At 44.6% G+C, this 121,896-nt stretch overlaps 1 protein-coding gene across 1 annotated transcript; it reads right to left on the bottom strand.

The window, feature by feature from the left end:
• Positions 1 to 464: 464 nt before the first annotated feature.
• Positions 465 to 112,591, bottom strand: RHAG (Rh associated glycoprotein). Its single transcript, XM_040427227.1, has 10 exons — positions 112,349 to 112,591; positions 83,131 to 83,314; positions 35,162 to 35,309; positions 33,856 to 34,003; positions 10,950 to 11,116; positions 9,343 to 9,480; positions 7,300 to 7,421; positions 3,469 to 3,542; positions 2,543 to 2,616; positions 465 to 1,160 (listed from the first exon to the last, which is right to left on the bottom strand). Exons 1-10 carry the CDS (start codon positions 112,506 to 112,508, stop codon positions 1,089 to 1,091), a joined length of 1,287 nt encoding a protein of 428 aa, XP_040283161.1. The 5' UTR covers positions 112,509 to 112,591; the 3' UTR covers positions 465 to 1,088.
• Positions 112,592 to 121,896: the final 9,305 nt, after the last annotated feature.

Genomic DNA, 121,896 nt, shown 5'->3' with positions numbered 1-121,896 from the left:
AAATTCCGGAATAGTTAGCCATATCTGAAATGACCATTGGCAAATGATCACATGTGACTGAAATATTGGGATATTTATGAACCTCAGACCTTAAAAACATTGGCTAAGGAGCTATGTTAGGCAAGGGTATATCAAACTATAGTGTGCTATTATATCATAATATACATTATCATATATGTAGAAAATCTCAATAACAAAAAAGCCTGAATGAAAAATACTCATAAAAATTAAATCTGCTATCTTAATGCTGTAACTAATATTGACCAGTGCACTACACTGTATCATATACCGTAATTGCTAAGAATTCCCTGTATAATCATGTCAAATGCTAACTATATCATGTTTAAACCATAGGAATTTTCTGGACCATACTCTTTCTATTCATAAATGTAATAATGAGGTACAGTTATGAGCATGGAGTATAGAAAGTAAATTGTGAAATTCACCTTTGAACATCATCAAAATAGATGCAAAATTCTGATTTATTTTTTAATATATCGTTAAAGCGGTCAGGGTTCCAAATCCTTTGCATAGAACTAAAATTAAAATATTCTGGCTGCCACTAGAGGGAGCTTAGAAGCTTACTGTTTACAGTTTATACATTGGACTTCATGATAACACAGTATGCATTAAACTTTTAAGCTCCCCCTAATGGTAGCTGTAGGTAATTATGATTTTTTTTTTGTTATTTATTCACAGTTTTGGCAAGGAGTTTGGGAATCTATAATAACAACTGATCTCTGACCACAAAAAAAAAAAAAAAAAATTATAAAAGTAATCAGCAAGTAATGTTGAATCTAAAAATTACATAATGCTTTGATGGAGACTCACTTCATGGCTTTATACACAATAGATTAGCCCCAGTTTGCTCCAGACAATGTTTTATAATTAAAGAAGGAAGCATCTGTGATACTTCAGAGGTCAATGGTATCTATTATAAAATAGCATAAAGTATGGTACCTTTAGTAACTGCCGAATTCAGGGTCATAACTAACATATAACAAGCTTATTAGATGACTTTCAGACCTATCTATTTTGTATAAAGCCTATGGTTTTCTTTTTTTTCCAGAAGAGATACTGTGGTGACATTATGCATCAACTCTGATTTTGCCATGTTCTCCCTGATAATGGTTTTCAGGTTCTTCCTCCTCAAGGGGAACCTAAAATAAATCATATAGTTACCATAAGACAATGACTCAAGTAAAGATCATGTTTAAGATATGTGTCACATCTAACGTTCATCATATCGTGCAGGAATGTCACTGCTGTGATGTCCTCTTCATCTCTAGTGATGGTCCTAATATTTATGCAAAAGATCACTGAGAATGTGAGGAAGGTTAATGGGAGAAAAGAAGTGGAATTAGAGAATGAGAGAGATAAGACCCAAAGCTGAGAGGAAAACAGGGTTGAGGAGTGCAAAGGTGAAGAGGTCAGGACAGAGGTAAAGACGAGATTCATAAGAATGGGTGCGAAAAGAGGAGAGATGAAAAGACAAGAGGTGGGGAGAGGTAAAAGAGGAGGGGTGGAAAGGTGAGAGGCGAGGAGAAGTGGAAGTGAAAGAGGTGAGGGACTATGAAAAAGGGAAAAATGAAAACGGGAGAGGTGAGAAGTGGATTGGAGATATGAGGAGGGAAGAGAGCAGGTATACTGTAAATAGGGGAGGAGAGGTAAGGAGGTGATAGAAGAGGTCAAATATGGGGATGTGAGGTGGGGAAAGGAGGGAAGGCTGTTACCAGAGACATAGAATGCAGATAGTAACTGAAGGGAATTGAAAGGCAAAGGACAAGAAAGAAGCGGATAGTAGGAGAGGTGATAAGGAAAGGGGAAAGGTGACAGAAGAGGAGAAGAGATAAGGGTGGAAGTGACGAGGGAAGAAATGAAAATAGCAGAGGTACAGTAAGGAGAAAGGAAGAGAAAGGTGAAAAGGGAGAAAAGCAGAGATATGTAAGAAGTGAAAAGGAATGGAAGGGAAAGGATAACTGAAGAGTGATAAGGGAGGGGAGAGGTGAAGTGAGAAGGATGAGAAGAGCAGAGTTATAGGAGAGGAGGAATAAAAAGGGTGAACAACAGGGAGAAGGGAAAAGAGGAGAATAAAACTAGCTACCTGCAGAGAGAGCTAGAGGGAAATCAGTGTACAGAAATGTATACAGCTAACATTGAACTTAATGGAAGCTGAGCTCCCTCTTGTAGCAGCTGTGAGAAAAAGACACAGATTTATGTTAGGAATAGAAAAGGTTACGTGTGGGGCCTTCTCGACCCAGGTCCCATAGCAGTCACACTACACTACAGATATACATTCTACTGAACTGAACTCTCAGCTCATGTTGTCATGTGTGAAGTATCAGAAAGCAACATCATAGGCTGCTGTGTGTTACCATAGTGTGATACTATGTTATAATGCAACATCAGACTGTTCAGAACAATATGCTGTCAGAGCATACTGGAAGTTGTAGTTATAGCAAGGGATAAGTCGAGTGAGAAAATGAAGCAACCCTTGTAGATACCTTCAATAAATGGTCTTTGATAGGGTGGCTTTACTTACCTCCCAGTATATGGTATCATCATAGCAGTTCTGATCAGGTGGTTGCCCCCAGAATGGCAACTTTAATATGAAGCCTTGAAAGTGGGACACAAGGAAAGAAAGCAAAAATTGACTTGATAAACTCAGAAAATTACATAAAAAATGTACTTTAATCTCTGACGATCAAAGCAATTGCCATCTAGAAGATATATCATTAGCTGTTAAGGCTGTATTACACTTGCCGATTTGTGACGAAACGCATTCCTTTGTATGTAGCGGGCGCAATGTCAGGGAATGGCAATCGCTCTGCCTCTGTCATTAAATCCCTTAGATACCGCGTTCATCACTGATTGCATCCATTTGCTTGCAAAGAGGCTGTTGCAGCCATCTTGATTGAAGACACCGTGCAAAATCCCACGTGGTGACGTGATGACGTCATCACGTTGGTTGGGCTCGGTGGTGTCATCACTGATTACATCACTGTGCCCGGCCAGCGTGCTGGCGTGGTGACATCACATGTCACCCCAAGGTATCTTCAATCAAGATGGCCGCAATTGCCTCTGTGAGCAAATGAATGAGGCGAGTATGCTTTTTTTTTTTTTTTTACACCATTTCAGGGAAAATAGATTTGTTACAACAAAGCGTGGGGAATTTTGGCTTCGTGGTGAATCAAATTTTTCCTGAAATTCATATCGAAGTCAATACTTTCGGCTTCGATTCACTCAACACTAGCATAGATGCCAACAGTCCAGAATTTGCATGGACTGTCCTTAATTTTCAGAGACAGTCATGGCAAGTACAGGGCTGACAATAGGCAGGGCTTATGGAAGTAGTAACAATAAGTCAGCAGTCCGGTGCGGGTTAGGGATTTCCTGGAATCGAGGCTTACATGTCCTCAATTTAATAGAGAATGTGGACTGGTATCTGGGCATTATGACTGTACACACCTGTAATGACACCTCCAACAACAGCGACAGCAAAGGTGGCAGCCAAAGCAGCTCCTTGAATAACAGGAGAATAGCTGGAAAATATGACAAATGTAGTTATTATGGATCAATCAGATTTTGCGAATATATACGTTGCATGGTATTGTAAGACTTGCCAGGTCTGTGTCAGCAACAGGCAAGATTAGTTAGATGCCAGGGCACATTTGGTTTTGTTGCCCTATGGAAATCTTGATAAAGATATGCTTGTTGAGCAGGGGTGGTGTAGACATGAAGCACACTGTGAATATAACTTGGAGGATTTGGAGGAGTTCCCCTTCCTTAATGGTGTTTTCCAGGCTTTTGATATTGATGACTTATCCTCATGTAATAGGTCATTAATATCTGATCGGTGAGGGCTCATCTCGCCATCACACTTTGAATAGAATAGGAAGCACAGCTCTGTACAAAGTGCAAGTTTTAGCACCAGAGGCTTCAAGGAACAGCCGATTGGTGAGAGAGCGGGCCATTGGACCCTCACCAATTGCATATCAAAAACCTATCCTTAGGATCAGGATCCTAGAAAACCTCTTTAAGCAGTTTAAATATGTGTAAATACATAACTATGTTGTTTTTTGGCATTATTGTTATTAAAATGGTGATGCTTCTGGAGGAGGCGAAGACAGCTGAGTATGTAGTGGGAGGTCCATAGTAAGCATATTGTGTGGGATGGTACAGCCCTCAGACGTGAAAAGTGCAAATGTGTGGCTGCCTGTCCCACCTGGATGGAACCTGCGAAAATTGGTCTCAGAGAAGCCCCCCCAAGAAGGGATGATTTGAGAGATCTAGTCAAAAAGCTGCTGGTAGGTGTTAAAAAAAGCCATAAAACAAAAGATCAAATAGAGAAAAGGTAATATCCCACGGCGCAAAAACCACCCAGTGGTTGGAATAGAGTGAGGGTTCTTTTTATTGAGCAAGTGGTACAATGCGTTTCGGGGATATACCCCTTCTTCAGGTACAATTGACTTGCATACATAAAAGCAAAATTGCATACATTTAAATACATTGTAAAAAACCGCCAAAAACCAAGGGGGGGGGGAGGGGGCTGGTCAGTGGGAAGTGCTGGGAGAGCTCTCAAAGCTCCGCAAAGCTAAGGGGGAAAGTTGTGTGCAAACTTAAAAAATAATAACTTTTATTCAGTTCACTCTGAATACTTATAGGATCGACCATCACAGTGGTGCGATCTCTATTTTTAAGTTAGACTTGAGGGTAATAATTTCTGGGAAGCCTAGGTGGGCGCAGGACCTTGGTAATAATTCCAGGAAGTGTATGTGGGCGCAGGACCTTGGAGAGTCATGTGATGAGATCACATGACCCATCGTGCAGCACGTGACCTCCGTCAGCCGGAGGCAGCAACTAGGGAGGTGTGGCTGCATTAGGAGACGGTCGGTCACATGGTCCAGCGGCCGGTCACATGGTCGGGACGTCACACCCCCTCTCTCGGCAACCAGAAGCTGATGCCACGTCAGAGAGGGGGAGTATGCTAATTAGGAACGGACTTAACTCCCCCCTGCGCCCACCTAGGCTTCCCAGAAATTATTACCCTCAAGTCTAACTTAAAAAAAGAGATCGCACCACTGTGATGGTCGATCCTATAAGTAAGGATTCAGAGTGAACTGAATAAAAGTTATTATTTTTTAAGTTTGCACACAACTTTCCCCCTTAGCTTTGCTGAGCTTTGAGAGCTCTCCCAGCACTGCCCACTGACCCGCCCCCTCCCGCCCCCTTGGTTTTTGGCATTTTTTTACAATGTATTTAAATGTATGCAATTTTGCTTTTATGTATGCAAGTTAATTGTACCTGAAGAAGGGGTATATCCCCGAAACGTGTTGTACCGCTTGCTCAATAAAAAGAACCCTCACTCTATTCCAACCACTGGGTGGTTTTTGCGCCGTGGGATATTCCCTTTTCTCTATTTGAACTACTGGCTTTCTGAGGGATTCCAGGCATCCCTGTACAGAAGTATTCATCCCGGGCTGCATACCATCCGCTGTGAGGGGCTTGTGCCAACCTGATACATGTCTACATTAGAGTTGTGCCTAATATAGCACAACTCCACCAGGTGAGCCTCCATTCATTGGAATTTAAGACGTTATTACCCTATGGTGCGCCATTTTTTTGTTCTACAGCGGAACGAAGCCTGCTTTTATTATCAAACAAAAGAGACAGGTAGTGCCGAAGATAAGGAGGTTGTTAGCAGGGCCACAAGGATGTGGTGTACTGCGCCATCAGAGATGGCATACCGTACTCTCCTCAGTTTTGACCACAGGAGAGGATATGGCCTTTGGAGGACAGATGAGCAGTGACTACAACATGTGAGTCTCCATCGTGATCACACCTGTGTTCAAGACAACCTCTTAATCAAGGTTGCCAACCTGAATGTTTATTTATTTTGAACAACTTATTCCAAAATCACGGACTGGCAAAACATTTTAGGGACAAATGGGAAGACCATAATAAATGATAACGATTATTAGTAATACATGTCTATAGCTCAGTATACTGATAAGAACTCATTACCAGCATTTACTGTGAGCTGTAAATTGATGATAATTACCACAAAAATAATCTATTTAAGTACCACTAGCCTTTAAAGAAATCACAGACACATCAATTTTTTTTCACGGACACAGAAAAAAGTTGTCAATTTTTGCAGACTGTCCAGATTTATCATAAGGAGAATTGCAGAAAGTGGGTTGGAGAATTTCCTAGACTTGTCGCTGTCATGTTGACCAGAAGCCCATGCTGAATTAATTTGTTTAATGGTTATTTTTGGTATTTACCAGTGTCAGGATGTGCAATCCTGTGTCCAAGAAGGCCCCTCAAATATGGTGGCAGGGACAGCCCAGAAAAAAAGTTGGGGGGTTGTAAGGATCAGGAACTCTCTTCCTTAAGTAGTTGTAGCACAGTTGTGTATATGTTTTAAGTAGAGATGAGAGACTTTCTCAAAAATTCGATTCTGCCTTTTGTGATCCCTCTTTCCCAGAGTTCCTTGGTCCAAGTCCTAACACGTGCAGCAGCCATTTTAGGAAAAAATGCATTTCGTTACCACGAAGCGTGAGGAAATTCGGATTCGGTGTAAATTGAATTTTTCCTGAAATTCGGATCGAATTCCACTTCGTCAACTTCGATTCGCTCATCTCTCGTTTTAAATGCATATCTAAGTTGTTTTATGACTGTCATGAAGATTGCCATGTGTATACTGGGAGGTCCATTGTGGTCATGTTGGATGGCACAAAGAGCATATGTATATGTGAGGTGGCATGTTCTACCCCTTTGGAGCCTCTGAAAAGGTACATGAGGCTGACCCAATCCAGCTAAGCTGGTTTGTCTGTTACAAGTAGAAGATCAAGCCCTGTGGTATGTGGTGCCCAGTGCAAGAGGTAACATTGGACCATGGGAGGACACGTGTCATGAGGGAGTCCTGTGCTGAACTCTGGCTAAAGTGAGCTACCCAGAAGGGTTAAACGTCCATCCTATAGCATTGAATTCAACACGGAGCTCACCACTGATGCCTACCATTCCTATTGTAATCTGTTTGGTTATTGTACCTCTCACCTGTGACGTGTATGGGATGTTTCCAGAGAAAAAAAGCTTACTCTATTAAATTTTGAGATTGAACAATGAATTAAAATAAATGATAAATGTGCAAAATAATGATGATAATAATAATAATAATAATAATAATAATAATGTACTTCTTTTTCACAAATTTGACATTTTCTTGTCATATATGCATGAGGAAGAATACAAATGACCAGCAGATCTTATTAGCATTAAAAGGAAGTCACTCACTTGGGTTTCGCCCCAACGGCTGTGGCTACAACACCTGCGATCCCACCTAAAATTCCTGGTAAACCATGCAGGTTGTGTACACCACATGTGTCTTGAATCCGAAGCTTGGAAGCGAAAATTGGCTGAAAGAGATATTGTGAATGAGAACAAAGTCAATTCAGAGATTTCTACATAACGAAAAATAAAGAGATAAAAATATTACATAACATGAGTATATGTAGATATGCTAATTTGTCCTTCTTGGCTCATGATCTTCTGAAATGTATTGTACAAGATGACGATTTTTTAATAAAAACATGATTTTGAGATATTTTGCCACTAGATGTCTATCTTACATTTTGCCACTCGGTGTTTGTGATTTGACTTGCTGCCTGTCAAGCATTTTGCTAGCACATCAAGATACTGTGTTGAATTTGTTTAGTAAGATACTGGAGTCTTTATAGGGGCTATCCTTTGAAGCAAACCTTTCTTTATATGCCATATTAGGGCATATGGACATCATAGAGTGAGGCCCCCACTCGGGGACCCCATCTATGAGCCTAAACAGAGACCTACTTTGTAGGAGTGTCTCCTGATCAGATGGACCTCAGTACGCCATCTATTACAATACATGGTTGGTAATTAATTTCAATAGCTGCCATGATATACTCCATTTGTCTTTCGGCAGCCACTGGAGGGGAAATTCCTGTCTGACCTTTCCTGGGGTGGTGGGAGAGGAACCTGGGGCAATGAGATAACCCCTTAACCAAATCTGAGTTAAGGTAAGGGTGGACACATCTGTATATAACAGTCTAGTTGTTATATTTAGGCTGGTTTCACATGAGTGAAGCATCCCACGCCAGATTAGTGGACCAATGCAAAGAGAAAAAGTAAAAAGTTAAAAATGTGCTTTTCTTAAATCTGTATATTGCTTGTACTGCATGTATTTGCACAGTGTATTGATAGGCCATATCCATAGCCACCACAAGATGGGGCTGGTGACACCTCCCATATACTGTATAGTGAGGGAAAAACATTTTAGTCAGTCAGTCTAGCCAGATTTAGATAGATGTGGGAAGTAAGTATTCGGTGTGGGCAAATTTTTTACAAGTAATTCATGTGATTGAAGACAGTCTATGCAATACTTATTATACACAGTAGTGACACGCCCAGACGAAGGCAGCAGTCGAAACGCGCGTCAGGGTGGAGACATTCCCTCTTGATTCAAGGTTTTGTATGGGTGGGTTATTGTTCTCATGCATTTTCACATTGATCCGCTTGGACATTACGTGAGACTTATGTCTAGCACTTGGCGTTGCATCGTGCACTTTAGTACCAGTTGTATTTGGATAACCATTCAGTTAGATAATATTGTGATTTGGGTTTGTTCTCATGTGTAATACTGTGAGCCACTATCGTTCTGACCTTATTGACAATTGAAATATTTTGTATAGTGATCTTATAGGGTATTATGTGCTATATATTGTGTATATGCACTGTACACCTCAATTGATACAATTTACATATTTAATGCCTTATAAGAATTACTCATATTGTAGTTTAGTGCACATATACTGAACCGATAGTGATGTTGCGTGTTATTTATCTGATTTGGTTTTGTCCCACCCATGCTTAATGTACAGTATATGGACGGTAAATCATGTAATTGATATATTGTAGAATCATGTGTTGCTTCTGAAGATATGTTTCCTTGAGGTATGTGTCTTTTTGTAATGTGTCTGATTTTTAATTACTGTATGTGATTTTAGTGATACATTAATAAAGTACCTATTTTTAGATATTTGGGGGTTTGGAATATTTTTTGGTAGGTTGTATCATTAGCTCCACTGGTCGTGTGGATAGCCTGTGAACTGCTTATGGTTGTGTATGCAATACAGCTACAAACCCCAACCCCACTAGAGGTCTACTGACTGAATCTAACAGCATCATAGGGATCAGCTAGGATTTGTATCCATAATATAGGCCAAAAAAAATATTAACTTGTATTACGCCTTGGCTTTAGGCACTTTCATTTGGGAACAGGCCACTTAGGTTTGTACTCACAGTTAAGAACTTGAATCCCAAAGTAGAGATTATTCCAGCAAGAAAACCAATAGTCATTGCTCCAAAAGGTCCAATATTCATGTCAGCACAGGTACCTACTGCGACACCTCCAGCCAGGGTGGCATTCTGGATATGAACCTGTATGGGACAAGACAGTGACCTCAGGCTTGTTGATCATTTAGAATTGACTTTGTTTATTCAGGATTTTTTTTTTTATTGTGTTAATTTTCAAAAATATGCAAGAATAAAAGTTTACAGATGCAGTAGACCTGAGCTTGCTTAAGGGCATTTCATCAAAACATATATAGGTACCAAAGCCAACTTTGGATCCATATTTTAAAATGGTTTTAAAGTTTAAAAATCAAATCCCAAAGTTATTCACCGAAGTCTTGTAAGTCTTTGGTGATAACTGACTTCGCCTCACCAGAGCCCATACATTTTAATGCCGTACAGAGATAGGTCTCTGTACACCATTAAAACTTGCTCAACACTACCCCTCATAGCCCAATCTGTTAGCAGGACAGGGTTCCCATCACTCCTGTTGTACAGTAGAACCTCTGTCAAGGCAAAGAGAAGAAAATGCACTGGAGAGTCAGACTATGTCCATTATTGTCTACAGTTAAGAAAAGTCAGAGCCAGTGCGGAATACCCCTTTAACATCCCCACCACCACCATTCATTCTAAACAGTGTTTGTGCAGGCAGGAAAGGACAATACTGTGTTTAATTAACACTGCTAGCAGCAGTGTAGCTTCAGAAGTGTGTGTGGAGGGCAATTCTGAGAGATATTTCTGATGCTGTCATTGGGTTAAAGCCACAAGTTTTGTAATAGTGTAATTAATTGCAAGTTACAATCAAGCTGTATATACCTGTAGCTTTTATTCCAGACCTGATTTCTAATAGCTGTGTCTCTTCATGTATCTCACCTAGCACTGGTCTTGTTTCAAAGCTTAGACTGTCAACAATCAAACAAGACCTGGCTCATATCTGTATGTGCTACCCAACTCAAGATATAAATGTTTAACATAGGCCTGATTTAGCTGGCTGTGATCTCAGCCAGCCTGGGGGGAGAGGGGACAGTGGGGAGTGCTGACAGACTGCATAAGGAGAGACTGTACATGACCCCAGGGGGAGGGTAACAAACTTTTGGGAAATGTGATCAATTTTGCTTCACCAATCAATCAAATTTGATGTGACTGTTGGGGTTTTAATGAGGTTGTACGGAGAGAGAAAAATAGTTGCTTTCTTCTAGAGCCACATTACATCACCTGTCCATGGGTTGTGTCTAGTACTGTAGCTTAGCTCTGTTGAAGTAAATGTAGCTAAACATCATTTCCAAACATAATTCACTGACAGTTGTGGCGCTGTTTTTGGAAGAAAAAAAAAAAAGCCATGCTTTTCTAATCCTGTGCAAAATATCAAAGGGAAGAGTTGGTCATATGAACAAGAAAAATGCTACAAAGGACAAATCCAGCTCACCTGCATCTGTAATCATAACATTTTTTCTACACACAAAATAGTATGACATTGAAATGACTGTCCATGTGGTCGTGGAGTAGATAATTATCAATATCTGTGAAATGGTAACAATATTCGTGCAAGTTCGTACCATGTCAAACTTTCCTTTGTGTTCTACCAAGCTGGAGAAGGCATAAGCAGTAAGCACACAGGCCGCCAGCGAGAAGTAAGTGTTAATAATGGCCATCTCTTGGTTTGCTCCATGATCAGCAATGGCTGAATTAAAGCTTGGCCAAAACATCCACAGAAAGAGGGTTCCTAAAAAAATAAATATATATATATATATGAGAATACCCAGACTATGTTTATGAGATGTTTATGAGTAAGGATTCATTGTGTGATTGACTGAATACTAGTGATGAGCGGGAGGTGCCATATTCGGTTTCGCGATATTTCGCGAATATTCGCATGAATATTCGTGTTATATTCGTCGAAATCGAATATTCGCAATTATTCCAATTATCGCGAAATTATTTTTCGCATATTGCGAAAATTTATCTTGATAGTATAAGGCAACGTTCCTATGCTAATGACTATGGCTAGGCTAATATGTGTATATTACGAAATTTCGTAATATTGCTCTAACTTCGTCTCTTAGAATATTACGAATATTCTAAAAGACAAAGTTAGAGCAATATTAAGAACATTTGCAAAAGTCGAAATTGCGATGCGAGTAATATAACACGAAATAGTCGCATGAAGATTTAAACTTAGCACTGCTATATTCCATATTCTAGCCTAATATGGAATATAGCTGTGTTAAGTTAGCACTGCTATATTCCATATTAGGCTAGAATATGGAATATAGCTGTGCTAAATTGAAATCTTCATGCGACTATTTCGTGTTATATTACTCGCATCGCAATTTCGACTTTTGCAAATGTTCTTAATATTGCTCTAACTTCGTCTTTTAGAATATTCGTAATATTCTAAAAGATGAAGTTAGAGCAATATTACGAAATTTCGTAAAATACACATAGATTGTATTTAAGCTAATATACTGCTATAGTAATAATTTTTAATAGTGTACATATTTTACAAAACTTAAGTTCAGAAGAGGCAAAAAAAATTACAGGAAAAAAAAGGGATTATAGCACTATATTAGCTAAATTACAATCTATATGTGTATTTTACGAAATTTCGTAATATTGCTCTAACTTCGTCTTTTAGAATATTCGTAATATTCTAAGAGACGAAGTTAGAGCAATATTACGAAATTTCTAAAAGACGAAGTTAGAGCAATATTAAGAACATTTGAAAAAGTCGAAATTGCGATGCGACTAATATAACACGAAATATTCGCATGAAGATTTCAACTTAGCACAGCTACACTCCATATTCTAGCCTAATATGGAATATAGCAGTGCTAACTTAGCACAGCTATATTCCATATTAGGCTAGAATATGGAGTATAGCAGTGCTAAGTTGAAATCTTCATGCGAATATTTCGTGTTATATTACTCGATGCGTTATATTAAATTGCGATGCGACTAATATAACACGAAATATTCGCATGAAGATTTCAACTTAGCACAGCTATACTCCATATTCTAGCCTAATATGGAATATAGCAGTGCTAACTTAGCACAGCTATATTCCATATTAGGCTAGAATATGGAGTATAGCAGTGCTAAGTTGAAATCTTCATGCGAATATTTCGTGTTATATTACTCGATGCGTTATATTAAATTGCGATGCGACTAATATAACACGAAATATTCGCATGAAGATTTCAACTTAGCACAGCTATACTCCATATTCTAGCCTAATATGGAATATAGCAGTGCTAACTTAGCACAGCTATATTCCATATTAGGCTAGAATATGGAGTATAGCAGTGCTAAGTTGAAATCTTCATGCGAATATTTCGTGTTATATTACTCGCATCGCAATTGCGACTATTGCGAAATTTCGTAAAATACACATATAGATTAGATTGTAATTTAGCTAATATGGAATATAGCAGTAAGTTGAAAGCGCCACTGACTGGAGCAGCCAGGAAGCCAGGAATCCAAAGGACAGGTAAGAACAACTTTAGGGAAGTGGGAAAGAAAAAAATATAATTAAAAAAAAAAAGAAAAAAAACGAATATTCTATTTCGCGAATATATAGAACGATATTCTAAATATTCGCGAAATCTCGAAATTGCGATATTCGAGAAAAAAATTCGCAATTCGAATATTCGCGCTCAACACTACTGAATACCCATTTAAAGGGATCCTGTCACCAGGTTTCACCCCTGTCAGCTAAACATATGCTGATGTTCAGGGCGTCTTCACGATTCCTAATGTGGGCTTATAAATGTCATCTGTGGGCTTATTTAGCTAAAAAATTGCTTTTACTAACCTGTCAGTCAAACAAATAAGGTGCCCAAGGGGATGTTAATGGATGCAAGGTGCCGGCCGCACCCGCCGCCGTTCGTGCCCAGCGCCACCTTTCCAGACTTCTGCGCCGCCTCCTAATCCTCTGTGGCCTCTCGCTCTCCCTCCCTCCCCCCTCCTCCTGCTGTAAGATCTCGCGCTTGCGCAAAGGGCTCTGCCTGATGCGCCCGTGCGGACTTCTCCATTTGGCTCCTTCCAGCGAAGTGCGCATGCGCCGGCACTTCGCTCAACCCCTGTATGCGCGAGATCTTACAGCAGGAGGAGGGGGGAGGGAGGGAGAGCGAGAGGCAGCACAGAGGATTAGGAGGCGGCGCAGAAGTCTGGAAAGGCGGCGCTGGGCACGATTGCGGCGGGTGCGGCCGGCACCTTGCATCCATTAACATCCACTTGGGCACCTTATTTGTTTGACTGACAGGTTAGTAATAGCAGTTTTTTAGCTAAATAAGCCCACAGATGACATTTATAAGCCCACATTAGGAATCGTGCAGACGCCCTGAACATCAGCATATTTTTAGCTGATAGGGGTGAAACCTGGTGACAGAATCCCTTTAATAACAATGATAACAGCAGCAGCAGAAGAGGGGTGTGCTGATCATGTGGGAGGCAGTGACCTTTCCCACTCATAAGGCCTCATGCACAGGACCGTTCTTTTTTTACGGTCCGCAAAAACGGGGTCCGTAGGTCCGTGATCCGTGACCGTTTTTTCGTCCGTGGGTCTTCCTTGATTTTTGGAGGATCCACGGACATGAAAAAAAAGTCGTTTTGGTGTCCGCCAGGCCGTGCGGAGCCAAACGGATCCGTCCTGAATTACAATGCAAGTCAATGGGGACGGATCTGTTTGACGTTGACACAATATGGTGCAATTGCAAACGGATCCGTCCCCCATTGACTTTCAATGTAAAGTCAGGAGTCCCTTTTATACCATCGGATCAGAGTTTTCTCCAATCCGATGGTATATTTTAACTTGAAGCGTCCCCATCACCATGGGAACGCCTCTATGTTAGAATATACTGTCGGTTATGAGTTAGATCGTGAAACTCAAATCCGACAGTATATTCTAACACAGAGGCGTTCCCATGGTGATGGGGACTCTTCAGGTTAGAATATACTAAAATAACTGTGTACATGACTGCCCCCTGCTGCCTGGCAGGTGCTGCCAGGCAGAAGGGGGCAGACCCCCCCCCCTGTTTTTAACTCATTGGTGGCCAGTGCGGCCGGCCCCCCCTCCCCCCCTGTAGTTAACTCTTTGTTGTCCAGTGCGGCTGGCCCCCCTCCCTCCCCTGTAGTTAACTCATTGGTGGCCAGTGGGCCCCCTCCCTCCCCTGTAGTTAACTCTTTGTTGTCCAGTGCGGCCGCCCCCCCCCCTTCCCTCCCCTGTAGTTAACTCATTGGTGGCCAGTGGGCCCCCCCTCCCTCCCCTGTAGTTAACTCTTTGTTGTCCAGTGCGGCCGGCCCCCCCTCCCTCCCCTGTAGTTAACTCGTTGGTGGCCAGTGGGCCCTCCCCCCTCCCTCCCCCTCCTAATTAAAATCTTCCCCCCTATCATTGGTGGCAGCGGAGAGTACCGATCAGAGTCCCAGTTTAATTGCTGGAGCTCCGATCGGTAACTATGGCAACCAGGACGCTACTGCAGTCCCGGTTGCCATGGTTACTTAGCAATTTGTAGGAGCATTATACTTACCTGCGAGGCTGCGATGTCTGTGTCCGGCCGGGAGCTCCTCCTACTGGTAAGTGACAGATCATTAAGCAATGCGCCGCACAGACCTGTCACTTACCAGTAGGAGGAGCTCCCGGCTGGACACAGACATCGCAGCCTCGCAGGTAAGTATAATGCTCCTACAAATTGCTAAGTAACCATGGCAACCGGGACTGCAGTAACGTCCTGGTTGCCATGGTTACCGATCGGAGCCCCAGCGATTAAACTGGGACTCCGATCGGTACTCTCCGCTGCCACCAATGATAGGAGGGGAGATTTTAATTAGGAGGGGGAGGGAGGGGGAGGGCCCACTGGCCACCAACGAGTTAACTACAGGGGACGGAGGGGGGGGCGGCCGCACTGGCCACCAATGTGTTAACTACAGGGGGGGGGGGCCTGCCCCCTGCTGCCTGGCAGCACCTGCCAGGCAGCAGGGGGCAGTCATGTACACAGTTCTCAGTATATTCTAACTAGAAGCGTCCCCATCTCTATGGGAACGCCTCTGTGTTAGAATATACTGTCGGATTTGAGTTTTCACGAAGTGAAAACTCATCTCTGAAAAAGGTTTATGCAGACGGATCTTCGGATCCGTCTGTATAAAAAGTAACCTACGGCCACGGATCACGGACGCGGATGCCAATCTTGTGTGCATCCGTGTTCTTTCACGGACCCATTGACTTGAATGGGTCCGTGAACCGTTGTCCGTCAAAAAAATAGGACAGGTCATATTTTTTTGACGGACAGGAAACACGGATCACGGATGCGGCTGCAAAACGGTGCATTTTCCGATTTTTCCACGGACCCATTGAAAGTCAATGGGTCCGTGAAAAAAACTGAAAACGGCACAATGGCCACGGATGCACACAACGGTCGTGTGCATGAGGCCTAAGCCTGTGCATTTGAAGACATGGCTACATGTGATAGAAGTACTTAGGATAGCAATAGAGATGAGTGAATTTCTTGAAATTAGTTTGGGGTTTAATTCTAATCAACCACTCAGAAAATTATATTCTGGTACTTATGAAATGTGCACCAGCTGGCCTAAAAAAATTAATGTATGGCACACAAAGGTCTTCTAGGGCTCATATTTTTTCTCTCTTGTCTTTCTCTCTTTTTTTTTTTTATCAATAGTTTTCTCTGCTCCTCCCTTCAAGCTCTTTATTTAACACATAGATTGCAATAATAAATAATGTCAGCATGTATAGCTATGGATAAACACATGGTTGGTCTGCTAAAAAACAGGCTGCTTAAAAATACACTTGGGTCATTTATAAAGCTGGTGTAAAGTAGAACTGGCTTAGTTGCCCATAGTAACCAATCAGACTCCACCTTTCATTTTGCACAGCTCCTTTGGAAAATGAAAGGTGGAATCTGATTGATTGCTATGGGCCAGTTCTACTTTATGCCAGTTTGATAAATGACCCCAACTGTGCCGTCGGATTTTTCATGTTTTTAGAATTAAAAAAAAATCCCAAAACTTGTGCCTTATTGGGGAAAGATGTCTGCCGGGGTTTAAACACACACTATGGTATTGGAAAAACCAGTGGATTATTCTGAACAATCATCCAAAAATGATGCCTTAACAAGGACAGCTTCTACAGAGGACCCTATCTGGGATGGGTTTATACTATAACGAACACTTATGCCTAAACGGCTACTAACCACTCTTGTCCCAGATACTAAAACTTAACTTTTACTTCTTTATTAAAACAAGTAAGAAAATGTGACAAGTGAGCTAGCTGAAAGATTAACACTGACTGTACCCCAGAGAGAGGTGCTATTAATGACTGGTATAAAGCGCATGTGTGCAGGCGGGGGTGCACTGATCCGCACTGCCTTTCACCACAAACCCTGATTTATTTGCTAGGGTATTGCACTGTGCTTGATATCTATTATTCCCCCACGATTGGGGTGTAAATTGTGGAACAGTCCTGTTCACACTAAGTGTTTTGCACCAAGCACCCAGATTGCAGTCTAGCGTCAATGGAGTACAGCAAATTAAAATCTAAATTCCGCCCCCCAACATGTTTCGCCAGCTAATCTGGCTTCATTAGGGGTAATGGGCAGACTTGAATGAAATGAACTGGTGGTAATGTGCATTGCAGCCTGTCAACGGTTTTTCTAGCATATTGTGATATTGTACTGAATTGGTTTCATGATTTTTTCTTTTATCTTTAACGCAATTCAAGCTAAGATAAATATGGTTACACCTGTACTTTAGCCAAAGAAGCCATGAAAAATATTATAGCAGCATGAGATGAGTGTTCTGAACTTGTGGGAGACAATCATGGGCATAGCTATAGGGGGTGCAGAGGTAGCAGTCGCTACCTGGCCCAGGAGCATGAGGGGGCCCAAAGACCCTTGTGCCACATAAGAAGACACACAATGCACTGAGGGAAGGGGGGCCCAAGCTGAACTCCTGCACCAGGGCCCATGAGCCGTTAGCTACGCCCCTGGAGACAATGGCTTGTGCAGTCATGTGGTTAGACTAGCGAAGACATGGCTGTAGCCAATAATGCCCACCTAATGATTGCAGCAGCAGGAGATGGATGATCTGATTTTGTGGGATACAGCAACCAGTCCACTTATATGGTTCTGAATTTGAAGACAACAGTTTTGAGAAGTTGGGAGTGAAAGAGTATGCTGTAGCCTATGAAACCATGAATATATGAGTGACCTGATCTTCCTGGAGGTAGTGACCTTAGTCATTTTGTTAATGTGGACACATTAGTCAGTAGGTGATGTGTTGAAATATTTCAAAATGTTTACTTTGGAAGCCCTTTAGTTGGACATTTCATCAGATATTAACAGAATAGCTTTTTCAGTAACGGTATAAACCTTAACTTTATTAATAATTTACATTTCATGATTACTCTGGTCATGTTTAAAGTAGCTGGGAAAAGGGCTCTAGCAGGACAAACAGGATTTTAGGAAGAAGCAAATAAATTGGCAAGAATTTGATTGTGACAGTTCATCTTTTAACTTAAAATTGTCCTTACTGTGACTCTCCATGACAAAGCCAAAAGTTGTGAAAATTAAAGGATGGTCTGGTATTCAAGATGAGTTTATTGATTTGTAAGAATTCATTTTTCTCATAAAGCAGGATTCTGCACCCCCATCGGGGTCTGTCTGAAGATGAGGACCCCTCACCCATTGCTTGATTGACAAAGCTGGACATCTCAGCTGACACTAACAATCTTGCGCCTGCGCTGCTGATCCCAGAGGTGGCGCAAGTACAGAGGCTTTGCTTCCAATACTTGAACAGTGACTGTGCTGCTACACATACAGTTGCGTCACTACCAGAAGCAGCAATTTTTAAAGGTGTTTTCCAAGATTTTTTAACTGATGACCTATCTTCTAGATAGGTCATCAGTATCTGATTTGTGGGGGTCTGACACTCAGGACCCCTGACGACCAACTGCTTGAGAAGGCACTGACGCTTACAGCTTAGTCTAGGCAATGTGATGTCACGGATGCTGTGAATAGTCAATGCCTGAGGATGCCTGACAGAGCAGGCTCAACCCAGATACAGTTGCAAGAAAATGTATGTGAACCCTTTAAAATTATATGGATTTCTGCACAAATTGGTCATAAAATGTGATCTGATCTTCATCTAAGTCACAACAATCACAGTCTGCTTAAACTAATAACACACAAAGAATTAAATGTTACAATGTTTTTATTGAACACACCATGTAAACATTCACAGTGAAGGTGGAAAAAGTATGTGAACCCCTAGACTAATAAAATCTCCAAGAGCTAATTGGAGTGAGGTGTCAGCCAACTGGAGTCCAATCAATGAGATGAGATTGGAGGTGTTGGTTACAGCTGCCCTGCCCTATAAAACACACACACCAGTTCTGGGTTTGCTTTTACAAGAAGCATTGCCTGATGTGAATGATGTCTCGCAGAAAAGAACTCTCAGAAGACCTACGATTAAGAATTCTTGACTTGCATAAAGCTGGAAAGGGTTATAAAAGTATCTCCAAAAGCCTTGCTGTTCATCAGTCCACGGTAAGACAAATTGTCTATAATTGGAGAAAGTTCAGCAATGCTGATACTCTCCCTAGGAGTGGCCGTCCTGTAAAGATGACTGTAAGAGCACAGCGCAGACTGCTCAATGAGGTGAAGAAGAATCCTAGAGTGTCAGCTAAAGACTTACAAAAGTCTCTGGCATATGCTAACATCCCTGTTAGCGACTCTACGATACGTAAAACACTAAACAAGAATGGATTTCATGGGAAGATACCACAGAGGAAGCCACTGCTGTCCAAAAAATACATTGCTGCACGTTTACAGTTTGCACAAGAGCACCTGGATATTCCACAGCAGTACTGGCAAAATATTCTGTGGACAGATGAAACCAAAGTTGAGTTGTTTGGAAGAAACACACAACACTGTATGGAGAAAAAGAGGCAGAGCACACCAACATCAAAACCTCATCCCAACTGTGAAGTATGGTGGTGGGGGCATCATGGTTTGGGGCAGCTTTGCTGCGTCAGGGCCTGAACGGATTGTTATCATCGAAAGAAAAATTATTTCCCAAGTTTATCAAGACATTTTGCAGGAGAACTTAAGGCCATCTGTCCACCAGCTGAAGCTCAACAGAAGATGGGTGTTGCAACAGGACAACGACCCAAAGCATAGAAGTAAATCAACAACAGAATGGCTTAAACAGAAGAAAATATGCCTTCTGGATTGGCCCAGTCAGAGTCCTGACCTCAACCCGGTTGAGATGCTGTGGCATGACCTCAAGAAAGCGATGCACACCAGACATCCCAAGAATATTGCTGAACTGAAACAGTTCTGTAAAGAGGAATGGTCAAGAATTACTCCTGACCGCTGTGCACGTCTGATCTGCAACTACAGGAAACGTTTGGTTGAAGTTATTGCTGCCAAAGGAGGTTCAACCAGTTATTAAATCCAAGGGTTCACATACTTTTTCCACCTGCACTGTGAATGTTTACATGGTGTGTTCAATAAAAACATGGTAACATTTAATTCTTTGTGTGTTATTAGTTTAAGCAGACTGTGATTGTCTATTGTTGTGACTTAGATAAGGATCAGATCACATTTTATGACCAATTTGTGCAGAAATCAATATCATTCCAAAGCGTTCACATACTTTTTCTTGCAACTGTACATAATGGGTTGTAACTGGGATAGGATCGGGTGCTGAACCCCAGGACTGGAGAGCACAGGGAGTGCAGAGCTGTCCCAGTAGGAATATTTTCAGCATTCAACACTGTTAAAGTGTTAAAATCACATGAAGAGGGGAACTATTAAAAAATAAATTCCCTTACGTCCTCAACAGCAGCACAGATGGGGTTAACTGCCCCTGTGGACTGGTAGGACCGGCGGAATTTTAATGAGCCCAAGAACCAATAAACGATCTTCAGCTCCCTGAAAGGGAGGAGATCACCCCCCAGCCCACCGTGTTTTTTTCTGTCCTCTGGACAGGTGGACTGGCGTGTCGCTCCCTCTCTGGGAGCTGAAGATTGCTTAGGGGTTCTTTTCCCCTCCTTAAGCTTAGCTCGCTTTCTATGGATCTCAGTGCCTTTATTTTAGGCCTGATCATGGCGATTTCGGTCTGGGGTACCGTCTGGGAGGGGGGCATCCCCTCCCCTCTTCTCTCATCATCTGTAGACGGTGCTCCGTCCCTCCGTTACCGCATGTGTGCGGCGCTATGGGCGCCGCCATTTTCCGGAAGTGACGCGCCCTAGGTGCGCTACGTCACTTCCGGTTTTCCGAAGCGTTGCGGTGATGTATAAAACTCACCTTTCTTTTAAACTGGCTCCCTAGAAGGTCATCCTGGATTTAGGATTAGTCTGGGGAGACAATTTTCGTATAGGTAGAGCCAGTATAGGCTCTGGTTTTTCTACAAGAAAAAAAAAAAAAAAAGGGAGTGGTGCTGATCTCGTTTCAGGAACCCGCCCATTGGGCGGGGCTTCCTCCTTTTAAGCGCCCAGAGCCCATCAGTCAGTGCTCTGGTTGCGTTGCTTTCACAAGTTAGCTCCAGAGCTCTCCTGTGCTTTGTGATATTCCTGTAGTATTGCTTTGCTTGGGTTTTGTACTTCCTCTTCTTTCAGCTCTATTTCTTCTAGTGCTGGTGGGCCCCCTTAAGGTCTGGTTTTTCTCCACCTCCTGATATTGTAGGTGTTATGACCTGTTTTGTTTCTTCCATTACAGACTATGGCTTCCCCTAAGGAGCAGGATCAGCGGAAGGCTGGGGCCAAGAGGAAGCATTTGGCATGTTACGAATGTAACACACCTCTAGATGACAGCTGTCCTTACTCCAGATGTGAGAGTTGTCGCACGGCATCCACGGAACCCACGATGCAGGAGATGTTTCAATGGACCAAGACATACGTGGATGATTCCATCAAGGGAGTAGTTAAGCTGCTTAATGAGAGGCTACCAGGTCCCTCTCAGACTCCCATGGAGGTGGTCGCACCGGTCGAAAGACCTACCCCCTGTTCAGTGGGGTCTTCTTCTTCTGAGGAAGAAGAATCTACTTCTTGCTTTTTCCCTCCAGAAAAGACGCAGAAGTTACTCAAGTCCATCAGGTCGGGGGACCAGGATGTTGACATGGGGGAGTCCTCCGATCCCGCCGGTCGGACACAGCGTGTCTTTAGAGCGGATGAGACCCTCCTCTCTGTGATGCGCACAGAGTGGAAAAAGCCTGAGAAGGGTCCAGTGCTTACCAGAAAATTCAGACTCATGTACCCGATGGCTAAACCCTTGGTGGAATCGTGGGGTTCCGTTCCCAAGGTGGACATGGCTATAGCCAAGTTGTCCCGGCACACTCTAGTCCCTGCAGACGATGGGTCTAGCCTGCAGGACCCTCTAGACCGGAGGGCTGAGTGCACCCTTAGGAGGGGTTACGCGGCGGCCGCTGCCTCCGCATCTACTTCCATTGCGGCCACTGAGGTAGCCACCTATCTACGCTCTAGGCTTAATCAAATCCAGACGGATGTGGACCAGAGCGTATCAAGAGACGACATCCTGGCAGCCTTCAAGTCAGCCAACCTGGCTATGGACTTTTTAGTTGATTCCTCCCAGATGCAGCTGAAGCTGGCCGCCAAAACTATGGCCCTAGTTTCAGCTGCCCGCAGACCACTCTGGCTGAAACCGTGGATCGCGGATAACGCATCCAAGTTTAACCTTTGTGGGCTCCCCTTCGAACCAGATAGGTTATTCGGGTGCGAATTGGACAAAATAATGGAGGGGCTCTCCGATAAAAAAGGGAAGAGCCTCCCCCAGCAGCCCTTTCGGGGACGCCCCAGACAGGAAAAGAAGGGCGGAGGTCGTCCTGGGCAGCAGTCTAGGCGCAGAGATTGGGGGGGGCCGTCTCGTAAATATCCGAGACGCCCCCGCAAACCCACCAGGGAGGCAAAACCCTCCTGACTATGGGCCTTCTCGAGGCTCTTGGATAAGCCCTGCTGCCCCTGCAGTGTCTCCTCTAGATTTTCCCGTACCCCTCCCCCATATTCCCGCGGGGGGCCGTCTTACCCATTTCAAAGACTCTTGGAGCCGGTTGATTGCAGACCCCTGGGTCCAGGACATAGTTTCCGCCGGGTACCGGGTAGATCTTATCTCTCTCCCCCCAGAGAGATTCATCGCCACACGAAACTTCGGGTCTGCCAAACAGGTGGTCCTAGAATCACATTCAGGACTATATTTCCAAGGGAGCCCTAGAGGAGGTACCGGCAGGGGAGAGGGGCCTAGGGATTTATTCACCAGTGTTCCTGGTTCCCAAGAAGACAGGAGATCTCCGGATGATCATCGATTTGAGATTCCTCAATCGGTTTATAAGGAAAACAAGGTTTCGCATGGAAACCATAAGGTCAGTCAGCCATATCCTCAATCCTGGGGACGTCATGGTTACTCTGGACCTCAAGGATGCGTACCTTCACATTCCGATCCATTCCGCTTCCCGGAAACTCCTCAGGATCGCGGTCCAGATTTCAGGGGTTTGCAGGCACTTTCAGTTCGCCGTGCTTCCCTTCGGAATCTCTTCCGCCCCCCTTATCTTCACCAAGGTGGTGGTTTCGGTGGTGGCAGCTTTGAGACTCCAAGGACTGACTATTATTCCTTATCTGGACGATTGGCTTTTCATAGCCTCTTCAGTTCCGATCCTTACCCACCATCTTCAGGTCGCAATCTCTTTTCTCTTCCGCCTAGGCTGGATTATCAACTGGCAGAAGTCGAATGTGAGCCCATCGACTTCAATCCATTACTTAGGATTCGTGGTCGACTCTGTGGAGATGTCCCTCCAGTTGACTCCAGAAAGGAGAGCGCGGATTCAGGACCTGGCAAAGGTCCTTTATGTCCCTCGTCGAGTCTCTATCCGGACTCTCATGAAGATGCTGGGGCTCATGTCAGCGGCTGCGGATGCGGTCCCTTGGGCGCTATGGCACATCCGTCCTCTTCAGTCGGAGGTCTTACACCTATGGAACGGCAGCCCTGCGGGGCTAGATTCCCTGTGCTCCCTGTCCGGTCAAACCCGAAATTCCCTCAGATCGTGGTTTCAGCTACCAGCAGGGAAGTCTATGACCCAACCAGCTTGGGTCATATTGACTACAGACGCGTCCCTTGTAGGCTGGGGCGCTCACCTGGACGGATCCCCAATTCAGGGATCTTGGTCTCCTCTGGAGCGGCATCTTTCCTCCAATCTTCGCGAGATGCGAGCTATCCGGCTAGCCCTCCTTCACTTTGCGCCTCAGATCCGGGGCAAAGCAGTGAAAGTCCAGTCAGACAATATGACTGCAGTTCTCTATATAAACAAACAGGGAGGCACAAGATCATTGCCCCTTCTGTCAGAGATCGGGGTAATTCTTCGGTGGGCAGAGCTGAACCTTTCCCATCTATCTGCCGTTCATATTCGAGGCTCCCTCAATATGATAGCGGACCGCTTAAGTCGAGGATTACCGACCATGGAGTGGTCTCTGCATCCGGAGATCTTCAGGCAGCTAGTTCACAGATGGGGTATGCCAGAAGTGGATCTCATGGCAACCAGATTCAACGCCAAGGTGATGAGGTTCTGTTCCCTCTACAGGGAAGACAACCCCCTGGCGATAGATGCTCTGTCAATACCGTGAAGGTTCAGGCTGGCTTACATCTTCCCTCCCTTTTCCATGATACCGAGGGTATTGATGAAAATCCGTCAGGATCAGGCGTCGGTAATAGCCATCATACCGTTTTGGCCCAGAAGATCCTGGTTTACCCAGCTCATTCAGATGAGTCGGGGACAATACTGGAGACTCCCCCCGGAGCAGACCCTGGTGTCGTGGGACACTCACCTCTGCCTAGATCTGCACAGGTTCAACCTGACAGCCTGGAGGTTGATCAGTCCCTTCCCAACATAGAAGGGCTTTCCGAGTCGGTCCTGAGAACTTTGTCGCATTCCCGAGCAGAGTCTACAAAGAAGGCCTACTCCAGGATCATGAGAATCTTCGAGGCATGGTGTGATTCCAGACAGGTGGCGTCTGCAGATCCGCCCCTTCCTGCGATACTTCAATTTCTTCAGGATGGATTAGATAGAGGCCTATCTCCAGCTACCTTGAAGGTACAGGTTTATGCCATCTCGGCCTGTCTCAACAGGCCACATTCTCGGGACCCACTCATCAAACGCTTCCTGAAGGGAGCTGAAAGACTAAAACCTACTATACTGAAACATATCCCCCAGTGGGATCTTTCAGTAGTGCTCAGGGGGCTAGCATCTCCCCCCTTCGAGCCCTTGGAGGAGGTAAATTTTAAATTTTTGACTTTAAAGATGGTCTTTCTTCTGGCTATAGCTTCAGCCAAAAGAGTTTCTGAATTGCAGGCTTTCTCCGCAATTCACCCGTACATTATTTTTCTACAGGATAGAGTACTCCTGAAGTTTTTACCTTACTTCAGGCCTAAGGTGCCTACTTTCCAGAACATCAATCAGGTAATATCTTTACCAGTTTTGTTTACAGCCTCCTCCTCTGATACTCCAGCTAGAGACCCGCTGGATATTTCAAGATGCCTCCAGATCTATGTGGATAGATCTAGTGAGTTCAGGATAGATGAGAATCTTCTTATCCTGTTTGCCGGTAAGTCTAAAGGCCGTAAAGCGTCTAAAGCCACCATTAGTCGCTGGATCAAGGAGGCCATTATGGAAGCTTTCGTCTCCCAATCCTTAGATCCTCCTGAGTTTGTGAGGGCCCATTCTACTAGGGCGGTCTCCACCTCGGTTGCGGAGAGAAGACTCCTCCCCTTAGAGTTGATCTGTAAGGCGGCCTCCTGGAGCTCTGAGTCAACCTTCATCTCCCATTATAGGATAGATGCTAGGATGGCAGAGTTTTCGGCTTTTGGGCAGACTGTTCTTAGTTCTGCCAGGCATGAGGACCCTCCCTAGGGGATTCTTCTTGCTATCTCCCCATCTGTGCTGCTGTTAAAGACGTAAGGGAATCGTTAATTTCTAACGATAATTTGTTTTCCCTTAGTCCTAACAGCAGCACACAAATATCCCACCCTAAATACATTATGCTTGTTAAAAACACGGTGGGCTGGGGGGTGATCTCCTCCCTTTCAGGGAGCTGAAGATCGTTTATTGGTTCTTGGGCTCATTAAAATTCCGCCGGTCCTACCAGTCCGCAGGGGCAGTTAACCCCATCTGTGCTGCTGTTAGGACTAAGGGAAAACAAATTATCGTTAGAAATTAACTAAAATCCCATTGTGGATAACCCCTTTAACATGAGCTTGATCACTTCTGTCATAGACTGAAAATGGTTTACGATTGCAGCCTATGGGAGAATCAGTTTGTAAACTTTGCTATGGCAGGTTACAGAGCCTTTACAAGGCCCTAGGCTGCCATAAAAAACAAATGTTACTTGTGATCTTCTCGGATGGAAACCACAATTGATTACAACATCTGAGGGGTTAAAAATCTGTAATTAGAGTTAACGCTGGTCACGAACTCAGCCATTGAATGTCTGCTCTGTAAAACAATGGACACCTGGTGGCTATAGCACCCCCTCAGCTTCAGAGCAGGCACCATCTTTAAAGGCCTGACATCGGCCGTACATGTAATACACAGTTGTCACGGGGTTCCGAAGGTGCACTCAGTCCCCCATCGCCCGCAGACCTGTTGCTTAGCTTTGGGAATGAGGATCTGTGTTTGACCTCATTCCCAGGGCTGCTTTACTAGCTGGGTGGCTCCCTGCTCCTAAGTCTGCCTTGAGCGCCGAGCTGATCACTCGGTGCTCGACTGGTTGGTCTGTCGGTCATGTGACGCTGGCCACGTCACATGACCCTCACTCCCCACTATAAATACAGGCAGCCTGCTGGCTACAGGTTGCCTGTTAATTTCTAGGTTCCTGGCTATTTGTTGGACTGCTGAATACTTAGCTGATCCTGTTCCTTGACCATCCTTTTGCCTGATCCTCCTGTACTGCGCATCCGTCCTGGTATTGTGACCTCGGCTCCCACCTGACTACTCTCTTAGGACTCCTCTTGTACTTCTCTGCTCTCCTGGTATTTGACCCCGGCTTCTCCTGACCATTCTTTGCTTAATCCTTTGTACTTTGTAGCTTTCCTGGTATTGACTCGGTCCGTTCACGTCCTGTTGTTTGTCTGTCTGTCATCCCTGCACTTATTCCAAGTTAGGGATTGCCGTCCAGTTGTCCCCTGTCATTAGGACTCGCGAGGCAAGTAGGCAGGGCCAGGGGTAAGGGTGGAGCGCAGTGGTCACTTCCCTCCCCCCCCCTGTGTGTGTGTGTGTGTACGCGACCGTTACAGATTAACAGGCCCAATAACCACTGTATTATGAATCCTCTGGTGACCCTGACTGACTATGTCTCTAATCTGACGCAGATGGTGCAGGAGTTAGGGGAAAAACTCAGCTCTTTTGAGTTAGGGCAAGGCTCTTCCACTCCTCAGGCCTCCAGTCCGCATTTTGAGCCCCAGATTAAGCTCCCAGAAACCTTTTATGGAGACCGGTTGAAGTTTCTCTCTTTTAAGGAGAGTTGCAAACTTTACTTCCGTTTGCGCCCCGTGTCCTCTGGGCCCGAGAGTCAACGTGTGGGCATTATCATTTCCCGATTACAGGGTGATCCCCAGGACTGGGCGTTCTCTTTACCTGCTGGCGCCAGTTGTTTATATTCTGTGGAGGGGTTCTTTCAGGCCCTAGGTACCCTCTATGATGAACCAGACAGGGCTCTAGTAGCCGAGACGGCTCTAAAGGCACTGGTTCAGGGCAATTTACCAGCGGAGGATTATTGCACCCAATTCAGAAGGTGGTGTGTCCCCTCAGGATGGAACGAACCAGCCCTGAAGAGTCAGTTCAGGTCAGGTCTGTCTGATAAATTAAAGGATCTTCTGGTCAGTTTTCAACTTCCAGAGACCTTAGAGGAGATGATGACCCTTGTTGTCCGACTTGACCGACGGGTTAGAGAGAGACGACAGGAACAACAGTTCTCTTCCCAGATAGTGGTCCAGCCAGAGGCCTATCCCAGAGACAATGCTGAGGTCTCCACCGAGGAACCCATGCAGGTTGGCATGACCCGAGGGAATCTTCGCCGCAGACGTGGAGAATGCTTTTACTGTGGAGATTCTGACCATTGGATCAACCAACGTCCTAAGAAGGTCCTCTCTGTCAAGTCTCCTAAGGCAAGGCAACCTAAAGACCAGGTACACCCTGAATTTTCTAAATGTAAGCTTTCGGTACCCATTACAATTTCTCTGGGAGTAGATAAATGGCCGGGTAAGGCCTTTATTGATTCTGGCTCAGCGGCTAGCTTTATTGACTCTGAGTATGCTGTAAGATTGGGTATTCCTATGTTTTCCTTACCAACTCCTATCCATGTCATGGCTATTGATGCTACTCCTCTTATTGGTGGTACGGGGAGCTTATGTACCTCGGAGATTTCTCTAACCGTGGGTGTGTGCCACTCAGAGAAATGTTCGCTTCTAGTCCTGGAGAACCTACCTGCTGAGGTGGTACTAGGGTTGTCTTGGCTCCGACTACATAACCCCACTATAGATTGGTCCAATGGGGAGTTGGTGAGATGGGGGCCTAAGTGTGACTCGTGCCTGTCCGTGGTACAGGCTGGGGTCTCAGTAAAGTCTGATACTTTACCCTCTGTTGTTAGAGAATATTCTGATGTATTCTCATCACCAACCCCGGAGGTTCTACCCCCCCATAGACCTTATGATTGTACCATAGAGCTAGTAGAGGGGGCCAAGTTTCCTAAAGGACGAATTTATAATCTTTCTATACCAGAACGCAAGGCCATGGAAGATTATATTAAGGAGAGCCTTGGTAAAGGGCATATTAGACCTTCTGTCTCTCCTATGGGGGCAGGGTTTTTCTTCGTTAAGAAAAAAGATGGTGGTCTTAGGCCATGTATCGATTACCGGAGATTAAATAAAATCACTGTCCAGAATAGATACTCCCTCCCATTGATTCCGGATTTATTTAACCAGATCCTGGGGGCAACCTGGTTTTCCAAAATTGACCTGAAAGGGGCATACAATCTAATCCGAATCAAGGAGGGAGACGAATGGAAGACGACGTTCAATACTCCGGTAGGACACTTTGAATATCAGGTGATGCCTTTTGGACTCAGCAATGCCCCAGCTGTGTTCCAAAACTTCATGAATGACATTCTTAGGGAGTTCTTAGGTAAATTTGTTATTGTCTATCTTGACGACATTTTGATATTCTCTCCTGACTTCGAATCCCATGTGTCTCATGTTAGACAAGTATTAGAGGTGTTGAGGGAGAATCAGCTATCCGCTAAACAAGAGAAATGTGTCTTTGGTGTGCAGGAGATTCTGTTTCTAGGGCATGTTCTGACTCCTCACGCCTTCAAGATGGATCCTGGTAAGGTACTAGCAATTAAGGAATGGGTAAGACCTTCATCCTTAAAGGCCTTACAACGGTTCTTAGGTTTCGCCAATTACTATCGTAAATTTATTATGAATTTTTCCGTAATTGCTAAACCGTTGACCGACCTTACTAAGAAAGGGGCGGATTTTGAGAATTGGTCTACTGAGGCCATTTCTTCATTTGAAAAATTAAAAAAGGCATTCAGTAGCGCTTCCATTCTGATCCAGCCTGATCAGGAGAAACCTTTTATTGTGGAGGTGGATGCGTCCGAGGACGGCGCAGGAGCAGTCCTTTCACAGGGTCCTGCTAGCCTCACTAATCTGAGACCATGTGCCTTCTTCTCCAGGAAATTCTCTCCCACGGAGAGAAACTATGACATAGGGAATAGGGAGCTGCTGGCCATTAAATGGGCATTTGAGGAGTGGAGGCATTTTCTGGAGGGGGCAAGGCATTGCTTAACTGTTGTCACTGACCATAAAAACCTTATGTTCCTCGAGTCTGCTAAGAGGTTAAATCCCCGTCAAGCCAGATGGGCTCTGTTTTTTACTCGTTTTGATTTTTCCATCACGTTCAGGCCGGGAAGTAAAAATGTGAAGGCGGACGCATTATCTCGGAGCTTCCAGGCTTTTCAACCTACTGAGGTACCACCTGAATCCATTCTACCAGCAAAAATCTTCTTAGCAGCTCTTACCCAGGATATCTCGGCTCGCATTAGGTTGGAACAACATCTGGCACCGGTATCCACCCCAACAGATAAGTTATTTGTTCCCGTACAATTTCGTCTCCAGCTGTTGGGTGAGTGTCACGATTCTGCCTTTTGTGGACATCCGGGTGTTGAGGGCACTAAGGATCTGGTTTCTAGATCTTATTGGTGGCCCACTCTAACTAGGGATGTCAAGTCCTATGTGTCAGCCTGTGAGGTTTGTGCCAGGTCCAAGACACCTAGGACTCGCCCTGCTGGTAACCTACGACCCCTACCCATTCCCAGTAGACCCTGGTCCCATATCTCGATGGACTTTATAACTGACCTACCGCCGGCGGAGGGTAAGACTGTAGTGTGGGTAGTGGTGGATAGGTTTAGCAAGATGGTCCATTTCATTCCCCTGTCTAAACTCCCGAATGCCAAAACCCTGGCGTCTATTTTTGTGAAAGAAATTGTTCGATTGCATGGTATCCCGGAAAATATTGTTTCTGACAGGGGTGTGCAGTTTGTGTCCAAATTCTGGAGGGCCTTCTGTCAAAAATGTAAAATTTCATTGTCTTTTTCCTCTGCCTACCACCCTGAGAGTAATGGGCAGACTGAACGCCTTAATCAGTCTGTCGAACAATTCTTGAGGTCGTATGTTGCTGATGACCAGCAATTATGGGTGAAATTTCTTCCATTGGCTGAATTTGCTTTGAATAACCATGTCAATTCTTCCGCTGGGGTCTCCCCTTTCTTTTGTAACCATGGTTTTCATCCCCATTTTCATTCTGGGTCATCCGTCTCCTCCTCTAACCCTGAAGCGGATAAACTCTCCTCCGAACTGTGCACAGTTTGGGCCCGGGTTCAATCGAACCTAGAAAAGGCTCAATGTTCTCAGAAACTCAAGGCCGATAAGAGACGTTCAAGGGGGGTAAACTTTCAGGTTAGGGATAAAGTATGGTTGTCCTCCAAGAATCTATCTCTCAAGGTAACTTCTAAAAAATTTGCTCCTCGTTTTATTGGACCATATAAGATCACGGAAGTGATTAACCCGGTATCTTTTAGGTTGGAGCTGCCCGAGTCATTCCACATTCATAATGTGTACAATAAATCTCTGCTTAAAAAATATTTTGAACCGGTAGTACCATCAAAAGCCTCACCTCCGCCGGTTCTTGTTAATGATGCTGTCGAGTATGTGGTGTCTAAAATAGTGGATGTCCGGAAGGTGCGTAATTCCTTGCAGTACCTGATTCACTGGAAGGGGTATGGACCTGAAGAGAGATCTTGGGTACCTGCCAGGGAGGTTCATGCTCCTAGACTTGTTCGTAAATTTCATTTAGAACACCCTGAAAAGCAATCGCCTGAAGTCTTGGGTCCGGTGGCCCCTCGTAAAAGGGGGGGGGGGTACTGTCACTGGGTTCCGAAGGTGCACTCGGTCCCCCATCGCCCGCAGACCTGTTGCTTAGCTTTGGGAATGAGGATCTGTGTTTGACCTCATTCCCAGGGCGGCTTTACTAGCTGGGTGGCTCCCTGCTCCTAAGTCTGCCTTGAGCGCCGAGCTGATCACTCGGTGCTCGACTGGTTGGTCTGTCGGTCATGTGACGCTGGCCACGTCACATGACCCTCACTCCCCACTATAAATACAGGCAGCCTGCTGGCTACAGGTTGCCTGTTAATTTCTAGGTTCCTGGCTATTTGTTGGACTGCTGAATACTTACCTGATCCTGTTCCTTGACCATCCTTTTGCCTGATCCTCCTGTACTGCGCATCCGTCCTGGTATTGTGACCTCGGCTCCCACCTGACTACTCTCTTAGGACTCCTCTTGTACTTCTCTGCTCTCCTGGTATTTGACCCCGGCTTCTCCTGACCATTCTTTGCTTAATCCTTTGTACTTTGTAGCTTTCCTGGTATTGACTCGGTCCGTTCACGTCCTGTTGTTTGTCTGTCTGTCATCCCTGCACTTATTCCAAGTTAGGGATTGCCGTTCAGTTGTCCCCTGTCATTAGGACTCGCGAGGCAAGTAGGCAGGGCCAGGGGTAAGGGTGGAGCGCAGTGGTCCATTCCCTCCCCCCCTGTGTGTGTGTGTACGCGACCGTTACAACAGTGTAGGACTTACACCTCAGTGGTGCTCCACACAGGCTGATCCACGGATCTGTCAGCAGATTTGTACCTATGACACTGGCTGACCTGTGTCATGGGCGCTTGGCAGCTGAAGGCATCTGTGTTGGTCCCATGTTCATATGTGCCCGCATTACTGTGAAAAATGAAGCTTTAATATATGCAAATGAGCCTCTAGGAGCAATGGGAGCTTTGCCATTACACCCAGATACTCTGCTGCACCCTCTCCAATTTGAAGTATAGGGCCAGACAAGATTATGTTTACACTCTCTGGCCCTGTCAGTCAAAGTGCAGAGGGCGCGGCAGTTGCAGAGAGAGCAGAGCCTTTAGGTGTAATGGCAACTACCCCATTGCTCCTAGAATCTAATGTGCATACATTAAAACTTCATTTTTCTCAGCAATGTGATTTGGGGGTAGTATCTTTCCTTGGGGAGAGAGCGCCTTAATCGGCGTGAGGAGACTTATAGGCCATACAGGCTCCTCTGGAATTCTGAAAAGAAAGGGATGCAAATAAGCTCTTAACAAGCTCTGCCCCTAGTGCCACCAGATGTAAGGCAGCGATCCGACAAGTCAATGTTCAAACTGTTAAATAGACCTTGAGACATGACATTAAATAAGTCAGCACCTCATCTGCAGACAGCTATTTAGAGGTGATTGCCCCTCATCAGTGCAGAGCACCGACATCCTCTGACTTAGGCCTCTCACCCATTTAAGCCAGTACTCTCTGCTCTGCACTGATGAGGGGCAATCACCCCAAAACAGCTTTCTGCAGATGAGGTGTTGGCCTATTTAATATCCTAGTCATATCTCAAGGCCTATTTATAGGGTCGAACATTGACTTATAGTATAGCGACCTTACATCTGGTGGCATTAGAGGCAGAGCTTGTTAAGAGCTCATTTGCATCCCATTCTTCTCAGCAATGCGGGCACATATGAACATGGGACCAACACAGATGCCTTTGGCTGCCAAGCGCACATGCAACGGGTCAGCCAGTTACGAATCTGTCGACAGATGCCCTTTAATGCACATGAAAAAGTAATTTATTTTTATATTTTCCTTCTTTGAAGGTTGAAAGCATCATATTATTGATGTCATTGAATCTCTTTCATCAATGTATGATGAAAGGTTATGTAATTATCCAATACGCTTTCTGTTTCCTTCTTCGCCATTCTCAGAATCTCTGCCTGCAGTCATTAAATAAGAATGCGATGATTGCACAGATGCACCACTACTCTGATAACTGCACTGTAAGGAGCCATGGACCTGTGTGTCCACCACATGGCCAGGACAGGTTTCATGCTCTGAGAGTAAAGAATCAAGGTTCCAAATGAACAACTGCAGGCAAAGATCTTGAACACTGTGAGAAATAGTTGCAGAAAGAATCTTGGGAAATGTAATAACTTTTCATTATATAACGAATCTGACTTTATTTGTTAACGTCTTATATGGTCAGTAAATGGTTAGTGACTGGCCTGTTAGGCCTGACAAAATACTACCATTAACTGGAGTAGTCACAGCAATTTCGGGCAATTGTTCAAATAATCCAAGTACAAAACAACCAGAGCAAGAGGGCTCCAAAGGAATGAAAAATAATCTAAAACTTTACTTTCATTCAAGTCAGTTAATACAAACTGTTATAACTGGTATATTAGGACAGATCATCCAGATGTTAATATAAAATAAAATCTAAAATTTTAATAAACTTCTAGTTAGCTAGTAGAATCGCTGTGGAAATACTTTGCTCCTTTTTACTTAATGTTTTACTAGGACATTCTGTTTAGTAGATATACCTACAAATCCTGAAAGTCAAGTTTAGCAAAGACTGACATCTAATGGCAATGCTAAGAAGCAACAACTTTAAAGAGGTTGTCCATGTCTACAGATATTTCTCTGCATATATCATTAATATCAGATTAGTGGGGGTCCGACACCCGGCACCTCCACCGATCAGCAATTTTGACCAGCAATGGCTATACACAGCTGGAAGCAGAAGGCTCTGTAATCTCTGTAGTTTCTGGTACTTGTGTACTGCAGCTCAGCTCCATTTCACTTGAATGGCTGAACCCATACATTTTGGTAGGACCAATTGACCATCTAATGTGTATTGGGGAGTTTTGACTTTCCCTGAGTGGCAGATGTCTCAGGAATAAAGGATTGGGTTGTTGGATTTCAACATGTCCAATACTCTTGGAGGTGTCTGGCAGTGGCCTTCTCCTCATTTAGGACAACACATGTATGAACTGCTGACCTTTTCCTTACCAATCATCGCAAATAAATCTGAGTGATAAACAGAGCCTTCATGTTCATGTCCATTTTTCAGCCCAGATCGATACAGAACAGCTGAAGCAGCCAATCCGAAATATGCTCCAAATGCGTGAATGACCATAGATGCACCAACATCTGTAGCCTGTAATAGAACAAGGGAATGCCACTGTTACACATAGTGCATTACATACTGTATATTATACTGATCATGACGAATAGACTGTGTTGTACTCCACAATTTTGCAGCCTTCAGAGCTCAAACCTTGCAGTGCAATGGCTAAATGTGTACCCAGAGGTCTCTCTAGTAATTCGATTGTAAGTGTAATTTTTACACATTAATGTAAAAGACTATGTATCATAGAGGTTTAGATATTTAGTATTAATTGGAAAATTATATATAAAATTATATAGGCACAAATACCCCTTCATCCTAAAAAAATGAAGGTAGTACTTCATCCAAATCTATCCATCCAAACAATGATGGTACAGATAATACTTCCTTTTTGCCTCTCCATATAAATGATGACAGTATAGCTACAGGGTGGCCCACGAAAAAGTAGTCCGCCTCCAGTGATAAGATGACAAGTTGAACGAGCAAGTGAATTACCCACAAGTCACAAAAGATGCTGAAAGTGGCCTCCATTTAGGTCTCTACATCTTTGGGCACGTCGGACTATGTTGGCTGAAAAAATGTCCTGCTTTTTCCAACAAGATATGGCAACATGCCTCACCTCACAGAACTCACTGGCACGGGTTCATGAATTGTTTACGGACGAGTGGACCAGACTTGTCCACTTGCAATTTTTATCTGTGGGGAAATTTAAGACAGAAAGTGTCCACTAACAATCCACATCCCCTGGATGAACTCAAGGAGAACATCACAGGCACTATCCGCAGCAGTATAGCAGTATCCAATACTGTACAGTATATCCAATACAGAGAGGCATTCAACCATCATGGTAATGCCAAACTTTGCTTTCTTTAATTATTGCACTGTACCGTATATTACTGTGTATCTGTTACTTGTTGGGGGAGAAAGAAAGAGGTTTGTGGGGTAAAGTAAGTGGGGTAAGTGTGAGGGTGTTTACATTGTGGACCATATTTTATACTTGACAGTTTTGACCTCAGTGTAAAATTGGACAATGATCATTATTATTTAGTTTAATAAGAGATGTTGATGGCATTGGAATAAAGGCTATGACAAAACCATTCTGACTATGAGTCTGTCTCTTGGTTCATGGAGTAGAGCTAAAAGAAGTTTTATCCCATGTGCTACAAAGGAATGTAAAATAACACTTACCCCAAGGAAGGCCACAAGATGTTCATTACATGCAAATATGGTTATCTCAAATATGGCCATAATAAGCATCTGCAGTGGACTCGTCTTCCCCAGCACAGCTCCGAAAGAAATTAACACTGTAGCGGTGCTGAAGTCCGCATTTATCATACTAGAAGAGTGAAAGAGAAAAAGAAAATATAAAGCAGAAAAATATAAAGGTTATAGCTATAAGGTCACTAGAAAATGGTGTTATACTGTAAGTCCAGTTGACCCTCTTATATCTTCCAAGAAGGCTGCATCTGGTTAAGTTTCTAGCAACATTAGCTCAGATTTACTAATTTGTCTGCACCTAGAATCTGTCTAAAAAGTGGTGCTAAATTGGTGTAGCTAGGGTTTCTCCATTTTTTCCACACCCCCCCCCCCCCTAAAAAAATAAATAAAATAAAAAGGAGATTGGGCTTAATGAGAATGGTGGGGCTTTTCTGGAAACAGGCATGGCCTACAACGTACTATTTTGCACCAAAATTGCACCAAAATTCTGGTTTGTTAGACACTCTAAAGGGAGAGAGAGTGAGAGGAACTTTAACCACTTTAAATTCAGATAGAATTGTTTCAGGTCAGTATAAACTCACACACAGGATTTGGACAAATCGGATCTGAAATGAGTTTCGTTAAATATTCATCATTACTAAAGATCCATGGGTTTGGTGAACACTAGTGTAATGCATGGCCACTAAAGTGAGATATGCTCTGGCTGATAGAGAGGCTCCTGATAAGTAAGCCCCACTAAATTATATTCCTAATTTCCAGTAGGGTATACAGGCATTAACACACCAAAAACACATTACAGTAATACAAAAAAAAAATGTGTTAAAGTGACAGTCCTGGAGTAGCTGGTGTCATAATAACGTATGAAAAGAGGTCACCCTACTGATTAAATCACTATTACTATTGGACATTTGCGATTAGATAAACATTTGGCTAGGTTCTACAAATGCACTACAGAATACAACCATACAGTTAAGTGATTAAATTCTGTCTGCTTTCAGTCACCACTAGGGGGAGCTTACTGAAGACATATTCATGATAGACTTCAAGGAGAAATATATGTGGTACATCTGTTGGTAAAAACTCCCTCTACTAGCAGATGGAAGAAATTTATTTAAAGAGGACCCTTCATGTCCTCCAATGGTAGCTCTCTTTACCTTTCTGTGGGTGACATTCTGCATATTCCACCTTTGCTGTTTTTGTCTCCTAGGCCCCTCATTCATGAGCAATCAGTTCCAGAGCTCTGAGGATAATGCAATCAGCACAGACAATGTCAGAGATCTGATTCACTTCCCATTGAGAATAGACCCCCCCCCCCCCAACCTGGCCACGCCAACATATTAGAAACTGAAGCTAACGGCACCAACTGCTCTACAATGAGGGGGCCTAGGAGGAAAAAAATAACCAGCTAGAAAATCTACAGAGAGCTGGAAGGTACAACCAGGCAAAGATGGCAGCCAATGGTGGGGAATGTAACAAGCACTATTTAAAGGGTACAGTACCTATCATTTCATAAGAATTTTGACAGGTCATAGTTATGTTAGAAGCTTTTCTTGGTGAAGATTTGAGTGGTGAAAACACCAGAGATAACTGTGATTGGCTTTGCTTTGGGCTCTCCTGGGATAGAGAGGTGTGTTGGCTCATATAACTGTATTTTATAAGGATCTGTACACCACACACATGGCTCTTCAAAGAGAACCTAGCAAAGCTAATCACAAATGATCAGTTATTATAATATTATGAGTTACAGTATTATAAGTAAAAAAAATATATAACATAATTTAAAAAATCTAAAAAAATAATTTTTACATTTTCTTTTTTCTTTTTTTCTTTTTTGATTAAAAGTTCCAAAATTTGCAATTGAAACTCCAACAAACCAATACATAAAAAACATTAGAAGAGAGAACAGAAGGAAACAGGAATTGACCCTTAAGGTTACAATTAGTATCAGGTGATGACAATAGTAGAATGATGGAACTGAAAGTAGACTTCTGAAATGAGAGAGGTCATACAGAGGAATAAGTTTACGACTTATGGAAGTTTAGCAAGTGAGTTATGGACAGTCTGATGACTACCGACTGTCAATCTGTAACAAATAGATAACAAGGTGAGGAAGTGCCATAAAGTGGTAGGGATGGGATTTTCCATTTATTTTCTTTCTGCAAATACAGTATATATACACTCACCTAAAGAATTATTAGGAACACCATACTAATACGGTGTTGGACCCCCTTTTGCCTTCAGAACTGCCTTAATTCTACGTGGCATTGATTCAACAAGGTGCTGATAGTATTCTTTAGAAATGTTGGCCCATATTGATAGGATAGCATCTTGCAGTTGATGGAGATTTGAGGGATGCACATCCAGGGCACGAAGCTCCTGTTCCACCACATCCCAAAGATGCTATATTGGGTTGAGATCTGGTGACTGTGTGGGCCATTTTAGTACAGTCAACTCATTGTCATGTTCAAGAAACCAATTTGAAATGATTCGAGCTTTGTGACATGGTGCATTATCCTGCTGGAAGTAGCCATCAGAGGATGGATACATGTTCTCATTCTGTTTACGCCAAATTCGGACTCTACCATTTGAATGTCTCAACAGAAATCGAGACTCATCAGACCAGGCAACATTTTTCCAGTCTTCAACAGTCCAATTTTGGTGAGCTCGTGCAAATTGTAGCCTCTTTTTCCTATTTGTAGTGGAGATGAGTGGTACCCGGTGGGGTCTTCTGCTGTTGTAGCCCATCCGCCTCAAGGTTGTGCATGTTGTGGCTTCACAAATGCTTTGCTGCATACCTCGGTTGTAACGAGTGGTTATTTCAGTCAACGTTGCTCTTCTATCAGCTTGAATCAGTCGGCCCATTCTCCTCTGACCTCTAGCATCCACAAGGCATTTTTGCCCACAGGACTGCCGCATACTGGATGTTTTTCCCTTTTCACACCATTCTTTGTAAACCCTAGAAATGGTTGTGCGTGAAAATCCCAGTAACTGAGCAGATTGTGAAATACTCAGACCGGCCCATCTGGCACCAACAACCATGCCACGCTCAAAATTGCTTAAATCACCTTTCTTTCCCATTCTGACATTCAGTTTGGAGTTCAGGAGATTGTCTTGACCAGGACCACCCCCCCTAAATGCTTTGAAGCAACTGCCATGTAATTGGTTGACTAGATAATTGCATTAATGAGAAATAGAACAGGTGTTCCTAATAATTCTTTAGGTGAGTGTATGTATATATTATTATTATTTTTTTTTTTTATCTAAGATTAATATTCCAGATTAAGATTATAGTCTCCAGTCTTTAGGCACAGATTGATGTATGATCTATATAGGGTTGTCACAATACGATAATTTTGATTCTATTTCGATACCATAAAAAAGTATTGCGATACTCGATACCACACGGAAAAGATAAAACTGAAAAAAGCTGTGTGCATTCCGCATTTTATGGAACATCTGGCCCATAATAGAATAGTCCTATCCTATTGTTTTGGGGGGGACAAGGTGACAAAAAAAATGGCAAATTGTCATACCCGTAGTTCGGACTTTTTCTAACATGGCGATACCTAATATGTTTATTTTTTATTTTTTACTTATATTATATGTAAAATTGGGAAAGGGGGGTGATTTTAAACTTTTAATAGTTTGATGTTTTTTTAAACTTTTTTTTACTAGAGATCAATTAGGGTGAATAGGATTTTACACTGTCCCTGCTGCCCTGGGCTTGGTGCATGCAGCAGCAGGGAGCTTACCATGGCAGCCATGGTGTCTTCAGTAGCGTCCTGGCTGCCATGGTAACTGACGGAAACCCCGCTATTTCACTGCTGGGGCTCTGATCGGAAGCTGCCAATAATGCAAATACTGAGGAGGGGGGAGCCTGCGGCCACTGCACCACCAATGAATATAATAAACATTATTATAACACTGGTGAGGAGGGGAGAGGCTGTTAACACTGCGTCACCAATGAATATAATTAACATTATTATCATACTGAGGAGGAGAGGAGGGGCTCTGGCCACTGCGCCACCAATTCGCATAATTAACCCCTAAATACAAATGTGGGAGGTGGGTGCCGGCTCTATTACACAGCCAACCCCGTCATTCAAGCCCTCCTTTGACCGCCATTGTACATATAGGTCGGAAGTTGTCTTTAAAGGAAATGTTATCTGAAACTGACCAATTTAACCCCTTCCCGACACATGACATAATAGTACGTCATGGCAACAAGTGACTTCCCGCATTTGGATGTACTATTACGTCATGATGATCGGGTGGGCACCTGAGCGGTAAGCCCCGATCACTGCAGGGGCCTGGCAGTCACTGATAGCCGGGCCCCTGCTGACTGCGGCATAGAAGGGGTTTGCAGTTGGTGAGGGAGCCCATCGGGTCCCAGCACTGCTGTGGCGGGGACCCGATAGGTGACAAGGCAGCCCAATGCCGTGCAGAGGCTGCCCAATGCCTTGCATGGCATCGGGACCTGCCTTCTATGGGTGCCTAGGAGATCCAGGCCCATGCTCGTCTCCTAGCAACCTGTTAGTGTATTACTCAGTGTAATACACTAACAGGCAATGCATCACAAAACAGATGCATTGTAATGCATTGCAGAGGGGATCAAACCCCCAAAAGTTGAAGTCCTACAGTGGGACAAAAATAAAGTAAAAAAATGTGTTTTTAATAAAAAAAGTAAATAAAAAAGAAAAAACACCCCTTTCCCCAGATTTTATAATAAAAAATAGAATAAAAACGAAAAAACACACATATTAGGTATCGCCGCATCTGTAACGACTGGCTCTATAAATATATCACATAATCCACCCCGTCTGATAAACACTGTAAAAAAATGTTAAATAAAAACATAAAAAAAAAATATATTTTTGTCACCTTACATCCCAAAAAGTGCAACAAGCGATCAAAAATGTGTATGCCCCCAAAATGGTACCAATAAAACCTTCACCTCATCCCGAAAAAAATGACATCCTACCTAAGACAATCGGTCAAAAAATGTAAAAAAACTACACCTCTCAGACTATGGAGACACTAAAACATTTATTTTTTTTTTCAAAAAAGCTATTATTGTATTAAAGTGAAATAAATAAATATTAGGTAACATCGCGTCAAAAACAACCAGCTCTATAAAAATATCACATGACCTAACATCGTAAAAAATAAAAACAGTGCCAAAAAAGCCATTTTTTGTCACCTAGCATCACAAAAAGTGCAACAACAAGTGATCAAAAAGGCATATGCCCCCCAAAATAGTATGAATCAAACAGTCACCTCATCCCTCAAAAAATAAAACCCTACCTAAGACAATCGGCCAAAAAATTAAAAAGCTATGGCTCTCAGACTATGGAGCCATTAAAACATAATTTTTGGGGTTTCATAAAAACTGTGCCAAAACAACCAATTTTTTGGTCACCTTGCCCCATAAAGTGTAATAATGAATGATCAAAAAAATCATATGTACCCGAAAATTATACCAATAAAAACTTCAACTCTTCTTGAAAAAAATAAGCCCCTGCACAAGACGATTGGCGAAAAAATATAAAAATATGGCGTTTAGAAAATGGAGACACAAAAACATATTTTTTTTTTCAAAAATGCTTTATCATGTAAAACTGAAACAAACAAATAAAGTAGACATATTTGTTATCATTGCATCCGTAACAACCTGCTCTATAAAAATAGCACATGATCTAACCTGTCAGATGAACGTTGTGAAAAACAAAAAATAAAAATGGTGTCAAAACTTTCATCACAAAAAACGTAATATAGAGTAACTAAAAATCATATGTACCCTAAAATAGTACCCATAAAACTGTTAATTTATCCTGTAGTTTCCAAAATGGGGTCACTATTGGGACTATCGACTGTAGGGGTGCATCAGGGGGACTTCAAATGGGTCATGGTGTCTAAGAACCAGTTCAGCAAAATCTGCCTTCCAAAAACCATACGGCGCTCCTTTTCTTATGTGCCCTGCCGTGTGCCCTTACATCATTTTACAACCACATATGGGGTGTTTCTGCAAACCACAGAATCAGGGTAATAAACATTGAGTTTTGTTTGGCTGTTAACCCTCGATGTGTTAAAGAAAAAATTGATTAAAATGGAAAAATTGCCCAAAAAGTGAAATTTAGACATTTCTTCTCCATTTTCCTTCAATTTGTGTGGAACACCTAAAGGGTTACCAGGTTTGTAAAATCAGTTTTGAGTAACTTTAAGGGGTGTAGTTTCTACAATGGGGTAATTTATGGGGGTTTCTACTATGCAAGCCCCACAAGGCGACTTCAGAACTGAACTGGTCTTTAAAAAGTTGGTTTTTGAAATTTTCTTAACATTTTCAAGATTTGTTTCTAAAATTCTAAGCCTTCTAACGTCCTAATAAAAATAAAATTACATTTACGAAATGATGCCAACATAAAGTAGACATATGGGGAATGTTAAGTAATAAATATTTTATGAGGTATCACATTCTGTTTTAAAAGCAGAGAAATTGAAATTTTGAAAATTGCAAATTTTTCAAAATGTTTGGTAAATTTGGGATTTTTTCATAAATAAAGGGGCAAAAAAATTGACTTAAATTTATGTCATGAAATACAATCTGTCACGAGAAAACAATCTCAGAATGGCTTGGATAAATTACATAGTTACATAGTCACATAGTTGATACGGTTAAAAAAAGACATAAGTCCATCAAGTTCAACCAAGGGACCCAGAAGGAAGTGAGACTCACATTTTTACACGTTTTCATAAGTATTAATATTGTTTACTTTCAAGAATTCTTCTAAACCCTTTTTCAAACTGTCCACTGTTCCTGCTGTGACCAAGTCCTGAAGAAGTCTATTCCACAGATTCACAGTTCTTACGGTAAAGAAGTTTTGACGCTTCTGGAGACTGAACTTTTTCTTCTCCAGTCGGAGGCAGTCCCCCCTTTGTCTTTTGAGGGCATTTTACATGGAACAGTTTTTCACCGTATTTGTTGTATGGCCCATTTATATATTTGCATAGATTAATCATATCCCCCCTTAGACGTATCTTCTCAAGACTAAATAAATTCAATTATTTTAATCTTTCTTCATAACTGAGACCCTCCATGCCCCTTATCAGTTTAGTCGCTCTCCTCTGTACTTTTTCCAGCTGCAGTGTGTCCTTTCTATGGACTAGTGCCCAGAACAGGACTGCATATTCCATATGAGGCCGCACCAACGCTTTGTAAAATGGTAGTATTACATCCCTGCCCCGCGAGTCCATGCCTCGTTTAATGCATGACAATATCCTGGTGGCCCTAGAAGCAGCTGTTTGACTTTGTATGCTGGTATTTAATCTATGATCTACAAGGACACCCAAATCCTTCACTATAAGTGATTCTCCCAGTGCTACATCACCTAGGACATATGAAGCATAGAGATTATTACTACCAAGATGCATAACTTTACATTTATCCACATTGAACCTCATTTGCCAAGTTGATGCCCAATCACTCAGAGTGTTCAAGTCAGCTTGTAGTTTGTGTACATCTTCCATAGACTGTACAGTAGTACATAGTTTGGTGTCATCTGCAAAAATAGAAATGGTGCTATTAATCCCATCCTCGATATCGATAATAGAGGGCCCAGCACTGAACCTTGGGATCACCACTTATAACCCAGGACCATTCTGAATAAGAATCTTTGACCACAACTCTCTGGACATGGTCCTTCAGCCAGGTTTCAATCCAATTACAAACTATACTTTCCAAGCCTATAGACCTTACTTTTAGGGATGAGCGAACCCGAACTGTATAGTTCGGGTACGTACCGAATTTTGGGGTGTCCGTGACACGGACCCGAACCGAACATTTTCGTAAAAGTCCGTGTTCGGGTTCGGTGTTCGGCGCTTTCTTGGCGCTTTTTGAAAGGCTGCAAAGCAGCCAATCAACAAGCGTCATACTACTTGGCCCAAGAGGCCATCACAGCCATGCCTACTATTGGCATGGCTGTGATTGGCCAGTGCAGCATGTGACCCAGCCTCTATTTAAGCTGGAGTCACGTAGCGCCGCACATCACACTGCTATGATCAGTGTAGGGAGGGGTTGCACCTGCGACGTTAGGGCGAGATTAGGCAGATTAACTCCTCCAAAAGACTTCATTCTGTGATCGATCTGCAGCTGTGGATCATTGAAGTGCTATTATTGACTTGCTCACTTTTTTGAGGCTGCCCAGAGCGTTTTTAGATCACTTTTTTTCTGGGGTGATCGGCGGCCATTTTGTGACTTGTGGTGCGCCAGCACAAGCTATCACCAAGTGTATTTAACCATCAATAGTGTGGTTATTTTGTGCTATATCCTACATCAGCTGCAGGCTGAGCCTGTGTCACCCAAGTGCATTTAACCATCAACAGTCTGATTTTTTTTTGCCCATATACTACATCTGGTGCAGGCTGAGCCTGTGTCACCCAAGTGCATTTAACCATCAACAGTGTGGTTATTTTTTGGCCATATATTACATCAGGGGCAAGTTGAGCCTGTCACCCAGCGCCTAAAAAATAGACCTGACATTTCTATTCAACCAAATCTGTACTGTTTTAGCTGGTCAAGTTATTTGTAGTGACCGTAAAAGCACACTTTTTTTTCTGGGTTGAAAAACCATTTCCAAATTTGCCATTCTCAAAATAACTAGTTTCTGGTATTTGAGGCCTACTTGAAATCTATCCCAAAAAGAATATCTTACATTGAAGGTACTGATAGTGTCATTCAGAAAAACCTAAGACACACGCTAGCGTGCTGATAGAAGTCTGATTCTGTGATTAAACCTATACCTGTCACACAGCGCAAAAAAAAACAGGCCTCACATTTCTATTCAAGCAAATCTGTACTGTTTTAGCTGGTCAAGTTATTTGTAGTGACCGTAAAAGCACATTTTTTGTTCTGGGTTGAAAAACTATTCCCAAATTTGCCATTCTCAAAATAACTAGTTTCTGCTATATGAGGCCTACTTGAAATCTATCCCAAAAAGGATATCTTACATTGAAGGTGCTGATAGTGTCATTCAGAAAAACCTAAGACACAAGCTACCGTGCAGATAGAAGTCTAATTCTGTGATTAAACCTATACCTGTCACACAGCGCAAAAAAAAACAGGCCTCACATTTCTATTCAACCAAATCTGTACTGTTTTAGCTGGTCAAGTTATTTGTAGTGACCGTAAAAGCACATTTTTTGTTCTGGGTTAAAAAACTATTCCCAAATTTGCCATTCTCAAAATAACTAGTTTCTGCTATATGAGGCCTACTTGAAATCTATCCCAAAAAGGATATCTTACATTGAAGGTGCTGATAGTGTCATTCAGAAAAACCTAACACACACGCTACCGTGCAGATAGAAGTCTAATTCTGTGATTAAACCTATACCTGTCACACAGCGCAAAAAAAAAACAGGCCTCAAATTCTATTCAACCAAATCTGTACTGTTTTAGCTGGTCAAGTTATTTGTAGTGACCGTAAAAGCAGACTTTTTGTTCTGGGTTGAAAAACTATTCCCAAATTTGCCATTCTCAAAATTGTGGTGAACGGGAACAATGAGGAAAACATCTAATAAGGGACGCGGACGTGGACATGGTCGTGGTGGTGTTAGTGGACCCTCTGGTGCTGGGAGAGGACGTGGCCGTTCTGCCACAGCCACACGTCCTAGTGAACCAACTACCTCAGGTCCCAGTAGCCAGCAGAATTTACAGCGATATTTGGTGGGGCCCAATGCCGTTCTAAGGATGAAAAGGCCTGAGCAGGTACAGGCATTAGTCAATTGGGTGGCCGACAGTGGATCCAGCACGTTCACATTATCTCCCACCCAGTCTTCTGCAGAAAGCGCACAGATGGCGCAATTAAAACCAAGCCCATCGGTCTGTCACATCACCCCCATGCATATCAGGGAAACTGTCTGAGCCTCAAGTTATGCAGCAGTCTCTTATGCTGTTTGAAGACTCTGCTGCCAGGGTTTCCCAAGGGCATCCACCTAGCCCTTCCCCAGGGGTGGAAGAGATAGAATGCACTAACGCACAACCACTTATTTTTCCTGATGATGAGGACATGGGAATACCACCTCAGCACGTCTCTGATGATGACGAAACACAGGTGCCAACTGCTGCGTCTTTCTGCAGTGTGCAGACTGAACAGGAGGTCAGGGATCAAGACTGGGTGGAAGACGATGCAGGGGACGATGAGGTCCTAGACCCCACATGGAATGAAGGTCGTGCCACTGACTTTCACAGTTCGGAGGAAGAGGCAGTGGTGAGACCGAGCCAACAGCGTAGCAAAAGAGGGAGCAGTGGGCAAAATCAGAACACCCGCCGCCAAGAGACTCCGCCTGCTACTGACCGCCGCCATCTGGGACCGAGCACCCCAAAGGCAGCTTCAAGGAGTTCCCTGGCATGGCACTTCTTCAAACAATGTGCTGACGACAAGACCCGAGTGGTTTGCACGCTGTGCCATCAGAGCCTGAAGCGAGGCATTAACGTTCTGAACCTTAGCACAACCTGCATGACCAGGCACCTGCATGCAAAGCATGAACTGCAGTGGAGTAAACACCTTAAAAACAAGGAAGTCACTCAGGCTCCCCCTGCTACCTCTTCTGCTGCTGCCGCCTCGGCCTCTTCTGCTGCTGCCGCCGCCTCGGCCTCTTCCTCCACCTCTGGAGGAACGTTGGCACCTGCCGCCCAGCAAACATGGGATGTACCACCAACACCACCACCTGCGTCACCAAGCATCTCAACCATGTCACACGACAGCGTTCAGCTCTCCATCTCACAAACATTTGAGAGAAAGCGTAAATTCCCACCTAGCCAACCTCGATCCCTGGCCCTGAATGCCAGCATTTCTAAACTACTGGCCTATGAAATGCTGTCATTTAGGCTGGTGGACACACACAGCTTCAAACAGCTCATGTCGCTTGCTGTCCCACAGTATGTTGTTCCCAGCCGGCACTACTTCTCCAAGAGAGCCGTGCCTTCCCTGCACAACCAAGTGTCCGATAAAATCAAGTGTGCACTGCGCAACGCCATCTGTGGCAAGGTCCACCTAACCACAGATACGTGGACCAGTAAGCACGGCCAGGGACGCTATATCTCCCTAACTGCACACTGGGTAAATGTAGTGGCGGCTGGGCCCCAGGCGGAGAGCTGTTTGGCGCACGTCCTTCCGCCGCCAAGGATCGCAGGGCAACATTCTTTGCCTCCTGTCTCCTCCTCCTCCTACTCAGCTTCCTCCTCCTCTTCTTCCACCTGCTCATCCAGTCAGCCACACACCTTCACCACCAACTTCAGCACAGCCCGGGGTAAACGTCAGCAGGCCGTTCTGAAACTCATATGTTTGGGGGACAGGCCCCACACCGCACAGGAGTTGTGGCGGGGTATAGAACAACAGACCGACGAGTGGTTGCTGCCGGTGAGCCTCAAGCCCGGCCTGGTGGTGTGCGATAATGGGCGAAATCTCGTTGCAGCTCTGGGACTAGCCGGTTTGACGCACATCCCTTGCCTGGCGCATGTGCTGAATTTGGTGGTGCAGAAGTTCATTCGCAACTACCCCGACATGTCAGAGCTGCTGCATAAAGTGCGGGCCGTCTGTTCGCGCTTCCGGCGTTCACACCCTGCCGCTGCTCGCCTGTCTGCGCTACAGCGTAACTTCGGCCTTCCCGCTCACCGCCTCATATGCGACGTACCCACCAGGTGGAACTCCACCTTACATATGCTGGACAGACTGTGCGAGCAGCAGCAGGCCATAGTGGAGTTTCAGCTGCAGCACGCACGGGTCAGTCGCACTGCGGATCAGACCCACTTCACCACCAATGACTGGGCCTCCATGCGAGACCTGTGTGCCCTGTTGCACTGTTTCGAGTACTCCACCAACATGGCCAGTGGCGATGACGCCGTTATCAGCGTTACAATACCACTTCTATGTCTCCTTGAGAAAACACTTAGGGCGATGATGGAAGAGGAGGTGGCCCAGGAGGAAGAGGGGTCATTTTTAGCACTTTCAGGCCAGTCTCTTCGAAGTGACTCAGAGGGAGGTTTTTTGCAACACCAGAGGCCAGGTACAAATGTGGCCAGACAGGGCCCACTACTGGAGGACGAGGAGGACGAGGATGAGGAGGAGGTGGAGGAGGATGAGGATGAAGCATGTTCACAGCGGGGTGGCACCCAAAGCAGCTCAGGCCCATCACTGGTGCGTGGCTGGGGGGAAACACAGGACGATGACGATACGCCTCCCACAGAGGACAGCTTGTCCTTACCTCTGGGCAGCCTGGCACACATGAGCGACTACATGCTGCAGTGCCTGCGCAACGACAGCAGAGTTGCCCACATTTTAACGTGTGCGGACTACTGGGTTGCCACCCTGCTGGATCCCCGGTACAAAGACAATGTGCCCACCTTACTTCCCACACTGGAGCGTGATAGGAAGATGCGCGACTACAAGTGCACGTTGGTAGACGCGCTACTGAGAGCATTCCCAAATGTCACAGGGGAACCAGTGGAAGCCCAAGGCGAAGGCAGAGGACGCCAACGCAGCTGTGTCACGGCCAGCTCCTCTGAGGGCAGGGTTAGCATGGCAGAGATGTGGAAAAGTTTTGTCACCACGCCACAGCTAACTGCACCACCACCTGATACGGAACGTGTTAGCAGGAGGCAACATTTCACTAACATGGTGGAACAGTACCTGTGCACACCCCTCCACGTACTGACTGATGGTTCGGCCACATTCAACTTCTGGGTCTCCAAATTGTCCACGTGGCCAGAGCTAGCCTTTTATTCCTTGGAGGTGCTGGCCTGCCCGGCGGCCAGCGTTTTGTCTGAACGTGTATTTAGCACGGCAGGGGGCGTCATTACAGACAAACGCAGCCGCCTGTCTACAGCCAATGTGGACAAGCTGACGTTCATAAAAATGAACCAGGCATGGATCCCACAGGACCTGTCCATCCCTTGTGCAGATTAGATATTAACTACCTCCCCTTAACAATATATTATTCTACTCCAGGGCACTTCCTCATTCAATACTATTTTTAATTTCATTTTATCATTATATTGCGGGGCAACCCAAAGTTGAATGAACCTCTCCTCTGTCTGGGTGCTGGGGCCTAAATGTGTGACAGTGGCCTGTTCCAGTGGTGGGTGACGTGAAGCCTGATTCTCTGCTATGACATGAAGACATATTCTGCGCTGACATAAGGCCAGATTCTCTGTTACGGGACCTCTCTCCTCTGCCTGGGTGCCTGGGCCTATATGTGTGACAGTGGCCTGTTCCAGTGGTGGGTGACGTGAAGCCTGATTCTCTGCTATGACATGAAGACAGATTCTGCGCTGACATAAGGCCAGATTCTCTGTTACGGGACCGCTCTCCTCTGTCTGGGTGCCGGGGCCTAAATGTGTGACAGTGGCCTGTTCCAGTGGTGGGTGACGTGAAGCCTGATTCTCTGCTATGACATGAATACAGATTCTGCGCTGACATAAGGCCAGATTCTCTGTTACGGGACCTCTCTCCTCTGCCTGAGTGCCTGGGCCTAAATGTGTGACAGTGGCCTGTTCCAGTGGTGGGTGACGTGAAGCCTGATTCTCTGCTATGACATGAAGACAGATTCTGCGCTGACATAAGGCCAGATTCTCTGTTACGGGACCTCTCTCCTCTGCCTGGGTGCCTGGGCCTAAATGTGTGACAGTGGCCTGTTCCAGTGGTGGGTGACGTGAAGCCTGATTCTCTGCTATGACATGAAGACAGATTCTGCGCTGACATAAGGCCAGATTCTCTGTTACGGGACCTCTCTCCTCTGCCTGGGTGCCTGGGCCTAAATGTTTGACAGTGGCCTGTTCCAGTGGTGGGTGACGTGAAGCCTGATTCTCTGCTATGACATGATGACAGATTCTGCGCTGACATAAGGCCAGATTCTCTGTTACGGGACCTCTCTCCTCTGCCTGGGTGCCTGGGCCTAAATGTTTGACAGTGGCCTGTTCCAGTGGTGGGTGACGTGAAGCCTGATTCTCTGCTATGACATGAAGACAGATTCTGTGCTGACATCAGGCCAGATTCTCTGTTACGGGACCTCTCTCCTCTGCCTGGGTGCCAGGGCCTAAATGTGAGACAGTGGCCTGTTCCAGTGGTGGGTGACGTGAAGCCTGATTCTCTGCTATGACATGAAGACTGATTCTGCGCTGACATGAAGCCAGATTCTCTGCTATGGCATGAAGAGACTGATTCTCTGCTGACATGAAGCCAGATTCTTTGCTATGGCATGAAGAGACTGATTCTCTGCTGACGTGAAGCCAGATTCTCTGCTATGGGACCTCTGTCCAATTGATATTGGTTCATTTTTATTTTTTTTATTTTTATTTTAATTCATTTCCCTATCCACATTTGTTTGCAGGGGATTTACCTACATGTTGCTGCCTTTTGCAGCCCTCTAGCTCTTTCCTGGGCTGTTTTACAGCCTTTTTAGTGCCCAAAAGTTCGGGTCCCCATTGACTTCAATGGGGTTCGGGTTCGGGACGAAGTTCGGATCGGGTTCGGATCCCGAACCCGAACATTTCCGGGAAGTTCGGCCGAACTTCTCGAACCCGAACATCCAGGTGTTCGCTCAACTCTACTTCCTTTACCTATTAAATGTCTATGAGGGACAGTATCAAAAGCCTTTGCAAAATCCAGAAACACTACATCCACAGCCACCCCTCTGTCCAGGCTACTACTCACCTCCTCATAAAAACAAATCAGGTTAGTCTGACAACTTCTGTCCTTGGTAAACCCATGTTGGTTATCACTTATAATATCATTTACAGTCACATACTCCTGTATATAGTCCCTTAAGAGTCCCTCAAACATTTCTACCACAACAGACGTTAAACTAACTGATCTATAATTACCTGTGGAGGACCTAGATCCTTTTTTGAATTTGGGCACCACATTTGCCTTGCGCCAATCACTTGGCACTGTACCAGTACCTAGAGAATCTTTAAACATTATAAACAGGGGCACAGCAATGACTGAGCTGAGCTCTTTAAGCACTGGACCGGAGCCTTGTTCACATTTACCTTATTTAACTTATCTTGGAACATATATACAGTTAGCCAATTGAGTATATTAGTGGATGTACTAACAGCCCCAGCACCACAGATATCTCCTTTCTCTTCCTTTGTATACAGGGAGTGCAGAATTATTAGGCAAGTTGTATTTTTGAGGATAAATTTTATTATTGAACAACAACCATGTTCTCAATGAACCCAAAAAACTCATTAATATCAAAGCTGAATATTTTTGGAAGTAGTTTTTAGTTTGTTTTTAGTTTTAGCTATTTTAGGGGGATATCTGTGTGTGCAGGTGACTATTACTGTGCATAATTATTAGGCAACTTAACAAAAAACAAATATATACCCATTTCAATTATTTATTTTTACCAGTGAAACCAATATAACATCTCAACATTCACAAATATACATTTCTGACATTCAAAAACAAAACAAAAACAAATCAGTGACCAATATAGCCACCTTTCTTTGCAAGGACACTCAAAAGCCTGCCATCCATGGATTCTGTCAGTGTTTTGATCTGTTCACCATCAACATTGCGTGCAGCAGCAACCACAGCCTCCCAGACACTGTTCAGAGAGGTGTACTGTTTTCCCTCCTTGTAAATCTCACATTTGATGATGGACCACAGGTTCTCAATGGGGTTCAGATCAGGTGAACAAGGAGGCCATGTCATTAGATTTTCTTCTTTTATACTCTTTCTTGCCAGCCACGCTGTGGAGTACTTGGACGTGTGTGATGGAGCATTGTCCTGCATGAAAATCATGTTTTTCTTGAAGGATGCTGTCACGAGGGTGTCGAGGACCACGCCTGACTCCGTTATACCCGGGGTCAGGAAGTCGCAGCGGTTGGCTGCACGCTCTATTTAAGATAGGGCTGTTTTCCTTATGGTAGCTTTCTGGGTTTGCTTAGCAAACCCTTTTGGCTCACTCAGGGATCCGTAGCTCCTTCTCCTCAGCTGTTCCTTGTCCAGCACTCCCAGACCTCCTTATATTTCTCTCTCACACTTCTCTGGTTGCCAGAGATAGAGCTTCCTGCCTGGACATCTATTCTGACCTTCTGGAGCTGTGTTGCTGCGTTCGCTGGTAGTTGGTCCAGAACGCTACCCTCCAGATCCCTGTTGGACCTTTTTGGTTTATTGTGGTCGCCCACCTGGGTGTATGTGTTTGTATGTTTTGTCTGTCCTCTCCCTGGTGTTTCCCTCTTAGTGATAGTGGTGTGGACTAGCGATCCCACCGGCCTGTTCACTATCCAGGGCTCATATTAGGGAAAGCCAGGGTTTAGGCACGCGATCGCCGCACGGGTGAGGAACCCGTCTAGGGACGTCAGGGCAGTCAGGTGCCAGCCGCAAGGTGAGTTAGGGGTCACCACCTTTCCCTCTCCCTTGGGCAGGGCTTTCCCTGTTTTCCTCCCTGTGCGTGTTGTCGGTCATTACATTATCTCTGGCCATTATTTTGTGTAGGTAAAAAAAAAAAAAAAAAAAAAAAATTTTTACCTACTTAGAATCCAGTATGGATCAAATTGCTGCTCTGTCCAAACAATTTCATGGCCTGTCTTTGGAGGTGGTAGGATTGAAGGCATCGGTCCTCCAGCAACAGCAGCAATTACAACTGACTGCAAGCCCAGCGGTTGCTACTGGTAACCAGGTTGTTGCGGAACCCAAGGTCCCTCTCCCTGACAGATTTTCTGGGGGAAGGGACAAGTTTTTGACATTCCGTGAGGCCTGTAAGTTATATTTTAAACTGCGCCCTTACTCCTCTGGTAATGAAGATCAGCAGGTGGGGGTTGTTATTTCCCTGCTGCAGGGGGATCCGCAGTCCTGGGCGTTCTCTTTACCTACTGATTCCCAGGCTCTTCGGTCAGTGGATGAGTTTTTTGGGGCCTTGGGTCTCATATATGATGACCCTGACCGAGTCGCCCTGGCTGAATCAAGATTACGGAGACTCTTACAAGGAGAGCGGCCGGTAGAGGAGTATTGCCCTGCTACGGATACCCAATGGAACGACCCTGCTCTCAGGAGTCAGTTCTGCTCTGGGTTATCCGAAAGGGTTAAGGATGCGCTTGCATTATATGAGACCCCCTTTTCCCTTGATGCGGTTATGTCCCTTTCTATCCGAATAGATAGACGCCTTAGGGTCAGGTTGACCCGGACTTAGACGAGCCTATGCAGCTAGGAGGAACTACTCGTCAGGTCCGTCCTCCTGAGGCTCACCGTAGGCGTGGGGTTTGTTTTTTTTGTGGGGAGAGGGGTCATTTCATTAATGTCTGTCCTTCTTTACTCAGAAACAAAAGACCGTCGGAAAAACTACTAACCCCAGGCTGTGTGGAGGATGTCAGCCGGGGGGTATACGTTTCCTCCATACGTACATCGCAATTTGTGTTGCCAGCGGTTATTATTTTTGGTGATAAGACGGAGACTATTTCTTTCTTTCTAGACAGTGGAGCAGGGGTAAATTTGATAGATGCCCATTTTGCCCGCACTTTGGGTTTGTCTCTCTGTACTTTACAGAGACCCATTCCCATATTCGCTATTGATTCTGCTCCCCTGTCTCAGAGAAACCTCACGCACATGGTTCATAATTTACACCTTCGGGTAGGGGACCACCATAACGAGATGCTTTCAGGTTATGTTCTGGAGGGGCTTCCCACTCCGGTAGTGCTGGGTCTTCCCTGGTTGGTAGCGCACAATCCAGTGGTGGATTGGCAGGCCAGGGAGATATTGGAGTGGAGTGAGCAGTGCAGAGAAAATTGCTTAAATAGCAATTGCTTAGTCGCCTCCATAACTACCCTACCTACATTTATTTCGGACTTTGAGGATGTTTTTTCTGAAAAGGGTTGCCAGAAGTTACCACCTCATCGTCCTTATGATTGCCCGGTTAACCTTATTCCCGGCGCAAAATTACCCAAGACCAGGTTATATAATCTTTCGGGTCCAGAGAGACAAGCCATGAAAGATTATATCTCCGAGAGCTTGGCTAAGGGACACATCAGACCCTCTTCTTCACCCGTGGCTGCAGGGTTTTTCTTTGTTAAAAAGAAAGATGGGGGCCTGCGTCCTTGCTTAGATTTTCGCGAATTAAATCAGATAACCATCCGAGACCCATACCCTCTTCCTCTCATTCCTGACCTGTTTAATCAGATTGCGGGTGCTAGGTGGTTCTCCAAACTTGATCTTAGGGGTGCTTACAATCTGATTCGTATTAAAGAGGGGGATGAGTGGAAGACAGCGTCTAACACCCCTGAGGGGCATTATGAAAATCTAGTTATGCCTTTCGGTCTGACCAATGCTCCTGCCGTCTTTCAACATTTCGTTAATGACATTTTTAGTCATCTAATCGGCAGGTTTGTGGTAATATACTGTACCTAGATGATATTTTAATTTATTCGTCCGATCTGAAAACACATGAGGTGCATGTCAGACAAGTACTGCAGATCCTACGGACGAATGAATTATATGCTAAAATTGAAAAATGTGTCTTCGCCGTTCAGGAGATACAATTCCTGGGTTATTTTTTATCTGCGTCAGGTTTCCGTATGGATCCTAGGAAGGTCCAGGCAATTTTAGATTGGGATCTTCCTGAGAACCTCAAAGCACTACAACGGTTCTTGGGCTTCGCGAATTTCTATAGGAAATTCATTAAAAATTATTCACTTATTGTAAAACCGCTTACTGACATGACTAGGAAGGGGACTGATTTTTCTAAATGGTCTGACGCCGCTAAAGTTGCTTTTTCCTCTCTAAAAGAGAGGTTTACCTCAGCACCTGTACTGGTCCAACCTGATGTCTCTCAGCCTTTTATTGTTGAAGTCGATGCGTCAGAGGTGGGAGTGGGGGCGGTGCTGTCTCAGGGTCCGTCTCCTGGCAAATGGCGTCCTTGTGCTTTCTTTTCTAAAAAACTATCTGCAGCAGAAAAGAACTACGATATTGGCAATAGGGAACTATTAGCTATTAAACTTGCGTTTGAGGAGTGGCGTCATTTCTTAGAGGGGGCAGTCCACCCCGTCACTGTAATTACGGACCACAAAAATCTTCTGTACCTCGAATCAGCTAAGCGTCTCACCCCTAGACAGGCTAGGTGGTCGCTATTTTTTACCAGGTTTAACTTTGTGATTACCTATCGTCCTGGGGCAAAGAACACCAAGGCTGATGCACTATCTCGTTGTTTCCCTGGAGGGGGTAATGTGAGTGATCCGGTACCCATTCTTCAAAGAGGAGTGGTTGTTTCTGCGGTACACTCTGTTTTGGAGGGGAAGGTGTTAGAGGCCCAGGGGGACGCCCCGGTCTCTTGCCCCTCAGAGAAATTGTTTGTACCGTTGAACTTACGTTTCGAATTATTAAAGGAACATCATAATTCGGCACTTGCTGGGCACCCGGGTAGTAAAGCAACCTTGGAACTATTGTCTCGTCGTTTTTGGTGGCCAAGGTTGCGTCAGGATGTATTGGATTTTGTGTCTTCTTGTTCTACCTGTGCGCGCGCAAAAGTTTCACATACACGTCCTGCAGGGTCTCTATTACCACTCGTCATTCCCAATAGACCGTGGACACATCTGTCAATGGATTTTATCACTGACTTACCTTTGTCTGCGGGTAAAACAGTTATTTTGGTAGTAGTGGACAGGTTTAGCAAAATGGTACACTTCATTGCGTTACCCGCACTACCTAATGCTAAGACTCTTGCTCAGGTATTCGTCAGTGAAATCGTGAAGCTTCACGGGGTCCCCTCCGATGTTGTTTCGGATCGGGGTACCCAGTTTATTTCTAAATTTTGGAAAGCTTTTTGTTCTCGTTTGGGGGTACACTTGTCCTTTTCCTCTGCTTTCCATCCTCAGTCGAATGGACAGACTGAGCGTACCAACCAAAACCTTGAGACATATCTAAGATGTTTTGTGTCTGAAAACCAAGAGTTGTGGTCATCATATTTACCGTTAGCTGAGTTTGCCATAAACAATCGTCGTCAGGAATTCACTGGCAAGTCACCATTTCTTGGTGCATATGGTTTTCATCCCCAATTCTGTACTTTCAAAGAGGGGGGGTCTTCTGGGGTTCCCGAAGAGGAACGGTTTTCGTCATCTCTTTCATAGGTATGGCAGAAGGTGCAAGCTAACTTGAAAAATATGGGAGGTAAATACAAATGCATGGCTGATAAGAGACGGTCGCCAGGTCCGGACCTAGGAGTGAATGACTATGTGTGGTTGTCTACTAGGAATATTAAATTGAAGGTTCCCTCTTGGAAACTGGGTCCTAGGTTTATTGGCCCTTACAAAATTGTAGCCATCATCAACCCCGTGGCTTTTCGCCTGGAGTTACCTCAGACTTTTAAAATTCATAATGTTTTTCATAAGTCGTTACTCAAAAAATATGTTCCACCTCTAGAACCATCACCGCTGCCACCCCCTCCTGTTGTCGTGGATGGTAACCTAGAATTTCAGATATCCAAAATTGTTAATTCTCGTCGGGTCCGCCGCTCTCTTCAATATCTGGTGCATTGGAGAGGTTACGGTCCCGAGGAAAGAATGTGGGTTCCTGCGTCTGAGGTAAACGCCGACAGGTTAGTTCGGGTTTTTCATGCCTCTCATCCTGGGAGACCTGGTCCTGAGTGTCCGGAGGCCCCTCGTAGAGAGGGGGGTACTGTCACGAGGGTGTCGAGGACCACGCCTGACTCCGTTATACCCGGGGTCAGGAAGTCGCAGCGGTTGGCTGCACGCTCTATTTAAGATAGGGCTGTTTTCCTTATGGTAGCTTTCTGGGTTTGCTTAGCAAACCCTTTTGGCTCACTCAGGGATCCGTAGCTCCTTCTCCTCAGCTGTTCCTTTTCCAGCACTCCCAGACCTCCTTATATTTCTCTCTCACACTTCTCTGGTTGCCAGAGATAGAGCTTCCTGCCTGGACATCTATTCTGACCTTCTGGAGCTGTGTTGCTGCGTTCGCTGGTAGTTGGTCCAGAACGCTACCCTCCAGATCCCTGTTGGACCTTTTTGGTTTATTGTGGTCGCCCACCTGGGTGTATTTGTTTGTATGTTTTGTCTGTCCTCTCCCTGGTGTTTCCCTCTTAGTGATAGTGGTGTGGACTAGCGATCCCACCGGCCTGTTCACTATCCAGGGCTCATATTAGGGAAAGCCAGGGTTTAGGCACGCAATCGCCGCACGGGTGAGGAACCCGTCTAGGGACGTCAGGGCAGTCAGGTGCCAGCCGCAAGGTGAGTTAGGGGTCACCACCTTTCCCTCTCCCTTGGGCAGGGCTTTCCCTGTTTTCCTCCCTGTGCGTGTCGTCGGTCATTACAGATGCAGACTTCTTCCTGTACCACTGCTTGAAGAAGGTGTCTTCCAGAAACTGGCAGTAGGACTGGGAGTTGAGCTTGACTCCATCCTCAACCCGAAAAGGCCCCACAAGCTTATCTTCGATGATACCAGCCCAAACCAGTACTCCACCTCCACCTTGCTGGCGTCTGAGTCGGACTGGAGCTCTCTGCCCTTTACCAATCCAGCCACGGGCCCATCCATCTGGCCCATCAAGACTCACTCTCATTTCATCAGTCCATAAAACCTTAGAAAAATCAGTCTTGAGATATTTCTTGGCCCAGTCTTGTTTGTCTTGGCCCAGTCTTGGTTTCAGCTTGTGTGTCTTGTTCAGTGGTGGTCGTCTTTCAGCATTTCTTACCTTGGACATGTCTCTGAGTATTGCACACCTTGTGCTTTTGGGCACTCCAGTGATGTTGCAGCTCTGAAATATGGCCAAACTGGTGGCAAGTGGCATCTTGGCAGCTGCACGCTTGACTTTTCTCAGTTCATGGGCAGTTATTTTGCGCCTTGGTTTTTCCACACGCTTCTTGCGACCCTGTTGACTATTTTGAATGAAACGCTTGATTGTTCGATGATCACGCTTCAGAAGCTTTGCAATTTTAAGAGTGCTGCATCCCTCTGCAAGATATCTCACTATTTTTGACTTTTCTGAGCCTGTCAAGTCCTTCTTTTGACCCATTTTGCCAAAGGAAAGGAAGTTGCCTAATAATTATGCACACCTAATATAGGGTGTTGATGTCATTAGACCACACCCCTTCTCATTACAGAGATGCACATCACCTAATATGCTTAATTAGTAGTAGGCTTTCGAGCCTATACAGCTTGGAGTAAGACAACATGCATAAAGAGGATGATGTGGTCAAAATACTCATTTGCCTAATAATTCTGCACGCAGTGTATACAGAGCTAAAAAAAACATTTAGTAACTCTGCCTTTTCCTTATCTTCAGTGACTACCCTCCCCCCCTTTACCATTATTGAGGGGCCCTACCTGCTCGGACCTTGGGTTTTTAGCATTTATATATTTAAAGAATTTTTGGGGATTTGTTTTGCTCTCTTTTACCACCTGCTGTTCGTTTTGTATTTTTGCAAATTTTATCTCTTTTTTTTTTTACAAATTTTATTAAGCCCTTTGTAGTATTCAAACGCTATAGCTGACCCCTCAGATTGGTATTTTTTAAATGCCTTTTTTTTATCTTTTATTGCCCTTTTACAGTGGCTGTAAGCCATGGGGGGTTTAATTTTAGCCGTTTATGCTTGTTACCAAAAAGAATAAAATCTTTGGTGCAATTACTCAATGTGGATTTCAAGCTCTTCCATCTATCCTCTGTATTATTATGTGACAGTAGCTGCTCCCATTATATGCCCTTAAATCCTGCCCTCAACCCAGCTAAATTTGCCTTTTTAAAATTTAGTGTCTTTCCTCTGCCTGACAGAATTTGCTTCTTATAGTTTAGGGGGAATATAATTATGTTGTGGTCACTAAAACTTAGTGTTTCTCAAACAGTAACATTTCCAACAAGCTCTGCATCATTAGAAATTACCCCTAGTGGGAGCTTCTACAAACTGGCTCATAAAGTTGTCCTGCAGCAAGTTGAGGAATTTTCCCCCTTTTGTGGTTGAGGCAGAATCATGACCCCAGTCAATGTCTGAGAAGTTAAAATCTCCCATTATGACCACTGTACCAGCCTGTGCAGCCCACTCATTTGGTTATACAGTTGTTTTTCTATCTCCTCTGTGACGTTAGGGGGTCTATAGATTACACCAAGTATTATTTTTTTTAATGTTTATTAGTGATGAGCGGCAGGGGTCATATTCGAATTCGCAATATTTCGCGAATATTTTGTAGAATATTCGTAGAATATTCGCAAATTTGAATATTCGTTATATTCTACGATTTTTTTTTACTCAAAAAATCGGCAAGGTAATGATTGTGTAATATGCGAATTTTCGGTTTCAAATTTTTTATTGCGAATTTTTCAACTTACAACTATTAGACAAAGATTATAGCACTATATTAGCTAAATTGCTCTATATTAGATTTTTTTTCGAAATATTCACTATATTGCTATAACTTCGTTTTTTCGAATATTCGTAATATTCTAAAACAAGAATATATAGCAATATAGCGAATATTCGAAAAAAACGAATATAGAGCAATTTAGCTAATATAGTGCTATAATCTTTTTTTTATAGTTGTAATTTTTTTCCAATCTGAACTTCAGATGAGAAAAAAAATTACAACTATTAGAAAAAGAAGATTATAGCACTATATTAGCTAAATTGCTCTATATTCGTTTTTTTCGAATATTCACTATATTGCTATAACTTAGTTTTTTTTCGAATATTCGTAATATTCTAAAAGAAGAATATATAGCAATATAGCGAATATTCGAAAAAAACGAATATAGAGCAAAATTCGCAAACACTACTACTCCTAAAGTCAAGTATATTTCAGCCTTCTTATTGGCCCACAAGCTAGAAGCAGGGAGGGATCATGTGTACTGATTAAAAAAAAAAAATCTAATAAAAAAAAAAAAAAAAAGGAATTTTTTTTTTAGAATATTCGAAATTACGAATATATATAACTATATTCGAAATATTTGCGAATTTACGAAGTACCTATATTCGCGATAAAAATTTTAAATTCGAATATTCGTGATCAACACTAATGTTTATATCCCTTTGAACTTCCACCCATAAGGTTTCCCCATCCTCACCCACAATTGCCTCTTTTACACTTATCTTCAGATCACTCCTCACATATAGGCACACACCAACACCTTTTCTATTGACCCGGTCTTTCCTAAATAGTGTAAAACCCTCAATATTTACAGCCCAGTCATTCAAAGAGTCCAACCATGTCTCAGCCACACCAACTATATCTATGTGTTCTTCTAGTACCATAGCCTCCACATCCCCCTTATTTTTCTAGCGAGACTTCTGGCATTTGTGAAAATACATTTTAAATTACTTGTGATAAAAGAACTGGGCACTCTCAGGATATAGGGATCATACAGATATTTATTATGTATAAGACAATAAGAAAGGACAATAAAAAGAGAGAATATGGCCCTCCTATTGTACTAAACAGCACTTCCTCACTATAACTAGCACTATGAATCTAGATACGTACTAATAGCTTGTATGGCATATTCCTAAAATAAAACGGCAATAAAAATGGTACAATCGATCACTAATTCACAAATAATTCACACAATAAAAAACGCATAAATAGCGTGGACGCTGAATGTTCACTGGGAAAACTCCAAATGTCACTGTTGCGAGTTATTCCCAAACTCACTGATAAAATTCTGAAGCTCCAAAGTAACAATTATTAAAGGCACCGTGGCGTGATAGTCCCACAACAAACAGGTATAGTGGCGTCCCGCTCTAGATTCCACCAGTAGCATCCCACTGGGCGAATAACATTAAAGTCTTGTTAAATCTCCTGCCAGCAAATATTCAATGAAAAAGATAGTCTTACCGGAAAAAATTTTCCTCACCACTTCGCTGCACACCGTCGCTCTGCTGGGTCGCGTTGTATAAATTACCTCCAGACTTTTTTGAGCGGTCAGGTTGTTGAAATCCCACGTAGGTAAAAGTTTGGCATGTGCAGCCTGGTCTCTGCTGTAGGCCGTCACAAATTTCTTATACTTTAACCTTATCGTGGTGTTGAGCGGTGTGGTACGTAGTTGCAGCACTATCTGTTGGTCCTCACTCTTTCAAAGTTCGGGGTCCTGTTAGAGCTATACACGTTTCGGGGCTTAAGGTTGCCCCTTCCTCAGTAGTACGGCTACTTTGCGTGTTTGCGATTTGCCGAACATGCAAACCTATGGAGATATTCGCGCCCGCCATATTCTTTTACATTGTGAAGAACTTTGACCCATGACACATCCATCAGGTGGTATAGGACAGCCAATTGAGACGTTTCAGCACATGGACATACCCCCTACCTTATAAATAAACCTGATCTGGCCGCCATTTTACATTCAGTGTTTTGCCAGTGTAGGGAGAGGTCGCTGTGTGGAGCAGGGACAGACTGTTAGGGACACCAAACGCTAGCTAATAGGGCCACAAAAGTCCTTTTAAGGACTGGTATGGGTGTGCTATCGATAGGTGTGATACACAGAGGGGTGCAATATACTTATACTTTTAGAATTAGTCAAAAACACATAGATCTACATAGTGATCACCTGGAAGTCAGGGGCCTAGGGGCGAGGGGCTTACTAGGGCCATTTTTATATAGGGTAAGGTTCCGGACAGGGTCACTCTTATCAGGGCGGGTGGTCTGTGGTTAGGCTATCAGGGCCAGAATAGCACCCCCCTGTAGGGCAATATCAGGGACAGTTCTTTGCCCACCCTGTCCTTCAATACAACATCATCATCTAGCCCAGGGATAGATGGTTTTTGCTTTCCCTCCGGGATCCATGGATGTGCACTGGAACCCCCCGGATTGTGGTAGGACATATGGTTTCTGATTTGGTGCCGCCGAGCACTTGTTATTGCCGACCACATCTATGCTTTTTGCTTAACTTCAATAATTAAATTTATTTTCATTTTGAGGGATATCTTTTCCATTCACACGTCCGCAAAATGGGTCCGCATCCGTTTCGCAATTTTGCGGAACGGGTGCAGACCCATTCATTTTCAATGGGGCCGGAATGTGCTGTCTGCATCCGCATTTGCGGATCCGCATCCGCATTTGCGAATCCGCACTTCCGCATCCGTGCTTCCATTTCCGCAAAAAAATAGAACATGTCCTATTTTTGTCCGCAATTTCAGACAAGATTAGGCATTTTCTATTGTAGTGCCAGCGATGTGCGGTCCGCAAATTGCGGAATGCACATTGCCGGTGTCCGTGTTTTGCGGATCTGCAAAACACTTACGGACGTGTGAATGGACCCTCATAGTAAAATTATTAAAGGTTACGTTTTATCTTTATGTATATTCTAATGGATTGCCTTCCTTGTACAATGTTATAATATACTTTCTATGTTAGACAGTATATTGTAGTGCATTTGTATTGTGCAGCAGTTGTGTGCGGTTCTGCTGCGATACTGCAGGTATATAGAGGGACAAGCGTTATTAGAACAAATAATTTCTACTGATGCGATACACCAGTCGCCCCCCAAAAAAACTGATTGAAGCGGGGTGTTATATACCAATATACTTTCTTTATAGTGCATTTGGGCACTGTATAGTGCATTTGCGCATGCGCTTATGCGAAAATTATATTGCCGATATTTCACATTGAAAAAAATTATAAATGGAGATTGCTAATTCGAATAATACATCTGGTATGTCACTGTCCATGTTGTGGGACTATTTGTGCACTTCTAGTAATTATTTCTTGGCTGCAAATATGAGCTGAAGGTTTCTCAGGTTCACCTGCCATTAAAATGAATGGGACCCGCCGCAAACTTGCGGTTCACGCGATCGCGTTTGCGAACCGTCCCGGCAGATGTTCGTCCATCACTACAGATGACCCTGTTTGTCCTCCTAATAATAGAGTCCCCTACCACCAGCATCTGTCTATCCTTTGCAGCACTCCTTTTTCAACCTTCCTGCAGCGGTCATCCTCCTGGTTGCTAGGAGAAACGCCCTGCTGCAGTATTGCTGGCCCTGGGCTTTCAACCCTAATATCAGCCAAACAGGCATATTTACTAGGGCGTTCCAGCTCAGGACTAGCCTCCCTGGCACTTTTCCCTCTCCCCCTTCTTCCTACATTAACCCAACTGCTGACCTGATATTCCTGATCTTGCCCTCCTCCTCCCACCTCCATTTCACTGACCCCAGTCAGTGCCTGCACAGTGAGGTCTTAGCCTCTCTCCAGGTTTGCAATGCCCCTAAGTATTTCAAGTTGCTTATTTAGATCCAAGATCTGGGCTTCCAAATATGCAACATGATTGCATCTAGTGCAAATGTATTCACCCTCGAAAGGCTCTTCAAGCCACTCATACATTGCACAGGACACACACTTAGTAGCATTATCCATGGAGCACATGTTTAAATGGGGATGAACAGTAAAGAGGAAAAACAGTAAATATGAGTTAGAATTAGACCCTGTCTGCTGTAGTTGGCGGACTAGCTAGAATCAAGGCAAGAACACACAAGGAAAATCTATCAAACCTTAGTTTCTTGCTCCTTGTCTTAAACTCTGGTTCTTTAAACTCCACTTATTCACAAGCCCACTTAGTAATAAAAGTAATAAAAGTGTTCCAAAGTTATCACCACATAAAGTGACACATGTCAGATTTGCAAAAAATGGCCTGGGCAGGAGGGTGAAAACTGGCCCGAGGTAGAAGGGGTTAAATCACGTTCTTATGTTTAACATATTTTTAAATAATCTCTGATTACATTATTTTCCCTGTCAATCTATATTTAAACAAAAAACATAAAATCAGGCAGTTTTCACACTGGCCACTAAGCCTAATAATAGGCACAACTTCTTGGTCTGTACAGATCACTTGAATGCAGTTACCTGCTTATCTGTCAATTTAATCCTGCCTGTAATGATACCACCTCTATGTAAAGTTAAAAATCCTCAATTTACAATAGGTGATTGTCAAAGCTTATCTATTCTTTCCTTGTATAATGACCTCTGCACAAGGCACAGAGCATGCCCAGAAAACTATCCCATAGAAGTCAACGAGGTCCCCTTCTGACCAGTGTGTCTATGGCCCAAGTGGCTGCCGTAAAGCAATTTTCTTAATGCTTTCTAAATTATGTTGAGAAAATCTCAGACAGGATGGCCGTCACCATAATCATGTTCAGGAAATAGAATAAATAAATCTGTAATGAGAAAATAAAAATAGATTACAAAAAAGTATATGTGACATGTTTGGTGTCACATTTTCTTTAAAGATGGCGCCTGCTCACGAGCACAGTGGACGCCATAGTCACTGGGTTTCGGCTGTTTTAAATATCCGAGACCCGGATCTATTGTCCGCAATCGGTGATAACGCAGCAATTGGGTTGTATGAAGAAACCAAGGCTTTTACAGCTGTAGTTTCTGTGGTGCCCTGCAGGTATCAAAATAATGAATTTGCAAGGAATTGCAATAGCAATTCATTGCAAAGTAAGGGACATTCAATCTAATAATTCCTTCTTATAATCACCTAGGGTGACGTTAAAAAAAAAAAAGTAAAAAAAAAAGTAAGAAATATAAAAAAAAATGCAGAATATAAAAATCCAAATCACTCGCCCTTTCCCAGAATTAAAATAAAAATGAACAATAAAAAATAAACATCATAGGCACTGCCATGTCCCAAAATGCCCAAACTGTTAAAATATAAATGTATTTATGCTGTATGGTGAATGCTGTAACAGAAAAAAGTTAAAATGGCCAAGTTGTCTTACCTCCCCAAAAAAATATAATCAAAAGGGGATCAAAAAGTCATACACATTGCAAAACATTCAATAAAAACTATAAATTGCTCCACCAAAAATGAGCCTCGAAACGGCTCTGTAGACTAAGCTCTAAAAAATTTATGGGAGTCAGAATAGAAAACTATATGAATGTGGTATCCCTTTTATCGTACCGACCCGGAGAATGAAGGCAACAGTACAGTTTAACAAAAAACAAAACCCATAAAACTGTGGCGGAATTGTGTGTTTTTTTTTTTTCCAAATGGTGCCATTAGAAAGTAGAACCTGTCACGCAAACAAAAAAAGGCTTCATATGGCTATGTGAATTAAAATAATAAAATCACAAAAGTTATGGATGCAAGGCAGGGAGTAAAAAAATGGAAATGCAAAAATGGGCTAAAAGTGTTAAAATTTAAAGGGGAAATTATCCCCAAAGCGATCTTCATGTCAAGAAAACATAGTTAACCCATTGGATTGGTGGACTCTGTGAACCCATAAATAGAGTTGAGCGGACACCTGGATGTTCGGGTTCGGCAGGTTCGGCCGAACTTGAAAAAAAAAGTTAAAGTTCGGGACCCGAACTTGACCCGAACTTGACCCCGAACCCCATTGAAGTCAATGGGGACCCGAACTTTTGGGCACTAAAATGGCTCTAAAATAGTCCTGGAAATGGCTAGAGGGCTGCAAAAGGCATAAAAATGTGCTTAAGAGCATGGCAACTGTTCTGCAAACAAATGTGGATAGGGAAATGACTTAAAATAACATAAAATACAGAAAACATTAAAATAAAAATCTGGATCTAGGAGTAGGAGGTTAAGGAGGCGGTGGATGGGTGGATGTGGCGGTGTAGGTTGACGTGGCGGTGTAGGTGGAAGCGGCGGTGAAGGAAAAATAGGTAGCCAACACTGATTTGTGTTATTTTTTATTTTTAAATTAGGGTATCCCCCAAAATATTGGGACAAATAACAAAATAAAACTAAGAATAAGTGCACTTGAGTACAAGAATGGATGGTTGAGGCTGGTATAAATGTCTATTCTGCACAAGGTACTGACAAGTCCTGTGGGATCCATGCCTGGTTCATTTTAATAAACCTAAGCTTGTCCACATTGGCTGCGGCCTGTGATAATGCTCTCTGCCGTACTAAACACACGTTCACACTATACACTGGCTGCAGGGCAGGTCAGCACCTCCAAGGCTGACAAAGCTTTTCCACATTTGGGCCATGCTAGCCCTGCCTTCTCAGGTGCTGGCGGTGCCCCAGCTGTGTTGGCGACCTCTTCCTCCTCCTCCTCTGCCTTCGCCTTGTGCTTCCACTGTGCCCCCGCTGTCAGGTAGGAATGCTATCATCAGCTGTCATGGTCTTACCTGCTTGCTGCTCTCCTTCGTTTGACATGTGCTGGCGGCCATCTTGGTTTCTGGGTGTCTTGTAGCCTTCCACCCTGCGGCTCCTCCTTCCCCTGGGAGGAGCTGGATGCCTAGCTCATATATATAGGAGGTCTGTGGCTTCAGTTCCTTGCTTGGTCCTCTTGTGTTCACATGCTTCTAAGACTGCTGCTGCTTCTGGTTCCTGATCCTGGCTTCGTCTGACTACCCTGCTGGTTCCTGATCCTGGCTTCGTCTGACTACCCTGCTGGTTCCTGATCCTGGCTTCGTCTGACTACCCTGCTGGTTCCTGATCCTGGCTTCGTCGGACTACCCTTCTGGTTCCTGACCTCTGGCTTCGCAAAGACTCTGCTCGGTTTCACCATCCGTTTGGACTTTTGCTTTACAGCTTTATTTTCAATAAAGCCTTCTTATTTTCACTTATCTCTTGTTGTACGTCTGGTTCATGGTTCCGTGACATTAGGACCAAGCCATGAATTCTGACGGTACAGGGCCATCCTCGCTACCCACGCTGGTTGCCAGACTTGATCAGCAGGATCACCTGTTGGGTCGGTTCGCTGTGGCGTTGCAAACCCTGCTTGAACGCACGGCTCATTTCGCTCCCGTTGCCGATGGGTCGGTTGTCGCTCCTGGGCTCGCTCCTACTGCCGCTCCGGTTGTTGCGCCAGAGTCTACCCCGACACCTGTTGTTGCGCCTGCGGTGTTTCGGGGTATGACCGGTTCTGCCCCTCTTCCACAGCGCTTTGGGGGAGAGCCAACTCAGTGCCGAGGTTTCCTTAACCAGGTGGGCATTTATTTCGAGTTGCTGCCACATGCCTTTCCTACTGAGAGATCAAAGGTGGGCTTCTTGATCTCGCTGCTCTCGGACAAGGCCTTGGCCTGGGCCAGCCCTTTATGGGAGAACAACAATCCGGTGGTTGCCGAGTTTTCCGGTTTTGTTGCTTCTCTTCGGAAGGTATTCGATGTGCCGGCTCGTGCTGCCTCTGCTGCGAAGCTCCTTATGTCCATCAGACAGGGTTCACGATCCGTAGCTGAATACGCCATTGAGTTTCGTACCCTGGCAGCAGAGGTGGGCTGGAATAATGAGGCTCTGGTCGCTGCTTTCTCTCATGGTCTCTCAGATGCCTTGAAGGATGAGGTTGCAGCTAAGGACCTACCAGTTGAGCTCGAGTCTCTTATTTCTTTCCTGATTTTGATTGACACCAGACTCAGGGAGAGACCTTCCTTTAAGGAGAACCTGCGGAGGTCTTCTAACAGATTGGTGCCTACGTTTGCTGTCCCACCCGTGCCTCCCTCTCCTCCCACGCCTCCTGGGGATGACTTGTCTGGGGGTGAACCTATGCAGCTGGGGTTTGCTCGCCTGTCCGAGGGGGAGAGAGCACTCCGGAGACGCGAGGGCCGATGCATGTACTGTGGTCTCGGTGGGCATTTTCGGTTGGCATGTCCGAACCGTCCGGGAAACGCTCGTACCCTGAGATCCTGTCGGGGGCAGATCTTGGGTGGAGTCTCCTCGTCCCCGGTTTCCCGTGTTGACAAACCACTGATCACTGTTGTCCTCTCCTGGGTCGGGGGCTCGGTGACGACCCAGGCGTTGGTGGACTCTGGTGCTGGTGGTTTGTTCATTGATAGTGTGTTCGCTGCCGCCAATTCCATTCCTCTGCAGGCTCGAGGTTCCCCACTGGCTCTTGAGGCGATAGACGGCAGACCCCTTCTGCCGCCACACGTGACTCATGAGACCCTTCCAGTGGGGATAGCCATTGGTGCCGTTCACAGAGAGTCGGTCTGCCTCCAGGTTATTTCGTCTCCACACTACTCGGTGGTCTTGGGGTACCCCTGTCTCCAGAAGCATAATCCGACTTTCGATTGGAGATCGGTCGAGATCCTCTCGTGGTCACCGCAGTGTGGGGCTAGTTGCATCCATGGGTCTGTCAAGTTGCTGTGTACTTCCTCGGACTCTCTGTTGCCTCCTGAATACGAGGAGTACCGGGATGTATTCGATAAGGTGCGCGCGGTTGCCCTACCTCCGCACCGCCCATACGATTGTGCCATAGAGTTACAATCTGGTGCCGTTCCTCCTCGTGGCAAAGTCTATCCACTGTCGGTAGCGGAGAATGAGGCCATGGAGGAGTACGTGAGGGAGGCGCTTTCACGCGGACACATTCGCAAATCTTCGTCCCCGGCAGGGGCTGGATTTTTCTTTGTGAAAAAGAAGGGCGGTGAGTTGAGGCCTTGCATCGATTACAGGGGTCTCAATCGCATCACGATCAAGAACGCTTACCCGATACCCTTGATTTCCGAGCTGTTCGATCGCCTTAAAGGGGCCACGGTCTTTACCAAACTCGACCTGAGGGCGGCATATAACCTGGTAAGGATCAAGGCGGGCGATGAGTGGAAGACCGCGTTTAACACCAGGACCGGTCATTACGAATCCTTGGTTATGCCCTTTGGGTTGTGCAATGCGCCCGCAGTCTTTCAGGAATTCATCAACGATGTTTTCCGTGACCTGTTGCAGCAGTGTGTGGTAGTCTATTTGGATGACATCTTGGTATATTCTGAATCCATGGAGGCCCACATTCTGGATGTCAGACGAGTGTTGCAACGGTTACGAGAGAACAAGCTGTTCGGTAAGCTTGAATAATGCGAATTTCACCGATCCCAGGTAACCTTCTTAGGTTACATCATTTCCGCTGAGGGGTTCTCCATGGATCCTGAGAAGGTTTCGGCTGTCTTACAGTGGCCCCAGCCCAGTGGTCTTCGTTCCCTGCAGCGCTTTTTGGGCTTCGCCAATTATTATCGGAAGTTCATCAGGGACTTTTCCATGCTGGCCAAGCCTCTCACGGATCTGACCAGGAAGGGCAGTAATTCCCAGGTCTGGCCGCTCGAGGCCATCCGAGCTTTTGAGGCCCTAAAGTCCGCCTTTGTGTCGGCTCCGATTCTGTCGCATCCCAACCCTGGGTTGCCCTTTGTCCTCGAGGTGGACGCGTCTGAGACGGGAGTAGGCGCCCTTCTGTCTCAGCGTAGAACACCAGAGGGTCCTCTGCTTCCTTGTGGGTTTTACTCCCGGAAACTGTCTTCCGCGGAGTGCAACTATCAGATTGGTGACAGGGAGTTATTGGCCATCGTGCAGGCCCTTAAAGAATGGAGGCACTTGCTCGAGGGTTCGGTGGTTCCGGTTCTCATCCTGACGGACCACAAGAATCTGACCTACCTTTCTGAGGCCAAGAGATTGACACCACGTCAGGCCAGATGGGCTCTGTTCTTGTCTCGTTTTAATTACGTGGTCTCCTACCTACCCGGTTCCAAGAACATCAGGGCGGATGCCTTATCACGGCAGTACTCCGAGCTGTCCAGGGAGGAGTCGATTCCGACTTCGGTCATACCTCCGAATCAGATCCTGGCCGCCATTCGCACCAGCCTGACCTCTCCCCTGGGTGAGCAGATTTTGGCGGCTCAATCTGGTGCTCCCTCTGGGAGACCCAACGGCAGATGTTTTGTGCCTGAGGAGTTGCGCACTCGGTTGTTGCGAACCTACCATAACTCCAAGACCGCGGGGCATCCTGGAAAGAATCAGCTGTCCTGGGCTGTTTCACGTCTGTTCTGGTGGCCTTCCCTACGTTCCGACATCGCCGCATATGTAGCGGCATGCTCCGTTTGTGCCCAGAGTAAGTCCCCTCGGCACCTTCCGTTGGGCCTTCTGCAACCCATAGCCACCGGGGAGCGCCCATGGTCACACCTGGGGATGGATTTCATTGTGGACCTCCCTGCATCCCGAGGCCATACGGTCATTCTCATGATTGTGGATCGGTTTTCCAAAATGTGCCACTGTGTTCCTCTCAAGAAGTTACCCTCTGCACAAGAGTTGGCCACGATTTTTGCCAGGGAGGTCTTCCGGTTGCACGGTTTGCCTAAGGAGATTGTGTCGGATCGGGGGAGTCAGTTTGTGTCCAGGTTCTGGCGCGCCTTTTGCTCCCAGTTGGGGATTCATCTCTCCTTCTCCTCAGCCTACCACCCTCAGTCCAATGGGGCCGCAGAACGATCCAATCAGGCCTTGGAGCAATTCCTTCGTTGCTATGTCTCCGATCACCAAGACAATTGGGTTGACCTCCTGCCTTGGGCTGAGTTTGCCAGGAACACGGCGGTGAACTCTTCCTCTGGGACGTCTCCCTTCATGGCCAATTATGGGTTCCAACCTGCCGTGTTACCGGAGGTATTCTCTCCCCAGGATATTCCGGCTGTGGAGGATCACCTTTCCGTCCTACGTGCTTCTTGGGTACAGATCCAGAAGTCCCTTGAGGTCTCTGCGCAGCGCCAGAGACTCCAGGCTGATCGCAGACGAGCGCCTGCTCCTTCCTACCAGGTCGGAGACCGTGTATGGTTGTCCACCCGCAACCTCAACCTTCGAGTGCCCACTCCCAAGCTGGCGCCTCGCTTTGTTGGTCCCTTCCGAGTGCTTCGCAGGGTAAACCCGGTAGCCTATGCCCTTGCGCTTCCTCCTGGCATGCGGATCTCCAACGTGTTTCATGTCTCCCTGTTGAAGCCACTGGTGTGTAATCGTTTCACTTCCTCGGTTCCTCGGCCTCGTCCGGTCCAAGTGGGCAATCGTGAGGAATATGAGGTGAGCAATATCCTGGACTCACGCCTGGTCCGCGGTCGGTTGCAGTTTTTGGTCCATTGGCGTGGTTATGGTCCAGAGGAGCGTTCCTGGGTTCCCTCCGCAGATGTCCATGCTCCTGCCTTGCTCCGAGCCTTCCACGCACGCTTCCCTCAGAAACCGTTTTGTGCTCCGCGTTGGAGGGGCCCTTGAGGGGGAGGTACTGTCATGGTCTTACCTGCTTGCTGCTCTCCTACGTTTGACATGTGCTGGCGGCCATCTTGGTTTCTGGGTGTCTTGTAGCCTTCCACCCTGCGGCTCCTCCTTCCCCTGGGAGGAGCTGGATGCCTAGCTCATATATATAGGAGGTCTGTGGCTTCAGTTCCTTGCTTGGTCCTCTTGTGTTCACATGCTTCTAAGACTGCTGCTGCTTCTGGTTCCTGATCCTGGCTTCGTCTGACTACCCTGCTGGTTCCTGATCCTGGCTTCGTCTGACTACCCTGCTGGTTCCTGATCCTGGCTTCGTCTGACTACCCTGCTGGTTCCTGATCCTGGCTTCGTCGGACTACCCTTCTGGTTCCTGACCTCTGGCTTCGCAAAGACTCTGCTCGGTTTCACCATCCGTTTGGACTTTTGCTTTACAGCTTTATTTTCAATAAAGCCTTCTTATTTTCACTTATCTCTTGTTGTACGTCTGGTTCATGGTTCCGTGACATCAGCGTGCGCTTGTAGTCGCGCATCTTCCGATCAGTAACAAATGTTTTCACTAAATTTAGTTCCCTGTCAGCAATGCAGAGGAGGGGTTCATTCACGGCAAAAGGGGGTTCATGTCACCCAGCAATACAACAGACGATTTTAAAAGATTTTGGCCCCTGTCACCCAGGCACAGCAGGGGTTCATTCACGGCAAAAGTGGGTTCTTGTCACCCAGCAATAGAACAGACGATTTTGATAGATTTAGGCCCCTGTCGCCCAGGCACAGCAGGGGTTCATTCACGGCAAAAGGGGGTTCATATCACCCAGCAATAGAACAGACGATTTTGATAGATTTAGGCAGGCCCCTGTCACCCAGGCACAGCAGAGGTTCTTTCACGGCAAAAGGGGGTTCATGTCACCCAGCAATAGAACAGACGATTTTGTATACGCCAAAAATGGTAAAATGTCACCCGACAATTGAAAATAAGATTTTTTTTCAATTTAGGGGAACTAAAATTGGCACTTTTGTGCATTAAAATGGCTCTAAAATAGTCCTTGAAAAGACTAGAGGGATGTAAAAGGCAGTAAAATGTGCTTAAGAGCATGGCAACTGCTCTGCAAACAAATGTGGATAGGGAAATAACTTAAAATAAAATAACTAAACATTACAAATTATTAACCTGCAACTCAGGAAAGGAGGTGGATATGGAGTCGGAGGTTGAGGAGGCGGTGAATGTGGTGTTGTAGGTGGAGGCAGCAATGGAGGAGGAACAGGTAGCCAACAATGTTTTTTTTTTTTATTATTATTGGGGTAGTTAGCCCCCAAAATTTTGGGACAAATAAAAAAAAAAGAAAACAAAGAATCATTGCACTTGACTTGAGTACAAGAATGTATATTTGATGGTGGTATAAATGTCTATTCTGCACAAGGTACAGACAAGTCTTGTGGGATTCAAGCCTGGTTCATTTTAATGAACGTGAGCTTGTCCATGTTGGCTGTGGACAGGCGGCTGCGTCTGTCTGTAATGACGCCTCCTGCCATGCTAAATACACGTTCAGAGAGTACACTGGCTGCAGGGCAGGCCAGCACCTCTAAGGCATACAGGGCTAGCTATGGCCATGTGGACAATTTGGAGACCCAGAAGTTGAATGGGGCAGAACCATCAGTCAGTACGTGTAGGCATGTGCACAGGTACTGTTCCACCATGTTGTTCAAATGCTGCCTCCTGCTAACATGCTTCATATTAGCAGATGGGGCCGGTTGTTGCGGCGAGGTGACAAAGCTTTTCCACATGTCGGCCATGCTAACCCTGCCTTCTGAGGTGCTGAAGCTGACACAGCTGCGTTGGCGACCTCTTGCTCCTCCCCTGCCTTCGCCTTGTGCTTCCACTTGTCCCCCGGCGTCAGTCGGGAATGCTCTCAGGATCGCGTCTACCAGCGTGCGCCTGTAGTCGCGCATCTTCCGATCACGCTCCAGTGAGGGAATTAAGGATGGAAAATTGTCTTTGTAACGGGGATCCAGCAGGGTGGCCACCCAGTAGTCAGCACATGTTAAAATGTGGGCAACTGTGCAGTCGTTGCGCAGGCACTGCAGCATGTAGTCGCTCATGTGTGCCAGACTGCCCAGAGGTAAGGACAAGCTGTCCTCTGTGGGAGGCGTATCGTCTGCATCCTCCGTATCCCCCCAGCCACGCACCAGTGATGGGTCCGAGCTGCGTTGGATGCCACCTTGCTGTGAACATGCTTCATCCCCATCATCCTCCTCCTACTCATCCTCCTCCTCCTCCAGTAGTGGGCCCTGGCTTTCCAAATTTGTACCTGGCCTCTGCTGTTGCAAAAATCCTCTGTCTGAGCCACTTCTAAAAGACTGGCCTGAAAGTGTTAGAGATGACCCCTCTTCCTCCTCCTCTTCCTGGTCCACATCCTCTTCCATCATCACCCAAAGTGTTTTCTCAAGGAGACATAGAAGTGGTATTGTAACACTGATAACGGCGTCATCGCCACTGGCCATGTTGGTGGAGTACTCTAAACAGCGCAACAGGGCACACAGGTCTCTTATGGAGGCCCAGTCATTGGTGGCGAAGTGGTGCTGTTCCGCAGTGCAACTCACCCGTGCATGCTGCAGCTGAAACTCCACTATGGCCTGCTGCTGCTCGCACAGTCTCATGTGCAAGGTGGAGTTCCACCTGGTGGGCACGTCCTATATGAGGCGGTGAGCGGGAAGGCCGAAGTTACGCTGTAGAGCAGACAGCCGAGCGGCAGAAGGATGAGAACGCCGGAAGCGCGCACAGACGGCCCGCACTTTATGCAGCAGCTCTGACATGTCGGGGTAGTTGTGAATGAATTTCTGCACCACCAAATTCAGCACATGCGCCAGGCAAGGGATGTGCGTCAAACCGGCTAGTCCCAGAGCTGCAACAAGATTTCGCCCATTATCGCACACCACCAGGCCAGGCTTTAGGCTCACTGGCAGCAACCACTCGTCGGTCTGTTGTTCTATACCCGCCACAACTCCTGCGCGGTGTGGGGCCTGTCCCCCACACACATTAGTTTCAGAACGGCCTGCTGACGTTTACCCCTGGCTGTGCTGAAGTTGCTGGTAAAGGTCTTTCGCTCACCGGATGAGGAGGTGGTAGAAGAGGAGGAGGAAGCCGAGTAGGAAGAGGAGGCAACAGGAGGCAAAGAATGATGCCCTGCGATCCTTGGTGGCGGAAGGACGTGCGCCAAACAGCTCTCCGCCTGGGGCTCAGCCGCCACTACATTTACCCAGTGTGCAGTTAGGGAGATATAGTGTCCCTGGCCGTGCTTACTGGTCCACGTATCTGTGGTTAGGTGGACCTTGCCACAGATGGCGTTGAGCAGTGCAAACTTGATTTCATCCGATACTTGGTTGTGCAGGGAGGGCACGGCTCTCCTGGAGAAGTAGTGGCGGCTGGGAACGACGTACTGTGGGACAGCAAGTGACATGAGCTGTTTGAAGCTGTCCGTCTCCACCAGCCTGAATGACAGCATTTTAAAGGCCAGTAGTTTAGAAATGCTGGCATTCAGGGCCAGGGATCGAGGGTGGCTAGGTGGGAATTTACGCTTTCTCTCAAAGGTTTGTGAGATGGAGAGTTGAACGCTTCCGTGTGACATGGTGGAGATGCTTGGTGACGGAGGTGGTGTTGTTGGTGGCACATCCTCTGTTTGCTGGGCGGCAGGTGCCAACGTTCCTCCATAGGCGGAGGAAGAGGCCGAGGCAGCAGCAGAAGAGGGAGCAGGAGGGGCCTGAGCCCTTTCTTGGTTTTGAAGGTGCTTACTTCACTGCAGCCCGTGTCTCACATGTAGATGCCTGGTCATGCAGGTTGTGCTAAGGTTCAGAACGTTAATGCCTCGCTTCAGGCTCTGATGGCACAGCGTGCAAACCACTCGGGTCTTGTCGTCAGCACATTGTGTGAAGAAGTGCCATGCCAGGGAACTCCTTATAGCTGCCTTTTGGGTGCTCGGCCCCTGGGGACGGTGGCCAGTAGCAGGCGAACTGTTTTGGTGACGGCTGCTCTGCTTTTGCACCCTGCTCCCACTTTTGCTACGATGCTGGTTCGGTTTCACCACTGCCTCTTCCTCCGAACTCTGAAAGTCAGTGGCACGACCTTCATTCCATGTGGGGTCTAGGACCTCATCGTCCCCTGCATCGTCTTCCACCCAGTCTTCCTCCCTGACCTCCTTTTCAGGAACTTCTTTGCAGCAGTTGGCACCTGTGTTTCGTCATCATCAGAGAAGTGCTGAGGTGGTATTTCCATGTCCTCATCAGGAAACATAAGTGGTTGTGCGTCAATGCATTCTATGTCTTCCACCCCTGGGGAAGGGCTAGGTAGATGCCCTTGGGAAACCCTGGCAGCAGAGTCCTCAAACAGCATAAGAGACTGCTGCATGACTTGAGGCTCAGACAGGTACCCCGATATGCATGGGGGTGATGTGACAGACTGATGGGCATGGGTTTCAGGCACCACCTGTGCGCTTTCTGCAGAAGACTGGGTGGGAGATAATGTGAACGTGCTGGATCCACTGTCGGCCACCCAATTGACTAGCGCCTGTACTTGCTCAGGCCTTACCATCCTTAGAACGGCATTAGGCCCGACCAAATATCGCTGTAGATTCTGGTGGCTACTGGGACCTGAGGTAATATGTTCAGTAGGACGTGTAGCTGTGGCAGAACAGCCACGTCTTCTCCCTGCACTAGAGGCTCCACCAATACCGCCACCACGACCATGACTGCGTCCCCTAAATGTGACAGTCCCCGATGCACATGTAATCAAAAATGACCAGTATATGAACAAACGTTTTTTTTTAACCGCAGTAACCTAATGGCCGTATTTGTGTCCTAAATGTCACCTATGCACGTGTAATCAAAGATGACCAGTATATGAACAAAAAGTTTTTTTAAACACAGTCGGCAAAAAAGCTGTATTTCTGGACTAGCAGACATGCAGATAGATAGTGCTGGTGCACTATCGTTGCTTAAAATGGCTACCGATTAGGTATTGATAGTGAGAAACTGAAGTAAAAAAAAGTTCATTTTCAGCAGAAGTTGGCTCAGTGCAGGCTTAAAAAAAATTGTGCACTGCACCCACAAAACACATTGGACTTAGATCGCTGAGTGAAAAAGGCAGTTCTTCTTAATATTTCTCCCTGATCTCTCCCTGACAGAAGCTGTAGCCTCTCCCTACACTAATCAGAGCAGAGTGACGGGCGGCGCTACGTGACTCCAGCTTGAATAGAGGCTGGGTCACATGCTGCAGTTGGCCAATCACAGCCATGCCAATAGTAGGCATGGCTGTGATGGCCTTTTGGGACAAGTAGTATGACGCTTGCTGATTGGCTGCTGTGCAGCCTTTCAAAAAGCGAAAAGAAAGCGCCGAACACCGAACCCGAACTTTTACGTAAATGTTCGGGTTCGGGTCCGGGTCCCGAAAAAGCTAAAGTTCAGTACAAACCCGAACTTTACAGTTCGGGTTCGCTCAACTCTACCCATAAATCCACCAGTCTCCAGAACTATAGCTCTGCCAATTCATCTTGCCATTCATCCATATTAATAGAATTATCTAGCGCGATAATCTTAGCAGAAGGTTATTCATGCCATTGCAGCCATTTCATCCATAACATCAGTGGTGGTCCCATGACATATTAGAAGATTACTTTTGGTTGCATTTCCCTTTGAGATCCAAAGTTAAGTAGCAAGGCTAGAAAATTGACACCATGTTTAGTGCTTGCATTCTTATTGGCCGGCCTGCAGAAAAGTAGGAACCACCCTGCTGACTATTGAGAGCAACCAGGTGGTGAGACTGAAGTACTGTACGGTCGTCCTCCGCAAACTTATTAAAGAAAGGTAAGGTTTTTCGGTAGGTGACCCAATCTGCCCAGGTCCTTTGAAAGCTAGCTTGTGACCTGAATTCCCAGGCTGAGAGTTCTTCCATGTGGTAAATGTGGTTCACCTTATGTAGCCACTGAGATATTGCGGGTGAAGTCTATTGGTTCCTGTGTTGTGGGATTAGAGACTTTGCTGTTGAGGTCAGGTGTTGGAAAAGTCTCCTTTTAGTATGGGGTATGTCGTATAGCCTAATGTTTAGTAGTAACGATGTTGGGGATGGGGTTTTGTCTAAGGAGCACATATGTTTAATCAATTCCAAGATCTCAGACCAGAAGGGCTGTATCACCAGGCATATGTAGGTAAGAGCCTTGTGGTTGGTGGCATCTCCAACAATTGTCAGAGCTAAGAATTCATTTGTTTGAGCCGAACTGGTGTGAGATACCATCTAGTTTGAATTGGTTTTTCTGGAGGCGCGTGCAGTGGGAGATTCCATGGGATAAGCGATACAGTTGCTTTAGCTCAGGTTTTGTCCAGGTGGTGTCAAAATCTTTACTCCATTGGGAGACGTATCCTCTGTCAAGTGGGTGCTTTAGTTGTTGGAGGATGCTGTAAACAAGAGATGGTAGGTGTTTAGGAGGGTTCTTGGAAGCTATCAGTTTTTCAAACTGGGTTAGATCCCTCTCAGGGTCATAATTTGCAAGATAGGGGGCTAGTAGTAACCAAATGTGAGCTTTGTGTAGGGAGTGCAAGGAGGTGCAGGTCAGTGGGTCTTTAATCTCTTCAGTGTCTAAGAATGAGGAGACAGATATAGATCTCAGTTTGGAAACTTTCAGACTAGTATCTGTATATCTAGGGTGGTATAGTTCTGGGAGGTCTGCCACTGTCATGAGTCGGGATGGGGAGGGCTGAGTTTGTCTTTGTGGGAGTGCCAAATCTTCAATGAGGCCTGAGTGATAGAGTTCTGTGTGTGTTGACTTAACGACCGACCTTCTTTCGGCCAAAGAAGGGACCTCAGAGGGTTATTTGCTAGTGTTCTTCCAGGGGGACCCATAGTTTACTATTGTCTGTTCTTGCCCATTGTATCTGTCTGGACAGGCGCACTGCTTCGCAATAGAGTCTCCAATCTGGTAGTGCCATACCTCCATGTGTTTTGTGCTGAGTGAGTAGAGCATGGTTTAAACAGGGTCTTTTATCCTGCCACAAATGTTTATTTGTAAGCTTCCTGAATGTAGAAAAGAAGGAGATTGGGAGGGGTATTGGGAGTGTCTGAAATAGGTATGATAGTTTTGGTAGCAGAATAGCTTTATTAAGGTTCTTGCGTCCCATCCAAGAGAGGAATGGGAGGGACCATGACCCTAGTATAGATTGAAATGTATGAGGGATAGGAGCATAGTGATGGGTGTATAGGTCATTCTATACTGAGCTGATCTTAAGTCCTGGATAGGTGATGTATGATGTGGACCACTGAAAGGGATATTGGGATTGTAAAGCATTCCTCTCCCTCTCTTCAATATGGATCCCCAGGGACTCAGATTTAGTTGCGTTTATCTTGAAGTTTGAGATAAAACCTTAATTATGTAGTATAGATTGTAGTGCGTGTAGCGATGATGTGGGGTTCGTTAGTATCACCAAAATATTGTCTGCGTACGCTGCGACATTGTGTGTGAACCTTCCATCATCATAGCCTTTTAAAGCTGTGTGCTCTCTAATCGTTTATAAGAGGGATTTTAAGGACAGTACGAACAGGATCGGAGACAGGGGGCAACACTTAAAAGGGGCGGATAGTGACTGGTTAATGCGTAGTCTGGCAGTGGGGGAGGCATACATCACAAAAATTGCATCTATAAATATTTGTGCGAAACCAAAGTGACCCAGTACTTGTCTCATGTAGGTCCAGTCCACCCTCTCGAAGGCCTTTTCCGCATTGGTCCCCAGCAGCAGCAACGGGTGTTTTTTCCGTGCGGCAATCTGTAGAAGGGATAGGGCTCGCATATTGTTATCTTTACCTTCGCTACCTGCCACGAATACCACCTGTTCTGGAGAGATCAAGGTAGGAATCAGGGGTCTTAATCTATTTGCTAGTAGACTGGCGTAAAGCTTCAAGTCTGTGTTTAGCAATGATATACAGGTGAAACTCAAAAAATTTGAATATCGTGCAAAGTTAATTTATTTCAGTAATACAACTTAAAAGGTGAAACTAATACATGAGATAGACTCATTACATGCAAAGCGAGATATTTCAAGCCTTTATTTGTTATAATTTTGGTGATTATGGCTTACAGCTTATGAAACCCCAAAGTCACAATTTTGAGGTACCCTTTGCTCAGGGGGTATGGATTAATTAGCTGAATAGAGTGTGACACTTTGAGCCTAGAATATTGAACTTTTTCACAAAATTCTAATTTTAGGCTGCATTAATGCAGTTCCTTTTAATTTGCATTACTGAAATAAATGGACTTTTGCACGATATTCAAATTTTTCGAGTTTCACCTGTAGGTCTGTAACTACAGCATTGTTTAGGGTCCTTCCTTTCTTGTGAATCAGTGTAATGTATGTCAGGTTATGGGGGCCCCAGACAGATATGCATTGCATGTGTCCGTCAGCTGAGGGAGAAGGACAGAGGAGAAGGTTTCGCAATAGGAGCAAGTGAAGCATCTGGGTCTGGGGCCCTGCTTTTTGGGCATCTCTGCAGGGTGGACCGGACCTCCTCAGGGGAGAAAGGCTTATGTAGCTCTGAGTGTGATGTAGGTGTGAGAGAGGGTAGAGTGATTTGTGATAGAAAGTTTGCGATGGAGGAGGTACTATCTTATGGGCTATTGTCTTGCTCTGAGTTGAGTTAAGTTGGTATAGAGAGGTATAGAATTCAATGAATTGTTCAATCGTTGCCGGGTCAGACGTGAGACGTCCTGTTTTTATTCGGATTTCGGATATGTGTGCAGGATTTGCGTCTTTTGATAATGGACATCATTAGTTTCAATGCTTTATCTCCGTAAGCGTAAAATGAGTGTTTGACCGACATGTAGATCTTGGCAGAGTTTTTCTTCAGTAAGTCACGTAGTTGTAGGCGTGCAGTTGTGAGTTAGTGGTGATGGGAGATTGCCAATGACTGTTTGTGTTTTCAAATTTACTGATCTTAAGTTGTAGGTTTTGTATTTGTAGGTCTCTGTTTTTTGTGAAATTTTCCCACTGAGATGAATTCCCCTCTTATTGTGGCTTTATGTGATTCCCAAACCATCGGGGTGGGGACTCCTGTGTTCAGATTTTGTTGGAGAAAAAAAGGTCCAGACACTTCAAAATCGAGGGATCGAGGGTACGCATAATAGAGTCTCGTTAAGGCACCATGGTGGTTTAGGGGAGGTGTGATCAGATAGAGTCAGAAGTAGTTCCACAGGGGAAAAGTCTGAGTGAATGCTTGGATGTCTTTATTTTGCTGAGTGATGACTATTGGAGGAGTTGTGCGGGGCAGAGTATAATGTGTAGTCTTTATCAGAGGGGTGGATGAAGCGCCAGATATCTTTGAGTGACAGAAGTTGTATGGATTTTTTTAATGTGTCTGAGAGCTTTATATAAGAGGGAAGATCTCCAGAAGTGCTATCTAATAGTGGGTCTAGAGCTACATTGAAGTCACCCCCGATGATCAGTTCACCTATCTATATCTTGGCTGTCTAGTAGTATCAAAGTAGTGCAGATCCATGTGTCTTATTCAACCTCCCCGAATAAGTGTTCTGCTGTTTGGGTCCGAATGTATATTTATGGGTTCAAAAGAAATGTGTTTGGCAAAAGCAATGGATACTCCTTTGGAATTTTTAGTGGGTGTATAAGAGTGGAACTATTAGTTAAAATAGTGTCTGTGGAAGGAGGGGGTTTTAACTTTCAAGAAGTTAATTTCTTGAAGGAGGAGGACGTCTACCCGATCTTTCTTGAAATTATGGAGTATTTTGATGCATTTTACTGCTGAGTTGAGGCCTCTGGCATTAAACAAGGCCAGTTCAAGAGTAGTAATTTTAAGATTGTGAGGATGTTCGTCCAGACAGTGATCTGGACGGTGTGGTTTAAGTTGTCAGTGATATGCGCTGCCCGTGAAGCCCAGGAGGGGGGGGGGGGGGAAGGGGGAAGGAGGGAAACAATTAAAGTAGAAATGTTACAGAGCATACATAATGGAAGCATTGCTTTTGGGAGAGCAATATAGAAAACATTTTGTTATCAAATTGGTGAGCCTGCTAAGGGGCCAACTTTAGTTGTAGTATAACACCTAAAAAGAAAAAGAGGAGAAATTGAGTCGGTACAGACCACACTTCTTGCTATGTCTGATCTGAATCCACTGTTGTCATAGGTGCAGGTAGGCTGTGGCCGTAGCACAGGTCCCCCACTCCAAATCGTGGGGGGGGGTTGCAGACTCCATAGGTCAGAGTCTACTGGGTTTTAGATAACGGGCAGTCGATCCCTGTGTCACCGCGTCAGCCCACCATCAACCAACAGGTATTGCTATATTACAAAGAAGCAGGAAATATAAACACAAACAAAGATATAATTTCAGTGAGGTGAAAATAACACTTATCCCACAACGACGAGGTAGATCAGGTGGGGTCGACGTCAATCCGTATACTAGTCAGATTTCCCTGGCGCTTGCGATTACTATTTCACTTTTCTATGCCCACTCGGAGTTGGTGGTGGGACCGTTGGTAGGGCTGTCAGGTCTTGTATCGGGTGCCAGTACAGTATATCCAGGTCTGTAATCTTTAGAAGCTGTAAGATCTCAGATAGTTCAGAGTGATCCCTCAGTATAAGGCTACATGCACACGACCTTATGTGTTTTGCGGTCTGCAAATTCCGGATCCTTCCCAAAAAAACGGATGACATCCGTATGCCATCCGTTTTTGTTTTTTTCTAGATCCATTGCAACAATGCTTAAAATAGACAAGAATATGCGGGGCTATGCAACGGACATACGGATGCGGATAGCACACGGTGTGCTGTCCGCATTTTTTGCGGACCCATTGAAATAAATGGGGATGCATCCTATCCAGAAAAAAAAATGGAACGGACACGGAAACAAAATACATTTGTGTGCATGAGGCCTAAATCTCTTTCTGTCCACCGTGAAGGAGAGACCAAAAGGGAATTGGCCATCTATAAGGAATGTCCCGGTGTCTTTCTCTCAGTAGTCTCAGAACATTAATTTTAGAAAGTGTAACTCTAGCCAGATCTTGGTAGGTTGATATTGTTGAGCCGTTGACAGGGGCGGGGGGTTTGTTCCTGGCCAAACGCAAGATGTCATCTCTAACTTTGGAGTGGAAGAGATGGCAGATTACATCTCTCTGAGGTTCAGGAGGTGAGGGTTTGGCCTTTTGGTATCTGTGCAGGGGTCTCTAAGGGGTAGGAGTCTCTGAGGATTGAGGCAAAAATTTGTTTGACAGAGTCGGGGAGGGCCTCAGCTGTGATTGATTCAGGGATCCCCTTTTGACATAAGTTGTTTTGCCATGCACTATTCTCTTGGTCCTCCATCCAGTTCACTATTTTATTCATATTTGCTTGGCAGAAGCTGAAGGTTGATGAGGAAGCTTCGGTGTAAGAAATCAATTGAGATTGAGTGGTTTCTAGTTGCTCGACCCTGCCTCCAATATTCCTCACGTCCTGTTGGATGTCCTGCAATTCTTTTACCACTGGTTCCAGGGCTTTGGAGAGTGCTTTTCCTAAGAAGAATCTGGAAATGGGGAGGCCCCTGTCATCCCTTTTCATCCCTCGCAAATTAGGGGGAGAAAGAAATCTTTCTATACCTCTGTTGGAGGAGGTTTTACTTCGATGAACCGGTCTGGGTATAGTAGATGGTATAGTAGATGGTTGGCACGTCTGCACAAAAGAGTCCAGAAAACTCGTGTGGCGAGAGATGGACGTATTCCTGGATTTGTGAGGGCCAATTTTCACCATAACTGTCAAAGTAGAGCTGGGTCTTTGTGTGTATTCTGCTGCCTGTGGTTGTAAAAGTATAGCATCTCCTCTCACTTGTGGCCCCAGGTAGCTGGGTTATAGCGGGTTAGTGCAACATTGCTATGCCCCTGTTTGAGTATGTAAATAGGCGTAAAATTTGGGTCAGTGGCCCTTTAAATGTTTTTAGGCAGACCCCTATTGCAATAAGAAAGGGTCAGAAAAATTAAGGCTGTGCCTTCAAAGGTGTTTTTTCTTGAGGAAGCAGGCTTTGGGTGATGAAAGGGACTATGGGGGGGGGGGGGAATGAGGGGGGTTGGAAGGGTAAGTGTGTCCTGCCGCCGGCTGGCCGGGCTCTAGAAGTGTTTGTGAGCCTCTAACAGGTGACTGCTCCAGGTTGAGGCTGTTGGGAGATGTACTCCCTTTTAGTCTGTATGGGCCTCTATCACTCTGGGGGGGTTATCCCCTGTGCAGGCCTTGGGGTGGGAAGGAGATGGTGTGTTTTCCAAGATGGCCGGCTGGCTCTGAAAGCGTGTGCAGCTAATAGGATTTGGGGTTCCTGCAGGGTGCTGGTAATCTGACCTGTAGTGAGTAGTGCGGGGTACCCTCTGAGCAGATCTCGTCCTGGACGGGCGCTGTGTTGGAGGACCGGCGTCGGCATGTCCGCTCTCCTCGCAAATCAAGGCCGGGGATTCTTAGGCCAAAATAGGCCACGGCTGCATCTTGGGCTCGGGTGGACCTAGGAGCCACGGACAGGGTTCTTCTTGTAGACAGTGAGGAGGCGAGTCCTGTTGGCAATGAATAGGGTCTGCCCACTGCTTCTAGCAGGTTAGATGGCGGATGATAGGGTCCGGTCAGTGGGAGCTGCAAAGGGAGCCGTCCTCACTGCTCGGCTGCTCACCACCATTTTCACGCTTTGTGTAATCTAACAATGAAATTGTAGGATGACCTCTTTTTTCAAGTTACTGGACATTTTCCTGTTACAGAACTCCAAACTCATTTTCTTTCACCATGCCCTGAACCTACCCCTCAGGCTTAGTAGCTTGCTGAAGACGTATCATATTTATCGGCAGCTATATATATAGTAAATCCATCTTCTGAAAGTCGCCAACTAGTGGTGACTGCAGGAACTTGAAATTTTATTATACAACTGTAAGAAGGATTTGGAGACATATTACAGAATACAGAAGTCACATCCTTATAGAGATACTACAATGTTACAATACACAGATAAGCACAGAATTTCAATTTAGAAAAAAATAAACAAACATCGCAGTAACACAAATTACCTTTTGATGCCAATTTCAATCTTCCCCCCATGTAAGTGCCACAGTCCTTGCATTAGTGTTCCCCACTGAAGACCAAAAGCTGCAATAAGTAAGTTGATGCCGACGCTGCTGAATCCATATCTTTTCAAAAAGGTCATCAAGAACCCGAAACCCACGAAGATCATGACATGCACATCTTGAAAGACTGCGGAGAGAAAGACAGGGCTCAGTGATGGGATTATACCCGTCTGCACATACTGCTCCCACTCATCTACTTTACTAAAGATATCAGGTTCCATATCTAAGCTAACATTACTACTGTTGAGCGAATCAAAGTCCACAATCTGAATTTCAGGAAAAATTAGATTTGCTGCAAAGCCGAATTTCCTCATGCTTTGTGGTAGCGAATCGAATTTCCCTGAATGGCGGTAAAAATTATTTTTAAAAGTCATACTTACCTCATCCATTTGATGACAACAAGCTGGCCACCGCTATCTTGATTGACGTCACCATGCCGGCTTGTCGCGGTCAAAGGGATAAGTTAAGTATGATTTTTTTAGTTCTTTTTTTTTACACTGTGTATTACGGTCAGATGCAGAGATGAATACGGCATCTGAGGGGTACAATGACGGGGCGCGGCACAATCGCCGCTCCGTGTCATTGCACCCACTACTTACAAAGAAATGCTCTTTGTGATGAAGTAATTCGTCACAAAGGAATTTTTATTTTTTATTCGGTGAAGCAGCCGAATCGAATTTTACAATACTTTGCTTATCTCTAAACATGACCAGAGACAAATTTGGAAATAATCATTTAGATTTTTCTTACCTTGTTTTTTTTTTTATAATTAACAATTTTATTGTTTTGTCAGAAAGAGCAGGTTGTACATATCATTGTATCTCAAAACGTCCAACATAAGCGTATAGACAGTATTCATAGAGGCAATTTTTAGATACTTTTCTTGAATGATGACAATAATAAAGTGTAAGTCAAAACACTGATGGGATAAACAATGTAACCATAACAACGATTGGATGTGGGTTAGTCTCTGAAAAGTACATTATTTTGTGTATCACATGTGGCAAGACATAATTTCTGCAAGGTAGTGGGGGAAAAGCGATATATCAGGACTGGTCAAGAAAAATTCCTGTAACCCTTCCAGGGTAACCATATTTGGAGGAAGGTAGATCTCGTCCTTGTTTCCCAATGAGAGATTTCCTCAAACCTATAGATTTGATCAACTTTGTTGATCCAGTGGTCTCTCTTTGGGATCTCGGTGGAGAGCCAATGGGTAGGTAGGAGCATTCTGGTAGCGGCCAGCAGGAAAGAGAAGAGAGAAGCCCCATGTTCTTTTGTTCCAGTTACTCCCAGGGAAAGTAGAACTAACTCTGGGGTACATGGGTATGCGGTATTACAGATTTGGTTGCTGAGCCTAACTATTTCAAACCACCATGATTTGATAGGGTCGCAAGACCACCAAATGTGGAGGTACGTCCCCTTGTTTTTGAGGCATCTCCAACAAATATCTGGAGACCCCGGTTTGAAGCGGCAAGTTTTGTCAGGGGTATTATACCAGCGGAGGAGAATTTTATAGCTATTCTCCTGTAGGCGGATGCATCTGGAAATTTTGTGTGGCGCGATTACAATCTTTGCAATTTTGGAGGGCGAGAAGGTTTTCTCCAAGTCTCTTTCCCAAAGGCCTAGAGCTGCTAATTTGGGGCAGGGAGGAGATGTCTTCAAAGATCTATATATGGTAGATATTGTTTTAAGGGGGGCAGCAGTTGACTAAACAACTTCTCAAACCAGCTGACCTGTCTTGTTAGGGGTATCTTTTTTATAAGGGGAGGTATTTTTGTTTTTAGATAACGAATAAGCATATAATGTTGGGCAGAGAGTCCTAGTTTCCTTATAAGATCAGTTTCAGTAGGAAAGCAACCCTCTGTGTCCAGTAAGCTAGAGAAGGCAAGCTTTGAGCTTCTTTTTTCTTACCTTGTTTTGTTGAGAATGTCATAATATTAATGTGAAGCCATTACAATATTACGCTGGCACCTAGATGTTTACATAGTTTACATACCAAAGTTTGTAAAATAATGCACAATGCGCAGATGCCAAGTGTTATCTTTTTCTTCTTTTTGTACTTTAGCCAATGAAATAATGGCATGAGCCTCAGTAGAGGAACGCCCTCCCTGATGATACTGTTTATAAACTGCTTAACTTCCTGTAATAAATGATTTCTGCTTTGATACTTACTTGGTGTCAGTGTGGTCCTCCCATGCACGATAAACTAGCAGCTTGTAATTTGGAGCAGACAGTCAATAATATAGCACAGCTTGTGAGCATCCAAAACATCACTGGCTAACCCCTTTATGGATATCTATTTTTTTTCCATAATATATTAACTTTTTGAGTCCCCAAACAATTTTGGTCTTAAGTACATGAATAACATTTTAATTTTTGCTTTTCGTTTGATGAAGATGTAGTAGAAATTATTGTTTTGAAGGTACAAATTGCAGTTTTTACATTTTTATTATTTTTAGAGTACACTGATCATCATAAATGATAGTATTGATTTATTGAACAAATTGTTATGGTTGTGAGGATACCATACATGAGAATACTGTATATTGTATGTCTTATTTATAAGTTTTTTCATTATTGTAAAATTGTTTGTGCCACAACCTTATAATGATATGTGGAGCCCAGTCATCATATACACATGCAGCCCTATAGTAGTACAGAGTGACCCAATAGTTCTCCATATGTCGCTATAGGGCAGTATGTATAACTTTGACTCTCCATATGTCACTATTGGGCTCCATATACAATGCATTTGGAAAGTTGTCAGACCCTTTCACTTTGTCAGTCTGCACTCAATACCCCATAATAAGAAAATTAAAATAAAGTTTTTGCCAATTTATTAAAAAGAAAAAACTAAAATTTCATCTGAACAGTATTCAGACCCTTTGCTATGACACTTGACATTTAGCTCTAGGGGCCTCCCATTTCTCTTGACCATCTACACATTGGAGTCCCGCTGTGGTAAATTTAGTTAATTAAACATGATTTGGAAAAACACACCCTGACTTTTTAAGGTATCATAAGTGAAAAGCCATATCAGTGTAAAAACCAAATCATGAGGAGGAAAGAACTGCTTGTAGAGCTCAGAGACAGGATTGTTTGAAGGCACAGATCTGGAGACAGGTATAAAAAACTTCCGCTACATTGAAAGTTCCCAAGAGCACAGTGGCCTCTATAATTCTTAATTGGAAGAAATTTCCTATAATTGGATGCCAACTAGTAGGAGGGGAGGTCTTGGTAAGAGAGGTAGCCAAGAAACCAATGTTCACTCTGGCTGAGTTCCAAAAATCTTCTGTGCAGATGGGAGAAATTTCCAAAAGTAAAATACATGAAAGTTTGCGGGGGAAAAAAGCACCTAAAGGACTCTCAGACAATGATAAACAATATTCTCTGGTCTGATTAAACCAAGATTGAACTTTTTAGCCTCAATTCTAAGCATCATTTCTGAGTGGAACCAGGCACTTTTCAACGCCTGCCCATTACCATCCCTACAGTGAAGCATGGTGGTGACAGCATCATGCTGTGTGGGGGTGTTTTTCAGAGGCTTGTAAAGGGAGACTGGTCAGGGTTGAGGGAAAGCTGAATGGAGAAAAGTACAGAGATAATGAGGGAATGAAAACCTGATCCAGAGTGCTCTGGATCTCAGACTAGGCTGAAGATCCACCTTCCAACAATGCAATGACCCTAAGCACACCAATTGTCCCTTCCAACCTAAAAGAGCTTGAGAAAATCTGCAGAGAAGAATGGCAGAAAATCCTAATACCCAGGTGTGCAAACCTTGTGACATCATCCCCAAGAAGACTATAGGCTGGAAAAGCTGCCAAAGGTGCTTTAACTAAGTCCTGAGTAAAAGGGTATGAATTAGTGTTGGGCGAGCATGCTCGGCCAAACACCATTTTGACTCGAGCATCGCGATGCTCGGCACATTGCGGTGATCAACCAAACAACGCGTGTGCTCAAGCACGATGCTCGAGTCTCCGCCCTGCACGAATGTTGGCTGCTACGGAACCAATAAAAGTGCGGGGAAGTACTGGCACTCACTGTAATGCCGTAGCCATGTTGGTTACCGTCATTACAGTGATTGGCTGGCCGGAACGTGTCACCGGGTGCTATATAGCACCCGATGACGCATGGTTCGGCTCAGCCTTAGTCAGGGAGAGCTGCAGCAGAAGGGACAGATAGTGTAGGGACAGGAATATTTTTTTTTCAGGCAGGGTTTACTGTTGAAAAGTATTACAGACCCAAAAGTCCTTTTAAAGGGTTTCTGTGTTCAGAATAAACCCTATTAAACTAGCTGACATTAGCAATGTGCTAATGTCAGCTGAACCTAACTAGTCTATTCCTACTTGTATCTATGCCCCCGTTACGCCAGAAATCGAACTTTAATAATATGCTAATTAGCCTCTAGGAGCAGGGGGGGCGTTGCCCCTGCTCCTAAAAGCTCCGTTCTCCCACCTCTGGACACGCCCTGCTGCACTTGATTGACAGGGCCAGGCTGCCTTGGTCTCCTCCTGCCGGCCCTGTCTGCCATGTATTTCACGCCTGCGCTGTCTCGTTCAGTATTTTGTGCAGGCGCAGTAAGTGATGGTGCACGCAGAAGCCATGGCCCTGGGCGCGGTGAAACTGTGCCTGCTGCCAGAGCACAAGAAACACACTCATCCACGATACCTAGCTTCATGCCCAAGTTTGCAGGGCGGCACAGGACAAAGTCACACCAATGCGACCAGGTGGTCGGTTGGATTGCAGCAGATAATGCTTCCAGTCGGTTAAGCACCACCCTGTCTTCCACTAAGTCCAGTCTCAGTAGCCAAGAGTCTGGTCAACAGAATGTTATAGTCATATTGGTGGTTGACCGTGACGCGGTTGCCATGCAGACTGGTTGCTGGTGGCAACGTGTTGTTGGCAGTTTGCATGTGCACTTCCACTTTAAGGTTTGCCTCCCTGCTGTTTGGTGAGCAAGGGGTTAATCTTCTTGCTAGTGGGGATTCAGGTGTTTCCTGGTGTGGCCGTGGGCTTGAAATATACCTGTGTGGCTTGCTGGCTGGGGGCAGTTGTACTACAGCCTTGCTTGGTGTTGGAGCTTTGCTCCTTGCCTGGGTGTTTCTGCCCAGTCCTTGTGGGCCACCTTATGGAACATAAATTGTCCTCCCTTATGTACCCTCCATGTACCTTTACCCTCACTTGTTGTATGTGTGGTGTGGGTTTATGTTCTGGGTGTGTGAAGCGTTTTGTTGGTTGTTACATGTCTAGGCTGTTGTTGGTGTTGGTCCCTGCATGTATGCTATTCGTCACCCGGTATGTTGATAACTCCGGAAGGGGGCTGGTTTCCCAGGGGTGAACTATAAGTCTGAATGCATTGCTGCCTGGGGCTGCTGTGAACCTTGCTGTATGGGGCCCAGGCAGTATCAGGTGTGCTGGATTTCGGTGTGTGGTGTTGTTTGTACGGTGTCCTATTTGGTGTGTGGGCACCTGCACTTATGCACGGGTTCCAGTCGTGGTGGCTGCAGCAGGTAAGTGTGTTTCTGGTGTTCTTACCTGCCGACTCTGGTGCTGTATTCAGTTGTCTCCTTTTCCCTGCAGCTAGACCTGTAAAGACTCTGGTTCATCAGTGTCTTGGATGAACCTGGTTGTCTCTTGTCCCTGTCTCCTAACCTCAGGGATATTCAGGGATTTCAGGGTTCTGAGGTTCCAGTGTATGGGCCCTCCTACCTTAAGGGTCGGCTCATACAGTTAGGAGAACAGGGCCATATTTAGGGATTCTATAGGAGGTTACCAGCTCCCTTTTCTTGGCAGCCTGGTCTAGCTGCTACCCCTATCCCTTTTGCATTGTACGGTGGGGGGTTTCCCCCACTCCCCACCGTGACACAGAATCCTCACCCTGATCCTTCTTCCTCCCACCATGGAGAAGACTCTCCATGGTGGGAGGAAGGAGGATCAGTGTAACGGGGTTCCGAAGGTGCACTCGGTCCCCCATTACCCGCAGACCTGTTGCTTAGCTTTGGGAATGAGGATCTGTGTTTGACCTCATTCCCAGGGCGGCTTTACTAGCTGGGTGGCTCCTTGCTCCTAGTCTGCCTTGAACGCCGAGCTGATCACTCGGTGCTCGACTGGTTGGTCTGTCGGTCATGTGACGCTGGCCACGTCACATGACCCTCACTCCCCACTATAAATACAGGCAGCCTGCTGGCCACAGGTTGCCTGTTAATTTAGGTTCCACCTGTGATTTGGTCTTTCCTGGCGTACTTACCTCCTGCTGAATTCCTAACGATCCTCTGCCTGCTCCTTGTGTACTTTGCTGCTATCCTGGTATTCTGACCCCGGCCTCCTCCTGACGTTCCTCTGCTGACTCCTTTGGTACTTCACGTCTCTCCTGGTATTTATGACCCCGGCTTCTCCTGACAATTCTCTGCTTGCTCCATTTGTACTTTGTAGCTTTCCTGGTATTGACTCGGTCCGTTCACGTCCTGTTGTTTGTCTGTCTGTCATCCCTGCACTTATTCCAAGTTAGGGATTGCCGTCCAGTTGTCCCCTGTCATTAGGACTCGCGAGGCAAGTAGGCAGGGCCAGGGGTAAGGGTGGAGCGCAGTGGTCACTTCCCTCCTCCCTGTGTGTGTGTGTACGCGACCGTTACAATCAGGGTGAGGATTCTGCCGACTCTGACACTCGGATATTCCGAGGAGCTCTTTTCAGCACCATTCCTTGATTTGCAGAAGGGTTAAATGGTCACTCGGACCTTAGCGTAACTTTTGAAACCTCTCTGACTAGTAATCATAACATTTTTGTCTTATTAATCACTCTTTAAAAGTACATATGCTACTTGGGAACTCGCTACTTAAAATTCCTCAGGGAGATCAGGGTTCGGGAACTGTCTAATATTTATTATATAGTGTGTATTCCTTGATTTGGGCCTCTCAACAAGCCCGCTTGAAGAGGGATATGAGATCTTGTGCACTGATTCCCAAACTCTTGAGCATCCACAGTTACAAGAAGATGACGGTGGGGAACGGCAATTAGTATTTCACGAGGTGGATGATGATGATGAGACACAGTTGCCAATAAGTCAATGGCAATTAGTGGAAAAAAGAAATGTATGTGACGCGCAAGAGTAACTGCTGACCCAAGAGGTGCACTCAGTCGAGTGGACTCACCCAGTCCATTCCAAAAAGGCAATATAATAAAACAAGGATAACTGGGCACACTCAGGATATCTGGACCATTTGAATTTATTAGCATATATTATCATGTATTGACAATGAATAGCCGTATATATATTGACGGTAATAAAATAAATATCTACTATAACTACAACATAAAACACAACATGCAGTAATACAATATAAAGCAAATGGAAAATGGTGATCTAAAATGTACTAAAATTCGAGGAATAAAATGGAATAATCGATAATAAATCGTATGAATATTCAGGTGAATATTCGTATGGGAAAGTCTCGTAATAAATGGTAGCGATAAAACAATGTCTTCTAACAACGTCCCATTCGATATTTTAACAGGGGTATCCGAAAGTTATCAAAGTCCCAATGCACAATCAGTGAATGAACTCAAGCGGCGTCCCGCTAATAGCATCCACCAGCGGCGTCCCACTGGAATATTGGTATAAAAGTTTTAAATAGCTGGATAAAATTGCTGGATAAAATCGAACGGTCTTACCGTCTCCCTTGATCAATCGACCGTGTCAGCATCCTCAGTGATCCCTCTGTGCCTTACAACTATTGGGTGTCCAAGCTCAACATGTGGCACAAACTGGCGCTCTACGCCTTGGAGGTGCTGGCCTGCCCCGCTGCCAGCGTTTTGTCAGAGCGGGTATTTAATGCTGCTTGGGACATAATAACTGATAAGTGCATCTGCCTGTGAACTGATAATGCTGACAGGTTGACTCTTATCAAAATGAACAAGGCCTGGATTGCCCCTGACTTCTCTACTCCACCAGAGGAAAGCGGCTGAACATAAAGGCACTTTAAATGTTGCTTTATGGTGTACTGAATATACTGTATTCCCATGCACCCCTTCCACCAAGTGAAAGGGTCTGAAGACTTTTCAAATGCACTCTATAGTTATAGTACTCCTGGTCTCACTATAGGACTATATATCAAATGATTATGCTCCATATCACTGTATATAAAATGATACAACCTACAGGCTTGATTCTTGACTATTGCTATATGCTCTGTCTACATTTTCTTCCGTCTCTGCATAGCATTTGATGACATTTTTTATCTGACTTAATCCGCAGGATGACATCATCCATGCTTATATCAATATTGACTCTACCCAACAGTTCACACCATGGCTGCAGTCTAGGGCTGCCCAAAGCCCACATTCCAAGCCAAATATTGTGTCATAAGTGATCCGGATCCAAAGCTTCTTGGTTACCATCATTTGTTTTACCTTTAGGCCATGATTAAAGAGGACCTTTCACCGCTCCTGACATGCCTTTTTTAATAGCTTCCTGCATTCCCCATGTAATAACAATTCTGAAGCATCTATTCTTATGGCTCTATGTTGTGCCATTCTTTATTATTTCTACTAGAAGTTATGAAAGAATTGCTAGCAGTCTGCAGTAAGGGTACAGAGGGGAGGTAACCAGTTGGGGGTGTGTACCTGCACAGGCTCACTCTATTCAATCAGTGCTGCCATTTTTAGACTGTGCAGGTACACACCCCCAACTGGTTATTACCACCCCTTTGTACCCTTACTGCAGACTGCTAGCAATTCCTTCATAACTTCTAGTAGAAATAATAAAGGAATGGCACAACATAGAGACATAAGAATAGATGCTCCAGAATTGTTATTGCATTAGGAATGCATGTAGTTATTAAAAAAGGAATGTCAGGAGAGGGGACAGGTCCTCTTTAAGGAGGCTGTGTATGTGGGAAATGCACAGGGTTATGCACTTTGAGGAATACAATTGTTCCAATAAAAGATTGACTTTTTTCTCCGGACCTGGTCCTGGACCTTCTATCTTTTGCTTACACACATGTAACTGATAGTGTTGTTCACGAATATTCGAATTTTTATCGCGAATATAGGTACTTAGAAAATTCGCGAAAATTTCGAATATAGTTCTATATATTCAAAATTTCGAATATTCAAATTTTTTCCGATTTTTCTTTTTTCGATTTTTTTAAATTTTTTTTATCAGTACACATGATCCCTCACTGCTTCTAGCTTGTGGGCCAATAAGAAGGCTGCAATATACTTGACTTTAGGAGTAGTAGTGTTTGCAAATTTTTCTCTATATTAGTTTTTTTTAAATATTCGCTATATTGCTATATATTCTTGTTTTAGAATATTACTAATATTCGAAAAAACAAAGTTATAGCAAAATAGAGAATATTCGAAAAAAATCGAATAGAGCAATTTAGTTAATATAGTGATATAATCTTCTTTGTCTAATAGTTGTAAATTGAAAAATTTGCAATAAAAAATTCAAATCTGAAAATTCGAATTCCGAAAATTCGCATATTACACAATCATTACTTTTCCGATTTTTTGAGTAAAAAAAAATCGTGAATTTTCGAATTTGCAAATTTTCTACGAATATTCTACAAAATATTCGTGAAATATCGCGAATTCAAATATGACCCCTGCCACTCATCACTGGTAACTGACACAGTGTCTGCACACAGACATGGGGAATCCATAGCACAGGGAACTACAAAAAAAAACCTTTTTTCTCCTTGAATACAATGGTATCACTTCTCAGCTTAGAGCAGGACGAGCTATGGACAGGCTTACTCACCCTCACTGTAGAACACAGCATATTTAATCACTGCAGAAATGAGCTGTGTATAATGTGATGGAAAAATGAATCCAGCCAGCAAAGAAGGCAATATGGATAATAACAATACATTAGTAATTGCCTTGTATTACCTTTGTCTACATGATAAATGCCACTTGTTGAAGTGAGACCGCCCTTTAAGACTGCCCCCGGTCACCTATCAGTGACTGAGAGCTACAGTGGGATGCGAAAGTTTGGGCAACCTTGTTAATCGTCATGATTTTCCTGTATAAATCGTTGGTTGTTAAGATAAAAAATGTCAGTTAAATATATCATATAGGAGACACACACAGTGATATTTGAGAAGTGAAATGAAGTTTATTGGATTTACAGAAAGTGTGCTATAATTGTTTAAACAAAATTAGGCAGGTGCATAAATTTGGGCACTGTTGTCATTTTATTGATTCCAAAACCTTTAGAACTAATTATTGGAACTCAAATTGGCTTGGTAAGCTCAGTGACCCCTGACCTACATACACAGGTGAATCCAATTATGAGAAAGAGTATTTAAGGGGGTCAATTGTAAGTTTCCCTCCTCTTTTAATTCTCTCTGAAGAGTAGCAACATGGGGGTCTCAAAACAACTCTCAAATGACCTGAAGGCAAAGATTGTTCACCATCATGGTTTAGGGGAAGGATACAGAAAGCTGTCTCAGAGATTTCAGCTGTCTGTTTCCACAGTTAGGAACATATTGAGGAAATGGAAGACCACAGGCTCAGTTCAATTTAAGGCTCGAAGTGGCAGACCAAGAAAAATCTCGGATAGACAGAAGCGACGAATGGTGAGAACAGTCAGAGTCAACCCACAGACCAGCACCAAAGACCTACAACATCATCTTGCTGCAGATGGAGTCACTGTGCATCGTTCAACCATTCGGCGCACTTTACACAAGGAGATGCTGGATGCGAGAGTGATGCAGAGGAAGCCTTTTCTCCGCCTGAGGTGGGCTAAAGCACATTTGGACAAGCCAGCTTCATTTTGGAATAAGGTGCTGTGGACTGATGAAACTAAAATTGAGTTATTTGGCCATAACAAGGGGCGTTCTGCATGGAGGAAAAAGAACACAGCATTCCAAGAAAAACACCTGCTACCTACAGTAAAATATGGTGGTGGTTCCATCATGCTGTGGGGCTGTGTGGCCAGTGCAGGGACTGGGAATCTTGTCAAAGTTGAGGGACGCATGGATTCCACTCAGTATCAGCAGATTCTGGAGACCAATGTCCAGGAATCAGTGACAAAGCTGAAGCTGCGCCGGGGCTGGATCTTTCAACAAGACAACGACCCTAAACACTGCTCAAAATCCACTAAGGCATTTATGCAGAGGAACAAGTACAACGTTCTGGAATGGCCATCTCAGTCCCCAGACCTGATTATAATTGAAAATCTGTGTTGTGACTTAAAGAGAGCTGTCCATGCTCGGAAGCCATCAAACCTGAATGAACTAAAGATGTTTTGTAAAGAGGAATGGTCCAAAATACCTTCAACCAGAATCCAGACTCTCATTGGAACCTACAGGAAGCGTTTAGAAGCTGTAATTTCTGCAAAAGAAGGATCTACTAAATATTGATTTCATTTCTTTTTTGTGGTGCCCAAATTTATGCACCTGCCTAATTTTGTTTAAACAATTATAGCACACTTTCTGTAAATCCAATAAACTTCATTTCACTTCTCAAATATCACTGTGTGTGTCTCCTATATGATATATTTAACGGACATTTTTTATCGTAACAACCAACGATTTATACAGGAAAATCATGAAGATTAACAAGGTTGCCCAAACTTTCGCATCCCACTGTATTTTAACCCCTTAAGGACTCGGCCCTATTTCACCTTCTGGATTTGGCCATTTTTTGCAAATCTGACCAGTGTCAGTTTAAGTGCTGATAACTTTAAAACGCTTTGACTTATCCAGGCCATTCTGAGATCGTTTTTTCGTCAGATATTGTACTTCATGACACTGGTAAAATGAAGTCAAAAACATTCATTTTTATTTATAAAAAAAAAAAAAAAAATTCCAAAAATTTGTAAAATATTGCAAATTTACAAGTTTCAATTTCTCTACTTCTATAATACATAGTAATTCCTCCAAAAATAGTTATTACTTTACATTTCCCATATGTCTACTTCATGTTTGGATCATTTTGGGAATGATATTTTATTTTTTGGGGATGTTACAAGGCTTAGAAGTTTAGAAGCAAATCTTGAAATTTTTCAGAAATTTTCAAAAACCCAATTTTTAGGGACCAGTTCAGGTCTGGAGTCACTTTGCGAGGCTTAGATAATAGAAACCACCCAAATAAACTACACCCCTCAAGGTATTCAAAACTGATTTTACAAACTTTGTTAAACCTTTAGGTGTTCCACAAGAATTAATGGAAAATAGAGATACAATTTCAAAATTTCAATTTTTTGGCAGATTTTCCATTTTAATATTTTTTTAACTTTTACAAAGCAAGGGTTAACAGCCAAACAAAACTCAATATTTATGGCGCTGATTCTGTAGTTTACAGAAACACCCCATATGTGGTCGTAAACAGCTGTACGGGCACACGGCAGGGCGCAGAAGGAAAGGAATGCCATACGGTTTTTGGAAGGCAGATTTTGCTGGACTGTTTTTTTTGACACCATGTCCCATTTGAAGCCCCCCTGATGCACCCCTAGAGTAGAAATTTCATAAAAGTGGCCCCATTTTAGAAACTACGGGATAGGGTGGCAGTATTGTTGGTACTAGTTTAGGGTACATATGATTTTTGGTTGCTCTATATTACACTTGTGAGGCAAGATAACAATGTTTTTATTTTTTGTTATTTACAACATTCATCTGACAGGTTAGATCATGTGATGTTTTTATAGACCAGGTTGTCACGGATGCGGCGATACCTAATATGTATGCTTTTTTTTATTTATGTAAGTTTTACACAATGATTTCTTTTTTGAAGCAAAAAAAATCAAGTTATAGTGTTTCCATAGTCTGAGACCCATGATTTTTTCAGTTTTTGGGTGATTACCTTGGTTAGGGTATGATTTTTGCGGGATGAGATGACGGTTTTATTGGCACTATTTTGGGGTGCGTGTGACTTTTTGATCGCTTGCTATTACACTTTTTGTGATGTAAGGTGACAAAAAATTGTTTATTTTGCACAGTTTTTAATTTTAAATTTTTTACGGTGTTCATCTGAGGGGTTAGGTCATGTGATATTTTTATAGAGCCGGTCGAAACGAACGCGGCGATACCAAATATGTGTACATTTTTTTTATTTATGTAAGTTTTACACAATAACAGCTTTTTTAAAACAAAAAAAATGATGTTTTAGTGTCTCCATATTCTGAGCCACAGTTTTTTTTATCTTTTGGGCGATTGTCTCACGTAGGGATGAGGTGACAGTTAGAATGGTCCTATTTTGGTGGGCAAACGCCTTTTTGATCGCTTGCTGTTGTACTTTTTGTGATGTAAGGTGACAAAAAAATGGTTTATTTAGCACAGTTTTTATTTTTTATTTTTTACGGTGTTCATCTGAGGGGTTAGGTCATGTGATATGTTTATAGAGCCGGTCGATACGGATGCGTCGATACCTAATATGTATACTCCCCCCCCCTATTTTTTACCAATTTTTTTTTACTTTATTTGGGGAAAATGACGTTTTTGTTTATTTTTACTTGAAACTTTTAATTTTTGGGGGGGAAAACTTTATTTTTTCAACTTTTTTTTTACTTTATTTTTTGTCCCACTTTGGGACTTGAACTTTTGGGGGTCTAATCCTTTACAATGCATTCCAATACTTCTGTATTGGAATGCATTGGCTGTATGAGTAATACTGTGTGTATTACTCATACAGCTTCTGGCCTGTGAGATCCAGGGGGCCTCAGGAAGGCATCGCGCTGCCTTTCATGCCATCAGGTCCCCCCCACAGCCCCATGGGGACCCGATGGCACCACCGCCACCTCACCAGGTAAAAGCCGCTGAATTGACCTGCGGTTTGCGGCGATCGCCGACACGGCGGGGTGTCACGGGACCCCCCCCCCCCACGCATTTAGTCGAGGTGCCTGCTCAATGATTTGAGCAGGCACCTTGTTCCGATCACCGGCGGCGGTGATCGGAACAACACATGACGTACCAGTACGTCATGGGTCTATAAGGACTCGGGAACCATGCCGTACCGATACGTCATGGGTCCCTAAGGGGTTAAAGGGGTTGTCCGAGTTATTTTTTTGTTCTTTCTATGTTCCTAACTGGGCAAATATTACAGCTTTCCAATTCACTCACTTTATCTCCAGTGGCTGGTTTCTCAGATTTCACTGAGGGTCACATGACCTGTGATGTCAGCTTCTCTCCCTGCTCTGTAAACGAGAGGTCACTGTGCGGGCCACGCCCCCCTTCACTGCAGTCTGCTTTCTCTCCTAGGATTCTTAACCCCTTCAGCTGCACACACTGGGTATCTGCAGCAGTGACAATTCTGGGCACAGGAGCTGAAGGACTAGAGAGAGCATTGCACAATAAGATAGGGGGAAGATCTTGTGTGTATTAGCAGTGTCATTATACAGCTGGGACTTGTAGTTCTACAGATACAACATGCTGCAGAGTCTCCCAGCAGGCAGACATGTCACTCAGGGCAGCTCCTGTATTCACTCCCTTAGCAGAGCAGGGGGAGGGGCAGAGATTGTTTTTATTGCATGTAAACAAAGGGCCAGAAAAGAACCAGGGAAATGAGGAAATAGATATATATTTTTGCATAAAACTTGCTTAGCTCAGTTATATATTGCTGCCCATCAGATTTTCAGTGCTATATATTTTTTTTCCATAACTCGGACAAGTTATGAAAGCTAGTTTCTCTAAAACCAGATAACTCCTTTAAGTGACTTATCTAATTACAGGGGAATGACACGTTATCACTGTATGAGCCGAGCACATCCTCCCACCATGTATCAGGCGGATCACTGATAACTCTGTTTATACAGGATCAGGATAAGTGTTTTTATGTGCATTTAAAATGTCTTGTTACCACCGTGTGCCAAACACCGGGGAGGTGTACTTCTACCTCCTCCAAACCAGATCCAGAGGCCGGCAGCACTGTGTCAGCTCCTAACGGAAGAAGTAAAGTGGGGGTCTGTTTGGACAACTCTCTTTAATATTCCAGGTCTCCAGCCTAGAAGGTTACACGTAATGACTGCCAGCAGACCGCACTGCCGTACATCTACAGTATGCTCACCTATCACCCGCTACATACCTGCTAAACCCGCTACAGGGGATGCAGAGTATGAAGCAGGTGAATGTCCCTCTGTGGCCTTTTCAAAACTTCAGGAGGTATTAATGTACAGATGCAGCCGAGCAAAACTTGATGGTTAAAGCATTAAGGAAAGAATGGCAAGAAAAAGAAAACTAACTTTTCAATGGATTTCATTGGCTTTTGTCATGAGATAGCCAAGATAACACTGTGCCATGTGTTATCAGAGTCAGTTTTAGCTCAGCTACATCTGTATGTACACAGTGACTCCACCAGAAGAATTGTGAGTGCAGCTCTGGAGTATAATACAGGATGTAACTCAGGATCAGTACAGGATAAGTAATGTATGTACACAGTGACTCCACCAGCAGAATAGTGAGTGCAGCTCTGGAGTATAATACAGGATGTAACTCAGGATCAGTACAGGATAAGTAATGTAATGTATGTACACAGTGACTCCACCAGCAGAATAGTGAATGCAGCTCTGGAGTATAATACAGGATGTAACTCAGGATCAGTACAGGATAAGTAATGTAATGTATGTACACAGTGACTGCACCAGTAGAATAGTGAGTGCAGCTCTGGAGTATAATACAGGAGGTAACTCAGGATCAGTACAGGATAAGTAATGTAATGTATGTACACAGTGACTCCACCAGCAGAATAGTGAGTGCAGCTCTGGAGTATAATACAGGAGGTAACTCAGGATCAGTACAGGATAAGTAATATATGTACACAGTGACTGCACCAGCAGAATAGTGAGTGCAGCTCTGGAGTATAATACAGGAGGTAACTCAGGATCAGTACAGGATAAGTAATATATGTACACAGTGACTGCACCAGCAGAATAGTGAGTGTAGTTCTGGAGTATAATACAGGATGTAACTCAGGATCAGTACAGGGTAAGTAATATATGTGCACAATGACTCCACCAGCAGATTAGTGAATGCAGCTCTGGAGTTGATTGCAAGATGTAACTCCGGATCAGTACAGGATAAGTCATTTGAAATATGTACACAGTGACTGCACCAGCAGAATAGTGAGTGCAGCTCTGGAGTATAATACAGGATGTAACTCATTCAGTGTCTCACATTTAACAATAATCTCTAAAAGTAAGACAGCGTAAACGTAGACAGGCTCAAACTGCTCCAGATTTATTATAGTGGCTAATACTGAATGACACATCTAGTGCACCTACAGACTTAGGACATAGGACATGTTCCTTTACAGAGCGGACATATGGAAGCAGAAAGCACACAGATCATTCGCAAACCTATTGAAGTTAATGGGGCCTCAAAAATAACAAAACAGATGCAACACAGTCAAACATGGATATCATCCGTATTTTCCAGATCCGCGTTTTGTTGAGGGCAAAACAGAACTAAATGTACTGTTATACAAAAAAAAAAGTTAGTGGTCTTAGTGGCTTTGGACAAGTTTCTAGAACCATATACAATTCCATTACGCAGCATAACTACATTTTTTGACCAGCAGCCACCTCATTGCTAAAGAGCTACAACAGGCTCCAATATGGGAAGCATTAAACTGCATTCTAGATAAATATTATCAAACCTATAAAACACTTGCAAAGTTGTAAATGTAAAAAAAACTATCCTTCTCTTTAAAGGTGGGATGCTGTGTCCAGAAAGAAATAAAATGTAGGTAAGGCTTCGTTGACATCACCGTTCAGCCTTTCCGTTCTCCTGCTCCGTCTAGGAGCAGGAGAACGGAAAGGACGGAAAAGGCACATAACTGACGCCAAACTGAGTCAAACGGAGCCCTTAGACCCCCTAGACTGTAATGGGGTCCGATGATTTTGAAGCGGAGACAAAAGTTGTGCATGTAGGACTTTTGTCTCCGCTTTAAAATCATCTTCTGAGCGCAAACATAACGGACCCCATTATAGTCTAGGGGTCCTAATGGCTCCATTTGACTCAGTTTGGGGTCAGTTATGTGCCTTTTCCGTCCTTTCCGTTCTCCTGCTCCTAAACGGAGCAGGAGAACGGAAAGGCTGAACGGTGATGTCAACGAAGCCTATCCTAGATGCATCCATCTATAACTTGTTTGTGTAGTGGATAGGACACGTGTAATTACATTGGTCTATGGAACACACGCAAGAATGTCATTAGTCACAGTCTTCTTGATTAAAGTTCATAAGAAAAACCTCCATACAAAATAAGTCATGGTGTCGCTGAAGGAGTTTCCATCGTTCTGGTGCCAGAAAGGAAAGCAAAATAATATGTAAGGAAAAGCTGCTTAATTTTTTCTCTGTTCTCCACGGATTCATGATAAGAACCCGATGAACTCGTGCCTTAATTGTTTTATTAATCAAGGACTTCTGTGGATGGGAAAAAACATCTCAAATGAACATTGTGCTGTGTCCAATGTGACATACAAAAGATACACTGAAATGTTCTGGGAAAAATTAATTGCAATACATAAAGGTGGGTCCTCCTGCAGGAAGGCTTTACTGACTCCCATGAGTTTTGCAGCAGGGAACGGTGGTAAACCTAGCCTTTCTGTTGCCTGAAGTGAAAATTGAAATGCACCCCTCCCCCCTACATGTCAAATACCCAATCTAACCCCTTTCCTCCTTCCATTACATACAGCACTACAAAACATATAGGGTAATACAGCGCCACATACCTCTTACATCCAGTGAAGTCTCCTCTGATGTAGATGTTCTCTTTCCTCATCTTCTCCACCCAGACCAGACCACCATGATGATTTCTTTCAGCCATTTCTTGTCTCTGAAGAGTTTGACAAACAAACATCTTAGTTTCCTACTTTTCCAGTATCCTCCTCACCTTCTGATCATCCATCCTGCCACCCTAATACTGTGTCCGCTGTGCACCCTAATACTATACTGCATAAACAGTGCCCTTGAAAAGATCTAGTACCACACAGATAGTGCCCCCTGCAATAATTATTGGCACACATTGCCCAAAAAAATAACTGTGCCCAGCAAATAATGCCCCTGACATTAAAGGGTTTATCCAGGCTCATAATATCCTCAGGTTAGGTAATCAACATCAGATCGGTGGGGGTTCGACACCCGACACCCCCGCAGATCAGCTGTATAAAGAGATGGAGAGTCCAGACAGCTGATCAGCAGGGGTGCCAGGTGTCCAACCCCCACCGATCTGATATTAGTCTGATAGGTCATCAATATTAAAAGCCCAGACAACCCCCTTCATAGTGTTGCAAACATAATGTCCCCCAAAAATAATTGCGTAAAACTTAGCCAGTGCCCCCCACAGTAATAGTGCTCCCCAAAGTCCCACCAATAATAATAATTATCTGCCAGAGTGCGAGTAGTAATACTGCCTCTACAGTGCCCCAACAGTAATAATGTTGCCACTATGCCCTATAAGTAATAATGCCCCCATAGCGCCCATACTAGTAATCCTGTTCCCCTTAGTCCCACAATAGTAATAAAGGTCACCATAATACCCCCCAGTACTAATCATTCCCCTTATAATGTGTGGCAGTACAAAAAAATGCCCCTTATAATGTCCACAAGTATAAAAAATGCCCCCTTACAATGTGAACTAGTACAAAAATGCCCCTTTATGTGTGCTAGTACAAAAAAATGTCCCCCTTATAATGCGTGACTGTAAAAAAAAGAACCCTTATAGCATGTGCCAGAACAAAAATGCCCCCCTTCTGTGTGCCAGTACAAAAGATACATCCTCTTAGTGCCCCCAGTAGAGCCAATGTCCTCATAGTGCCCCTTATAAAGTTTGCCAATGTCCCCTTGTGTACAAAAAAATACCCTTTCTTTGGCCCCTAGTTGAGCTACTGTAATGTCCCCATTGTGCCCCCCATAATGTGTGCCAGTGTAGTGCCACCAGTAGATGCCCCCAAAATGCTCCTCTCTTCCCCATGGTGGCCCAATAGCATGGGCCAAATGAAAAAAATAAAATAAAATAACATACTTACCTCCATATCCCTGTTAGCAAGGCAGTGAAGGTGCAGTGTCCCACTCACGTGACCGTGGGCCCCACAAACTTATTTTAATTATGTTTTGATGTCGTGTGATATGCCTGTATTTTGTATTTCATCTCCTGTCATATTCTCCATGTCACAATGTGATTCCATATGCAAATATCCTTTACAAAGGCCTAGTCAGGGTGCACTACACTTGTTTATCCACAAGATGGAGCAGTGTCAGTGCGTATAAATAGCTTAGCACAGACCTAAGTTAGGCAGTTGAGAACAAGTTCAAACCGGATCAGTTGTTGGCTGGTTGAGGTCAATCCAAACCAGATCAGATGAGCTCAGGTCAATCCAAGTGAGAGTTCAGTTCAATGCAGTTCTCTCATGAGCCTACAAGAAAGCAACAGAGATGTAGCTGAATATCTGGAGGGAGGTATATTCCTAGTCTCTCTACTATGTCCCTGTCGGCTCCGTAGCCCAGGGTTCAGGCCTACAATCATTCTACCTAGAGGTGAGCAATCCACTACTATAGATCGCTCTTCCAGGGTGACCAATGTCTAAACTGCATGCAGCCGAGTATTTGAGGAATTATCACGTTTATGCAAGACAAAGGATTAGCAAGATAGTCATTACCTGAGGACTTATTAGGCACCCTTGTAGTAGGTGTAGGAGATAGCTTGTAGCATCTACATCTCCAGGTCAAATCCTGAGGACAGTCAGGCCAACTGTCAGAACAACATTGGAATAGAAGTTTCAGGATTCAGAAAAACACCTTTATTCAAGGATTAGGATCAGGCCGGAGTTGTTACCAGTGTAAGACTTTCATTATTACCAGCCTAGTCTGAGCAGTAGTCTTCTTATGTATTACAAGAGCCTGTACTTCATTGAGGATTTGCATTTCCCTTTCCCCATATGTATGGGACATTGTGCTTAATGCCGTATTGTATCAAGAGACTGATTAATGCCATTGGATGTATTGTTATCAAGAGTCATCTTCAGTAAAGTGCCATTTTGAGTTTCATCCTGTTTTCCCTCAACTCAAGTTCCTCTATTAACACTATAGTAAATGGTTGTACCGCCATACAAAAAGGTACTGGCGTCACAACTGCAAGGGACCTTGCCACTGGCACATTAATACAGACCATCAAGGGCACCTCAAACCACCATCTGGCCAGTGTCCCTTACACCAGAGTGTGCCCCAGAGAATCCTTGTGCCGTTCTCCTTTTCACTTATGCAAGCCTGCCCAGGGACGACCGTGAGTAACCAGAACTGTATTTACCTCGGCCCACCTATAGCTCACACCGTGACCTCACACATAATTCCCCTGCAAGGTCTGGCATACCGCACAGGCCTCTTCTGGCCTATGTCCCACACGGTATGCTGCCCGTCTTCCAAAACTTTTCTCTCCTTGTGACACTAGGCCGCGTATCAGGGTGAGGTTGCTGGCGAGGTGTCATGAAACTGCCCCAGGCCTTGGAGAGTGTTGCTTTGCCTCTGTTGGAACTGTTGTGTGTTCCCCTCGTCTCCCCTCCTCGGTTGCCCAAGGAACTATGTACTCTGCTGCCAGCATTGTTAACTGGAAATTTTAGGAGCAATTTTTTCACAAGGACTTTCTGGTATTGCACCATTTTGCTAGTCCTCTCCACCACAGGAATAAGAGCTGAGAAGTTCTCTTCATAGCGGGGGTCGAGAAGGGTGAACAACCAGTAATTGGTGTTGGCCAAAATGCGTATAACGCGAAGGTCACGGGAAAGGCAGCATAACATAAAGTCAGCCATGTGTGCCAGAGTCCCAACAGACACGACTTTGCTGTCCTCATCAGGATGATGACTCTCAGTCTCCTCATCCTCTTCCTCCTCTTCGGCCCATCCACGCTAAACAGATGGAATAAACCTGCTGTACTACCCTCCTCTTCCCCTGTGTTACAGGAGTTCGGCCCACCTATTAGGGTGCTTTGATGCCATGTGGCGGATCATGCTGGTGGTGGTGAGGTTGCTAGTGTTCACGCCGCTGCTCATTTTGGTACGGCACAGGTTGCAAATGACAATTCTTTTATCATCTTTGCAAATGACAATTCTTTTATCATCTGCACTTTCCTCAAAAAAGCGCCAGACTGCGGAACACCTACCCCTTGGCAAGGGATATTGCTGCAAGGGGTGCTCTGTGGAACAGTTGTGGGCCTGTTTGGTGTGGCCTGCCTTCTCCCTTTTGCTACCCCACTGCCTCTTCCAGCCAGTTGAGGTGCTGCGGATTCCTCCCCCTCTGTACTGCTGTCTTCGGTCGGCTTGCCACCTTCCCAGGTTGGGTTAGTGATTTCATCGTCCTCCACCTCCTCTTCCACTTCCTCACTCTGCTCATCCACCTGACTTGTTGACTTAACAACAACCTCACTTATTGACAACTGGGTCTCATCCTCATCATCAACCTCTTGAGACACTAATTGCCGATGACTTATTGGCAACTGTGTCTCATCATCATCATCATCCACCTCGTGAAACACTAATTGCCATTCCCCGCCGTCATCTTCTTGTAACTGTGGATGCTCAAAAGTTTGGGCATCAGTGCACACAATCTCCTGAAGTTTTTTTTCATGCGGGCTTGGCGAGAGGCCGAAATCAAGGAATGGCGATGAAAAGAGCTCCTTGGAATATCCGAGTGTGGGATCACTTGTTTGGCAAGATTCTCCAGGGAGGAAGGAGGATCAGGGTCAGGATTTCAAGTGCAAATCTTCTTTGGCACCAGTAAGGATTATGAAGGCAGGTTGGAGGGTGATAATTTGGCAATTTGGTGATAAGGTGGTACTGCCCTAGAAACATTCTGAGTGGTGGGTGTCTTAACTGTAATCCCTCACCATGCAGCAGTGTCTTTAATGCTGGTTGTAGCAGCACAGATTGAATAGTATCAAACAGTACAGGGACACGCCTTAAACTGGAAACACCAGATTGGACCTTTATTGTAGACTGTTGGTAATTTGTTTGCAAACGTCTAGTAGGAATAAAGGAGGAATTGCACAACATACAGTTATAAGGATAGATGGTAATTAATGTGTGAAGCGTTTTTGCTGGATCCGGCAGGGTTCAGCAAAAACGCTTCCGTTACTGATAATACAACCATCTGCATCCGTTATGAACTGATCCAGTTGTATTATCTTTAATATAGCCAAGACGGATCCGTTTTATATTGTGTCAGATTGTGTCAGAGAAAACGGATCTGTCCCCATTGACTTGCATTGTGGGTCATGACGGATCCGTCTTGCTAAGCATCCCAGGATGGAAAGCAAACCGCAGCATGTTGCAGTTTGCTCTCTGGTCTGGGAACACAACTAAACGGAACGGAATGCATTTTGGAGCATTCCGTTCTGTTCAGTTAAGTATTGTCCACATTGACAATAAATAGGGACAAAACGGAAGCGTTTTTTTCCGGTATTGAGCCCCTATGACGGAACTCAATACCGTAAAACTTAAACGCTAGTGTGAAAGTAGCCTAACATGAAAACAAAATCCTTCCCAGTCAGTAGCAGAGAGATGGCTATATATAGAGATGCTTCCACCCTTGCTATTGCTCAAATTTGATAAGGACTTCATTTTCTTATTAACTAAATTCAATAAAATATCACCCTGGGGCGGACTGACCAAAGATCCTACAGGGAAATTTCCCAATGGGTCGATGCCCATGGGGCTGCTTAACCCCATCTCATAGCTGTGGCCGAGTACATAACAATCTGTTGCTCTAAATATTAATAAATGCTAAGAGCATTAAGTACTTATGCACCTGGCTAACGGCCACATGTGCCCTCCTGAGATGTATCACCATCCACAGAACAGTGATACAGATATATACAATGGTGAAGGTGGTAGTATGACATGCAGATGACAGGTGTCGCTCTTTGAATAATTGCACACTTCACTTATTTGGGCAGTCAAGGGGCCAAAACTGACCAAATAACTCAAGTATGAACTCAGCCTTACAGGTCGATGTTAGAGTCAAGAAGAAGCACACTCCTTTTACACCGTCGTCAGCTTATTCCATATAGATGTCTACAGAATCTGTTCTATTAAATGCTTATACAACTAGAGCCACCGACAGAGTGGAGAGGGTGTCAGCAGTAAATTTGTGTTGACGTCACTGATTATTTTGTCCTTCCTCTGATCCATCAGAACAATAACCCACAAAAAAATGATCCTGTCTGTGGAGCATCTGCCTTCAGTCAGCATCTGGTCAGTGATCTATTTTTATTGCTAATGCCAAAAAACAGGAGTGGATCCAAAACATAGATGAAACGTGAACAGAATATTTGCATGTCTTCTGTGTTTTGTAGCCACTCCTGCTTTTGGCTACCAAATCATAAGCCAATTCTGATGGGACCATACAGGCCTTACAGCTGCTACACAGAGAGGATCCGTTGTGCATCTTATTTTTTCTTCCTTCTGACAGATCAGAAGAAGGGTCAAATAAATGATGATATCAGCCAAGCCAAAAAGGCTAAATAGTGGCCCAGTCATGAAGTGGGAAGGGTGGGAACAGCATGAGAAGTCCACAGGGTGGCCCTATGACAGAGTCTGGAGGTGTTGGCAGCAACAGGAGGCCACAGAGTGGCACAATGACAAAGTGTGGAGGTGGCGGCAGCATCAGGAGGCCATAGAGTGGCACAATGACAGAGTGTGGAGGTGGCGGCAGCATGAGGAGGCCACAGAGTTACAAGCAAGGTGACATAGTGTGGATGTGGCGGCAGCATCAGGAGACCACAGAGTGGCAAGGTGACATAGTGTGGAGGTGGCAGCAGCATCAGGAGGCCACAGAGTGGCAAGGTGACATAGTGTTGAGGTTGCAGCAGCATCAGAATACCACAGAGTGGCAAGGTGACATAGTGTGGAGGTGGCGGCAGCATCAGGAGACCACAGAGTGACAAGGTGACATATTGTGGAGGTAGCAGCAGCATCAGTAGACCACAGAGTGACCCAGTGACAGAGTGTGGAGGTGGGTGGCAATAACAGTACACGCTGACGATAGTGGGTGTAAGAAGGAGCACTTGGCATCAGATGTGTGGCATCAGGCGGGTGGCAGCATCAGAATAGTAGCTGAGGCAGGTAGCCAGAAGAAACCAGTCTCTTTTGTCAAAGTGTTGGTGTGGCACCATGGATGATCTAATTCTCCCCTGTGTGACTCCGTTCGCCCAGGCAAACCAGGTAGAGAACAGCATGAGAGTGATGAGAGGGGTCGCACATGGCTTGCATACACTACATGCCTCCAACATAATTCTTGGATCTCTACATGAAAATAATGTATTTGCTGTAAATTGTGAAAGGGGCATTGACTTTACAAGAGATACAGAGCAGCAGAGTTCAGCCACCTCTATTTGCTTCCCGCTGTTTACTGCTCCTGAATGAAAATTGGGGCAACCATCTTTAGCTTTCTCTGATGTGTATGCCTACAGACTCCTTTTGTTATGGCTTTGCACAGGGGGCAAGAATGTTACGCACAATTCTGATGGAACTCCTGATCTTAAGAAACTAGACTTGGACTCCAAAGCAGAGGCTCTCCTGTCATGACTTGTGTGCTATGGAGATCGAATGCAGAAGGAGCAGATAAAAACACATAAATATTTTCAACTTACGGAAGCTGCTTGATTTACTTGTAAATAGATGGTAAAGGCAAAGTCTGCTGGGGTGTGGTCATCAGCGTCTTCATTATGTTTACTGCAGGACCCACGACAACGCAATTCAGTCCAGACAGCAAAAGGAGGTCTACAATAATCCATAAATTTTCCCCAAAAAAGCCTGTTTCACATAAAAATGTCACCACTACGTAATTTGTTCCATACAGCAAAAGGAGGTCTGCAATCACCCATCAATTTTCCCATAAAAAGCCTGTTTCACATAAAAAATATCACCACTTCGTAATTCGGTCCACACAGCAATCACCATCACCATCAATTTTCCCCAAAAATATTTTTTTGAAATAGAAATAGAAATGAAATAGAAAATTTCACCAATGAAAAGATAATGGAATTCGGTTCATACACAAGAAAGTCTACAATTACCCATCAATTTTCCCCAAAAAAGCCTGTTTCACATAAAAAATTTCACGACAATGTAATTTGGTCCATACCACAAAAAGGGCTTTACCACATATAACTGCACCATTGAACAGCAAATAGGCCCTTATTTTTTTCCACTTTTACACTATACAAGGCTTTTCAACATATAAGTGCAACGCTGAACGGAAAATATATTTTCCTTTTGCCACTAATAAATGGCAAACAGGGCTTTAGAATATATAACTGCACCGCTGAACGGCAATTGGACCCAAATTTTTTTCCACTTTTCCACTACACAAAAGGCTTTCAACATAAAAGTGCAACGCTGAACGGCGAACATATTTTTATTTTGCCACCAATACACGGCAAACAGGGCTTTAGAACATATAACTGCACCGCTTAACGGAAAATATATTTTACTTTAGCCACTAATTCACGACAAAAAGGGCTGCAATTTTAGCACTTCACCACACAACGGCTAATAAGCTATTTTTTCCAGCTAATACAAGCCCAAAAATGCTTTAGACCATATAACTGCACCGCACAAAGGCAAATAAAACCTAAAATATTTCCTTGTAATAAATCCTGTTAATGCCTGTATCAAACAGCACTTGCTCCCTAAGAGGAACTGGAATTACAGAGCTGTATAATGGCAATTTGGATCCCCAGTCAGTGCAGCAAGGTATAATAGGATTGTTTCTATTTCCCAGGCTGTAACCTCCCCGACTGAACCCTGTTCTACATAAATGCTGTGGAATGATTCCTCCCTATCCTTTCCCTACACCTTTAATAATCTTTTCCTGCATTTGTAATTGTTTTTTTTAGCACAATGACGTTTTTCCTAGCACCGTCCCTAGCGCCTGCTGACATCTCTCCCTGCACTAAGTACACTGGTAAATGGCAGAATCTAAGATGGCTGACGTTATTTATAGTGCTGTGACATCACAGGGCTGGCTGGCTGCTGATTGGCTGCATTTATGGCATTATGGGTGATCCCGCCTTCCCAGAGTTCCTTTCTCCATGTCCTCACACGTGCAGCAGCCATTTTAGGAAAAAATGTGATTCGTTACCTCGAAGCGAGAGTAAATTCGGATTGGGTGCGAATCGGATTTTCCACTTCGTCAGCTTCGATTTGCTCATCTCTAGTCCCATTAATTATACCAACAATCATATCAATAAACTATACCATAAGTATGTATAAGTGAAGTCCATGTCATCCATGTCAGATGACCACACACATAAAAAAAAAAAAAACATGTCAGAGCCAGATCCTTAAAATTTGACATTCTGATTCTGTGATGATGATATACAATACATTCTGAAAGTCTTCACTTTCACTTTTTTTTACATTTTGTTATCCTCTTCATGCAATGTTTCACCCCATTATCCTGCACTCAATCCCCCATAATGAGAAAGTGAGAACAGGATGTTCAAAATATTTGCTCTCATTGATCAGCGGGTGTGAACCCACTGTGCCACTGACTGGCTATACTCTGGAGGAGCGTGTCTAAGAGGCTACTTTCACACCTGAGTTCGGTGCGGATCCGTCTGGTATCTGCACAGACGGATCCGCACCTATAATGCAAACGCTTGTATCTGTTCAGAACGGATCCGTCTGCATTACCATGAACCAAGAAAATGCATGATAATGCATACTGATCCGTTTTGACTTACACTGAAAGTCAATGGGAGGCGGATCTGTTTTCAATTGCACCATATTGTGTCAGTGAAAACTGATCCGTCCCCATTGACTTACATTGTAAGTCAGGACGGATCCGTTTGGCTCAGTTTCGTCAGACGGACATCAAGACGCTGCAAGCAACGTTTTGGTGTCCGCCTCCAGAGCGGAATGGAGGCTGAACGGAGTCAAACTGATGCATTCTGAACAGATCCTTATCCATTCAGAATGCATTGGGGCTAAACTGATCCGATTTGGGCCCTGAAACGGATCTCACAAGCGGACGCAGAAACGCCAGTGTGAAAGTAGCCTAAGAAACTACCTGGTTTTCACTAGAGCCTCAGATAATGAGGATAGACTTGAGCCATTAGGGTAGTTGCCAGGGGCTGCTCCAGAGCAATCCCCGAGTCAGTGGCAGCTGGACCAGGAGGTACCTGAGTAGGTACCAGACGTACAAGTGTAGTCAGGCAGAGACGTTACCAGGAGCAATGGTGCAGGACCTTAGGATAAGGCCTCCTGCACACGACAGTATTTTTTCACGGTCCGCAAAACGGGGTTCCGTTGGTCCGTGATCCGTGACCGTTTTTTCATCCGTGGGTCTTCCTTGATTTTTGGAGGATCCACGGACATGAAAAATGAAAAAAAAAAAACGAAGTCAAGTTTGCCATTGAAATGATAGGAAAAAACGGACACGGATCACGGACACGGATCACAGATGCAGATGACAATCTTGTGTGCATCTGTGATTTTTCACGGACCCATTGACTTGAATGGGTCCGCGAACCATTGACCGTGAAAAAAATAGGCCAGGAAACACAGATCACGGATGCGGCTGCCAAACGGTGCATTTTCCGATTTTTCCACAGACCCATTGAAAGTCAATGGGTCCGCGAAAAAAAAAACGGAAAACAGAACCACGGACGCGGATGCACACAACAGTCGTGTGCAGGAGGCCTAAGGCAGAGACGTGGTCAGACAGGCAATAGGTCAGGGCAGGCGGCACAAGTACAGGTCAGGCAATCCGGATCAGCAACAGGAGAGACAAAGCAAGCAGGCAGGGATCATACGAGAAGCAGAGTCCAGGAACAAAGTATAGATCAGGAGCACAAGAGAGTATCAGGAACCAGCAAACTCAGTGGTCCCTTCACTGTGGGAAAGCACTGACATATTGTGACTCTGATAACATCACGCTAAATGCCTTTAACAGATGTGACATTACATGACAACAAACCCTGAAACAATGGATCCATGGTCGGGGTGAGGGACAGGGGAAAAGAAAGAAAGAAAAGAAAGAAAGAAAGAAAGAAAGAAAGAAAGAAAGAAAGAAAGAAAGAAAGAAAGAAAGAAAGAAAGAAAGAAAGAAAGAAAGAAAGAAAGAAAGAAAGAAAGAAAGAAAGAAAGAAAGAAAGAAAGAAAGAAAGAAAGAAAGAAAGAAAGAAAGAAAGAAAGAAAGAAAGAAAGAAAGAAAGAAAGAAAGAAAGAAAGAAAGAAAGAAAGAAAGAAAGAAAGAAAGAAAGAAAGAAAGAAAGAAAGAAAGAAAGAAAGAAAGACAATTTTTTATAATGACTGTAATTTTAAAAGTTTAGGACCAGTAGATTCTACACACTTAGTAGAAATGTAATGTTAGGACAGAGAATAGCCCTATGAGCAGTCTGCCTCTGGCATTGATGAGCTCGTTGTCACATTGCCAAGGTTTTTCCTCTTAACGTAAAACTTTGGCCTTTGGAAAGTTATCACTAGAGAGGAAATCCTGCTCCGTGGATGCAATTAGACACAGTCAGACGAGTTTCTTGTGCAATATTTCCTGCGATAAGATGTATTGGCAGCTATACGGAGCATCACTTCTACCAACAGTAAAATGTAAAGAAGAAATGGACGATGTGTAATTAGATTTTGTAAATTAATTCAGTAAAAAAAATAAAAAAAATTAATTCAATTTTACAATGAATCTGATTTAAAATGAAATCCCATTTTTGCATGTATTTAATATCAATGTATACTGTATATAACAACTAATATAAAATGCTTACATTTAGGCCTCATGCACACGGCCTTTGTTCGGGTCCGCAGTTTTGCGGCTCGGGTGCGGACCCATTGAATTCAATGGGGCCGCAAAAGATGCGGACAGCACTCCGTGTGCTGTCCGCATCCGTTGCTCCGTTCCGTGGCCCCGCAAAAAAAAATATAACATGTCTTATTCTTGTCCGTTTTGCGGACAAGAATAGGCATGTCTACCATGGGCCGCCCGTTCCGTTCCGCAAGGCACATGTGCGGCTTCTGTTTTTTGCAGATCCGCGGTTTGCGGACCACAAAAAAAAAAGAACGGTCGTGTGCGTGAGGCCTTAATGAAATACTTTTCAAAAATTGGAAAAAAAATATTGAAATGCTACATTTTACAAAATTCCTCCTCAATAAAAATAAATAGCAGTTCCAAATTTCTCTCAAATTTACAAACACCCGAACAGTAAATGAAAGTGATACTTACACGGATACAAGTCAACAAACTCACTGCGAGTGGCGTTTTGAGAAGTCGCGTGCCCCTGCGTGTCGTATCGCACAAATATCCCAAATAAGACTATGAGCAGGATCTGGAGTCCGATGGCCAATATAGAAAATTTAAACCTCATATTAGTGTCATACGCCATGATGACAGCAACGTAACTATGTTCTAGTCAAGTCCTGCAAGAAACTGATAAAAGGAGAGTGTGCAGCCTGTATTTAATGGCTTTCACCAGATATGGATGACACTGCAGAAAGAAAGGGGTCTGGTCAGTGAGACACTCCCTCCAAGTCTGGAGTTTCTGCTCAAATTCATATTGTACAGTAGTGAAGACCTGAAGTAAAGCATGAAACAAAGACACGTACATTTCTACATAAAACATATTATTTACAAACACACTAAAAGAAATAAAAATGTATCTCTCCCATCTCTGTCTGTATGTCTGCTTGCCTATCTATCCTCCTGTCTATCTAAATATGTAGTTAAGGCTCCATTCACACGTCTGCAAAATGGGTCCGCATCCGTTCCGCAAATGCGGACCCATTCATTCTCTATGGGGACGGAATGGATGCGGACAGCACACAGTGTGCTGTCCGCATCCGCATTTGCGGTGTGCGGCCCCGATCTTTGGGTCGGCAGCTCCGCAAAAAGATAGAGCATGTCCTATTCTTGTCCGCAGCTTGCGGACAAGAATAGGCATTTCTATGGGGAGCCGGGCTGGTGTGTTTCGGACCCGCAATTTGCCTAAGGCTACATGCACACGACCGTATGTGTTTTGCGGTCCGCAAATTGCGGATCCGCAAAAAAAACGAATGACTTTCCCTAAGGCTCAGTTCACACCTGAGCGTTCTGAAAGGAGCGCTCTGTATGCGCGATTGTACGGGCGTTTACAAGCGCGCATACAGAGACAAGTGTACACACAGTGTCGCGCGTTCCCGAAAGTCTATGTACGGGAACGCGCGACAAGCGCCCAAAAAAACGCTCCTGTACTTGTTTGAGCGTCGGGCGTTTTACAGCGCGATCGTACGCGCTGTAAAACGCCCAGGTGAGAACCATTCCCATAGGGAAGCATTGGTTTCTCCTTGTTGAGCGTTTTACAGCGCGTAGGAACGCGCTGTAAAACGCTCAGGTGTGAACTGAGCCTAAGGGCATCCGTTTTTTTGGCGGATCCATTGTAATAATGCCTATCCTTGTCCGCAAACTAGAAAAAAAATAGGACATGCACTATTTTTTTTGCGGAGCAACGGAACGGACATACTGATGCGGACAGCACACGGTGTGCTGTCCGCGTTTTTTGCGGACCCATTGAAATGAGTCGGTCCGCATCCTATCCGCAAAAAAACTGGAACGGACGCGGAAACAAAATACGGTCGTGTGCATGAGGCCTAAGGGACATAAGCACTCTTAAAGTATTAATTATTTATGTAAATTAGGCTGTGCCTTTAAATACTCGTTTGTATTCACTTGCTTGATAATAGTCCCAGTGAGAGGACTGAAAATTCACTTCTCCGGAGAATAAAGAACACTACTTCTTTCACTTTATTTAGATACAGTATGCCACAGCTTTTTTTTGTTATGTATGTGATGATTGGTCTCATCTAGAGATGAGCAAATTTCCGCTTATGAAATTTGTTTGCGTTTCGTTTACTGGTAAAAGCAGAATTGCATTATGGATTCTGTTATCACGACCATAACGCAATTCTATGACGGAATGCCTTTAGACTAGAGGCATTCCGTTTTTTATTCCATCATAATAGAAGTCTATGGCCTGCATAATGGATCCGTCCCGTTTCCGTTATGCAGGAGAGGACTCCCCTGCATAACGGAAACGGGACGGATCCGTTATGCAGGCCATAGACTTCTATTATGACGGAATGAATAACGGAATGCCTCTAAAGGGATTCCGTTATGCATTCCATCATAGAATTGCGTTATGGTCGTGGTAACGGAATCCATAACGCAATTCTGCTTTTACCAGTAAACGAATCGCAAATGAATTTCATAAGCGGAAATTTGCTCATCTCTAGTCTCATCTAAACTGCAGGCTCTCTGTGCATCTCTACACCTGATTTTGGATTGCTGCCCTGATTTTGGATTGTTTGTGCGACCTGAAGGAGCAGGCATGTCCCTGGACTTGATAACATGATACAAGATAACATGGATCCTGGGATGGATCAGTCCTCACCAGATATTTTTTCTTATACCGACATTGATAGAATTCTGGATACATGCCCATGTCGGGGAACAAGACTCAAGGCGATCCATTACAACTACCCTAGTGGAATATATCAAATCTAATCGGATACCATGAGGGATGCATATGCAACCCAAACCATCTATGTATTTACACAATGCTGAATATCACATTTCCAATAAATACAGGGTGGGCCATTTATATGGATACACCTTAATAAAATGGGAATGGTTGGTGATATTAACTTCCTGTTTGTGGCACATTAGTATATGTGAGGGGGGAAACTTTTCAAGATGGGTGGTGACCATGGCGGCCATTTTGAAGTCGGCCTTTTTGAATCCAACTTTTGTTTTTTCAATAGGAAGAGGGTCATGTGACACATCAAACTTATTGGGAATTTCACACAAAAAACAATGGTGTGCTTGGTTTTAACGTAACTTTATTCTTTCATGAGTTATTTACAAGTTTCTCTTTGTTTACAGCCATTGACATGTCGCCGAGGTTAACACATGAGGAGCGGATAGAAATTGTATTGATGTCTGGTGAACGCAGTAACCGGGTCATTGCAGCAGATTTCAATGCAAGACACCCTACGAGACCACCCATCTCCCATGCTACAGTTAGCAAACTGCTTGCTAAGTTTCGTGAAACTGGTTCAGTGTTGGATTTGCGAAAATGTGGACGCATGAAATCTGTCTCTAATGAAGAAACATCAGTGGCTGTCCTAGCTTCATTCAGAGCCCACAGCGTAGCACTCGCCGCATGTCACTGGAGAGTGGCATTAGTCAAACATCCCTTCGGCGGATATTAGCTACTCACAAATGTCACCCTTACAAACTCCAGCTACTGCAACATCTCAACGAGGATGACCCAGATCAGCGCACTGAATTTGCAAAATGGGCAAAACAAAAATTGGAACAGGACCCTCAGTTTAGGCAGAAGATTTTGTTCAGTGATGAGGCAAACTTTTATGTGAATGGTGAAGTTAACAAACAAAACCACCGCTATTGGTCTGACACTAACCCACATTGGATAGATCCCTCCAAGACTGTTGGAACAAAAAAATTGATGGTATGGTGTGGTATATGGGGTACAAAGATAGTGGGGCCATTCTTCATCAATGGAAACCTCAAGGCCACTGGATATGCGAAATTGCTACATGATGATGTGTTTCCCTCTTTATGCACTGAAGCTGGCACGTTCCCTGAGTTTTTCCAGCAAGATGGTGCACCACCACATTATGGGTGTCAGGTCCGAGTATTCCTAGATGAACAGTTTCCTGGAAAGTGGATTGGTCATCGTGGGCCAGTTGAATGGCCCCCAAGGTCTCCCGATCTGACCCCCTTAGACTTTTATCTTTGGGGTCATCTGAAGGCAATTGTCTATGCTGTGAAGATACGAGATGTGCAGCACCTGAAACTATGGATACTGGAAGCCTGTGCTAGCATTTCTCCTGCGGTGTTGCTATCAGTGTGTGAAGAGTTGGAGAAGAGGGTTGCATTGACAATCCAACACAATGGGCAGCACATTGAACACATTTTATAAGTGGTCAGAAACTTGTAAATAACTCATGAAAGAATAAAGTTACGTTAAAACCAATAAATTCCCAATAAGTTTGATGTGTCACATGACCTCTTCCTATTGAAAAAACAAAAGTTGGATTCAAAATGGCCGACTTCAAAATGGCCGCCATGGTCACCACAATTTGTTCGATCCGAATTTATTTGCGGCAAATCGCTGCAGAGAGCCTTTATAGTGGTGTAGAACACTGTGCCTTGCAGTAACATGCTAGGGAGTCTGCTGTGGTAGTGAAATAATACCGTGACTCCATAAGACATGCAGATGACAGGCGTCGCTCTTAGATTCACTGCACACTTCACTTATTTGGGCAGTCACTGGGCCAAAACATGACCAATTAACTTAAGTATGGACTCAGCCTTACAGGTCGATGTTAGCGCCAAGAAGAAGAGCACTCCTTTTACACCATCGTCAGCTGATTCCACATAGATGTCTACAGAACCTGTTCTATTAAACACTTATACAAGTAGGACCCACCGACAGAGTGGAGAGGGTGTCAGCAGTAAAATTATATTGACGTCACTGATTATTTTGCCCTTCCTCTGATCTGTTAGAACAATAACCCCCAAAAAACAGATCCTGTCTGTGGAACATCCGCCTTCACTCGTCACATATAATGCCCTCGCATATATGCCCTTCAAATATAATGTTTACCAGGGTCAGCTCAGCTGCAGGCCCTCGCATATTATTTTTTACAGGGTCACTTCACCAGCAGGCCCGCAACTCTAATCTTTTACAGGGTCAGCTCACCTGAAGGCCCTTGCATATAATGTTTTACAGGGTCAGCTCACCTGCAGGCCCTCACCTAATTATACCTAATAGGTAATTTGCATGCATGCTGCATTGCTTTGAAGTGGTAGCCGAAGCCATTTCACAGGCTCCCTCTCCTGAATCAAACCCTGATTCCCCATTATACCCATAGTTACAATAACATCGAAAGTTGATAGGCCTGACATCCGAATGGATTGTTGCCGTCCCGAGGACGTGCGATCAGCCCCAGGTTAACTAGAGTCAACAAAGCGGCAGCAGGCCCTCACCCATAATGTTTTAGATGGTCAGATCAGCAGGCCCTTGATCCAAATGTTTTTTAGGGTCACCAGCAGGCCTTCAATCATAATTTTTCAAGGGTGTGTATGATGCCCTCCTTTATGTGTAATAAAGGGTGTATTGGAGTGCCGGTTCCTTGTAATTTTTGGCAGCCCTTTCACTTAGTGCATAGGCTTTATGAGTGCTGGAGTCCCACTACATGAACAATTGTACCACCATGTGAATGAGGCACTCCTTTATGTGATATACAGGTTGTGTCGGAGTGCCTCTTCCTTGTAATTTTTGGCAGCACTTGCACTTTATATACAAGTAAATATACAGGAAAGAATGTTTCCTATAAATTTTTCCTCTAAAATCGATTTTATCTTCGGTTTGATGCGTATTATTGTCAGTCTATAAAAGTGGCGTACTACTCGGACAACATTGTTCCCAGCAGCGACCTGGGAGTCCAAGTACAAGATGCATCCAGACCGTTCCCGTTCCCGAACCATGTAGGTGGTGTTTCCATCATTTCTGACCTTTTCCTGTGAACCAGACACCCTACCCTCTTAAGAGCAGGGGGTGCCTGGTTTAATGCTCGGGTTCTCCCATTGACTTCCATTATACTTGGGTGCTCGGTCGAGCACCCGAACATCCCGATGTGTTCGGCCCGAGCACCAGTAATTCTTACAGAATATATAATAATAAGTCTAACCAATCACAGTTGCAGGATGTATCACCCTCTTTTTTAGATCCCCTAGGGCAGTGGTCGGCAAGCCGCGGCTCGCGAGCCACATGCGGCTCTTTTGATCCTTCACTGCTGCTCTTTGGTTCGGGCTGGCGCAGGGGCGTAGCGTGGGGGGGGGGGGGGCGTTGCCCCGGGCGCAAAATTACAGGGGGCGCCAGGCGGCAAACACTTCAATGAGGGTCATGGGAGCCTATGGCTCCCGTCCCCTCCGTTCTTCCTCATAGGTTTCAGCCTGAAGCCTATGAGGCAGTAGAGCGAGCGTAGTGTAAGAGAATGTAGTTGATCCTGGGAGGTATGATGATGTCAAGGGAAGAGGCGGAGTCTCATCATCCAGGGGGCGTGGCCTAACGATGTGCGGGAGATTCTACAGAGCAGGAGCAGAGTGTGAAGGTAAGTATGTGGAGGAGAATAGTGACTGTCTGTTATTTTTACTTGGGGGGGCTTTTTGCAGGGGCTGAAGGGAGAAGGAATCGGGGGGGATATTATTTACATGGGACTGTATGCTGGAGAGGCTGAAGGCAGGGGGGTGATATTTTACATGGGACTGTATGCTGGAGGGGCTAAGGCAGGGAAGTGATGTGTTTTACATGGGACTGTATGCTGGAGAGGCTGAAGGCAGAGGGGGGGGTTGTATCTTACATGGGACTATATGCTGGAGGGGCTGAAGGCAGGGGGAGTGATGCATTTTATTAGGCTACTTTCACACTTGCGTTCAGAGCGGGTCCGTCTGATGTCTGCCCAGACGGATCCCCTCATATAATGCAAACGCTTAGATCCATTCAGAACGGATCCGTCTGCATTATATTGTAGAAAAATTTCTAAGTGTGAAAGTAGCTTCAGACGGATCCGTCCAGACTTTACATTGAAAGTCAATGGGGGACGGATCCGTTTGAAAATTGAGCCATACTGTGTCAACTTCAAACGGATCCGTCCCCATTGACTTACATTGTAAGTCTGGACGGATCCGCTTGCCCCCGCACGGCCAGGCGGACACCGGAACGCTGCAAGCAGCGTTCAGGTGTCCATCTGCTGAGCGGAGCGGAGGCTGAACGCTGCCAGACTGATGCATTCTGAGCGGATCCGCATCCACTCAGAATGCATTGGGGCAGTACGGATGCGTTCGGGGCCGCTTGTGAGCCCCTTCAAACGGAATTCACAAGCGGAACCCCAAACGCAAGTGTGAAAGTAGCTGGGACTGTGCAAGGAGGGCTGGAAGGCAGGGGTGTGATGTATCTTACATGGGACTGTATGCTGGAGGGTCTGAAGGCAGATGGCAAAGAGAGGGAGTGTGATATTATTTACATAGGACTGTATGTTGGAGGGGCTGAAGGCGGGGAGTGATGTATTTTACATAAGACTGAATGCTGGAGGGGCTGAAGGCAGGAGAGTGATGTGTCTTACATGGGACTGTATGCTGGAGGGGCTGAAGGCAGGGGGAAGGTTGTATCTTACATGGGACTGTATGCTGAAGGGGGGCATAATTATTACTATAATACTACAGAGGGGGCCATTTTAATATTAATAATATTAATACGGAGGAGGAAATAATAATAATAATATAGAGGGGCCAGTATATATTATAATTATACAGAGGGCATTATAGTTATGGGAACTACGGGGGAGATCTGTTATCTGAGGATGATAGTAAAGTGAGAAATCCCAAACATTTTCTGTGAAACTCTACAGAGACGAGACGCGGCTGTAAGAAGTTATCATGACGGTCCTATCTCCGAATGAAGACGCTGAGGAAAGTCTACATCACAGGAGACATCACTGGATGTAACAGGTATGGTGCGGTCTTCTCCTGTATTTTTCATAGCAATGTATGTTATGTCCATACAAATATCTGTTTGGGGGGGGGGGGGGGTAGAATTTGGGCCACACTGCCGACACCTGGCCCCAGACTTCAGGTCACACTGTGCGTGTCCTGAATTCTGGGGCTCACACCCATCTACTACATTATCTGTACTCAGAGTTATCCCTGTGTTACCTGTGGTGTTACATAGGACTGCAGATGACATCTACTGCATTATTTGTAAAAAGGGGCGTGGTCACAGGTTGGGGGGAGCAATACTTGGCATGCCCCGGGTGCTGGCAACCTACGCTACGCCACTGGGCTAGCGGGTGGGCGGCCGCGCAGCCATATCACGCCGCTCAAGCTGCTTGTAAATTGTCCGTCATGCGCCTGCTGCCCCGTCTGTCTGCTCCTTCCACTTTATGAATGAAGCAGTCAGGCGGGGCAGGAGGCGCTTGACGGAGGGAGAGATGTCACGCTGCGCACAGCAGCAGAAGAGCGGGTAGCGCGGCTCTAGTTCGGCTGCCCACTGTGAGGAGGGGTGGAGTGGTGAAGAGGCCGCCGCTCAGGAGGAACGAAATGTCCTGCAGCAGAAAGGTAGGAGCTGCCCCCGGTGTGTGCACCGGCCCCACTGCAAGTGTCCCTGCCCCCTTCCTTCCCCCCACTAATACATTACTTACTGGAAGGCACTTATGGGGGATATCTGTGGGTGGCTCACTTATGGGGGATATCTGTGGAGGGCACTTATGGGGGATATCTGTGGAGGGCACTTATGGGGGATATCTGTGGAGGGCACTTATGGGGGATATCTGTGGAGGGCACTTATGGGGGATATCTGTGGAGGGCACTTATGGGGGATATCTGTGGATGACGCACTTATGGGGGATATCTGTGGATGACGCACTTATGGGGGATATCTGTGGAGGGCACTTATGGGGGATATCTGTGGAGGGCACTTATGGGGGATATCTGTGGATATGCTATATATGTGTCATCCACAGATATCCCCCATAAGTGCGTCATCCACAGATATCCCCCATAAGTGCGTCATCCACAGATATCCCCCATAAGTGCGTGATCCACAGATATCCCCCATAAGTGCGCCATCCACAGATATCCCCCATAAGTGCGTCATCCACAGATATCCCCCATAAGTGCGTCATCCACAGATATCCCCCATAAGTGCGTCATCCACAGATATCCCCCATAAGTGCGCCATCCACATCCGCGGACAAGTTTAAGAAAAGTAAAAAATGATAAAGATAAAATGAAATAATAATCAAGATCCAAATAAAAGAAAGTACATATAAAAGTATTCAAAAACACACTCTGGGCTCATGCCCACGAATGTAAGGGCGCCGTGCCTGTGCTGCGGACCGCAAATAGCGGTCCGCAATGCACGGACACAGACCATGGGGCAGCTGCATGAGGATCGCGGACCCATTCACTTGAATGGGGTTCGCGATCCGCATCCGACTGCCCGCACCGCAAAAAAGTAGCACATGCTGAAGTGAATGGGTCCATGATGCGGGCTGCACACGGCCGTGTGCAGCCCGCATCATGGACCCATTCACTCCAATGGGTCCAGGATCGGGGATATGAGTGCTACAGTGTGCTTCCGTGGTGCTTCTGGCTGTGCCTCCGCACCGCAAAAAAGTAGTGCATGCGCCCGGATCCTGGACCCAGCCGTGTGCAGCACGCATCATGGACCCATTCACTTAAGCATGCGCTACTTTTTTGCGGGCACACGGTCGTGTGCATGAGCCTAATAGTCCTCACTGGTACTGTTGATGCAATATTTTAGGTTTTAAAAATGTGGCACTCGAAAGAAATTCCAATCGTGGTTTTGGCGATATTTGGCTCAGTTGACAAAAAAGGTTGCCCTCCACTGCCCTAGGGGCCAGCAATAAAAAAATTACCACAAGACATGGAGGTCGTAACCAAAAACGATACCGTAAAAACAAGGGGACAGATGAATCAGAAGAAAAAAGCAATATAGAGAAATGGTGGTAAATATCTCCTCTCTTGTACTTACACCAGAACAGATATATGTTCTAGAAAAAGGTTTAATTTTTTTGTCCTGCTATTGATGTAGACTGGTTCCATTTGGAGTCAGACCTACACCATTTTTTCAGACAGTTGAAATTATGTGTTGAGCGAGCACCAAAGTGCTTGTGTGCTCTGGCCAAACA

This window comes from Bufo bufo, chromosome 4 (genome assembly GCF_905171765.1).
Source record: "Bufo bufo chromosome 4, aBufBuf1.1, whole genome shotgun sequence".
Classification (NCBI taxonomy): domain Eukaryota; kingdom Metazoa; phylum Chordata; class Amphibia; order Anura; family Bufonidae; genus Bufo; species Bufo bufo.
Note: the sequence above shows the minus strand (reverse complement) of the source record. Positions and strands in the feature narration are given on the sequence as shown.

Coding starts and splice junctions, on each gene's coding strand:
- RHAG (XM_040427227.1), bottom strand. CDS start 112,508: ATGGCGTATGACACTAATATGAGGTTTAAATTTTCTATATTGGCCATC. Junction 7,422..9,342: donor TGGGATTCAAGTTCTTAACT/GTGAGTACAAAC, acceptor TATCTCTTTCAG/CCAATTTTCGCTTCCAAGCT. Junction 2,617..3,468: donor TGTTGGAGGTGTCATTACAG/GTGTGTACAGTC, acceptor CCCACTTTCAAG/GCTTCATATTAAAGTTGCCA.